Raw genomic sequence first — 144,179 nt, forward strand, 5'->3', positions numbered from 1 at the left:
TTAGTGGTTGTAGTACATGGTCCATAATCTCTGAGGTGGATACCTTTTAGGGTTTTTTGTTTTTTGCTGCATCATAGCAAACCTCTAAAATTCATTGCACTTTATGCTTTTAGATGATTTTAAATTGTCTTGGTGTTTTTTCTTCCTAATAAACTTTTGTACATTTATTGCCATCATTTGGTGATCTTATTAGCACACCACCTTTTCCTCTTTTTCATTGCAACCCAAATGTGCAAATACGCTAAATAGCAGATATCCACAAAATATTAATGAATAGAATTTTTTGCCTAGAGAATAAATTACTCAGGTGTGATCAGTAGGGGGTCACTGTGGTCCAAGAATAAATTAGATCAAAGTTACTGAAAATATATCATAATAAATAGAAAGTTCATAGTATTTATTGCACAGTCCAGAAAGAATATACAGTGGAACCTCAGTTTCCGAGTAACTTGGTGTGCGAGTATTTCGCTTTTTAGCTTTGCTGTACGAGCAAATACTCACCACACACACTTCCGGTCTGTACTTTCACCGCGCTCTGACCCGCTCTTACAGTCCGCACAAACACACACAAACACATATTATGCTCACCTTACCTTCCCTCGTCCTGAGTCTTATAGTTCGCCCATACAAGATGTGTATCGGGTAACCATCGCGACGATGGAGGAACTTCCGCTGTCAGCCGCTTCTGAAAGGCAGCGCGCTGACCAATCAGAGGCAAGCGTCTCCTGCCTTTGACGTCAGCGCTCTGGCAGCAGAAGCTCCGGCATCGGTCACGATGGTTACCCGATTCACATCCTGTACCGGCGAACTACAAGAACCGTGAGGCCGGCGATGGAACGGAATGTAAGGTGAGCATACTATGTGTGTGTGCGTGTTTGTGCATGTTTGTGTATGTGTGGAATGGTAGGGGACCAGGATGGGACATTGAACAAGTTGTGGAACAAATTGTCTGAGCTTGCATTATTTCCTAGGGGAAATTTTGCTTTGCTAGACAAGTAACTTGTTTTACAAGCACAGTCCCAGATCGGATTGTTCTTGTAAACCAAGGGTCCACTGTATATTATTGCACCAACCCAGTCAGAAAGAGGATTTCTCAAATTTTAATCAGTAGGGGTCACTCTGGTTCAAAAAATAAAGTAGATCAATATTAGTGCAAATATATCATAATATATAGAAAGTTCATAGTACAGTGGTACCTCGCTTAACGAGTAACCCTCTTAACGAGAATTTCGCTATACAAGCAAAGCTTTCTGTAAATTTGTAACCCGCTTTACGAGAAAGCTTTGCTGTACGAGCGAAATTCTCACCGCACACACTTCCGGTTTCGTCCATCTACCACACTCTGACCCGCACTTGCAGTCCACACAAACACACACATGTACTCACACACACACACACGTACGCACATGTAGTAATATGCTCATCTTACCTTCCGTTCCACCACTGGTCTGATGGTTCTTGTAGTTCCCGGGTACATCACGGTGTCCTCGCGGCGAACTACAAGACCCAGGAGAACTGCGATGGAACGGAAGGTAAGGTGAGCATATAATATAACATATGTTTACCTTTCGTTTCATCGCCGGCCTCTTGGGTGCTGTAGTGCGCCGCTCCGCTCCACGCGGTGTCTCTGCATCCATAGCGACGAGGGAGGAACTTCCTGTCACCACTAATGAAAGGCAGAGTGCTGGCCAATCAGAGGCAAGCGGCTCTGCCTTTGACGTCAGCGCTCTGGCCGGGAACTTCCTGCCTCGTCGTTATAGTAACGCGTTACACAGCCCGGCCCCGTACCAGAGAACAACAAGTCCCAGCAGACCGGCGATGGAACGGAAGGTAAGGTGAGCATATAATATGTGTGTGTGCATGCGTGCATGTGTGTTTGTGTGTGTTTGTGTGTGTTTGTGCGTGTTTGTGCGTGTTTGTGCGTGTGTGGAATGGCACAATAGGGGACCAGGATGGGACATTTTAGAAGTTGTGGAACGGATCGTCAGCATTGCAATGATTTCCTATGGGAAATCTTGCTCTGCTGAACGAGTAACTTGATTAACAAGCACAGTCCCAGAACGGATTGTTCTCGTTAACCAAGGTACCACTGTATTTATTGCACAGCCCAGAAAGGATATATATTATTGCACCACCCAGATATACTAAAGTGCTATATTAAAGCCGGATAATAATAGCTTAATATATTGCACTGACCCAAGGGATTGCACAAAGGAACAAAATATCAGACATACAAAAAAATGGATATTGCCTATTTTCATATTCAGGTATAGCAATTGAAACTGCTGAAAATATTTTTACCTGTAACATACATATACATATATATAACACCGTGTGATAGGCTCTACAAAATAATCAAGCAAAAAATATAAGGAATTAAAGAGCCAAATCGAGGTGTATCTAGGAATACAGCAGAGCAGTTAGCTTATCGGAAGTGAACAAAGCAGTAAAGATAGATCCAGAATATCAGGCTGAGGACAAATACCATACAGCCAAGATACAGACACAGTGTCAGGCTAAGAAAAATACTGTGCAAGATGTGTGTGAGGAGGAACAGATACCTTGATGCGTTTCGCTGGGAGGCTTCTTCATGAGGGTAGTAGTGGGATGTACAGAGGGGGATTTTATACCTCTCACCTCGGCCAGATATGTCGGCACTCGTGTCTGCACCGCCCGGACCGGAAGTCCATGCTGCGGTGTCCTACGTCACTTCCCTCCACTCTCAATAGGAGAGTGGAGGGGAGGGAGTTACAGGACGCATTGGCATGACAACCAATATGGAGGCTGCAAAACCGAGCACACACCGCAGGAAGTACAGGGTGTAATGCACTCATCACTCCCCAAGCTCAAGAAAAGGGGAGGGGAGCGAGGAGTGACACGTCACCATGTAATCACACTAGCCCATAATAAAAGAAAGGAGACTGATCTATCTCCTGGAAGATTTAATCTAAGGAACAATTCAACATATGTTCACATGGACATAATAAACTAACAAACATTTACTATTTAAAGGGTGATAATCAGAAATTAATACATATATAATAAAATTCATTAATTATATACGGATAAAGATATATACAGTTAGGTCCAGAAATATTTGGACAGTGACACAAGTTTTGTTATTTTAGCTGTTTACAAAAACATGTTCAGAAATACAATTATATATATAATATGGGCTGAAAGTGCACACTCCCAGCTGCAATATGAGAGTTTTCACATCCAAATCGGAGAAAGGGTTTAGGAATCATAGCTCTGTAATGCATAGCCTCCTCTTTTTCAAGGGACCAAAAGTAATTGGACAAGGGACTCTAAGGGCTGCAATTAACTCTGAAGGCGTCTCCCTCGTTAACCTGTAATCAATGAAGTAGTTAAAAGGTCTGGGGTTGATTACAGGTGTGTGGTTTTGCATTTGGAAGCTGTTGCTGTGACCAGACAACATGCGGTCTAAGGAACTTTCAATTGAGGTGAAGCAGAACATCCTGAGGCTGAAAAAAAAAGAAAAAATCCTTCAGAGAGATAGCAGACATGCTTGGAGTAGAAAAATCAACAGTCGGGTACATTCTGAGAAAAAAGGAATTGACTGGTGAGCTTGGGAACTCAAAAAGGCCTGGGCGTCCACGGATGACAACAGTGGTGGATGATCGCCGCATACTTTCTTTGGTGAAGAAGAACCCGTTCACAACATCAACTGAAGTCCAGAACACTCTCAGTGAAGTAGGTGTATCTGTCTCTAAGTCAACAGTAAAGAGAAGACTCCATGAAAGTAAATACAAAGGGTTCACATCTAGATGCAAACCATTCATCAATTCCAAAAATAGACAGGCCAGAGTTAAATTTGCTGAAAAACACCTCATGAAGCCAGCTCAGTTCTGGAAAAGTATTCTATGGACAGATGAGACCAAGATCAACCTGTACCAGAATGATGGGAAGAAAAAAGTTTGGAGAAGAAAGGGAACGGCACATGATCCAAGGCACACCACATCCTCTGTAAAACATGGTGGAGGCAACGTGATGGCATGGGCATGCATGGCTTTCAATGGCACTGGGTCACTTGTGTTTATTGATGACATAACAGCAGACAAGAGTAGCCGGATGAATTCTGAAGTGTACCGGGATATACTTTCAGCCCAGATTCAGCCAAATGCCGCAAAGTTGATCGGACGGCGCTTCATAGTACAGATGGACAATGACCCCAAGCATACAGCCAAAGCTACCCAGGAGTTAATGAGTGCAAAAAAGTGGAACATTCTGCAATGGCCAAGTCAATCACCAGATCTTAACCCAATTGAGCATGCATTTCACTTGCTCAAATCCAGACTTAAGACGGAAAGACCCACAAACAAGCAAGACCTGAAGGCTGTGGCTGTAAAGGCCTGGCAAAGCATTAAGAAGGAGGAAACCCAGCGTTTGGTGATGTCCATGGGTTCCAGACTTAAGGCAGTGATTGCCTCCAAAGGATTCGCAACAAAATATTGAAAATAAAAATATTTTGTTTGGGTTTGGTTTATTTGTCCAATTACTTTTGACCTCCTAAAATATGGAGTGTTTGTAAAGAAATGTGTACAATTCCTACAATTTCTATCAGATATTTTTGTTCAAACCTTCAAATTAAACGTTACAATCTGCACTTGAATTCTGTTGTAGAGGTTTCATTTCAAATCCAATGTGGTGGCATGCAGAGCCCAACTCGCCAAAATTGTGTCACTGTCCAAAGATTTCTGGACCTAACTGTATCAATTCATGTGTAAAATGATATGCAATATCTACAAAAAAGTGACAAAATTAATAATACATATATATATATATATATATGTGTGTAAAAATAAATACATACAACAAAAGGTGAAAAATCATATATATTTATATATATATATATATATATATATATATATATATATATACACACACACACACACAGTATATATATTAAGACCTACGAAAACATACATACACCCATATAAGAGAGTATGTATAAATATACTAATAGATATGTATTTAATATATAATTGATTATGTAAAAAGGTGAATATGTATCTATGCATGTAAATATATCCGAAGAAATAAAAAATAAACAAATATGTAAGTTCATGTGTATTAATATATACCATAAGTAAGTGAAAAAAATTGACATATATATATATATATATATATATATATGTAAAATTAATTATACAAAAGACATGAAAATATATGTGTAAATATATACATAAAAATATAAAAATGTGTAAGTTCGTGTATATGTTATAATGAGAAAAGAATATAAGAACATACATATATACATATTTAAATATATACAAAAAATGTGATGAGCGGAAAAAAAAAGTTATAAAAATGTCCATGTAATATATATATTTAAAATATATACAAAAATTGTGAAAAGTGGAAAAAAGAAGTTATAAAAATGTCCATGTATCCATCCACACTTTCTCTGTCTCAAGTTGGATGATCTGTAATATTTATAATAGTATCCTCCATTTAAATCCAAAAATGTGTTGTATGGATTCCTGTGGGGACCCGCTACAAACAAATCCCCAATGTTGGCTCTGGGCGTGTGACAGAGCGTTCCTGACCACGCTTCATTACTTCAGCACACCAGACGGGTTTTGACTCCTGTGGTCTGTGAATTCTGCTAGAGGGCACTGTAACCAGTGCTAACTATATACAAGAGCAGTCCTGATCACACGTAGTCCAGTGATCCAGTGATCCATTTTTAAACAAGAAAACATTATCAGCAAAGTTATCAATGCTATCAAACCGGTTAAATATTTTCAAGCAAATTAACTATTTACATTCCTTCAGATACTTTTTACTCTCTGGCACCAGGTCTGCGGCTTCCCAGCTCAGGGCAGTCCATGTGCCCCGGCATGCCGATACTCAGACCCAGTGTCTGTGTGCCCTGGTCACAGGATGCAATGTTTGTTATGCTGACTGGTTCCAGTTCCCGTTCGGGTGTGCACTCCGGTGAAGCTTCATCCAAGAGCTGGGTTTTTACATTCAGGGCGTACCAACCCCTTTCACCCTTATGTCGGGAGTACAACACTGCATCACCTGGGTACAGGTCGCGACCAGGATGACCCTTCTGTAGGTGGGCAACAATGTCTCACCGGGAGACAAAGATGTCGTTTGCGAGACCGGGCTCGCTAATGAAGCCCCATCCCCGCTCCAGGTCAAACTTGATCACTATCCCGTGCCTCAGAGGTCCCCACTTGGAAGGTCGGGCTTTGCGGAGCTGCTGATTAGCAGCCATGTTGCGGGCCTCCATTGCATTCCATTTGGCCTGGCGTTGCTCCTGCTCCACAAGCAGTTTGGTCAGCTGCTGAAGGCAAGACACCTCGATGATGCTTTTGGACAGGTTGGGCTGCAGAGAGGCCGCCAGTTCTTTTCCGCAACCAGCCATGACATCCCTGGCAAAACATTGAGAAACCTGACCGGGTACAAGGGCTGGGGGAGTTGCAAAGGGTCCCACCAGGGTGTCCTCAGCTATCAGGGCAACAGGGGTTGTCACTACCGTTACCTCTCTGGTGCCAATCTTCTTCTCCGCTAGGGTCGGTGTCGCCCGTTCCATAAGAGCACGCCCCTCTGCCACCACCCTGCCACTTCTGGACGGTACCCTCCTGGAGCTCCAACAGCCGGCATCCCAGCTGCTTCACCTCCTCTAGGAAGTCCGGGGCTAGGGCTGGTCGCAGTAACGGTGCATCTCCTGGACGGCCAGGGAGCCTGTCACTTCCAGCTTCCACCCTGCGCTCCAGTTTGTCCGGTTGCTGCTCGCTATGGCGCGTTATGAGTTCTTCTGCGCAGTTATCCCATGTTCTTTTACTTCCTGGGAAGGTGGGACTTCTGGGCACTTTGGTAAGGGTGGCTTTACACGCTGCGATATCGTGACCGATATCGCTAGCATGGGTACCCGTCCCCATCGGTTGTGCGACATGGGCAAATCGCTGCCCGTGGCGCACAACATCGCGCGGACCCGTCACACTACTTACCTGCCCTGCGACGTCGCTGTGACCGGGCGAACCGCCTCCTTTCTAAGGGGGCGGTTCGTTCAGCCTCACAGCGACATCACAGCTGCGTCACTGAACTGCCGCCCAATAGAAGCGGAGGGGCAGAGATGAGCGGGACGAACATCTCGCCCACCTACTTCCTTCCGCATTGCGGGCGGGAGGCAGGTAAGGAGAGGTTCCTCGTTCCTAAGGTGTCACACGGAGCGATGTGTGCTACCGCAGGAACGAGGAACAACTTCGTTACTGCTGCAGCAACGATATTAGAGAATGGACCCCCATGTCACTGATGAGAGATTTTGCACGTTTTTACAACGATGCAAAATCGCTCAAAGGTGTCACACGCAACGGCATCGCTAAACCGACCGGATGTGCGTCACAAATTCTGTGACCCCCAACGAGATCGCTTGAGCGATGTCGCAGCGTGTAAAGCGGTCTTTAGTTTCATTTGTCTGTGATTGCTGCAGGGGGCGGGCAGGGCTTTTCGCGCTATACCACTACCCAGCCCATGAAGGGCGAATATGCCCAAGCCATCTGATTACACATGGCACCTGTTCTTTTTAATAGACGCCAGTGCAGTCCTTTTTACAGTCTTTAAGGTGCACAGTACCCGTTGTAACAGGCACGAAATCCTGTTCGTGATGCCAAGTTGACGTGCCCGCACCAGGGCCGTGGGGCCCTTATTACCGGGCCGGTTCGAGTCTTGGGGTAGGATGTTGAGGTGGCAAGGCCCGGTTTTTACAAGGGATGATAGTTATTCGTTACGCCACCTCTGGTACTCGGCCAGGGATAGCCGACGCTGCGGGATGGGACCTCTGGGGCAGATGGTGACGCAGCTGAGTTGTTATAGCTCTCCACAGGAGAGCTTGGCCCCAGGGCCGATGGGGGTAGTAGTCAGTGATGGCGGGGGTGCAGGGCTGGAGGCGCAGGTGAATGATGGAGTGACACAGGGATGCAGCCTCATGGTTTTTACTTACTGTAGCAGGTTCCAAGGTAACACGACTAGTCAGTGATCATCTTTGGAGTGCTGGGTTCCACTGTGAAGGGCTCTAGTCAATCCCGGGTAGTTCAGAGGTAAGAACGCCTTAATCTGGAATCTGGCTAGTGGGACATTGCCTAGTAAAAGACTATGTGAGCAAGGATGGTTGACCTTAGGGAGATCAACATCCACATCCATCAACATCCATCCACAGACATAGCCAGATTCCTACTCCACACTGATGAGGGGCAAATACCCCGAAACGGCTATCTGTGGATGGATACCATGTTTGGCATAGGTGGTCTCCTTGACTGGAGACTGCCCTTTCCGTGGTTGTTCCTTCCCGGTGAAAGACCTGGCTAGTTTCCTGCCAGCGTTGAGAAACATGTGATGGTGTCTCCGCAGGCCTTCTTGCTTTGAATATTTCCCAGGGGGCATTGCTCTAGAATCACTGCGTTGAGAAACACGTGATGGTGTCTCCGCAGTGGTGGATGTTGATCTCCCTAAGGTCAACCATCTTTGCTCACATAGTCTTTTACTAGGCAATGTCCCACTAGCCAGATTCCTACTCCACACTGATGAGGGGCAAATACCCCAAAATGGCTGTCTGTGGATGGATACCATGTTTGGCATAGGTGGTCTCCTTGACTGGAGACTGCCCTTCCCGTGGTTGTTCCTTCCCGGTGAAAGACCTGGCTAGTTTCCTGCCAGCGTTGAGAAACATGTGATGGTGTCTCCGCAGACCTTCTTGCTTTGAATGGAGTGGTTGTCCAAGTTGTTAGGTTTTGGCTTTGTTTTCAACCTGTTTGTATTAAGTCTTGAATTGAGGCGCAGTCTGTGTAGCTTCTTTTCCTTGTTGTGGATCAAAAGGGTTCGTAGTCTGTAGTAGTATTGTTGTACTTTTTGCTCTGTGCTTTCTGGCAGTGTTTTCCTTTGTGTTTCAAATTCCCCCTGGATTTTACGCTTGATGCTGTAGAAGACATGCAAAAGGCGGTTCCTTAAGGCCCAGTCACACTAAACAACTTACCAGCGATCCCAACAACGATACAACCTGATAGGGATCGCTGGTAAGTTGCTAGGAGGTCGCTGGTGAGATGTCACACTAAGCGACGCTCCAGCGATCCCACCAGCAACCTGACCTGGCAGGGATCGCTGGAGTGTCGCTACACGGGTTGCTGGTGAGCTGTCACACAGGCAGATCTCACCAGCACCCAGTGACCAGCCCCCAGCCAGCAGCGCCGCGTGGAAGCGATGCTGCGCTTGGTAACTAAGGTAAATATCGGGTAACCAACCCGATATTTACCTTGGTTACCAGCGCACACCGCTTAGTGCTGGCTCCCTGCACACCTAGCCACAGTACACATCGGGTTAATTACCGATGTGTACTCTACTACGTGTGCAGGCAGCAGGAGCCGGCTTCTGCGGACGCTGGTAACCACGGTAAACTTCGGGTAACCAAGAAGCCCTTACCTTGGTTACCCGATATTTACCTTCGTTACCAGCGTCCACCGCTCTCACACTGCCAGTGCCAGTGCCGGCTCCCTGTTCCCTGCACTCCTAGCCATAGTACACCCGATGTGTACTGTGGCTACGTGTCAGAACATTCTAAAAGGTGCAGGAAAAGACCGCCACCATCAGCCGTCCGGGGAGAACACAACATCAACACTGCAGCCGGCTGCGGGACCCGTTCATCCGGCCGTTTTGGTTTACCAGAGACTTTGTCAGTGATTGTCTGAGTGAGTACACCAGTGCCGTCCAGCACCGCGCCGCGCAGTCCCTGCACCCCAGCCATCCAGCCTCGCCGTCACACCACCGGGCCCCGGGAACACCAAACCCCCTACCCACGGAGGGGTTAACATCCCAGCTGCAACCTACCATCTCTCCCGGGATCCCCGTTACCAGCAGCGGTGGTGCCATCATCACCACGACCCGTGGGTGGCGTCACGGACAATCTCCCCAAACCAATCACCCCCTTTCAATCACGGGCGAGGAGTGCTGCTCGAGTCCCCGGGTCCGGCCCACCGCTCGAGCCACCGAGCAGCAGCAGTAGCAGCCCCGGACCAGAGTGTGACGAGCGCGCCCCACCGCCCGCGACACATGTTTGGTACGTTTTTGCACGTACCGGCGGCACAGAGACACGTACCCTATGGTAATGTGATGCCCTGGCCGGGCCAAGTAGTCACAGATAGGGCCCCGCATTACACCTTTCCTTCACAGGTAACACACAGCCAACCATTTAAACCCTAGTCACCCCCTCAGGGCTTGATGGACACACCAGGGGGCAGAACCAGGTGGTTGGAAGACGCCCACCTAGGAGTTCAGACAGCCCAGGGGCGAGAAAGTACACAGACAGTCAAGTTCAGACAGTGCAGTTCTAGAGTTCAAGGAGAGTGGAGGTCAGGCCTGTGTCTGGGCCTGAGGAAAACTGTGAGGTACCAGGGTAGGAGCCCTGGTGCCTTTGGATAGGAGGCAGACGGTGGTCTCCGTCTACAGGAGTCGGGAAGACGGCTCGGTGGAACCGAGGTGGACTGGGACAGGGTAGTGGCCTGCTGGTACCGACCCAGGGAACCGACTCGGAAACCGGAGCACAAAGGGGGGTACTCAGACCCTGAAGCTAGGTCCAGAAGCGACTGGGGGCTAGCTAATTAACTGATTGCGGCCAGGACTAGAGGTCCTGTCCCACCCAAAGTCCCGACTGAAGGCAACAGCCCATCGAGGGGGATAATAGGCCACCGCCACGGCTCAGGGATCCCACGGGCCAGCGTCTGCGGGCAAAGGGCTCCTTAGGCAACCACAAGCTGGGAGCGGACTCCTGAAGTTGCAAGCACAGGCAGTCCACCATCTTAAACAGCAGGTGCAGGAGAAAGACAGAGGCCACCAGCCGGGTGGGGGAACCCGAATGCAGCCGGCTGCGGGCACCGACCACCATCATCTTGGTTTACCAGAGACTCATGTGTTTCTTCCATAGTGAGTACACCAGCATCCTGCAGTCGCCCATCTCCCTGCACCACCACATCCCCAACGGATCCCGGGGCCACCATCCCTGCCCATGGAGGGGTTAACAACTTGCTGCGCAACATCTCCCCCGGGTGCCCCGTAACAGCAGCGGTGGTGTCCAATATCATCACATCCCGTGGATGGCATCACGAACTCCGTACAGCTCAACCCGTACATATACGTCCTACATCCACCATCCCATCAAACCCCCTTTTGGTTGAAGTGATTGCGAGACCCCCGGGTCCGGAGATCCTCGAGCCACCCACAGAAGGACCGGATCCGAGCAGCTCGGCTGCTGAGAGCGGGGCGGTACAGTAACAGGCACACACACGTAAAACTACATGGAATGTGTGTCCATATCGTTTGTACGTCTGTGCGTTTTTCCACATGCTCAACATGTCCGTTTTTCTCCGGCATCACGCAGGCATGGACCCACTAAAGTCAATGGGTCCGTGCCTGCACGTATGTGACACGTAGCATGTCCGTGTTCTACCCGTACCATCCGTGTGCATTTTTTTGGGTGAATTCTGGATGCGATGTCTGTCAATCTCCCTCTGTCGGTCGGTCGGTATCTTTCGCTGTCAGATGGTCACTCTGTCTGTCTGTCTCTCTCCCTGTCTGTCCCTCTCTCTGTCCATCGGTCGGTCTCTCCCCCTCTCGCATACTCACCGATCCCCGATCACTGTCGCGGCGCTGCACGGCTGTCAAAAACCTCCGGTGGCTTTTACTTTTTTGAAAATGCCGGGCCGCTCATTATTCAATCTCGTATTCACTGATTCCTCCGCCCACCGGCGCCTATGATTGGTTGTAGTCAGACACGCCCCCACGCTGAGTGACAGCTGTCTCACTGCAACCAATCACAGCCGCAGGCTGGCAGGTCTATATCATGCAGTAAAATAAATAAATAAATAAGCAAAAATGACATGCGGTCCCCCCCCAAATTTGATACCAGCCAGGGTAAAGCCACACGGCTAAAGGCTGGTATTCTCAGGATGGGGGCTCCACGTTATGGGGAGCCACCCAGCCTAACAATATCAGCCAGCAGCCGCCCAGAATTGCTGGATCCATTAGATGCCACATTTCCGGGACTCTACCCAGTTCATCCCGAATTGCCCTGGTGCGGTGGCAATCGAGGTAATAAGGGGTTAATAATGACAGGCGTCTCCCCGAGATACCTTACATGATTAACCTGTAAGTTAAAGAAAATAAACACACACATCCAAATAATACTTTATTTGGAATAATACACAAAAACAAACACCCTCTTTCACCACTTTATTAAACCACAAATACCCATCCAGGTCCGGCGTAATCCACAGAGATCCCACGACGCTCTCAGCTCTGCTACATGAAGGTGACAGGAGCGGCCACATACCATAACCGCTCTCTGTCAGCTCCACGCAGCAACTGAGGTGAGCCGCGCGATCAGCGATGACGTCACTCATGTTACTCGCGGCCACCGCTGGATCCTCCATGACAGCAAGTCGCCCAAGTGACTGAAGTGAGCTGAGCGATCTGCAAAAAAGTCACAGGTGAGTTGCGGTCTCAGATGGAGGACTCCAGCTAGCTGCGGGTAGCCTGAGTGACGGCAGCGATAATCACGCCGCTAACTTCAGCCACTCAGGGGATTATCGGTCACTGGTGAGTCCTTCACGGGAAACCGCTAATCAGGATGCCACACACAGACAGAGCCGTGTTATGACAATGAAGTCGGGTGACGTTCATCAGAGTTCATTCTCATCGCGCGTCTCTGTCTGTGTCTGCTGTCAGTGGGTATGTAGCAACGACATTTTGCCACACAAACGGATCATTTCAAACGGACACCACACGGACATTACACGTACGTATCTCACACATACACAGACATTCCACACGCACACATGGCGAGCATACGCCATTACACGGATGTCACACGTACCGGAGAAACGCCCATAAAAAACAGAACATGGACCCGAAAAATGGAACGTGAGACACGCATGTGTTTTTTGCGGAAGTGTGGAAGAGGCCTCAAACACACACACACAGTGCTCTGCTCTCACACATACACACACTGCGCTCTGCTCGCACACACACACACACTGGGCTCTGCTCTCACACACACTGGGCTCTGCTCTCACACACACTGCACTTTGCTCTCACATACAGTGCTCTGCTCTCATACATACACACACACTGGGCTCTGCTCTCACACACTGCGCTCTGCTCTCACACACTGCGCTCTGCTCTCACACACTGCGCTCTGCTCTCACACACTGCGCTGTGCTCTCACACACTGCGCTGTGCTTATACACACACTGCGCTCTCTTCTCACCCACACTGCTCTCTGCTCTTACACACAGACACTGTGCTCTGCTCATTCTCCCCTCCCCCATTAAAGAGAGTTGTTATAGGGATTTAAATTGATAGTGAAACATTAAAAAATAGGCGAACTACCTCTTTAAAGCAGGAATTGGTACTTTTGGCAGTGTGGACAGGTGTCATTTTCTTGATGGAAAATGAAATTTCCATCTCCAAAAAGCTTGTCGGCAGAGGGAAGCATGAAGTGCTCTAAAATTTCCTGGCAGACGGCTGCACTGACTTTGGTCTTGAAAAAACACAGTGGACCTACACCAGCAGATGACATGGCTCCCCAAACCATCACTGATTGTTGAAACTTCACACTTCCACTCTTCCTCCAGACTCTGGCACCTTGATTTCCCAATGAAATGCAAAATTTACTGTCATCTACAAACAACACCTTGGACCACTGAGCAAAAGTCCAGTTCTTTTCTCCTTGGCCCAGGTAAGACGCTTCTGGCATTGTCTATTGGTCATGAGTGGCTTGACACAAGGAATGCGACAGTAGTAGCCCATGTCCTGGATACATCTGTGTGTGGAAACATTTGAATGTATTTTGTGGCAATTATTCTAATTTTCTGAGATCATTGTTGGGTTTTCATTGGCTGTAAGCCATAATCATCAACATTAACAGAAATAAACACTTGAAGTAGATCCCTCTCTGTGTAATGACTCTATAATATATGCATTTACCTTTTTGTATAGAATTGCTGAAATAATTATTGAGATGCACCTGTATCATGAAAGAAAAGATAATTCCAAGAACCATCAAGGGAAGCCCTATTCAATAACAAACACCCCCTTTGACAGAGACAAGGTGACGTCATAGCATTGAAGCAGGAGTGCGGCACCCGACTCGCAAAGATGCCTCTTGTGCTTGCCTTAAAAGATGAAAGAAGAAAAATCCAGAAGGTTTTTAAGGACTAAGCAACATTTTAAGGAATTTTATTTTCATTTAGGAGCATACAGATTAAAAATAACATTAACCTTGGACTAAGCATTGGGTTTATCGCGGACTAAAAAATAAATAATAAGCGACAATACAAGTATATGTAGCGCTTGTCGTATCCTCCCTTTTTTCTTTACCCCTTTACGACCAAGGACAGACTGGTACGCCCTTGGTCGCCTCCCCCTGGTTACTGCAGGCTCCGGCAGCAAGCCCATGGTAATCCTCATATGTCTCTACTGATTTGATCCACCAGCACTTGTTAACCCTTTAGATTGCACTGACAGCACAATTTAAATGGCCACGATGGGGATCACGCTGTTCCCTGCCACCATCGGCGCCCCATGACGTGATCGCAGGGCGCCTTGGTATTGACATGGTAGCGCACGGTCAGCTGATGACCCCTGACGCTACCATAACTCCCATCCTGTGAGAGGCCCCAGAGCACCTGAACTCACAGGAACTCTGCATTTCTGCTGATCACAGCAATGTTGCTCTGATCAGCAGAAATGAACAAGTGCTCGCAGTGTGCACTGATAAGTCCCCTAGGGAGACTATTAAAAGTGAAAAAAAGTTTTTAAAAATATGAAAAAAAATAAAAAAAAAATCTAAAAGTTCAAATCATCTCTCATTAGCCACAGTTAAAAACAATAAAAAAAATACATATTTGGTATTGCCGCCTTCAGAAATGCCCTATCGAAATATAAAATCAATTAATCTGATCGGTACACGGCATGGCGAGAAAAAAATTCCAAACGCCAAAATTAAGTTTTTTGGTCACTGCAATATTGTTTAAAAATGCAATAACAGGCGATCAAAACTTAGCAACTGCAGAAAAATAGTAAAATTAAAAACGTCAGCTCAAGATGCAAAAAATAACTCATCACTGAGCCCCAGATCCCGAGAAATGAGAACGCTATGGGCCTCTGAAAATGTCGCCAAAACCGAAATTCTTTTTTAAGGACAAACTTCAGAATTTTTGTTAACTCCTTAGATAAAAATAAAAAGTATACATGTTTAGTATCCACGAACTCGTAACGACATGAGGCATCATTTTTACCATAAAATGAACACTGAATAAAATATCCCCAAAACAATCGTGCAATTGCACTGTTTTTGCAATTTCACCTCACTTGGAATTTTTTTCCTGTTTTCCAGTACACTATATGGTAAAACTAATGATTTCATTCAAAATCCTAACTCGTCCCACAAAAAAATAAGCCCTCAAATGGCAAAATTGCCGGAAAAATAAAGTTAAGGCTCTCGGAAGAAGGGGAGGAAAAAACAAAAATGAAAAACGGAAAATCGCCTGGGATGAAGGGTTAATTTTTCCTGTACTGTCCCTTACATTCCTCTTTTCTATTTCTATTAAAACTTGCTATTACTTTTTAGCATCCCTCATTCACTCCCTACCTCCCCAAGCAATGTAATCTATGGTTTTGATTTTTACTTTATTCTTCACTGTTAAACTTTTGAAAATCATAATAAAAATTACTGTACAAAACAAAAAAAATGCTATTTTGTAAGTTTTTTGCTCTCACATTTTTTGTGGGAAAAAAAAGTTACTTAAATTCTTAATTTTTGATAAAAAGAATAAACATTTAATAAATAAAACATTTCCCACTTTTTGGGTATGAAAATGACTTCTCACCTATGTGAGCTCTTTAATATTTAGCATGAGATGTTTTGAAAAAAGAATTTCTCACATTCTCAACAAAGATATGGCTTCTTCCCTATGTGATTTTTTTCATGTGTAATCAAATGTGATTTACACACAAAACTTTTAGCGCATTTTGAACATGTAAATGGCTTTTCCCCTGTGTGAATTCTCTGATGTGTATCAAGATTTGATTTAATTGTAAAACATTTCCCACATTCTGGACATGAAAAAGGCTTTTCCCCTGTGTGAATTTTCTGATGTGTAACAAGATTTGATTTAAATCTAAAACATTTCCCACATTCTGAACATGAATATGGCTTCACATCTGTGTGAATTCTCTGGTGAAAACGAAGCCCTGATAGCCGAGTAAAATCTTTCCCACATTCAGAACATGAATATGGCTTTTCCCCTGTGTGAATTCTCTGATGTGTAACAAGATGTGATTTAATTGTAAAACATTTCCCACATTTTGAACATGAAAATGGCTTCTCTCCTGAGTGAGTTCTCTGATGTCTAACAAGATAAGATTTAGTTGTAAAACATTTCCCACATTCTGGACATGAAAATGGCTTATGTCCTGTGTGAGTTCTCTTCTGTACAAAAAGGTTTGATTGACAATTAAAACACTTCCCACACTCTGAACATGAAAATGTCTTCGTTCCTATGGTAATTCTAACATCTCTTCTGGGACTATTTTCCTTAATAGCCTGTAATGAATCAGAAGATAGGACCTGTTTAATAGGATCAGATGGTAGATCTTTGCTCTGAAGCATTGAGGATACAGCTGGGATAACGCAATGTTCTTCATATGTGTCTTGTGGCACACCAAGATCAATTGATTGAATGTCTGAAGAAGTCAGAAGCCCCTCTGATCTAATACAGTCACCTGTCAAGAATAACACTGTTAATACTTTTTCAATAATGTGTAGTTTATTTTTTAACTATATCCAAAGTCCATTAAAATTGCAAGTCATGTTGCAAAATTTCATTATTCACTAAGGTAATGGGGACAAAACAGTTCACATTCTAACTGAAGACCACGGAGCAAGTACCACTAGAGTATGATATCAGGCCACCAGGATCGGCTCTAGCAGTTTCCCAATTCAGTGTTGTATTCCGCATCTTCCTAGGTTCATGTCTCAGAGAGTCGGTCACAACTATTTTGTAGTAAGACTCTCAGTGGAGAATCATAAATGAGCCTGTCAGTCAGTACTATTAGAGGGGTCTGTCCGGCACAATTCCTGACAGCCAGATGCATTTTACTGCAGAATGGAGGAGCAGTACAATTATGTATGAAGAAGCTCTGACTTTGCTGAAAGTGTAAAACTGGAAAAGTAAATTTGTAAAGTGGTTTTATCATATAGTTAAAAAGTGGAAGAATGTGATAAATGAATATACACAGCTATACAACTCATTCCCTTATCTCACCCCTGCTGTACTAGAGAACACCAGTGACTGTCTGTCTGCAGTCTCCAACATCATATCTGCTCTCTGTCTGAAACTCAACCTCTCCAAAACTGAACTTCTACTCCCTTCGTCTACTAACCTCCCTAACCCTGACATCTCCCTCTCTGTGTGCAGCACCATGATAACGCCTAGGCCGCAGGCTCGCTGTCTGGGTGTTATGTTTGACACCGATGTTCCCTTCACCTCCTATACACAATCTCTCGGTCACTCTTATCTCTTGTGTCACAAACTTTCCCTGTTGCAGATTTTGGTGACAAGTTCTGAGTCTGAGTCTCACTTTTTCTTGTAGGACTTGGAGATTATTGAATGGATTCCCTTTCCTTTGGGAAGGAGAGCGTTAATGTCAGTTTACCTTCCAGCAGCTCCTGACTCCTGGGCAGGCGTTTCCGGTTGGGACCAAGCCCAGGCCCTATAAATACCCTCAACGTCCACCAGCGGGTGCAGGTTATTTTCATCATTTGGAAGCTTGGCCAGGAGGTGGAAGGAGCTGGTATTTTCCTCTCTCTGAGACTTGTGGTGTGGGTTGCAGAATTGGTGCTTGCTGCAGCAGTTCTAGGTGTGCTGGTTAAATGGTATGGATGTTCCCCAGTAGTGTATTTCATTCCCCCCCTTTTCTGTTTATTTCCCCTCATGCACTTTTAGTGGCTCCTTTGTGTGCGGTTCACATGTGTACGAGTAGTTGTTACCCCTGTTTATCATATTTGTTAGTGGGGTGTGTAAAAACATTAAAATTAATACATCTAGTTATCAAACATTTTATAGTAGGACATATTATATATGTCCACAGTTCTGTTTATGTTGGAGGGCATAGCTTATCGATAAAGTTCTTATAAGGAATAAATATTAAAATATCCATATTGAATTTACATAAGTGCTGACATAGTATGGTATATTTATCCATCTGGAAGCTTCTAGTGACATGCGTCCAGCAGTAATTTCCCTATATGGTCTGGACAGTTGATATATATATATATATATATATATATATATATATATATATATATATATATATATATATATATATCTCATGACACGATGGAGGGGGTCACTCACTCCTGCACGTCGCCAACTGACCGAGAATCCTTCTAGCCTGCAAGATGTGTTCACATGTATATCACCCCTCCCTTACCATTCAGGATCCAAGGAGAGATGGATGAAGATTTTCTATTGATCAGTATGGACTAATTATTAACTTTTTAAGTAAGCAAATAAGAATATTATTGTTCATTTCTGTAACTGAACTTTGGCAGCCAATTTATCAGATATAAAATACATTTTTTTTATATATATATATTCTGAAGTCCATTATTCATGCATCTTATCACGTATTTGAAGAAAAATATATTTAAGAGTATATTTTTAACAGGGTGTTTACTTTGGTTCTTGTCCCTTTCCCCCGGGTGGTGGGTTGTGGAGGGGGGTCTTAACATCAGGGACAAGGACAGGAGATATGGCCTAGGTTAGAGGCCTAGACCTCCCTACCAACAAAGGTAGCTCCAGATGTTAGGGTGAGCATAGGGGCTCAGCATTAGGGCCAGTATAGGCTTTCCTTTGTTCCCCTATCAACCTGTGACAGCTTGCACCTGAAAAACATCTCTAGGATCCGCCGCTTTCTCACTATGGAAACAACTAAACAACCCTCACTGTGGCCCTGACCCACTCCTGCCTTGATTACTGTAATTCTCAATTAATTGGCCTCCCCCTCACTAGACTTTCCCTTCTCCAATGAATCTTTAATGCTGACGCCAGAGTAACCGTTACTACTAGCTAATCACTGCTCAGACGCTTTCGCTCTGTGCCAGTCATTGCTGTAACGCTTGTGGCCAATATAGAGGCAGCAAATGGGAGTAGTGAACACACTGGATCACAGGGGGGACCTGGGCTTACCCTTTAGAGGGATGGGCTTAACTACTTATGATTGTTTGTATAGTATTCATTGTATATGAACTTTTGAATTGTAAATATGAATATGTTGGCATTATAGAAATAAAGAATATTATAATATAAGCATTACTCTCCTGTTAAATCCATTGCCATTTCAGGGCAACTACTTTAGTGCTCTTCTTCGATCTTGGCCTGACAATCAGGTGCAGAAAAATGCTGCTATACTCTGTACAAGAGATCTAGGCAACCATCTTATGTGACCACACGTGCAGGAAAACTGTCAGGTGGGGGCTGGATAGCCACCTCTGTATCTGGCCTGTATACAGCAACATTTTTCCACACCGATTCTAATAAACTCTTATATTTTAACCAATTATGTGTATCAGCTCACCGTGTGGAAGCTCAGTCCTGGTTTCGTCCTGGAGCACGGACAGGCACTGCCACAGCCCGATATAGCATAGAAGAAGAAAAAAGGGTGTCCAGCTCTTCAGGCAGAGAAAACCAAGGTCTTTATTTCATCATGCAGATACAACGAATGACATGACTAGCACTACGCGTTTCAGGTGAAAGACTCACCCTTAATCATGATTAAGGGTGAGTGTTTCACCTGAAGCGCGTAGTGCTGGTCATGTCATTCGTTGTATCTGCATGATGAAATAAAGACCTTGGTTTTCTCTGCCTGAAGAGCTGGACACCCTTTTTTCTTCTTCTATCTTATATTTTAACCCCTTCAGCCCCAAGCCTATTTTGACCCTAAAGACCAGGCCATTTTTTGCAATTTTGACCAGTGTTACTTTATGAGGTTATAACTCTGGAACGCTTCAACGGATCCTGGTGATTCTGAGATTGTTTTTTCGTGACATATTGGGCTTCATGCTAGTGGTAAATGTAGGCCGATATTTTTTGCGTTTCTATGTGAAAAAAACGGAAATTTCGCGAAAATTTTGTAATTTTCAAACTTTTAATTTTTATGCTCTAAAACCAACGAGACATATGACACAAAATAATTAATAAATAACATTTCCCACATGTCTACTTTACCTCAGAACAATTTTGGGGGAAAAAAAAAAAATTAAGGAAGTTATAGGGGTTCAAAGTTTATGAGCAATTTCTCATTTTTACAACTAAATTTACAAAGCCACTTTTTTTTAGGGACCACATCACATTTGAAGCGATTTTGAAAGGTCTACATGACACAAAACACCCAAAAGTGACACCCTTCCAAAAACGGCATCCCTCAGGCTACTCAAAACCACATTCAAGTAGGTTATTAACCCTTCTGGTGCTTCACAGTAACTAAAGCAATGTGGAAGGAAAAAATGAACATTTCACTTTTTGCAACAAAAATGTTAATTTAGCCTCAAATATTGCATATTCACAAGGGTAGCAGGATTAAATGAACCCCCAAAATTTGTTGGGCAATTTCTTCTGAGTGCGCAGATACCATATATGTGGCGAAAAACCACTGGCAGGACTCAGAAGGGAAGGAGCGTCATTTGACTTTTTGAACAGAAAATTAGCTGAAATCGTTATCTGCACCATGTTGCGTTTGGAGAGCCCCTGAGGTGCCGAAACAGTGGAGCTCCCCCACATGTAACCCCATTTTGGAAACTAGACCCCTCATGGAATTTATCTAGATGTTTATTGAGCACTTTGATCCTCTGGGGGCTTCACAAAAGTTAATAGAGTTGAGCCGTGAAAATAAAAAAAAAGTTTTTTTACCACAAAATTGTTACTTCAACCAGGTAGCTTTTTTTTCACAAGGGTATCAGGAAAAATTGCACCATAAAATGTATTGTGCAATTTCTCCTGAGTACACAGATATCTCATATGTGGTGGAAATCAAATGTTTGGGCGCACAGCAGGGCTCAGAATGCAAGGAGCGTCATTTGACTTTTCAAACGCAAAATTTTCTGTGATAATTAGCGTATTCCATGTTGTGTTTGGAGACCCCCTGAGGTGCCGAAACAGTGGAGCTCCCCCACATGTGACCCCATTTTGGAAACTAGACCCCCAATGGCATAGAAAAAAAAACAGATCACGGGGATGAGAGGTGAGGGAGCACAGATCACGGGGATGAGAGGTGAGGGAGCACACATCACGGGGGCGACAGGTGAGGGAGCACACATCACGGGGGCGACAGGTGAGGGAGCACACATCACGGGGGTGACAGGTGAGGGAGCACACATCACGGGGATGACAGGTGAGGGAGCACACATCACGGGGGTGACAGGTGAGGGAGCACACATCACGGGGGTGACAGGTGAGGGAGCACACATCACGGGGGTGACAGGTGAGGGAGCACACATCACAGGGGTGACAGGGGAGGAGGCGGGTAGCCGATCACAGGGGTGAAAGGTGGGGGGGTAGTGGGGAGCACATCACGGAGGGGAGGTGGCGCCAGCCGATCACGATGGGGAGCGGTGGGCAGCACATAACGGAGGGGAGGGGGCACGCAGCGCATAATGGAGGAGAGGGGGCGCGCAGCACATAACGGAGGAGAGGGGCCGGGCAGCAGATCGGGGAGAGCGGTGACACTGTGGCAGATGGAGGAGGGCAGCGGCGGATCGGGAGGGGTGGGGGTGCGGGCAGCAGATCACGAGGGGTGAGGGTGCGGGCAGCAGATCGGTGAGACAGGTGGCAGATCGCGGAGGGCAGTGGCGGATCGGGAGGAGTGGGGGTGCGGGCAGCAGATCACGAGGGGTGGGGGTGCGGGCAGCAGATCGGGGAGACAGGTGACAGATCGCAGAGGGAAGCGGCGGATTGGGAGGTGTGGGGGTGAGGGTGCGGGCAGCAGATCACGAGGGGTGGGGGTGCGGGCAGTAGATCGGGGAGAGAGGTGGCAGATCGCGGAGGGCAGCGGCGGATCGGGAGGTGTGGGTAGCAGATCACGAGGGGTGGGCGTGTGGGCAGCAGTTCGGGGAGACAGGTGGCAGATCGCGGAGGGCTGCGGCGGATTGGGAGGTGTGGGGGTGAGGGTGCGGGCAGCAGATCACGAGGGGTGGCGGTGCGGGCAGCAGATCGGGGAGACAGGTGGCAGATCGTGGAGGGCTGCGGCGGATCGGGAGGCTGTTCGCCGGTTTCATACAGTGCAATGGCAGCGCGGCAACTTCCGGGTCCCATGCTCCGGTCACATAACAGCATGGGACCGCCCGGACCGGAGCTTGTCGCCCTGCCATTGCACTGTATACACTCACTGTACTGGCGTGCTGCAGGGACGACAGGTGACGGGGACGGTCACTGGCAACAGGTCCATGGTGTTTGGAGAGATCGGTCACAAGGCCGATCTCTCCAATCAGAGCTGCTGGAACTGGGGGAGGGTGATCCAGTGAGGTCACCCAGCTCCAGCCAATGGCCAGTGCTACAGCTGCACTGGTCAGGGCTGGATTTCAATGTTTCAGTCATTTTAAATGGCTGGAACATTACAGTGGCTGTGATTGGCTGACGAACGCCGCTCAACCAATCACAGCCTCCGTAGGTCCGGGGAGGAGGCACCACCCCTCCTGAGGTCAGGTACAGGTCCCCTCCTCCCCAAATCTGCGGTTTATGTTAATCGGTCGCAGTCACCGAAGGCTCCGGTGCCGCGATTACGCCATGACGGAAAGATCCGTCCTTGGTCTTTAAGGCCCAGGGCACCATGACGGAAAGATCCGTCCATGGTCGGGAAGGGGTTAAAGGGGCTGTCCGACACTACTCTGCATCTAAAGGTTTTGTACATGCGTCTTATTTTAGAATATACCTGCACATAAGTGCTGTAATCCAATATTATACAAGAAATCAATGATTGACCAGTATAAATAATATGGAGCATGTGAACATTCCACTATAAACTGCACATTCCCCATGTCTAGGATGTACGGGAACCTCTTACTCCTTATTTTTAGGATAAGTAATTTTCATTCTTTTTAGTCCCACATCATACCGTGTTTCCCCGATAGTAAGACACCCCCGATAGTAAGACGTAGTGGGGGTTTTGGGGGGGTCGGCTAATGTAAGACGTACCCCGAAAGTAAGACATAGTAAACGGAAAGCATTATTTATTTATTTTTTTTCTTATTTACAGTACCGGCCGAGCGCCCAGCTGAGTGCCCTGACACGCCAGCAGCCGAGCGCTCAGCTGAGCGCCCTGACATGCCGGCGGCCGAGCGCTCAGCTGAGCGCCCTGACATGCCGGCGGCCGAGCGCTCAGCTGAGCGCCCTGACATGCCGGCGGCCGAGCGCTCAGCTGAGCGCCCTGACATGCCGGCGGCCGAGCGCTCAGCTGAGCGCCCTGACATGCCGGTAGCCGAGCGCCCAGTTCTTCTTTACAGTACCGGCCGAGCACCCAGCTGAGCGCCCTGACACGCCGGCGGCCGAGCGCTCAGCTGAGCGCTCTGACATGCCGGCGGCCGAGGCCTTGCATATTATACTCACTGTCCCTGCATGGTACACATATTTAGTACTGGCGTAGCCCGCTTGCATCGATTGTGATGGGCGTGACCAATAGGCTGCATACCAGATACTGTGTGCCTGCATGTGTGAACAGTGACCTATGCAAGCCACAAGTGTGCAATTTTACTACCATCTCCCTTTGCACCTGTGATGTCTCCATTTAATGGAGGTCTTGCTGCATCCTGGCAGTGCATTAGTCTTTTTGGCCTGGGCAGCTTACATCTTCTGCCATTAGTCTGTGAGTTTTTGCCGGCGGCCGAGAGCTCAGCTGAGCGCCCTGACATGCCGGTGGCCGAGCGCCCAGCTGAGCGCCCTGACATGCCGGCGGCCGAGCGCCTAGCTGAGCGCCCTGACATGCCGGTGGCCGAGCGTCCAGCTGAGTGCCCTGACATGCCGGCGGCCAAGCGCCCAGGTCTTCTTTACAGTACCGGCCGAGCGCCCAGCTGAGCGCCCTGACACGCCGGCGGCCGAGCGCTCAGCTGAGCGCTCTGACATGCCGGCGGCCGAGAGCTCAGCTGAGCGCCCTGACATGCCGGCGGCCGAGCGCCCAGCTGAGCGCCCTGACATGCCGGCGGCCGAGCGCTCAGCTGAGAGCCGTCACTCGGGCGCCCAGCCGAGAACCCTGACACGCCGGCGGCCAAGCGCCCAGCTGAGCGCCCTGACATGAGAGCTGTCACATGCCGGCGGTCGGGCGCTCAGCCGAACGCTCGGCCACTGAGAAATGTTGCAGTAATGTTGTCCGTGGTCCATCAGGACCACGGACAACATACAAAAACACGCAGCCTCAGTGCCCTCATGTGCAGCAATCGCGGCAAGTCCCCATACGGTACATTGTATGGAGACTTGCTGCGATTGCTGTGGGATTTTTTTCCAATATAAGACATACCCCGAAAGTAAGACATAGTGGGACTTTTGGGGGTAAAAAGAATGTAAGACACTGTCTTACTTTCGGGGAAACACGGTAGCAGCCGGTGACTGAGAAGAATCTGTGACTTCTCTGCATTTAGTGGTCACTACTCACCTGGGTAGCCGTACGTAGGAATCTCCTCTTTACACCGCTTATCACCCCTCACATATGTCTCTGTAGTATAAATATGGGTCAGATCTTCCCCCTGAAACAAATATTGTAAAAGTCACAGACAGATGGAGAAGTCCCATCTATGATCAGCTCTAATCCTGCCATCTCCACCGCTCTCATTACACAAGTATAACACATATAATACTGGAGGATAAAACAAGACTGAGCACAAGACCTTCACAGCCGTCTACACATCATAGGGAGATTTCATGGCCCCTTCTCTCCATCTACCTGATGATCCTGAGGAACATCGGGATCTTCTTGTTTACAGTCCTGTGGGAGAAGAGGACGGGGACATCTCTCCGGTGTTGTCCTCTTACTGGATAGACCTGGAGGAGACACATACAGGGACTGAATTCATTCCTTACATACAGATAATTATAGGCCGTGTGCATTTAGTCCTGTCTATTACCTGGTGATGTGAGGGGCTGGGGAACCTCCATCATGACGTCCTTGTACAGATCTTTGTGTCCTTCTAAATACTCCCACTCCTCCATGGAGAAATAGACGGTGACGTCCTGACACCTTATAGGAACCTGACACATACAATGATACCGTCACCCCCGATCCCTTCATAGCGTTACTGTATAATGTCCCAGCATTCCCAGCAGTGTCACCTCTCCAGTCAGTAGCTCAATCATCTTGTAGGTGAGTTCTAGGATCTTCTGGTCATTGATGTCCTCATGTATCGGGGGGTGAGGTGGAGGCCCCGTGATTGGGCTCAGGGGTCTTCCCCATCCCTCAGACACAGGGGCCTGACAGCGCTCACTAGAGGTCTTCTTCACTACTGTGTAATCCTGGTTATGGAGAGACACAGTAATAAATCTCACTCCAGACATTTCCAGAGTCCTCACCTCTCCAGTTCTGTCCATCTGTTATTCCCATAGATAAGAATGATGTAATGTGACGTCATCAGAATCTCTCACCTCTCCAGTAAGCCGGAAGAGGATCTCTAGGGTGAGGTGTAATATCCTCTCCGCCATCTTGTCCCTGTCCATATCCATCCTTCACGGGGCAATCAGGAGAATTCTCTTCTATAGAAGATCTCCACTGAGAGGATCCGATATTATAAGGACCTGAATGGGGAGAAGATGACGATGTAACATCATAAAGACTCTGCTGTAATAATACAATTACTGGAGAGAATAAAGGGAAACATATAATGAGAACATTCTGGGGGAACATTATACTGTGTGGGGGCAGAAAAAGGCCAGGGACTGAGGGCAGAAAGGGGCCGGGGACCGAGGGCAGAAAGGGGCCGGGGACCGAGGGCAGAAAGGGGCCGGGGACCGAGGGCAGAAAGGGGCCGGGGACCGAGGGCAGAAAGGAGCCGGGGACCGAGGGCAGAAAGGGGCCGGGGACCGAGGGCAGAAAGGGGCCGGGGACCGAGGGCAGAAAGGGGCCGGGGACCGAGGGAAGAAAGGGGCCGGGGACCGAGGGCAGAAAGGGGCCGAGGACCGAGGGCAGAAAGGGGCCAAGGACCGAGGGCAGAAAGGGGCCAAGGACCGAGGGCAGAAAGGGGCCGAGGACTGAGGGCAGAAAGGGGCCGACGACTGAGGGCAGAAAGGGGATGAGGACTGAGGGCAGAAAGGGGACGAGGACTGAGGGCAGAAAGGGGACGAGGACTGAGGGCAGAAAGGGGCCGACGACTGAGGGCAGAAAGGGGCCGACGACTGAGGGCAGAAAGGGGACGAGGACTGAGGGCAGAAAGGGGACGAGGACTGAGGGCAGAAAGGGGACGAGGACTGAGGGCAGAAAGGGGACGAGGACTGAGGGCAGACGGGTTTCCTAACTTCCGGCCTCTCATAGTTGGGGCGTCTGTATCTGACAGAGGAAAAGGAACAAAAACCTCACGATTCATAGAAATCAGCGAGAGAAAAACACCAAGAAAGTCTCAGAGCTGAAGGGGTTAATGCCGCCTGCCCCAGTAATGGGGAATCTCCACACACCTCCACCTGCAGAGCCGCACACTAGATATATAATACCCTGCACCTACCTCCACCTGCAGAGCCGCACACTAGATATATGGCTGCTCTGTGCTTACAGGACCTGTGATGATGTCACATGGAGGGGAGGAGTCAGGGTCACATGATCAGCTCCTCAGTGTAGTCCTGGATGGGATGAGGCGCGGTGTCAGTGGACGGTTATAGTAAACTATTGTTGCGTATGTATGTGACCCCTGTTGCGTATGTATGTGACCCCTGTTGCGTATGTATGTGACCCCTGTTGCGTATGTATGTGACCCCTGTTGCGTATGTATGTGACCCTTTCACACTCTTATTTCGATCTTTGCTTTATTGAATTCTTTATTGATAAGTTCAGGTGAGGAGAAGATTTGTTGAGCGACTTTAAAATAGAGACGTTTGGACCTGATCGGTCTTGATCACAAGTTGCTGAAAATGTGTGTGTGACGTATATGGAGCAGAGTCGCATGTGTACGATGTGTACGGGACAGTGCTGTGTGTGCACTATGTCTACGTAGCGGAGCTGTGTATGTAACAGAGTCGTGTGTGCATGATGTGTATGTAGTGGAGCCGTGAGTGCATAACGAGTATGTAGCAGAGCCAAGTGTGCACAACATGTATGTAGCGGATACCTTCTTTTATCACTTTATTAATCCCCAAAAACACCCGTGCAGGTCCAACATAATCCACACGAGGTCCCACGACGATTCAAGCTCTGCTACATGTAGTCACAGCATGCGATCATGGCACATGACCGCCCGCTGTGAGGTTCAGGCAGAAACTGAGCATCGATCAGTGGTGACGTCACTCAGGTTAGCCGCGGCCACAGCTGGAGGTTCCAATGGTCCTCCATCTGTGACCGCAGGTAACTTGACCTCAGTAACTTGACCTTGACCAAACATCACGTATGGAGCTTCTAAAACCAACAAATAAAGAACAAGCAGATCAGAAGGTGAGATTTATAACTCCGTACCATGCCCAATGGAGAGAGATGTGTGATATATTAAACAAATACTGGTCCATATTACTCACAGATAATGATCTAGCCCCAATCTTAACATCTAAAGCAGCAGTTGCATCCAAGAGATCTAAAACAATTAAGGATATGGTTGTGAGAAGCCATTGTATACCCCCTCAAAAAAAATTATGGGGTCTGGATACCAAGCCAAAGTGGGGCACATACCCCTGCGAAGATTGTGGTGCATGCACCCAAGTAGAGAGATCTCAGGTGTTCCATGATTTGACTCATTCAACTACATATACTATAGTGCACCACATCAGTTGTCGTACGACTGGGGTGGTGTACTGGGCACATTGCCCTTGTGCTTTAATCTATGTAGGATTAACATCACGTGAATTTAAAGTTCGAATCATGGAACACATTCGAGATATAAAGAATGCAATTAAGGCCAAAAAACCAGAAGAAATAGAAATATTGAAAAATATCCCAAGACATTTTAGGGACAAACACCAATGTAACTGGAGACTGCTGAAATTTAGAGGCATAGACAGAGTACAGTTGGGAGCCAGAGGGGGGGACTTAAAGAAAAATCTAGCCCAAAAGGAGGTACGCTGGATAACAGTGTTGAACACTGCTAAACCAAATGGATTAAATGATGCCATCAGTTTCAAACCATTCTTATGACACTACACTAGCATGGGGAGGTGATATGCAGTCTGCATTTTCCGCTTTCCATTATAATTGTTTTTAATATATATTTTTTATAAATTGTGTATTATTGACAGGAATATGGTGGCCTGATATCCTCCTTCGTTTTGAAAAATATCCCATCTGGAAAGAAAAAAAGAAAAACAACCCACAATCGATGGAATATGTAATGCATGGGCACATCCGGGGGGCTGGAATGGACCTGGACCGCTTTAAAACAATACAGAAACTAAGACAGTAGTTATTCCCTATGTATTAAAATAAAATGAAGATATAATGCATTATGTGGACAATTTGAATTGTAGCGGCTGAGGTGTATTGTTGCCCTTCCGTTTGCCCTCATGCAATATGGAGGAAAGGATGCACTGTATGTGCGCGCGCGAATCATTCCACCTCCGTCTTCTATGTCACGCCCGGCGTCCAATCAGACCGAATCGCTGTGCGCATGCGCAGTGACGATTTCCGGACGCCGGATGCGGCAGTGAACGCGGAGACGGATGGGACGTGCGCGCCAAAGATACAGGTGCAATTAAAGCGAGGATGTATATAAGGATGTCGATCACACCATACCTGCACCTCCAGGATGAAGCTCTAGGCGAAACGCGTCGAGGTGCGGGGCGGCGTGATCCACATACTTAGAATTTATACAGCTGGTGGGTATTCACTATGAAGTTATGCCTTTACCCCCAGACTAAGGTTCAGCGGTGAGCTTGATACTGTTTGTCCTGTGCAACTGACTTTAGGAGCACAGGACTTTACATATATATTCACAATCTATGCTGCTTTGCACTAAGCACTTTATATGTCTTGAGAACCATGTGGACTGTGGACATTGCACTATGCTAAGCACTTTCTATGTATTAATGAACCATCTTGTCAAATTGTTAATATCATCCGCTTTTATTATGAACCAATAATACATATCAGTTATGTGGATCATGCTACCATGTTATGAGAATCTACTCTGAATGTTTTTTTATAAGACTTTTTAATAATTTTTTCACCTCTGTGCACTGTGTGACATTTATATTTGAATTAAATAAAAATTTATCTGATAGCAATTCTACTTAGAATAATTTATTTATGTATGAAAAATGTGGGACAAAAGGCTATATGTAGGAAATACATGCTAATTTGGGACCTAGTCCAAAAAATACTGTTGAAATGGACCTAAGCATTATATTCTTTAATCAGTTTTTATTAAATGGAATATTTAGCGCAGTAGTACACTAATTATTTATATATATTTATTACTCCTAGCCTCCCTACGTTCCTTGCAAGGTCCCATCCCCCCTAATCCTTCATTGACCCCTACTGTCTCACTGTCTCTATATGTTCTATCTATCCCCTTATTTGCTCCACTACCCACCCTCCCCCCCAGATCCTAGTTTAAAAGCTCCTCCATCCGTCTGACCATTTTCTCCCCCAGCACAGCTGCACCCTCCCCATTGACGTGCAGCCCGTCCCTACCGTAGAGCCTGTAGCTGACTGAGAAGTCGGCCCAGTTCTCTATGAACCCGAACCCTTCCTTCCTGCACCAATTTCTAAGCCACGTATTTATCTCCCTAAGTTCCCACTGTCTTTCTAGTGACGCTCGTGGCATCGGTAGTATTTCTGAAAACACCACCTTGGAGGTCCTGGACTTCAGCTTCTCTCCTAGTTCCCTGTAATCATTCTTAAGGACCTTCCACCTGCCTCTAACTTTGTCATTAGTACCAATGTGCACCCTGACCTTTGGGTTTTCCACAGCCCCACCCATCAATCTGTCTATCCGATCCGCAATATGCCGAACCCGAGCACCCGGCAGACAACACACTATTCGGTATTCACGGTCTCGGCGACAGATGACCCTGTCTGTCTGCCTAATTATAGAGTCCCCTACCACCAACATCTGTCTGGTCTTTGCTGCACTCCTATTTCCCCCCTTCCTACAGCAGTCGTTTTCCTGGTTGCTAGGAGCAACATCCTGCTGTAGTGACCCTAGTCCTGGCCCTTCATTCCTAATATCAGCCAAACAGGCATATTTACTAGGTTGTGCCAGGTCAGGACTAGGCTCCCTGACACTTTTCCCCCTACCTCTTCTTCTAACTGTTACCCAGCTACCTACCTACCTACCTCTGGGTCCTGATCTTCCCCACCTCCACCCTCCTCCATATCACTGGCCCCAGCCAGAGAAAGCTCAGTGAGCTCTAAACTCCTCTCATGGTTTGCAATGCTCCTGAGTGTTCCAAGCTGCTTATTTAAATCAGTTTCCTGGGCTTCCAAATACGCAACATGCTTGCATCGAGTGCAGACATATTCACCTTCGAATGGCTGCTCAAGGCATGCATACATCTGACAAGATACGCACATGGTAGCATTGTCCATGGAGCATCTATTAAATGGGGATAAACAGTAAAGTAGAAAAACAAAGAAAAAGAAAACAATGGGAAACGTTTCAGGATAAACTCAAACTATGTTCTTGTGTCAAAATATGAGATTGTGTTTAAACTATACACTTATCTGCAATCCCCGCACTTTGCTGCAGAACCTCGCACATTCAGAACCTCGCTTGTAATAAAATGTCTAGGAATAAAAACAAAACCTCTATGGATAAATAAAACAGTACAAAGTATAATAAACAAAAACAAATGTTCAAAATCTTGAAGGCTGAGAATACAGAAACAGCATTTCAGGAGTAAAAGGATCTCAATAGGAAATGTAAAAAATAAATCAAGCAAGCAAAATTAGCTACTTAAACAAAAATCGACAAGGACATTAAAATAAATCCGATATTTTTTATAAATACATTAATGTCAAATGGAAAACAAAGGATGGTATGGGTTCCTTAAAATATAATAACCAGTTAATTATAAAGGACAAAACAAAGACTGAGATATTAAACAGTAACTTTTCATCTGTCTTCACCAAGTAACAGACTGTTCCAGGCATCATTCAACAAGTCAAAAATCAAAGTTCGCCACCTGATATTAATTTAACACAAGAAGAAGTACGCCTGTGTTTGAGTAAGTTAAATATAGACAAATCCCTTGGGCCAGATGGCATTCATCAACGAATATTGAGGGAATTGAGCTCAGTAATTGACAGACCACTGTATCTCATCTTAAGGGTGCTTTACACGCTGCGACATCGCTAGCGATGTTGAGCGCGATAGCACCTGCCCCCATCGTTGGTGCGATATTTGGTGATCACTGCCGTAGCGAACATTATCGCTACGGCAGCGTCACACGCACATACCTTGTCAGCGACGTCGCTGTGACCGCTGAACAATCCCTCCTTCAAGGGGGAGGTGCGTTCGGCATCATAGCGATGTCACTGCGGCGTCACTAAGCGGCCGGCCAATAGAAGCGGAGGGGCGGAGATGAGCAGGACGTAACATCCCGCCCACCTCCTTCCTTCCGCATTGCCGGTGGACGCAGGTAAAGAGATGTTCGTCGTTCCTGCGGTGTCACACATAGCGATGTGTGCTGCCGCAGGAACGACGAACAACATCGTATCTGTGGTAGCAGCGATATTAAGGAAAGGAGTGACGTGTCAATGATCCCCGTTTTTGAATGATTTTGCGATTGTTGATCGTCGCTCCTTGGTGTCACACGCTGCGATGTCGCTACCGGCGCCGGATGTGCGTCACTAACGACGTGACCCCGACGATATATCGGTAGCGTTTTCGCAGCATGTAAAGCACCCTTTAGACTCGCTTGTACCAGGATTGGTGCCTCAGGATTGGAGGATTGCTGATTTGGTACCGATATTTAAAGGGAACCTGTCAGCAGAAATTTCGCAATAAACCTAAAAGATTCCCCCTCTGCAGCTCCTGGGCTGCATTCTAGAAAGGTTCCTGTTGCTATTGTGCCCCCTTTGAGACGTAAATAAATACTTTATAAAGTCTTACCTTTTTGTATGCAAATTTTTTTTATGGTCACTGGGGCGGGCTGTCTTGCGTCCGTTATTCTCCCTCCTGCCACTTTACGCCGTCCCCCATTGCTCATTTCCATACCTGAGGACGCCGCCCAGTGCTCCCGAGGTCTCGTGCATGCCCAGTGCCACTCTCGCGGGACTGAGCACTGTGCACAGTGTGACCGCTGGTGACGTGTTGCGCAGGCGTGAGATTATGGGCAGCGCTGTGATTGTCATCAGCAGCGTCATCCAAGTACCCGCCCATAATCTCGTGCCCGCGCTTTTCCCTCTGCCGCCACTGTTATGTGCAAGCGCTGGCCATATGACCCACCTTACCTATTACCACGGGCACGAGATTATGGGCGGGTACTTGGATGACGCTGCAAATGACAATCACAGTGCCGCCCATAATCTCTGCGCCTGCGGTAATAGGTGACGTGAGTTCATATGGCCAGCGCTTGCGCATAACGGTGGAGGCAGAGGGAAAAGCGCGGGCACGAGATTATGGGCGGGTACTTGGATGACGCTGCTGATGACAATCACAGCGCTGCCCATAATCTCACGCCTGCGCAACACGTCACCAGCGGTCACACTTTGCACAGTGCTCAGTCCCGCGAGAGTGGCACTGGGCATGCACGAGACCTCGGGAGCACTGGGCGGCGTCCTCAGGTATGTAAATGAGCAATGGGGGACGGCGTAAAGTGGCAGGAGGGAGAATAACGGACGCAAGACAGCCCGCCCCCGTGACCATAAAAAAGATTTGCATACAAAAAGGTAAGACTTTATAAAGTATTTATTTACGTCTCAAAGGGGGCAAAATAGCAACAGGAACCTTAAACTCGGGACTGCAGAACAGGAGAAGGACTTGGGTATTTTCGTTACAAATAAGCTGAGCAGCAGCTCTCAATGTCAAGCCGCAGCTGCAAAAGCAAACAAGATTTTAGGGCGTATAAAAAGAGAGATTATATCCCGTGATCCCAACATATTGTTACCTGTCTATAAATCACTTGTAAGGCCAAATCTAGAATATGGATCCAGTTTTGGGCTTCACATTTTGAAAAGAACATTCAGAAGTTAGAGTCAGTTCAAAGGCGGGCAACTAGACTACTACAAGGAATGGAGGTCTCCCATATGATGAGAGGTTGAAAAAATTAGATCTGTTTAACTTAGAAAAAAAGACGTCTCAGAGGAGATCTCATTAAGGCCTGTTTCAGATTAGTTAGTGATTCTGGTACGTATGTGCTTTTTTTTATACGTACCAGAATCATGGACATACGCAGACCCATTATAATCAGTGGGTCTGCGCACACATCAGTGATTTTTCACTGACCGTGTCTCCGTGAAGCGTACACGCGTGTCTGTGATTGCCGCACGGAGACAAGTCTGTTTTGTTTTTTTTTGGCATCACTGATATCCCACGGACCACACTATGGTGTGATCTGTGAAACACGTACCAGAAAAATACAGACATTGAAAATAAAAAGCATTTTCAACTCACCCGGCTCCAGCGATGCTCTGTTCAGCCTCTGTTCTTTGCAGCTTCCTGGCTGGGTCATTATGGCATGCAAATTTATGAATGCAGCCAGAGCCGACCCGCAAGGTTCTGCAGAGGTGAAAGACAGCGGGGGCCAGATGCTGGAGAGTTCAGTACCATGGACAGCAGGAACTGGACAGGTGAGTTTATGTCCATATGAAACCACGGAGTACGGATCATGTATCACGGATTGCACATGGACAACACACGTGTGCCGTGAATCACACGGAGGAACATAGGTGTTTTTAACACGCCAGTGGAAAACGTCTGTGTTTTTCACTGACGTGTGAAACAAACCTTATATGTATAAATACATGTGTGGTCAATATAAAGGACTGGCACATGACTTATCCCTTCCAAAGACTATACTAAGGACCAGGGGGCATTCGCTGCGAGTGGAAGAAAAGTGATTCCGGCAGCTAAATAGGAAAGGGTTCTTTACAGTTAGAGCAGTCAGACTGTGGAATGCCCTACCACAAGAGGTAGTAATGGCAGATACTATAACTGCTTTTAAAAAGGGGCTGCATGATTTCCTCAGTAAACACAACATTGTCGGTTATAAATGACTTAATGACAAAATGTATAATTGGTGGAGAAAGGTTGATATAGATGGACCTACAGTTAGGTCCAGAAATATTTGGACAGTGACACAAGTTTTGTTATTTTAGCTGTATACAAAAACATGTTCAGAGATACAATTATATATATATAATATGGGCTGAAAGTGCACACTCCCAGCTGCAATATGAGAGTTTTCACATCCAAATCGGAGAAAGGGTTTAGGAATCATAGCTCTGTAATGCATAGCCTCCTCTTTTTCAAGGGACCAAAAGTAATTGGACAAGGGACTCTAAGGGCTGCAATTAACTCTGAAGGCGTCTCCCTCGTTAACCTGTAATCAATGAAGTAGTTAAAAGGTCTGGGGTTGATTACAGGTGTGTGGTTTTGCATTTGGAAGCTGTTGCTGTGACCAGACAACATGCGGTCTAAGGAACTCTCAATTGAGGTGAAGCAGAACATCCTGAGGCTGAAAAAAAAAAAAAATCCATCAGAGAGATAGCAGACATGCTTGGAGTAGCAAAATCAACAGTCGGGTACATTCTGAGAAAAAAGGAATTGACTGGTGAGCTTGGGAACTCAAAAAGGCCTGGGCGTCCACGGATGACAACAGTGGTGGATGATCGCCGCATACTTTCTTTGGTGAAGAAGAACCCGTTCACAACATCAACTGAAGTCCAGAACACTCTCAGTGAAGTAGGTGTATCTGTCTCTAAGTCAACAGTAAAGAGAAGACTCCATGAAAGTAAATACAAAGGGTTCACATCTAGATGCAAACCATTCATCAATTCCAAAAATAGACAGGCCAGAGTTAAATTTGCTGAAAAACACCTCATGAAGGAAAAGTATTCTATGGACAGATGAGACCAAGATCAACCTGTACCAGAATGATGGGAAGAAAAAAGTTTGGAGAAGAAAGGGAACGGCACATGATCCAAGGCACACCACATCCTCTGTAAAACATGGTGGAGGCAACGTGATGGCATGGGCATGCATGGCTTTCAATGGCACTGGGTCACTTGTGTTTATTGATGACATAACAGCAGACAAGAGTAGCCGGATGAATTCTGAAGTGTACCGGGATATACTTTCAGCCCAGATTCAGCCAAATGCCGCAAAGTTGATCGGACGGCGCTTCATAGTACAGATGGACAATGGCCCCAAGCATACAGCCAAAGCTACCCAGGAGTTCATGAATGCAAAAAAGTGGAACATTCTGCAATGGCCAAGTCAATCACCAGATCTTAACCCAATTGAGCATGCATTTCACTTGCTCAAATCCAGACTTAAGACGGAAAGACCCACAAACAAGCAAGACCTGAAGGCTGCGGCTGTAAAGGCCTGGCAAAGCATTAAGAAGGAGGAAACCCAGCGTTTGGTGATGTCCATGGGTTCCAGACTTAAGGCAGTGATTGCCTCCAAAGGATTCGCAACAAAATATTGAAAATAAAAATATTTTGTTTGGGTTTGGTTTATTTGTCCAATTACTTTTGACCTCCTAAAATGTGGAGTGTTTGTAAAGAAATGTGACAATTCCTACAATTTCTATCAGATATTTTTGTTCAAACCTTCAAATTAAACGTTACAATCTGCACTTGAATTCTGTTGTAGAGGTTTCATTTCAAATCCAATGTGGTGGCATGCAGAGCCCAACTCGCCAAAATTGTGTCGCTGTCCAAATATTTCTGGATCTAACTGTAGGTCTTTTTTCAACCTACGAGTGTAACTATGTAACATGACCTTTGTGCAAAGAGAGACAAGCTCACAGCAGAGCAGGTAAATAGTTGGTGTCCACCTACATGTATCTATGTAGCCTAATAGTTAAAAAAAAAAAAAGTGTTGGATAAACCCTTTAATCTCTCCATCTTCTCCGCACTTTTATCCGATTCTTGTATATAAAGGAATCGAATTATAGTGAATGACACTCGGCTCAACACTCGAGTCTGATACATGAGAGAATATACAACAGTGTGAGCACGGTCTAAGGGAGAGGCCTGGAGAAACGTCTACCAGGACGCTTCAAATCTATAACACAGAGAGCGCCGGACCCCCGGGACTTAGCGCAGGTCAGGGAAATGGGGCTGTAAGGCGAAAAACATTAATATGAGGGTTGAATGACAAGTAATGCCTCCATAACTCCTCACAGATGGCAGCGCTGGTATGAGGCAGGTACTGGACTGTTCAGTAGACTCTCCTCTATAGCTCCAGTTGACAGGAAACCTTATCAATGAACGGTTGTGTTGTTACAGTGTAAAGAATGAACCCTGTGCAGACGTTCGGTCAATGTGATTTAGGCAACGTGCTGTCATTGAATTCTTGACAGCAGAAGGTGTCACCCCAAAGGAGATTCATCAGAGAATACAAGCCGTGTATGGTGATTGTGCTGATGTGCACTGTGCGTCGTTGGGCCAGTGGTAAGATTACAGATGGTGAGGCGGGAACGTCTGACTTGTGTGACAAAGAAAGAGTTGGACGTCCTGTGACAGCAACCACGGAGTTACACATGGAAAACGTAGACTTAGGATGATGGTCGTGTCACTCAGAGAGAAATTGTAAGCACAATCGGCATTTCACAGGAGCGTGTAGTCACATTATTGCTCTGCTTGGTTATGGGAAGATCTGTGCACGATGGCTGCCCCGGATGCTGACGTCTGACATGAAAGCCACAGACTGGACATTTACCAGGAAATCCTCTCACGTTACAAGAATGAAGGTGACGCCTTTCTGCATTCAATTGTGACCGGAGATGAAGCTTGTGTACACCACTACGGACCGGAGCCGAAACGTCAGTCCATGGAATATCAGCACAAAGGCTCGGGCCAGAAAAAGACATCCAAGACCCCGTCCTCAGCCGGGAAATCCTGGCCTCAGTGTTTGGGGCGCAGATGGCGTTATCCATGGGGATTTCCTGCAACGTGGAGAACAATCACTTCAGAGCGTTACATCACAACGCTGCCAACTGTGAAACAGCGACTAACATACACTGAGGAGCTGACCATGTGACCCCTGACTCCTCCCCTCCATGTGACATCATCACAGGCCCTGTAAGCACAGAGCAGCCATATATCTAGTGTGCGGCTCTGCAGGTGGAGGTAGGTGCAGGGTATTATATATCTAGTGTGCGGCTCTGCAGGTGGAGGTGTGTGGAGATTCCCCATTATTGGGGCAGGGGGCATTAACCCCTTCAGCTCTGAGACTATTTGGGGCGGGGGAGGTTCCTCTCTGCTCCTCAGATATAATGGCGGCGGCTCTATCTGTCTCTGTCACATACGTTCTGCTGATATTCCGGCCTCTGTACTGGGAAAAGTCGTCTCCATCTTGTTATATTCTCAGGGTTTTCCCTATAGTGAAGGAGATTTCTTTTATCTCCAGTAATTGTATTATTACAGCGCATTCTTTATGATGTTACATCGTCCTCTTCTCCCCATTCAGGTCCCTACAATATCGGATCCTCTCAGTGGAGATCTTCTATATAAGAGACTTCTCCTGATTGCCCCGTGAAGGATGGATATGGACAGGGACAAGATGGCGGAGAGGATATTACACCTCACCCTAGAGATCCTCTTCCGGCTTACTGGAGAGGTGAGAGATTCTGATGACGTCACATTACATCATTCTTATCTATGGGAATAACAGATGGACAGAACTGGAGAGGTGAGGACTCTGGAAATGTCTGGAGTGAGATTTATTACTGTGTCTCTCCATAACCAGGATTACACAGTAGTGAAGAAGACCTCTAGTGAGCGCTGTCAGGCCCCTGTGTCTGAGGGATGGGGAAGACCCCTGAGCCCAATCACGGGGCCTCCACCTCACCCCCCGATACATGAGGACATCAATGACCAGAAGATCCTAGAACTCACCTACAAGATGACTGAGCTGCTGACTGGAGAGGTGACACTGCTGGGAATGCTGGGACATTATACAGTAACGCTATGAAGGGATCGGGGGTGACGGTATCATTGTATGTGTCAGGTTCCTATAAGGTGTCAGGACGTCACCGTCTATTTCTCCATGGAGGAGTGGGAGTATTTAGAAGGACACAAAGATCTGTACAAGGACGTAATGATGGCGGTTCCCCAGCCCCTCACATCACCAGGTAATAGACAGGACTAAATACACACGGCCTATAATTATCTGTATGTAAGGAATCAATTCAGTCCCTGTATGTGTCTCCTTCAGTTCTATCCAGTAAGAAGACAACACCAGAGAGATGTCCCCGTCCTCTTCTCCCACAGGACTGTAAACAAGAAGCTCCCGATGTTCCTCAGGATGTGTTTCCTCCAGCTCTATCCAGTAAGAGATATTTACTCATGTACTTTCTGCACTAATTTTGTGTTTACATTTTTAGACTTTCTGCTCTGTTTTTTTTCAGCTGTATTTTCTTTGCTTCTGCTTCCTCTGCTGTTTGTTTCTAGTGTCTTCTCTATGTCATTATGATGGCAACTCAAAGACCTGCAGAGGGTTCACGAATACTCCATTAGGCTATGTGCGCACGTTGCGTAAAAACATGCAGTTATGCTGCCCTTTGTAGCGCAGCGTAATTGCATGCGTCCTGCGTCCCCTGCACAGTCTATGGAGATTGTGCAGGGGCCGTGCGCACGTGGCGTCTTAGAGCGCAGCGATTCGGCTGCTGCCCGAAGGGCTGCGTTCTAAGAAGTGACATGTCACTTCTTCCGTGCGCTTTGCCGGCAGCCCCTGCTCTGTCTATGGCAGGAGCTGCAGGCAGAGCGCATGGAATCGGCTTTTTTTTTTTCTCTACGGACATTTTCTGCAGCGATTTGAAGCGCACGTGTGCTCTTCAGATCGCTGCAGAAATTTCTGCAGGGCTAGTACGCAACGTGCACACATAGCCTTACCCTAAAAATAAGCCCTAGTTACAGTAAGGGCCAGCGTTGCAACTGTGCAATTTCTCAGGAACCCCACGCTCTTAAGGCCCCGTCACACGTGTCGATATATCGTGCGATTGCATGAGCGATCGCACCCGCCCCCGTCGTTTGTGCGTCACGGACAATTCGTTGCCCGTGGAGCACAATGTCGTGAACCCCTGTCATACGTACTTACCTCCCGGACGACGTCGCTGTGGGCGGCGAACATCCTCTTCCTGAAGGGGGAGGGACGTTCGGCGTCACAGCGACGTCACACAGCGACCGCCCAATAGAATCGGAGGGGCGGAGATGAGTGGGACGTAACATCCCGCCCACCTCCTTCCACCCGCATTGCCGGCGGGACGCAGGTAAGCTGTGTTCGTCGTTCCCAAGGTGTCACATGTAGTGATGTGTGCTGCCTCGGGAACGATGAACAACCAGCGCACAGAAGGAGGAACGACATTATGGAAATGAACGACGTGTCAACGAGCAACGATAAGGTGAGTATTTTTGCTCGTTAACAGTCGTTCGGAGATGTCACACGCTACGAATCTCTAACAATGCCGGATGTGCGTCACAAATTCCGTGACCCCGCCGACATATCATTAAGATATATCGTAGCGTGTGACGGGGCCTTTAGGGACCCCATTAGTTGTATTCTAAGGTTGATTGTTTAAAGACCTTTGATGAAGTCATGTGACATGATGTAACCAAAGGTCTCTTAATTGCAGGAATAAGGCTGCACATCAAAGTTTGATGTGCAGCCTTATTCTTATATAGTATGTATTTTTTGGCTTGCACTCATATATATATATGTTAGTGCTCACTTCAGTTATCCTATTCAGTCTCTTAATTGCAGGAGTCTCAAAGAATTGAACAGACGACAGGCTGTAATGCAGGACTTGTATTAGGGGAAAGGGAGAGCAAACTGGGCAATTTCACAGGGCCCCCATTTTTCTAGCGACCCCAGTGTTTATATACCGATTATAGGACTGCTTAAGAACCTTTTTAACATCACGTCATGTGACCAAAGGTCTCTTAATTGCAGGAGTCTAAAGCTGAAGAGGAGACAGGCTGGTGTGTGTGTGTGTGTGTGTGTGTGTGTGTGTAGATAGTTAGATAATAGAAAAAATAAAGTTACAACCGCACACTGAAATACCAAATTTTTAAACTACCAAAAATTATCTAATGAAATGATTGCTTTAAGCGGGCTTTACACGCTACAATATATCTAATAATGTTTTGGCGGGGTCACGTCGTAAGTGACGCACATGCGGCATCGTTAGTGACGTTGTTGCGTGTGACACCGATGTGCGATTCGGATTGTACAAAAAAACATTGATCGCATACACGTCGTTCATTAGCTAAAAATTGAACGTCCGGTTGTTCAATGTTCCCGAGGCAGCACACATCGCTGTGTGTGACACCTCAGGAACGATGAACACATCTTACCTGCATCCCGCCGGCAATGCGGAAGGAAGGAGGTGGACGGGATGTTTACGTCCCGCTCATCTCCGCCCCTCTGCTTCTATTGGCCGGCCACTGTGTGACGTCGCTGTGACGCCGAACGTCCATCCCCCTTCAGGAAGTGGATGTTCACCACCCACAGCGAGGTCGTATGGAATGTAAGTACCGTATTTTTTGCTTTATAAGACGCACCTGATTATAAGACGCACCCCCAAATTTGGTGAAGGAAAAGAGAATTTTTTTTTTAATGTTAAATGGGGTCTATCTTATAATGCCAGTGTCCCTCTAACAAATCATATAGGGTATATGTCCCTCATAGCCACCCATCCTAAAATTAGCCCCCTTAATCTGGATATGGCCCCCTTATATTGAATATAGCCCCCTTGTGATGGCACACGTTCCCCTGTGCTACCTATGGCCCCCTATGGATTGCATACATTCCCCTGTGCTGCCTATGGCCCCCTATGGATTGCACACGTTCCCCTGTGCTGCCTATGGCCCCCTATGGATTGCATACATTCCCCTGTGCTGCCTATGGTCCCCTATGAATTGCACACGTTCCCCTGTGTTAGATAGCACCCCCATGCTGCTGCCCATGGCCCCTATAGATCGCACAAGTCCCCCTGTGTTAGATATCGCCCCCATAGTGCTGCCCATGGCCCCTATATAGATTGCACAAGTCCCCCTGTGTTAGATATCGCCCCCATAATGCTGCCCATGGCCCCTATATAGATCGCACACAAGTCCCCCTGTGTTAGATATCGCCCCCATAGTGCTGCCCATGGCCCCTATAGATCGCACAAGTCCCCCTGTGTTAGATATCGCCCCCAGGCTGCTGCCCATAGTAAAATAAAACCCTCTTTCCTTACCTCCTCCAGCGCTGAGCTCCCTCCTGTCTCCCTCCGTGCTTCTCTTCCTTACTTCCTGGTTCTAGTGCCGGTCATGTGATCAGCACAGCAGACTGAGATCTCTGCCTGCCTGATCACAGTGGAAGCAGGGACACGGGGAGAAACGCTGGAGGGGGTAAGGAAAGCTTTTTTATTTTAGAATGAGCAGCAGCATGGGGGCCAAATCTAACACAGGGAAGGCATGTACCATCACAGGGGCGCGCAGAGACATATAATATGCACCGCTGCCCCAGCCCCACACTGCGGTGCGATTTCAGCACCACCGGAGATGGACAGCGGCTGTGCATATTATATGAGCGGGAGCAGGAGATCAAACGCTGCCACCACAGCGTTCACCTGCCCCCAGCACAGCGCCCCCACCTCCCCTGGACCCTGCAGTGTACATATATATATACACCCCCCCCGTATATTCGGCTTATAAGACGCACCCCCTACTTTCCCCCAAAATTTGGGGGAACAAAAGTGCGTCTTATAAAGCGAAAAATACGGTACGTGTGACGGGGTTTAATCGTTTGTGCGACACGGGCAACAAATTGAATGTTCCGCACATACGATGGGGGCGTGTCACATCGCACACGAGATCGCATGTGAAATTGTAACGTGTAAAGCAGCCTTAAGAAGATGTTTGCAGACAAACCTGAGGCTGCTTCACAGTTCATCAGCAAAACCCTCTCAAACTTCAGCAGAAGCACAGACCCAGCGGCCGTGGTGCACAGCAATGATCTGGTGGTGGAAGCCATAATAGAAAACTTGGAAGTGAAAAATGCACTAATCAAGACACTGGACAGATTTGCACCAGAACACACCATATTTGCCAGCAACACATTCTTATTGGCAATAACTGATATAGCCAACTCCACAACTAGGCAGGATCAGTTCGGAGGGCTGCATTTCTTTAATCCAGTACCAATGATGAAGCTGGTGGAGGTCATTAAAACACCAATGACTAGCCAAACAACTTCTGACTCTCTCATGGACTTCAGTTAAACACTAGGAAAGATGCCTGTTTCATGTAAGTGTGACGCCCTGGCCTATCAGGTCGTCACAGGGTCTTGTGCAGTCTGCCCTTATGCACAGTATCCACCTCCTTGGTTACGGGTCCCTGACCTTTTCGTGTTGCTAAGAGCCAAGCCAATCAAAAATCCTAGAAACACGCTCCACCACACCCACCAGACACGCCATTGGGTAGCCTGAAGAGAATAAGGGTGCCTACTTGGGGGGGGGGGGGTTGGTTTGGGAGGGTCAGGAGTGTGAAGAGAGGGGAGTTGTGAAGTGACTCTTGAGAGGAGAGGTCACAGGTTAGGAGCTGGGCTCCTCAGTACTAGGTGGCAGACGTTGGTCTGGGCCTGGTACGAGCTGGAACCCCAGTCGCAGGGGATCATGTCAAGCGGCACGGAACTGCCGAGGAGGGCAGCCGGCGGCCTTGAACCGTCTCCGGGCAGGGGCCAGGGCACGACAGGGTACTTGGACCCTAGGCCAGGAAGTAGCTTCAAGCGTCCTTGTAATTTATCCAATGAGGGCGAAGACTTCATGATTCGTTCTCCACCCGCTCGAAAATCGGGTTACTAGCGCAACGAGGGGGATATGACTTTCCCAATACACAGTCCAGAAAATACCATGCGTGAACCCTGAGAGCAAGCTCATTCCGTTAGCCATACAGGTGAGCGGGACCCGACTAGTTTTAAACTACAGGGGCCAACAAGTAAAGAAGGTGCCAAGGGAAAGGTCACAGGCTAACAAGCAACACCATCGGGCATGGGATCCAAGCGTGCTCCCTTCTTGCTGCAGAGGTGCTCAGAATTTCAGTTTTGCGCTCCCAACAGCAGTGGTGGTACTCCACCTTACCACACACCGAGGGTGGCGTCACGAACTCTAACCACAAAATCCCCTGTAAATACCCCCCTTTTTATTTCGAGTGTCCGCGCAACCTCTCTCAGGTCCGAAGACCGCTCGAGCCACCGCAGATCCGGATCTGAGCAGCAGCCCGGCTGCTGGCGCTGGGGCGGTACATAAGAACATCCCAGGGTTCACTGTTAACCGTCTTCTGGTACCATACCTAATGGAATCCGTGCATCTTCATGAAAGAGGTCATGCATCTAAGGAAGACATGGATGTTGCAATGAAATTGGAAGCCCGTTACCCAATGGGTCCTTTTGAGCTTTTGGATTATGTTGGTCTTGACACTAGTAAATACATCATTGATGTTTGGTACCAGATGGAACCTGAAAACCCCCTTTTTGCCCCCAGTGAATTGCTCAATAAGCTTGGAAAGAAGACCGGGGAAGGATTTTATAAAGACGAAGATGGTTGGCCTGGCTGCACTCCAGAGCTATATTGTTATAGTCTCTTGTTTGTTTTGATTACGATAACCGTTGTTTTTTTTTACATTGCACGGTTTTCTCAGCACTTATTAACACTCTAGTGCCTTACAGTCATGATTCTCTATTTCATCTACATCCTTTTGTACCGCTGATTCCAAACATTGATACGTCATAGCCATTCTGCAGTCAATAATAAATGAATGTACAAAAAATAAATTGTGCAACTTTTGGAGGTTTCACGCCAATTTTAACCAGCTTTGCAAAAATGGGCAGAGCTAGGCCAGAAGAAGGGTGTGATGCCACCGCTTCTCTAATTCATAACAAACTGCGATGTTCCCTATGCCAGAAATCTCACTTCAGTCCCTGACATCAATTTTCATTGTACATCACCGGTGTTGATGAATTGGAGCCCTAATGTTTATCTGCACAGACAGCAAGACCCTGCTACCTTTTTGGTTACAAAGCCTAAGGATAGGCCATCAGCGTTATAGTCCCGGACAAGCCCATTAAATATTTGGCATTTGTCTCTATTATATTTTCGTCTTCGAAAAAAAAAACCTTTTTGAAATTGTCTATGTTGTGGATCAATGTCACAACGAGATGCTTGCAGGCATCGCCAACTGTCATGGCGGCATCAGGATCTGTGGAAATTACAGATTCTGGCACTCTGCTTGCTAACTTCTCTGATGTCTTTGAGCAGCGCAGGGAGATGCAGGCGTCGAACCACATACTTAGTAAAGCCTGCTTTACACCTTACGATATCACATACGATATCGTATGCGATCGTACCCGCCCCCATTGTATGTGCGTCACGTTCAGTTTGTTGACCGTGTCGCACAAACGATTATTTGCCATCACACGTACTTACCCTTCCATATGACCTCGATGTGGGAGGCGAACATCCACTTCCTGGAACTGGAGGGACGTTCGGCGTCACATCGACGTCACGCGGAAGCCGGCCAATAGAAGTGGAGGGGCGGAGATGAGCAGGATGTAAACATCCCGCCCACCTTCTTCCTTCTGCATTGCCGGCGGGAGCCGCGGGACGCAGGTAAGATCTGTTCATCGTTCCCGGGGTGTCACACACTGCGATGTGTGGTACCTCGGGAACATTGAACAACCCGACGTGCAATTTTAAGGAAATTAACGACGTGTATGCGATGAACGGTTTTACATTCAATCACAATCGCACGTAGCTGTCACATGCTACAACAACACTAATGATGCCGGGTGTGCATCACTTACGACGTGACCCCGCCGACACATTGTTAGATTTGTTGTAGCGTGTAAAGCCTGCTTTAGACTAGCAAGACTTATTCTCTGCTGGGCTCCTTGTTAATGTCTTTCATCACATGCTGTAGGGGAGTCAGTATCATTCGCTCCCCTTCTGTATATGCTGGCTTGACTATTCCATTAATGCCAGCTATAGTTTACCTATACAGGTCTGGTGAGGTGTTGTGATACAAACTGATGGTTGTCGTGCATTATTGCTGTGAGCAGTTGTGATGTTAACCCTTGTTGTTTTTTTGTTTCTGCTTTTCTGCTCTTGCTTTTCTCCTTAGTCTCTCACTGTTTATTTCTGTGAGTTTGTAGTGTGTCTGAATTTTGTTTTTCCCATCTGTCTCTTAATCTGTATTTCCATCATACTCCTGCCATACTTCCACGTTCAGGGGGAATCCAGAGGTTAGGGATAGCCTAAGGTCTCCTAGCATGAGGGAAAGTATAGGAGCCCCCTGTCCCTCATTATCCTACAGTCACATTGCAACAATCAATTAGATTATTTACTGTAGCACATTCCATAGAACTGGTGCTAGGAATGGGAGATCCGAGTTAACGAAGATGTAACTCTTAAGGCTCCTTTACACATTGCAATCACATATGCGATCTCGTATGCGATCGCACATGCCCCATCGTATGTGCGGCACGGGAAATATGTTGCCGGTGTCGCACAAACGATTAAACGCCATCACACGCACTTACCTTCCATACGACCTCGCTGTGGGTGGCGAACATCCACTTCCTGAAGGGGGATGGACGTTCGGCGTCACAGCGACGTCACACAGCGGCTGGCCAATAGAAGCGGAGGGGCGGAGATGAGAGGGACGTAAACATCCTGCCCACCTCCTTCCTTCCGCAGGTAAGATGTGTTCATCGTTCCTGGGGTGTCACACACAGTGATGTGTGCTGCCTCAGGAACATTGAACAACCGGACGTTCAATTTTTAGCTATTGAACGACGTGTATGCGATCAACGGTTTTTCGTACAATCCGAATCGCACGTAGGTGTCACACGCAACTACGTCATTAACGATGCCGGATGTGTGGCACTTACGACGTGACCCCGCCGAGACATCGTTAGATATATTGTAGCATGTAAAGCCCGCTTAAGATTTCAAAATTGGAAAACAGATTCAGAATAATTTGTTTCCTAATTTAATTTCGTATGTTCTGATTTAAAAAAAAATAAATCTACTTTCAAAATTATATAATAAAAAATAACGTTGTGTTTATTTTTAGCCGATAACTGTATCAGGAGTTCAGGTGGACCTCTAATATCTTCAGAATTTAAAACAGATGATGAAAGTATCACACATGATACATATGAAGAGCATGCTGCTGTCCGAGATATACCTCCAGTCCTTCCTTGGAAAGCTCTATCATCTGATCTTTTCAAACAAGTCCAATATTCTGATTTATCACAGAATTGTATGCAAAATAAAAGTTACAGAAGGGATGTGGAACATGAAACGGCTCCTACAAGGGAGAAATCATTTTCATGTTCAGAGTGTGGGAAATATTTTATACGTAAATCAGACCTTGTTAGACATCAGAAAATTCACACAGGGGAGAAGCCATTTTCATGTTCAGAGTGTGGGAAATGTTTTATTCAGAAAATAAACCTTGTTACACATCAGAAAATTCACACAGGGGAGAAGCCATTTTCATGTTCAGAGTGTGGGAAATGTTTTATTTGGAAATCAGATCTTGTTTGGCATCATCGATCTCACACAGGGGAGAAGCCATTTTCATGTTCAGAGTGTGGGAAATGTTTTATTCAGAAAATAAACCTTGTTACACATCAGAAAATTCACACAGGGGAGAAGCTATTTTCATGTTCAGAGTGTGGGAAATGTTTTATTCGGACAGCAGACCTTGTTAGACATCAGAAAATTCACACAGGGGAGAAGCCATTTTCATGTTCAGAGTGTGGGAAATGTTTTGTTCAGAAAATAAACCTTGTTAAACATCAGAAAATTCACACAGGGGAGAAGCCATTTTCATGTTCAGAGTGTGGGAAATGTTTTATTCGGAAATCAGATCTTGTTTGGCATCATAGATCTCACACAGGGGAGAAGCCATTTTCATGTTCAGAATGTGGGAAATGTTTTATTCAGAAATCAGACCTTGTTAGATATCAGAAAAATCACACCGGGGAGAAGCCATTTTCATGTTCAGAGTGTGGGAAATGTTTTATTCAGAAATCACACCTTGTTAGACATCAGAAAAATCACACACGGGAGAAGCCATTTTCATGTTCAGAGTGTGGGAAATGTTTTATTCAGAAAATAGACCTTGTTAGACATCAGAAAAATCACACAAGGGAGAAGCCGTATTCATGTTCAGAGTGTGGGAAATGTTTTATTCAGAAATCACACCTTGTTGTTCATCAAAGATCTCACACAAGGGAGAAGCCATTTTCATGCTTAGAATGTGGTAAATGTTTTACTAGGAAATCAGGTCTTGTTTACCATCAAAAACATCACACAAAATAAACCATTTTTATGTTCTGAATGTGGAAAATGTATTTCTTAGAAATCAGATCTTGTTAAACATGTGAAGAAGCCGCACAGGGAAGGAACCTTTTTCATGCTGTAAATAATTGAAATGTTTAACTGGTAAATCAAGTCTTGCCGACCATCAGAAAACCAACAGAACGGAGCAGCCATTCTTGTTTTCAGAATGTGGCAAATTTTTTTTATCATTAATCAGGTTCTTTTGTCAGATGAGTCACATGGGAGAAGCCATCATGATGTACTATAATTCAAAGGGTTTTATTTAAAAATTGGCTACAATTGCTCAAGTAAGAATTGGTGAGGGATAGAACTATTTTCTCTCTTTTTAAACTTATTGTATTTTTCAAACCATAACAATGTGGTCATGACGCACTGTTAGGCCGGCTTCACACTTGCGATTAATTCGCACGAGTGCAATGCGAGAAATTCTCGCACTGCACTCGGACCCATGTTAATCAATGAGGCAGCTCTCATCTTCTATTTTTTTGTCAGTCCAAATCGGACTGAGAAAAAAATCGCAGCATGCTGCGTTTTGGTGAGTTTCTCGCGCGAGTCTCTCCAATGCAACTCTATGGGAGCGGGTAAATAAGCGGATGTCACAGGGATGGCACACACACCATCCTAGTGACATCCGTTTTTCTAAATACATTTATCGCATGTTTCAGAAAACACTGGTAAATGAGTGAGGTCTGACAATGTCGGCCAATCTATCTCTGTCAGTTGGTGTCTCCCTCTCGGTCTCTATTCTCTCTCTGTCGGTCGGTCGGTCTCTCTCTCTGGCTCTATCTCTCTCTCTGTCCATGTCGGTCTCTCCCTCCCACCCCCTCTCTCATACTCACCGATCCACGATCACCGGCGCGGCGCTGCACAGCGTTCACACTGGCGGCTTCTCCTCTTTTGAAAAAGCAGGCCGCTCCTCGTACTCCCTGCTTTCCCCACCCACCTGCGCCTATGATTGGTTACAGTCAGACACGCCCCCACGATAAGTGACAGCTGTCTCACTGCAACCAATCACAGCTGCCAGTGGGCGGGTCTATATCATGAAGTAAAATAAATAAATAAATAATTAAAAACAAACGGCGTGCGGTACCCCCAATTTTGATACCAGTCAGGGTAAAGCCACATGGCTGAAGGCTGGTATTCTCAGGATGGAGAGCTCCACGTTATGGGGAGCCCCCCACCCTAACAATATCAGCCAGCAGCCGCCCGGAATAGCCGCATCCATTAGATGCGACTGTCCCGGGACTGTACCCGGCCATCCCGAATTGCCCTGGTGCGGTGGCAATCGAGGTAATAAGGAGTTAATGGCAGCAGCCCATAGCTGCCACTAAGTCCTAGATTAATCATGGCAGGCGTCTCCCCAAGATAACTTCTATGATTAACCTGTTAGTTAAAGAAAATACACACATCCAAAAATCCTTTATTTGTAATAAATGACAAAAAACAACAACCTCTTTCACCATTTTATTAAAGTCCCCAAATACCCCTCCATGTCCGACATAATCCACAGAGGTCCCACAACGATTTCAGCTCTGCTACATCGGAAGCTGACAGAGAGCGGTCACAGACCACGACCGCTCTCTGTGAGCTCCCCGCAGCGACTGAAGTGAGTCGCGCTATCAGCGATGACGTCACTCAGGTTACCCGCGGCCACAGATCTCAGCGAGAGGATTTCTGCTGTGGCCGCGGGTAACCTCAGTGATGGCACCGCTGATAGCGGAGATCACTGCAGTCACTCAGGGAAAGTGCGGTCACCGGTGATACCTTCACCGGTGACCGACAATCTGGCCATGACACAAAGACAGAGCCGCGGGATGACAGTTTAGTCGGGTGAAGTTCATCTGACTTCATTCTGATCGCGCGGCTATGTCTGTGTCTGCTGTCAGCGGCCATGTAGCATAGCTGAATGGCAGATGACATAGCTGCTGAGAATAAAAACGGATCACATACGCATCAAACACGGATTGCACACGGACTACAATCAATTGAAAAATCACAGAATCGCATTGCAGTTGCATTGCACACTGATCATAACGTGAACAGAGCTCATGCTACTTTCTAGCATGAGACTCGGACCGATTTTACTCGCATAAGTGTGATTCCAGCTTTATAGGGGGATCTGCTGCTGACTCTGTTACAAGGGTAATATCCCCCAGTTTCTAGTGCAATGTGTTAGATGACTTTCCCTGTAAATAGTGCTTATAATAAATCTGTGGCTGCCTTTATTATTTACTAAAACAGTGTAAAGTCGCAGATTAGTGAATTTTTTAAATATAATCCAGTACCAAAACTTTTTGAAGTGTCCCTAATGTCCCCCAAAAGGAACTCCCAGGTTGTGAGATCCCACAACCCTCAGTGATCACCCTCACAGTGGAAGAGTGAGCTCTACGACCCCAGCTCTGCGTCATCCTTCTTAAGTACTTCAGTAAATAATTTTATTGAGCTTAAAGGTAAAATGAACAGAGTACTGCTTATAACACATATAGGATGTAGTAGTACAGAAGTTGAAATTAATCCAAACATTTGGATCAGTCAGATAATACTGTACTATAAGAATATTTTCACAAGGATAAGAATAGTCAAATAAGAAAACAAAGCAGATAAAACATATCAACTTAGGTTAAACCTTATTATGGTATGGCATCTTATAACAATATTATGGATAACTATATTAACTATAAAGATTGAGTGAAGGTCAGTAAGAGATAAGAAAGAAGAAGGGTATGAGAGGAGGGGGGGGAAAGACAGGGATAGATAGGGGTGGATCGGGTGTCCAGAGAGCTCCGCCGCACAGATATACGCATCCTCTTGTATGTTGCAAATATCCGCTACAGGAACCTGCAGGAGGAAAGACCCATGTAAAGCCCCCTATCTGAGCCAAGACGTATAGCCCGGAGTATCTCGGAAGAGGAACCAGGAAGACCAGGTGCCAGCATGTTTATCCCATTTGTCACTATCGTCTGCCTTCAGGGACTCCATACGTTCCAGTCTATTCATCTCCTCCAAAAATTCCCTCACAGAGGGGGTCGAAGTTGTTCTCCAATGTCTTGGGATAATCATACGAGCAGCGATGAGAAAGAAGCGCAGGATACCTCTTTTGGTCACAGAGAGAGACCCAGGAAGTAGGGACAACAAAGCTATTTGAGGTGTAGGGGCTACCCGAATACCCGACATCTGAAAGTATACTTCAAAAATTGAATCCCAGAATGTCCTTACCAAGGAGCAATCCCACCATATGTGTTTCATAGTACCAATTTCGACTCCGCATCTCCAGCAGGTATCTGGTACTGTGGGGAAGATCTTATGCAGTACGTCAGGGCATCTATACCAGCGTGTAAGAATTTTAAATTTTTTTCTCCTGTGCACTACAAGAAATGGACATTTTATGAGAGAGTGTAAAGATTTTGAGATGGTCCTGTTCCGACAGCGTGATCTGGAGCTCTCTTTGCCATGCCTCCAAATACGTTGGGGTACCTTTATACTGGGCTGTACACAAGAGGTTGTATATCAATGCAATGGCATGTTTTGGGGCGGCATTTAATGAGATTAGGGTCTCAAAGTGTGTAGGTTTGGATAATAGAGCATTCCCCGGGATTTTTTTTTTTAGGAATGTGGTCAATTGAATATATTTCAACCAGGATAGCCTCCTCTCGGGGCAAGCCTCCTGCAGAGCCCCAAAAGACGCCGTTCCAGACAGTCTCCTGGCAACCTGTCCTAGTGTAACTCCATCCGCGGAGTTCCAACACAAGAAGAAAGATCTCTCCATTGCAGGGGGAAAGTCTAAGTTATTAAAAAGTGAACTCATACTCCCCGGTCTGTGGGATAAGTTTTACGTCTCCAGATGTCTGTCTCAGAAAAGCATGAGTGCCTGAGTCAGAGGTTGAAACCCCGAAACCGCCGGCCTCTGCTGAAGGGGGGCCCATAGGAGTTGTGTCAGAGGGAAGGGGGAGAGATGGGACTCAATACCCACCCATTGTTTATTGAGATCGTTAAATCTCCAATCCAAGACCCTCGTGAGGAGGACACTCTGGTAGTACGTTTCAAAATCAGGTAGACCAGCGCCTCCCCTGGATTTCGGTCTCACCAGTGTGGTGTATCTAATCCGAGGTCTCCCCGTCCCCCAGACAAACCTGCTACATGCTCTTTGGAGTTGTCTGAAATACTGTTTGGTAACCTTTATCGGGACTGTTTGGAATAAATAGAGGAACCTCGGGAGTATGTCCATCTTGAGGGCATTGATTCGGCCAAACCAGGACAGTCGGCCCCGGTTATATCTATTAAGATGAGCAAGAGTTCTATTAAGTAATGGGGAATAATTAGCCATAAACAACTCATCCGGATTGGCCGAAACAGATATCCCAAGATACTTGATAGATTGGATCTCCCATTTGAATGGGAAGGCGGATTTTAGTCTATTGACTTGTGTGGTAGGGAGAGAAATATTAAGGGCCTCTGTCTTTGAGTAGTTCACTTTGAAGTTAGAAACTATGCCAAAGCGTTGGAATTCTTGAATAAGAATTGGGAAAGCGATTTCCGGGTTCGTTAGATACAGAAGAAGGTCATCAGCGTATAAGGCAGGTTTATAATATTTCTGACCTACGTCAAAGCCCTTTATATCGGGGGAGTTTCGGAGAGATATAGCCAAATGCTCCATGGCTATAACATATAGAAGGGGTGAAAGAGGGCACCCCTGTCTAGTGCCATTAGATATTTGCAGGGGAGAGGAAAGAGTATTGTTGGTTCGGACTCGTGCTGAGGGCTTATGATACAGGGCAAAAATTCTCTCTAACATGGTTTGACCGATTCCCAGCTGCCTCAAGGATGAGCGTAAAAAGGTCCAATTAAGACGATCGAATGCATTCTCGGCATCGATCGATAGGAGGCAGGCTGGTGTTCCTTGTCTGTACATATGGGAGGTCAGAAGCAGAGTTTTAATAGTGTTGTCGCGCGCCTCTCTACCCTGGACAAACCCTGTTTGGTCAGTATGGATTGAGGCAGGCAATAGCGGGGACAACCGGTTGGCTATTAGTTTGGCGAAAATCTTGACATCTACCCCTATGAGAGAGATAGGGCGGTAATTGGAGCATAAAGATGGGTCCTTCCCAGGCTTGGGAATCACCGTTATGGTAGCCGCAAGGGTTTTTGCGGCAAAGGGGCAAGCTGAAGATATGGAGTTAAAGGTCCTAGTCAGGAAGGGCGTCAGCTCCAAGGCAAACTGCTTATAGAAATTGGCCAGAAATCCATCTGGACCAGGACTCCTACCATTGGCCAGACCCTTAATAACCGCAGTGACCTCCTGTTCGCTAAAAGGATCATCTAGCATGAGAGAGTCCGTATGGTTCAGTGGGGGGAGAGGGGTACCATCAACATAATCGTCAACTTTTGCTTGGAAATTTGTTGGGGACATGTCCGCCACTGGGCCACCTAGGTTATATAAACCGTCATAATAGTCTCGAAATACATCTGCTATTTCATGAGGTTTATGTGCTGAATGGCCAGAAGGTGATTTAATGTTGGGGATAAATGTAGAGGGAAGGCGAGGAGTAAGAAACCTAGCCAGAGCTCTGCCTGGCTTGTTGGAGAATTCGTACATAAATCTCCTACCTCTATCTTGATGATGGGCGGACGCTGCATCCAAGAGGGACCCCAGATCCAGTCTAGCCTTGAGCAAGGCTGCCAAAATCTGAGGGTCATGAGTCCGTTTATGGGTCTGTTCTAGATGTTGAATGGAAGTCAGTAATCTGTCTATTTCGCAAGCTCTATCCCTTTTGAGTCTGGTTCCCTGTTGAAAAAAGGCCCCCCGGATCATCCCCTTCAGAGTCTCCCACTGAAGAGGTAAGGGGGTTGGATCATTGGCATGAAATTCGAAGAAGTCCGTGATGGTCTTCCTAATGGCTGACTGACATGTCTGATCTTTTAATAAGTTCGGGTTCAATGACCATAGCCATTCCCCGGGGCGTAAATCTGTCAAAATGAAAGACAGTGACACCGAAGCATGATCGGACCACACCATAGGGTCTATAGTACAGGCAGGGTCATGCGAGAGTAGGTGGTGACTAATAAAAAAAGGTCTATTCTACTGTACATATTATGGACAGGAGAATAAAAAGTGTAGTCCCGTGTTTTAGGGTGTAGGGTACGCCAGACATCAATGAGCCTCAAATCAAGTAATTTACTCCTGAGACCCCGCAGTCTCACTGCAGGAACAGAAGACCTACCCGAGGAAGAGTCAACAGTCCGATCAAAGATAAGATTGAAATCTTCTCCGAGAATTAAGGAGCCTTCAGCAAAATCAGAGAGGGTGTTCAGGTATTTTTGGCAAGTTCTGACCGGGTCCTGGTTGGGGAGATAAAGATTGGCAACAGTAAATAATTTGGTACAGATCTTAAGTTTGATAAAAATAAATCGTCCCGCTGGGTCTGCCTTGACTGATAACACCTGAGCTGGAAGAGATTTATGTAGAGCGATGCTAACTCCCTTGGATTTTGCAGCCGGATTGGTACTATGGAACCAAGAATTATAATATCTATGCTTATGTGCGGGAATGTGATCTGTTTTAAAATGAGTCTCCTGTAGTAATAAAATATGGATTCTTTTTTTATGCATATTATAGAGGATCCTGGATCTCTTCTCTGGTACAATAAATCCTCTAACATTTAGAGAGCATAAATTAAGATTCGCCATCTTAGAAGCACTATCTCCCGGGCACCCAAGGGAAGCGTAGGAAGATGGGGAGGGAAAAGAAAGAAACCAAGATTAAGGAAAAGAGAGCAGAGAAAGTAGTAAGACGGAAAAAGAGACCAGAATAATAAAGAATAATATCAAAACTTTACTTAGCCTCCTGAGTCCTAGCTCAGAGGGCAATCAAAACTGAGAGAATACTCGTAACCAGTGTTCTAGGAACACACCCTAATGTGGGAGGTGACTGAAAACTATGTCGCCTGGAGGACGGCTGCCGCACTACCTAACTAGTTAATACCGAAAAAGGGTAAAAGAAAAGAAAATCACAGGCGGTCACCCACCCGACCAGAATGGAAGTAACACATATAGCAGCTCAGGCTCAGTGTGATTAATTACAATAACAAGGGCGGGGTAGTAATATACTCCCGCCTCTAACTCACAACTCGTGAGGTTTTTATGAGAGGCATACATATCCATGGAGGTTCAGCTATCCCATCTCAGCATTGGGGAATGCCGAGAGGGGAGGCAGAGAATCCCAGCATTATTAGAAATGGTAATGCCCAGGGGAGGGGGGGGAGGGGAGGAGGAAAAGAGGGGGGGGGGAGGAGGGGACGAGGGGAAGGGAGGGGGAAGGGGGGGAGGGGAAAAAAGGGGGGGAGTGGGGGAACGGACAAAAGGGCAACATTGGTTAGGCATCAGACTAGGCAATAACGAACTTCATTCCTCTCCTCAAACAACGCTTATACCCTAGAAGTCCCGAGAGTTCAAGTCTTCGCCGATGAGATTCTCGGCGACCTCTGAGGCCTTTGTCGCTGAGTACGTTGTTGATCAGAGGGGAAGGAACCTCCACGATGGACCCCTCTCTGGGGCGGAGGGGCAGTATATGGCCAGTCCAACATCTTTATCCCAGGAAGATCCAGAGCCGAAAGAAAGTCTGACAGGTCAGCTGGAGATCTCAATATGATCAGATTGGGGCCCTTCCTGACTTGTAGTTGAAAAGGATAGCCATAGGAATAAGCAATGTTTTTGTTGCGTAGAACCTCCAGTAGGGGTCTCAGGGCCCTCCTTTTTGCAAGTGTTGATCGGGAAAGATCCGCCAGGAGTTGTATGGGAGTTCCTTTAAAATCAAGGGTACCTTTATCTCTTTCTTTTCTCATAATATTCTCCTTGATCTGGAAGAAGTGTACCCTGCAGATAATGTCCCTTGGCCTCTCTGGATCCGGGTTTCTAGGACCCAGTGCACGATGTGCTCTGTCTATCTCAATGCGTGTTTCAAGGGGACTTTCCAGCAAGGAGTTAAACATCCTCTGTAGTGTAGAGATCAGATCCTGAAGCCCAACTGACTCTGGCAAACCACGAATTTGCACATTATTTCGTCTGTTGCGGTTTTCAGCATCTTCTATCATGTCAAACAAGAGGTGGATCTGTTGAGACTGCTGATCTATAAGCTGTTGTTGTGAGCTTTGCTGAGAGTATAGATCCTGGGTGGATGATTCAAGGGCCCGCACGGAGTTAGTCAGTGAGGTCATTCCCTCCTTCAAAGAGCGAATTTCAGTCTTACAAACAGACTCTAGGCGGGCAATGTACCCCTCCATATCCAGTTTGGTTGGCATTGCATTGATTTGAAGCCTTAAAGCTGACATTTCTGAGCCTTGGTCTTCCCCATAGTTTTTCAAGGGAGTAGCTGTATTCTCCCCTCCATAGCAGGGGAGGGTGAGCAAGCTGTTGTTTTGTGTCACAGCCTCTCCTGAGCCAGCTGACGAGGTATATGAGTATTGTGGGGCAGGGGACGACCGCAGGGTACCTGGTGAGCTGGAGCAGTCAGGAAGGGAGGCATGAGATCCTCTGCTTTGTGATGACTCAGGGGGAGAAGCGCGCCCTGCAGCCAGTTCCCCACTGCTCACCCCTCCCCCATCATCCACCACAGGCCGGTCTCCGGTGCTTTCTTCAGGAGCCATCCGTCCAGGAGCCCGCGGTGATAGGTCGGTCCGTAGCTTCTCACCCGGGTGTTGTGCAGAGCGAGCGGGGGAAGTAGGAGAGCGCTCAGGTTGTGACAGCCGGGTCGCAGCAGCACGCGTCCCGGTCGCCATTACAGGCCTGGGAAGACGCTGAGGCTCAGTCAGATATGGCACAATACCTTGCCTCCCGCGGCTGGAAGTCCCTCTGACAGGCGTCTGTGACCGGAGACCTGCTTTCCCTCTCATCTGACCTTGGTGGTCGCCTGTGATTGCTAATGGATGGCAGTGTTAGCAGCCGTTAATGAGGAGCTCTTACAGTATGCGTCCTGTCGGCTCCATGTCCAGGCCACGCCCCCCTGCGGCATCCTTCTTAAGCAGTTCAGTAAAACCTTAAAAAAAAGTTTGTGACAGCCCTGGATTAGTTGAAAGAGCTACTTCTTGTGCTTAGAGCAGCCGCAGAGATTTGTGGGATCCCGCTCTACATACTAAGATCCCACAAAGTGGAAATTCAAGCTCCACTTTGCTAGTAAGTTGGGTATTTTGAGAGCCCTATGAACATTGGATTATATTTAGATAATTCACTAATCTCAGGTTGCCCACTGATTTATTTACTAAAAAGTGCAGCCCCAGATTGGAGATAGGAACTCTGAAGTATATCATATTGTATCTAATTGCATTTCAAAACTTGACTTTGTTAATAAATGCTTGTAAATGTATATTCTTCATGCCTGTCTTTCTCTATTGTTTAGATGTGATGATTTTGCCTGAGAACCTCTGGAGTTGAGGCAGAGCTGTAGGCATTTAGCACAAAAATAGTGAGGGGATGTCACAGAGTTGTCACGGCCGGCAGAGAATCCAATGGCAGAAGTGTTGGAAAATCCCAGAGATTTGCAGAACGTGTTGTTAACTGACAGTTCTGTTTCTGCAGCAGCGGACTCTATGACTCTGGAAAACTGTCAGGTTTTTTTTCTCTCAGTTGTGAGCCTCTGACTTCCTTTATAAACCTCACCCTTGGGTGCTTTGGGTGAGATTTATAGTTGATCCTGGCTATGGTTTGCAGCGGTTGTCTCCTCTTTTTGTTCTACAGACTTCTGTGGTAACTACTCCTAAGATAAGTGTTTGAATTTTGCTATGTACCTGGGCTCAGGTGGCAGCATTTCTGTCTCCCCTCTATTGTTTCCTTTTGTCTCCCTTAGCGTTAATTTGATGAAGAGCTCATACCTGCCATTCTTACTTAGGCCCAGATCAGGGTTTGCCTAGGGTGAGGTATTCCTGCTCGGCGATAGGTGCAGAACCTGTATAGGGTTGGTGAGGGCAGTGAGGGTGAGCTGTATTGTCAGGGGTCTCCACTTCACTCTTTCCTTAGTGATAGGGCATTCTTTTCTCCATCCCTTTGTATTGTAATATACGGCTGGTATAGCTTCTGTTCCTAGCCGTGACAGTGCAGAAGTGAATCGCACTATGCATCCTAGATGTGTGGAAGTCTCTAGTCCCAGTTTATCAAAGCTCTTATGCCAAAAAAAGTTACAGAAGCTGTGAAAAGTCCCAAAAATTTGGATCAATTCATAGTTCTCAAATTTTGGCAGATTTTGCTATTTCACTCCAAAATTGGCAGACTTTGGGTGGGACAGGGGCGTGACACCACAGCTCTTTAAATTCACGATGAGTTGTGGTGTTCCCTATGCCAGAAATCTCACTCCAATCCCTGATGGGAGTAATATTTCTAGTATAGCACAAGGAGGCACATGCTATTCGTCAAACGCTCCAGATTCATGAAGAGGCATGCACAACTTCATCCATCAAGAGTAGTCCCCGCATATACTGGGCTCTTTATGTTATAAAAACAATCCCTTTTGCAAAAGATAATTGTTGTAATAAAAAAAATGGAAGGATTTTATATGTCTAATATCCAAAGGGATTGTTTTTTTTGTGGGGCTACCCACAAATAGAGATGAGCGGACCCGTTGAAGTTCGGGTTCGGCTTTTTCAGTCGGACTTTAAATAAAGTTTAGTTCGGAAACCGGACTTGACCTGAATCCCGTTGGAAGCCACTGATTGGGCAGTTCGGGTCTCCGCCCACATGTAACCGGCCATTAACATAGTATTTATTACAGGGGGAGGGATGACGGAGTTTTTTCCTTGTATACAATATACCTATAACAATGTTTTTACCTCCCTGTGAAAGCCATTCACACACTGCAAGCGGCTCTCACTGGGCTGAGCACTGAGTGTACCCGAGCATACCGATGCTAGATCGAGTGGTTAGGATACATAAAGCACCCGAACTCCGAACTCTAAGGCTAGGGCCCCACTTTGCTTTTTACCTGCTTCTTACCTGCTTTTTTGCTGCTTTTTCAACTGCAGCGTTTAATGCCAAAATGGATGTGTTCTGCTTTTCAAGCTTAGTCTTTGGGAATTTGGGTTTCTAAACCCCACTATGCAGTTCAAACTGTAGCCTTTTGTGGCAGAAATTTGGGCAAAAACTCAGCTTTGCAGTGCAAAACCCAAATGGCAAAAACAATTGACATGTCAATTGTTTTTGCCCGACATCACTAAGTGTCCGCCCAATCAAAGCGGAGGGGCGGAGATGAGCGGGACGTAACATCCCGCCCACCTCCTTCCTTCCCCATTGCTGCCGGGACGCAGGTAAGGTGAGGTTCCGCGTTCCTGCGGTGTCACACATAGCGATGTGTGCTGCCGCAGGAATGAGGAACTACATCGTCCAAGCAGCAGCAACGATAATTGGGAATAGGGGGGCATGTCACTGATGAGCGATTTTGAACATTTTTGTGATGATTCAAAATCGCTCATAGGAGTCACATACAACGAGATTTCTACAGTGGCCGGATGTGCGACACAAATTCCTTGACCCCAACGAAATCGCTGTAGCGAAATCGTAGCGTGTAAAGCCACCTTTAGTCTACCGCTGTGATCTGAGTTCCCTCACCACCCTAGATAGATTCCACACCTATGCGCCGAGTCGGATACCTGACTCTAGCCTGACCCTGATCTGAGCCCTAAATAGGGAACGGATGGGATGAGCTCTTCGTCAACCCCACTAAGCACTAAAGGACACACAGAGATAACAAACAAGGGAAAACAACTAACAACTTATCTCTAGACGACTCAGTAAAAAGTTCAGTAAAGAGCAACAATGATATTACTGATGCGTGCAAGCCACCTGCTTGCATCCAGAACTTGTGAATGAACTGAATATCACCAGCACAAGTCCAGGGAACATGAGAGTATTTAAACCCAAGGGAAAATACAGATTATTAGCAACTGAAGGGAAGAAGAGTTCCCTTAGGTCCTAACGGTAAAAGGATGAAATCCCAACAGAGGAGATACCTAGTACAATGAATACTGATAGCAGGAAAAATAGAAAGTCAGGGAACATTTTACGCAGCCAAACGCTGTGACAGAGAGGGACTCTGAAGTGTCATTTACTGGGCTGCTTTCTGTAGTTTTAATAAAATCACTGTATTACCACTAGGGGATTATCACTAGAGAACTAGTAAACCTTCTACCATGTATCGTCAATCTCCATTAGCTCTGTATAGCCCTTCCCCACCCATGATTGGCAGCTTTCTGTCTTTGCTTATTGTACACAGCTGCCAATCAGTGATGTGGGTGAGGTTATACACAGAGCAGCATTTCAAGAACTGGTAGATCTTAAGCAGATAAAACTGATGTTTATCAAAACTTCAGCAAGCAGCCAAGGAAGTGACACATCGCTGAAACCAGGGTCTCTGCCCCTACATCATGCTGTTCTGAGATCAGATAGCAAAACCCAGTGACAAATTCCATTTAAAGGACGGTCAGATAAACATCTATTTAGCTAAACTAAGGAAAAAATGTCAACTAAATGACAATAATATTCGTGCAAATTTTTTATTTATTTTCCTATAAACTTTTGGAAATGTAGTCTATTGTGCTATCTATAATACTCTTGATTTGTCCCACAAATACCATAGATAAATACTCCTTATTCATGGACCTTCACACAATCATATGTAAATTAGCCCCTAAATTTCACAATGGATAACGATAGTCCCCCAAACAGAAAAACGTTTGATACAAGATGTCACAAAACAGCACGCTGCTGCCCCTAATTGTCAGGATAATTATTTAATTGACAGACGCTTAACGGAAGAGGCCATGACTGTTTCCATTACTAGGCCGATTATTGGGGAGCTCACAGTGAGGGTATAGTATATATACAACCTTTTCTATCTCATGGAATATATCTACATCTCGATACAGTCACTGCCAACTCCACAAAAATGAAAGGAACTACTACTAGCTGCCACCACCAATATACAGGCCAATTAGACACACATTACAGGTAGCGTATGGCTTCAGGATGCAATATATAGAGTAATTGGAATAAATCTATTAATTTTAGATAATTAATCTGAAAAGTAAGCAGTGTTAATAAAATATACAAAAGAGGGAACAAAACAATAGGGTATATACAATTACATAAAATAAAAGGGAATAACAAAAGAAAATTATTGAATCTGGGTCACAAAAATTGGCTTCAGATTTATGGAGGGAAGAACTCCAATGGAATGTGGAGCAATCCTACATGGCAATATTCCTTTCATTGAACAAGGATCATAATTGGCATTAGCTTTTTATTAACACAAGTTACACTCACATACTGGTGACTCATAACAGGGCTGGACTTCAGATAATTATAGGATGTATCTAAGTCTTAGAAAATTATGAGGGTCCCAACATTCTGATATCTTTGCCCCTGGAGGTCCCAGGTGGGAGATATTACAATAATCTTTCCTATCACGATTATATCTGTTCATAGATAGATAAAAAATATCTATGCAATGTCTCCTATCTGGCCGATATCCTATTGGCGGGACCCCGGCCATCACCCATAGATGCGGAACGATGCTTTGTGTTCTCCACTATATCACAAATTTCAAAATATGACTTTCCTATCTATTATATTGATGCAGTTCATAAAACCTCAATTCATATTTTCTATAAGGAGAAACACAAGATTTTAATTTCTCTGCTATTTTTCTGTTCAACTGCTGCTCTTATCTCTACCGGTCATACATCTGTCCTTTTCTACATTCTTGTGCATTCAAGATGAAATTGGCCTTACATCTGCTAGAGGATTCTTTTTAGTTACCTGTTTCCAAAGGAGGGGGTCAGCTGCATAGGGGTCTTGTTGAGTCTTTATGGATTTTATAATTTCTATATGACACTGGATTACATATTGATGTTTTTCTAAAATCAAGCTTTTACCCCTTGAAAGCTAAGGTCATTTTTTGGACACTTTCCTAGACTTGGTGCTTGAAGAGTTCAATAAAAATCGGAAAAATTACTATCATGATTCACGTATGACTCTGCTTGTGGAAAGCAATTATGTGTGTTTGTTTTCCTGCTGTCTTTATTCTCCAGGGTTTGATCTGATGGGAGGAGCCTATTCTGTTGTGCCTCATTCCAGGGGTCATGCTTCCTTATCTTGGAACTGTTTTCAGTGATAGTTCCTGCTCTGCAGCGTGCGCTTTTGGTTCCTGTGAGTTTGTTCTGATCCTACCCACTACCTAGTACTCCTTTCCCTGACCTTTGTCCTTCCCGTCTTGTCTTACCTACCTTTCTCCCTAACCCGCTCTCTGCTTTGTTATCCCGTCTCCACTCCCTCTATACTAACTTGTCCTCTTGGTTTACGACCCCGGTTTGCTATCTGACTACAGCTCTGCTCCCCTCCAGCTCCTGACTATACCTTCTGGCTTTCCAACCCTCGGCTTTCACTTGACTCCAGCTCTGCTTATCACTCTGTACCTACGTGACTTCCTGGCACTGACTTTCGCCTTGATTGACCATTCTATTGCATCATTCCTCTAATGGGCTTTCGCCTAACTACACTTAGAAGCACTAGATTCTGCCTCAGTACTGGCTCCCCCTGGTGGAAGCATCACATTTACACTCCCATATACCCAAAATAACCTAAATAAAAAACAAAAGTTGCCCTAATATCATTATTAAATGATTCAGATATAGTAACTATTAGCAGACAAGGGGGATGGAATAGTCATGCAAAACAGGGATGACTTTAAGGAAGCTCAGATTAATCTCTCCGACCCCATACACTAAGGGATTACAACTATGGATCCTTTTTCAACATTTAAAACAAAATATGCTCTCCTCATAACAAAAGATTTTGAGAAAGGAATCTTAAAGAGAACCAACCACCAGGATTTTGCTATATGTGTTTAAAATATTTGTATAGGATAATTTGAACATAAGGGTATATACAATACAATACAGTACAATACAATACAGTACATTACCATAAAAACAATTAAAAGCTTCCAGTAACTTAGTTACTTACTCATATTGTACATAAACATTTAACACATAGGAATCTGAAACATAAGGGAGGTGAGGAAGGGAAAGAGAAAGGTAGGGAAGGAAATCTTTATTAGGAGAGGGAAATCCCTTAAAAAGGGAAAGATAACAAGCATCTAAACATCTACAATTACATTATAATTCAGTTTTTGGACAAGTCGTGCAAAATATTAATGTGTAGAGTAAGTAGCGGAGGATTATATAAAGTCTTGAATATAACTTTCTAAAGGTAGAGTACAGTATAATATATTCCTTGAAGAAAGGTCAACAGCTAGAAGGGGATAAAAAGTCAGGTTAGTAATACATATCAAGCAATATTTAGCTCACAATGTTTATTACTCTTGCCCAGGTCGAGATTAAACCTCAACTCTGGGGGAAGAGAGTCCGGCCTTGAGGTGAAACGAACAGTTCCTGAATTAAGGACCTTAGTCCACCATTAAATGAAGAAGTACTAAAGGATATTCCAGGAAAGAGTAGTGGTTCCAAAGTATAAAGTTAGTGGTGGAGTATCCATTGTAATCCTAGAAGTAGCCTTATAACTGGTAGATCCAGTAGGGCTGAAAGATTTAGTATTCTTTTCAGTTAAAAACTCCTAAGATCAAGATCCATATTTTCAGACTACAACTGATCAGAGACCATGTAAAAAGAATTCTTAATCAAGTGGAGCAGATATGATGGCCATTCTGATCAATGTTTATGTTAAAGCGTTGAAGTAACTGAAATCCTTCCTCCGGTGATGAAACAAAGGACTTGTTGTTTAAATATAGCTTGATAGTTACGGACTGTGACCATTTATATTTTATTCCACTGTTGATAAGTTCTTTTGTGAAGTCTTAAGGCTATGTGCGCACAGTTCATTTTTCGCAGCATTTTTCGGGTGTGTTTTTGGGCTCAAAACTGCATGATCTTGCTTCCCCAGCAAAGCTTATGAGTTTTCATTTTTGCTGTCCACACACAACTTTTTTTTTAAGCTGTGTTTTTGAGCTTAAAAAAAAAATGGACATGTCAGTTCTTTCCAGCGTTTTCCCCCCATGCAATGCATTGGAAAAACGCAGAAAAACGCAGAGATCAAAAACGCAGCAAAACGCGGTAAAAATGCATGCATTTTTACCGCTGCGTTTTTTGCGCGTTTTTGCAGCGGGTGCGTTTTTAGCGGCAAAAAACGCAGTGTCAAAAAAACGCAGCGTGCGCACATAGCCTTAGAAAGTTTCCTAGCTTGTAAAGTTGACTTACAAAGTTTTTTGAATCATGAAATCAAGTCGAAAGTTCTTGGGAGCTTCATTGAGTTTCTTGTTAGTGACAGTAATTTATTCCTTTCATAGAGAGAGGAGAAGGTGACGATTATATCCCTTGGGGTCTCCTTGGGGAGGTAAGAAGGTTTTGGAATTCTATAGGCATCAGACACAAGTTCGTTATTTGAAAGATCTGGTATCAGTGTGCTTGTCATTGTCTTAAGGTAATATTTTAAGTCAGTTGAGATTACCGATTCTGGAACGCCTCTTATTTTCAGATTTTTTCTTCTAGCATAATCCTCAGAATTTGCCTTTTGCATTTTTAAAGTTGAAATGTCTTTACGTATTAAATTGATGGAATTATTTAAATCTTCTTTTTCTTGTTGTATAACCAGAATTGCATTATCCATATTTTCAGTTTTCTTTTTGATATTATTGATTTCCGTAGATAAACCTGTAATCTGTAGGGCAAATATTTGTTTGATAGAGGCCAGCATTTCATTGAATATTTTCTTAGCAGATAATTCTGTGATGTGGATGTCTGAGCAGTCGGCATCATCACAGTCCAGTATTATTGAATCCACAGTACAATCGCTTGGAGGGTAATGACCATCCTCAGCAGAGAATCCTGATATATAAGTGTCCGGAGAGTTGACATCGTCTTCTGTACAATTGCTTGAGGGGTAACTATGATTTCCAGCACACAATTCTAAAACGTGTGTGTCTGTGCAGTAGGTATCATCACAATCCAATATTTTACAGTCTTTTGTACTATTGCTTGAAGGGGAATTAAAATCCTTACCAGACAATTCAGAAATATGGGTATCTGGGCTGTAGGCATTATCACAATCTAGTATTTTAGAGTCATCCATAATGGAGTCTTTGTCTGGGTTGATGGTATGTTTAATTGTATCGCTCATGTTTTTGAGATGTTTATCTATATTGTCCTGAAAGGCTTTACATAACCTTATTAAATATGATCTGGTGATTAGAGAGTTAGTAGCAGGGATATTACTTAATGATAGACAGTCGTTTTCCCATAAGGAATCCTTTGAACTCATAAAGCCGTCTCTTGTGAATTGAAGATTCTCAGGGCTATTAGATGCAGTTGCAGTTGCATTTCCTTCAGATTCATCTACTGGTGAAGGGGTGGAAATTTCCTCATTAGTCTTGGGTTCCTCTATGTTAGCTGCATCAGATATATTAGTGTGGTAAACTAGTTTTGTATATTTGTCATCTTCTTCTGAAGTTACCCTTGCAGGAAGAAAAGGAGCTATCTCCTGTAGATGACAGCCCATCCAGTGGTCCTCTCCTTGTATTTGAACACTATCATTATTTTCCTCATGGGAGGGTGAAGCTATTTTGATCTCCACAGCTTTTATATCTGCAGCCGCTGACTTGTGTTTTTGTATATCTATTTCCTGATGCAGGGGTGTTGTAGGCTTGGAAGGAGATAGTACTGAGCCTCTTGGTGGATTTTGTCTCCAGGGTATCTTATAATCTTGGTTTTGGGTAAGTACAGCAGGTTTTTCTGTTTTGCGTTGACTGCACTTCTGTTCCAATGTCATCGATTTAGTATCTGCCTTACATGCTGTGGACGTGGACCAAGACTTCCTTACAGGCCTTAGATGAGAGCCCAAATTTTGCAAGTGCAGGAGGGTCCGAAGGGTTATGCCCTACAAAATTAGATGCTTGTAAGGGGTACTTTACATGCTGCGATATCGGTACCGATATCACTAGCGAGCGTACCCGACCCCGTTGGTTGTGCGTCACGGGCAAATCGCTGCCCGTGGCGCACAACATCGCTAACACCTGTCACACGCACTTACCTACCTAATGACGTCGCTGTTGTCTGTGAACCACCTCCTTTCTAAGGGGGCGGTTCGTGCGGCGTCACAGCGACGTCACACGGCAGCCGTCCAATAGCAGAGGAGGGGCAGAGATTAGCGGCTGGAACATGCCGCCCACCTCCTTCCTTCCTCATTGCCGGTGGACGGAGGTAAGGAGATGTTCGTCGCTCCTGCTGTGTCACACATAGCGATGTGTGATGCCGCAGGAACGACGAACAACATCGTTACTCACCAGACGATATTTGGTGTTTGGACGACCTCTCCAATACCAACAATTTTTACCACTTTTGCGATCGTTGAAGGTCGCTCGTATGTGTCACACACTGCGATGTCGCTAACGACGCCGGATGTGCGTCACAAACACCGTGACCCTGACAATAAATCGTTAGCGATGTCGCAGCGTGTAAAGTACCCCTAACTGCGTGCTTTTGTCATTTTAATGAGGCACAAGAGGGGTATTTGTTTCATGTGTAGTGTTTCTTCTATTTAAGGTGGTTTTATTATTTTTCCAAACCCCAGGCATTTCCTTTAAGTTGTTCAGTACCACTTATGTTAATGTAGTACTCTTTAGTTATCTATATAACTTATTAGGAGGTAGAGCAGGTATTCAGAAGATAAAGGTATGCTCCGGTTCCTCACAGGTAAGGAGCCTCCTGTAGATAAGAGGATTTCTTCAGTTGTCGCAATCAGAACAGCCTCCACTGAGGATCGTATAAGTACGGCACCACAGATCCACTGCCATGTTACAGCAGCAGGTATAATGTGTGAGGAGTAACCATGGCAACCTCAGCACAGCAGCCCGGCCTCTTCCTCTCCTCACACCCTGGATGCTGTTAAGTCACAAATTCCTTAATGACAATTTATTAGGAGCTTCTTATTCTTTTGGTGTGAAATTAATAAAACTTTTATGTGCTTGAGCTTGGTGACCGAGTGATTTATTTGGTGTTACAGCCCTCACATACTTTGTGATGACAGGAGTCCAGGGATATCAGCGGAGCTGCAGCTTCCCTCACTGTCTGGAAAGATGATTGATATCTAATCTTTTCCTTATCAGAAACAGTTGGTTTTAGGGTCTTCAGATCCCCCAACAGTGAATCATAGATTAGCAGTAGTGAAATTCTCTTATAAGGTCCCTGAGGACCAATTCTTTGGGGGAATCAGTATTCTTCAGTGCTTTCGCTTTCAGGGCACTCCCAGGCCTAGAATTGTGTCACAGACCTGCCGGGAATAACTCCCTATATCTTTCTTATCTACCTCAGGAAATTGATGAGGCTAGTCTCTAAATGATCACAGGATATTCCTATGTCTGATGAAAAAGGATATGATCAGTGTTTTCTTCTTTGGGTAGATTTATTTGTCGCTTGAACTTACTGACTCATAGAGCTCGTTCACCTAGCGTCCATCTTGAACGGCCGCAGGCTACGCCCCATTCAGGATTTTGCTATATGAAGTAAAGGCAGTGCCATACTGGCACTAGGATGCTGTATCCCAAGCAATGCCCAGGGTTCATTAACCAATGCACCCTGCATTTTAAGCTGTTGGGTCAATCATTTTCTTCAGACCAGTCCAAAGTGGTGTTTCTGATTTCACACCTCGGTGGAGAAGCTGTCTCCTGGGTCTGTACCTTGTGGGGAAAAAATGACCCAATTACTACTGACCTCTTAGAATTGCTGGAGAGTTTTTGAGGAACTGACGCAGGTCATCTCGGCTGCACCCTTTTGAATTAAGATGTAATGATCAGGCACTGGCGGACACCTTTTGGGAAGGTTTTCTCTAAAGAGAACCAATGATGTACTGGCTGGTCTTGATATACCTACTACCCTGGATGATCTTATCTCCTATGCCATACATTCCAGGAATGTTCCAAGGAAGTCTTCTGTGTGAAGAAACCTATCTGTCAGGGCCAGGCGGTCGGGCAGACCCAGGAGGTGGATCCACTGGGCCGAACTCTAAGATGGTGGTAAGGAGTCCGGTAGCTGAAGCACTATGGGCAGCAGAACAGTCCGTGCAAGTGAGTGTAACGGAGAAGTCCCTGGGACCACGGAGTCACAGATGGTAGTCCGGGTGACGTAGCTCAGGTTCGGAAGCCGAGATGATGTCAGGCGGGGTCCGGAACCTTTGGAGCGAGATGACGGGTCACCGCAGGGATCCGAGATGGTACGGACTGTCAGATGGCAGACGGACAGCGTACGGGGTTCGGGATTCAGCAGGACCGGATGCCGAGGCAGGATCAGCTCTAGAAGAGAGATACGTGAGTATGGCAAGGAGACACAAGGAGACCTGACTCCTAGCTTGGAAAACACGAAGATCAGGCCCCGCCCCCTTGGACAATAAACCCTTATATACCCTGTACCTGTTTAGCCTCATTTCATGTTAATGGACGCTGGCCCTTTAAGAAAGGGTCAGTGACCGCGCGCGCGCCCTAATGCGCATGCGCGCAGCCCGGGTGCCAGAAGCCAGGGAAGGAAGCTGAGAGGAGGACGCAGGGGAGCCGGCCAGGGCCTGGGAAGCCGTCGGGCGCCGGGATCGGAGGCCAGGGAACCTGGGAAGGACGGGCACCGGAGGCTGGAGAGCGGGGAGCGTGGCAGGTGAGCCGGGGAGCGGGGCTGAGGACCCGGGGAGCGGAGCAGAGGACCCGGGGAGGGAAGCCGAGGACCCGGGGAGCGTGACAGTACCCCCCCCCCACACCCCCCTCCCCGCAACCGGGACATGAAGGCACGGATCAGAGGAGTGCCCACGTTCTCCCTGGGCTCCCAGGACCTATCCTCAGGACCATACCCCTCCCAGTCCACCAGGAAGAACTGTCGGCCTCGAACAGTCTTCATGGCCACGATATCCCTTACCGCATAGATGTCGTCCTCAGCAATAGGAGGAGGAGCCGGACTGGCAGCAGCGGAGAAGGGACCAAGGAAAACCGGCTTGAGCAGAGAGACGTGGAAGGAGTTGGGAATCCGCATCGTGGCCGGAAGCCTCAGTTTGTAGGAGACCTCATTGATCTTGCTGAGGACCTTAAACGGCCCGATGTAGCGAGGACCCAGCTTGTAGGAAGGTATCTTCAATCGGATGTACTGGGAAGCAAGCCAGACCAGGTCACCAGGAGAGAAACACGGAGGGTCCAGACGCCTCTTGTCGGCGTGTTTCTTCATCCGCTGGGAAGCGCGCCCAAGGGACGCCTTGACAGAGTCCCAAATGGTAGCGAAGTCACGGGCTACAGTATCAGCAGCAGGGACATCCGAAGAAGGGGATATAGGCAACGGGACGGAGGGCTGAAGTCCGTAAACGACATGGAAGGGAGATTTGGAGGACGACTCACTGATGTGGTGGTTATGGGAGAATTCAGCCCAAGGCAGAAGCGTGGACCAGTCGTCGTGATGGGCGTTGACATAGTGACGTAAGAAGGAGGTCAAGATTTGATTGACCCTCTCCACTTGGCCATTAGACTGAGGATGGTAAGCAGAAGAAAAGTCCAGAGTCACTCCCAGATGTTTGCAGAGCGCCCTCCAGAAGCGGGAGGTGAACTGAGTTCCCCTGTCGGACACGATGTGGGATGGAAAGCCATGCAAGCGGAAGATGTGATGTATATAGGCTTCCGCGAGTTCCTGAGCAGAGGGCAGTCCGGCCATAGGGACGAAGTGAGCCATTTTGGAGAACCGATCCACCACGACCCATATGACTGTGTGCCCGGAGGATAATGGCAAGTCCGTAATAAAGTCCATCGCTATGTGTTGCCATGGAACTGAGGGTATAGGCAGAGGCAGAAGACGGCCATATGGCAGGTGCTTGGGCGTCTTGTTCCTGGCACAAGAGGAGCAGGCAGAGACAAAAGCAGCGACGTCCGTGCGAAGGGATGGCCACCAGTAATGGCGTACAATCGCACCCCATGTTCTCTTCTGACCTGCATGACCGGCTGTTTTTGAGGCATGACCCCAGTGTAAGACTTTTTGCCTGTCGGTCTCAGAGACATAGGTCTTCCCGGGCGGTATCTGGGCCAGGGTGACAGGAGCCACCGGAATAATCTTGCTAGGAGAGATGATAGGTTGGGTACTCTCTTCCTCCTGCTCCATGGGCATGATAGACCTAGACAGGGCATCAGCGCGTACATTCTTGTCCGCGGGTCGGAAATGGAGCTGGAAATCAAACCTGGCAAAGAATAAGGACCACCTGGCTTGCCGTGGGTTCAGTCGCTGAGCGGACCGAAGGTATTCCAGGTTCTTGTGGTCCGTGTAGATAATCACGGGGTACACTGCTCCTTCCAGGAGGTAGCGCCACTCCTCCAGAGCCAGTTTGACCGCCAATAGTTCTCGGTCACCGATGGTGTAATTACGTTCAGGCGCTGAGAAGCTCTTGGAGAAGAAACCGCAAGTCACCATCTTCCCGGAGGAGGACTTCTGCATGAGCACTGCTCCGGCTCCTGAGGAGGAGGCATCCACCTCCAAGGTGAACTGGCGGTTTAACTCCGGTCGGTGGAGTACAGGAGAGGAGGCAAATGCTCGCTTCAGAGAGCAAAACGCGGCGTCGGCCGCAGGTGACCAGTCCTTTGGATTAGCCTCCTTCTTGGTCAAAGCGGAGAGAGGAGCAGTCAGGGCAGAGAAGTGAGGGATAAACTGGCGGTAGTAGTTGGCGAATCCCAGGAACCGTTGGATTGCCTTCAGTCCAGAAGGGGGAGGCCAGTTGAGAATGGAGGAGACCTTCTTTGGATCCATCTGCAGCCCTGTACCCGAGATGATGTATCCCAGGAAAGGGAGAGAAGACTGCTCAAAGACACACTTCTCATATTTGGCGTAGAGACGATTCTCTCTCAGTCTTTGTAGAACCAGCTGTACGTTCTCTCTGTGGGTCTGGAGGTCCGGAGAGAAGACAAGGATGTCATCCAGATAAACTACTACACAGATGTAGAGGAGGTCCCGGAAAATGTCGTTCACCAATTCTTGGAATACGGCAGGAGCGTTACACAGACCGAAGGGCATTACGCAGTATTCATAGTGCCCATCGCGAGTATTAAACGCGGTCTTCCATTCGTCCCCAGAGCGGATACGAACTAGGTTGTAGGCACCCCGAAGATCCAGTTTGGTGAACACACGGGCTCCTCTGAGCCGGTCGAACAATTCGGGGATGAGCGGCAGGGGGTACTTGTTTTTTATGGTGATCTGATTCAAACCCCGGTAGTCAATGCATGGGCGTAGGTCACCCTCTTTCTTCTTAACGAAGAAGAAGCCTGCTCCCGCAGGAGAGGAGGATCTCCGGATGAATCCCCTTGCCAGGCTTTCTGTGATGTAGGTAGACATGGCCCTGGTTTCGGCTGGAGACAACGGATATATCCGTCCTCGAGGTGGTGTTGTTCCTGGGAGCAGGTCGATGGCGCAATCGTAGGGACGGTGTGGCGGAAGTACCTTAGACTCCTTCTTGTCAAAAACGTCTGCGAAGGACCAATAGGCCGAGGGCAGTTCCGGTAGGTTCTTTGGAACCGGAGGTCGTCGGATGGGTTGTATGGACTTCAGACACCTCTCATGACAGGCAGAGCCCCATCGGGTGATTTCGCCAGTACCCCAGCTGACTGATGGTTCGTGTGTCCGCAACCAGGGGAGGCCCAGCAGGATTTGATGGGACATGTGTGGAAGGACGTAGAGAGCGATGTTCTCGGTGTGCAGGGCACCGATACGCAGTTCGACCGGCCTGGTGACCCAGGAGATGGTATCAGCGAGGGGTCTCCCATCCACAGAGGCAATCACTAGGGGCTTATCGAGTAGAGTAACAGGCAGCTGGTACTTGTCCACCGTGGCCTGCTGGATGAAATTGCCTGCTGCTCCAGAGTCGAGGTATGCCTCAGCCGTGAAGCGCGTCTCTCCCGCTGACACTTGCACGGTCCACATAACCGGGTCTGAGAGAGTCCCAGCACCTAGGGTGGCCTCTCCTACCAACCCTAGGCTTTGGAGTTTCCCGGCCTTTCCGGACAGGAGCGTAGAAGATGTGTGCCCTCTCCGCAGTAAAAGCAGAGACCCTTGGCGAGCCGCTCTGCTCGACGTTGGTCAGACCGCCGTACTCGGTCAATCTGCATGGGCTCGTGGACGGGAATCCCAGCTGTTGATGATTGAGGTACGGAAGGCTTCTGTGGAGGAGAGGAATGCCGTACCGGACGTCTCTCACGAGATAGCTCTTTGGAGCGCTCCTGAAAACGAATGTCCACTCGAGTTGCTAGGGCAATCAGGGCATCTAGGGTGGAGGGCACGTCACGACCCGCCAACTCGTCTTTGATGCGACTCGAGAGTCCTTCCCAGAAGGCGGCTGTTAGGGCCTCATTATTCCACCCGAGTTCTGAAGCCAAAGTGCGGAAACGGATGGCGTATTGGCCCACCGTCAGTGTTCCTTGACGTAAGCGGAGAAGGGATGAAGCAGACGCAGAGGCGCGTCCCGGCTCGTCGAAGGTGCTGCGAAAGGCCTGCAGGAACTCTTGAAGATCCTTTGTCATAGGGTCCTCCTTCTCCCACAAGGGGTTCATCCACGCCAGTGCCTCGCCCTCCAGGTGAGACATGATGAAGGCGACCTTGGCTTGGTCGGAGGCAAACAAATGTGGCAGCTGCGTGAAATGAAGGGAGCATTGGTTTATGAAGCCTCTGCAGGTCTTGGGATCTCCGGCATAACGAGGTGGTGAAGCCAAACGGAGTCGGGAAGCATCCGAAGAGGCTGCCACGGGTGCGGGAGCCGTGGATTGACTAGTGGAGGCCCGGAATGTTGAGGGCGTAACTGCCGCTTGTAACGTGTACAGGCGGGTGTCCACGGAAGTCATAAAGTTCAGCATGCGGGTCTGGACTTCACGCTGGCGTTGGAGTTCCTCTTGCAAGGCCGCTAGTGCTGCAGCGGGATCCATGGCCTGATCTTACTGTCAGGGCCAGGCGGTCGGGCAGACCCAGGAGGTGGATCCACTGGGCCGAACTCTAAGATGGTGGTAAGGAGTCCGGTAGCTGAAGCACTATGGGCAGCAGAACAGTCCGTGCAAGTGAGTGTAACGGAGAAGTCCCTGGGACCACGGAGTCACAGATGGTAGTCCGGGTGACGTAGCTCAGGTTCGGAAGCCGAGATGATGTCAGGCGGGGTCCGGAACCTTTGGAGCGAGATGACGGGTCACCGCAGGGATCCGAGATGGTACGGACTGTCAGATGGCAGACGGACAGCGTGCGGGGTTCGGGATTCAGCAGGACCGAATGCCGAGGCAGGATCAGCTCTAGAAGAGAGATACGTGAGTATGGCAAGGAGACACAAGGAGACCTGACTCCTAGCTTGGAAAACACGAAGATCAGGCCCCGCCCCCTTGGACAATAAACCCTTATATACCCTGTACCTGTTTAGCCTCATTTCCTGTTAATGGACGCTGGCCCTTTAAGAAAGGGTCAGTGACCGCGCGCGCGCCCTAATGCGCATGCGCGCAGCCCGGGTGCCAGAAGCCAGGGAAGGAAGCTGAGAGGAGGACGCAGGGGAGCCGGCCAGGGCCTGGGAAGCCGTCGGGCGCCGGGATCGGAGGCCAGGGAACCTGGGAAGGACGGGCACCGGAGGCTGGAGAGCGGGGAGCGTGGCAGGTGAGCCGGGGAGCGGGGCTGAGGACCCGGGGAGCGGAGCAGAGGACCCAGGGAGGGAAGCCGAGGACCCGGGGAGCGTGACACTATCCGCCTGGCTCCATCCTTCCAAAGGCCATTTGATTCCCAGGTTACTGTTTTCGCTCCTGTTCCTGAGCCTACAAAAGTAATCAGAATACAAAACATCTGATCTACAATGTGAAAATTTCCAAATCATGGTCCTGTGTTTAGCAGCAGAGCACCTTGTCCAAACCTGTCCTTTGAAGCCGGAACCCTATTACCTGGAATTGGAAGGAGGGATTACCCTCGGCAAAAGCAAGCCTTCTTCCTATTGCTCGTTCCAGTCCATGTCTGCATCGTTTGGAGACGTTCAGCTCCTTTAGACGGCTCATCTGGACGCCAGTTCTATTGGGAATTTTGTTCAGCGAGCTGTGGTGGAGCGTTAGCAGATACCAATTCGACACCTTCTGAAGGCCTTGTTGGTGTCATGCGTGGATGGAATGATCCTGTCCAAACCCAGATGCTTATTCCTGAGCAAGTGGAATTATGTATGGGAGATAAACATTCGGAGAAGATCCACTTTCTTGTGCTTCCAAGCTTGTCTTTTTTCTAGGTCTGCCTAGCTCCATGCTCTTGAGTCTGTTCTTCCAAATTACGATCCTTATCCATTTAGTTTAACATTGCAATGGCCTTCTGTTCAGAGAAGAATCCTTCAGATCCATTAAACATTGTAAATATATTAGTAGAGTAATTATGACCTGAAAGATTTCTATCCTTATGAAAAAAAACCCAGGGACAAAATTTGGGCCCCTGGCCAGGACATTAATCTGCTCAATTGATAAAACTGTGGGTGTCAAAACCAAAATATTACGTCACGTCAAAGCCTACAGATGCTCAGTGTGCAGCATAACAAAAAGGTAACAACGGAAATGGTAAAAAAGGAAGGCCCTGATGATGAGGAGAGGGGACCTCCTGCAACTCGCATGAGTCTGTACCCTATGCACCCTAACATCTATATACGGGTCCTCCCCCACCTGACGTCATCATGTGCCTAGCCCTTTGCTCACCCTGATCTCACCATGGCTAGTGAGAGGGCCGATGAAAACAGTAGTCTCACCACTGCACTAATACAACACAAGGTAAAGGAGACAAAGGGAAAATAGACACAAAAAGGAAAAACACTTCAAACTCTTCCAATGCAGCTAAACATCACAGCTGCAATAGTCAGAACTCCTCAGCTTCATCCAGAAACAGACTCCTTCCATAAAGGTCAGCATAAAATGAGAAGCTATAACTGGTGTCAGATGGTAAGATGCATGAATTTTTCTAACAAAGGGGAGTGGTCACAAAAGAGATGAACCTGAGATTAAGGCTACAAAGGACCGCCAGAATGGAAAGAGTCCTTAACTCCTACAGCACTAAAAAAAAAGTAGATTCACTCAAATCAAGTTGTACACCTATGAACAACCGGTGCTGTGACCTTCTGATCCCAGACTCACCAGAGGTCTCCTCAGAGCGAGACACACTCATGACACATTATCCATAAATTCATTCATATTCAAGTTCATTTTTTCTTGTTCTGTATTGGAGATCTTCTCATATCCTTCTTATTGTTTCTCCTTCCTCCTCTTCATTTTCTGATTCTGAAATTCTCTGAATGATGTATTAGAATGAACATTTTCTCTTTGATAATCAATTACATTTATCAGGATTACAGTCTGAAGATTCCAGATCTGTAGAGTTTTGCAGCGTCCGTGCAATAGTTATTGTGAGGGATTTTCTATAAGATTTACAGAACTTTTGTGAAAGAAGGTGTTTGCCCGACATTGCGCTATGGGCCAAATGTCTGTCATGGTGCAAAGGAAGGCGGCAATCGCTCTCCCCCCTAGAAGTGGACTCCTGGGACAAACAGGGGACAAATGTGGAGTGGGAAAATGTGTGATCAGAGTTGGACAGAAATAAACTCCATTTTAGTATAGATTATTACTTATGTTGTGATCTGATCTGGAGGAACAGGAATTGTGAGCACTTTGGGAATGTCACAGAATGGATTGATAAAGGTGTAACTAGATTGTGCCCATTATTAGAGGAATGTGATATGTACATTGTGTAATGTTCAGCAGAGATTTGGGTAACAGAAGAATGACTTTCACTATCTGCAATTATTATTTTACTTGATAAAGGATAAAAATAAATGTTATTCACTGATAAAGGGGAGAAGAGATCAATAGAAAACTAATCAATAGATGTAAGGGGAAGGGAAATTCAGAGTTGTCACAATTTTATGGATCATTGTTGGATATTTGTCTGACAACATCCACTTGTTACACGCCTGTCCCGTGTCTGGGATCTGCCCCTTCCCCCGCTCTGCTAAACTTTCCTGTGCTCCACGTTGGGCTTTGCAAGTAGCCGGACACGCTCCATGTGCTGAGCTTAACTGGCCTATATAAGGCTACCAAGATACTCACCTGTGTCCTGGTATTAGGACTATTAGTGTGTGCACAGCGACCTGTCTGCAGTCTCCAGAACATCTCCAGACTATCTGTGGCCTCCAGCACCTCAGCTACCAATCTGCCTGTGGCTTCCAGTATGTCTGCCCCTGTCTGAGGTCTCCAGGACGTCTGCGGCTTCCAATACCTCAGTTACCTGTCTGCCTGTGGGTGTCAGTACCTCTGCAGCCTGTCTGCAGTCTCCAGGACTTCTGCTGTATGCCTGTGACTGGTAGTGCCTCTGCTACTCGTCCCAGGTCTTCCAGGATATCTGCTACATGTCCGTCCACGGCTTTCAGTCTCCTGTCTGCCCACAGCCTCCATTACCTCACTTTGTCACCCCTGACAGAAAATCAAGACCATGGTTCCCAATACCTCAGTTACCTGTCTGCCTGTGGGTGTCAGTACCTCTGCTGCCTGTCTGCAGTCTTCAGGTCTTCTACTGTGTGTACACACCGCTCCGTACACCTCGTACACACGCGGCTCTGCTCCATACACCTCGTACACTCGCGGCTCCGCTCCGTACACCTCATACACACACGGCTCCGCTCCGTACACCTCGTACACACATGGCTCTGCTCCGTACACCTCGTACACACACGGCTCCGCTCCGTACACCTCGTACACACATAGCTCTGCTCCGTACACCTCGTACACACACGGCTCCGCTCCGTACACCTCGTACACACACGGCTCTGCTCCGTACACCTCGTACACACACGGCTCTGCTCCGTACACCTCGTACACACACGGCTCCGCTCCGTACACCTCATACACACACGGCTCCGCTCCGTACACCTCGTACACACACGGCTCTGCTACATCCACACTGTAAAGCCCTCCTGACCCCACACATAAACTTCCCCTCATCCAGCACCATGACAACCAGCACAGCAGAGTCCTGCATACACTGAGGAGCTGATCATGTGACCTCTGACTCCTCCCCTCCATGTGACGTCATCACAGGTCCTGTAAGCACAGAGCAGCCATATCTCTAGTGTGCGGTTCTGCAGGTGGAGGTAGGTGCAGGGTATTATATATCTAGTGTGCGGCTCTGCAGGTGGAGGTAGGTGCAGGTTATTATATATCTAGTGTGCGGCTCTGCAGGAGGAGGTAGGTGCAGGGTATTATATATCTAGTGTGCGGCTCTGCAGGTGGAGGTAGGTGCAGGGTATTATATATCTAGTGTGCGGCTCTGCAGGTGGAGGTAGGTGCAGGGTATTATATATCTGGTGTGCGGCTCTGCAGGTGGAGGTAGGTGCAGGGTATTATATATCTAGTGTGCGGCTCTGCAGGAGGAGGTAGGTGCAGGTTATTATATATCTAGTGTGCGGCTCTGCAGGTGGAGGCAGGTGCAGGGTATTATATATCTAGTGTGCGGCTCTGCAGGTGGAGGTAGGTGCAGGGTATTATATATCTGGTGTGCGGCTCTGCAGGTGGAGGTAGGTGCAGGGTATTATATATCTAGTGTGCGGCTCTGCAGGTGGAGGTAGGTGCAGGGTATTATATATCTAGTGTGCGGCTCTGCAGGTGGAGGCAGGTGCAGGGTATTATATATCTAGTGTGCGGCTCTGCAGGTGGAGGTAGGTGCAGGGTATTATATATCTAGTGTGCGGCTCTGCAGGTGGAGGTAGGTGCAGGGTATTATATATCTAGTGTGCGGCTCTGCAGGTGGAGGTAGGTGCAGGGTATTATATATCTAGTGTGCGGCTCTGCAGGTGGAGGTAGGTGCAGGGTATTATATATCTAGTGTGCGGCTCTGCAGGTGGAGGTAGGTGCAGGGTATTATATATCTAGTGTGCGGCTCTGCAGGAGGAGGTAGGTGCAGGTTATTATATATCTAGTGTGCGGCTCTGCAGGTGGAGGTAGGTGCAGGGTATTATATATCTAGTGTGCGGCTCTGCAGGTGGAGGTAGGTGCAGGTTATTATATATCTAGTGTGCGGCTCTGCAGGTGGAGGTAGGTGCAGGGTATTATATATCTAGTGTGCGGCTCTGCAGGTGGAGGTAGGTGCAGGGTATTATATATCTAGTGTGCGGCTCTGCAGGTGGAGGTAGGTGCAGGGTATTATATATCTAGTGTGCGGCTCTGCAGGAGGAGGTAGGTGCAGGGTATTATATATCTAGTGTGCGGCTCTGCAGGTGGAGGTAGGTGCAGGGTATTATATATCTAGTGTGCGGCTCTGCAGGTGGAGGTAGGTGCAGGGTATTATATATCTAGTGTGCGGCTCTGCAGGTGGAGGTAGGTGCAGGGTATTATATATCTAGTGTGCGGCTCTGCAGGTGGAGGTAGGTGCAGGGTATTATATATCTAGTGTGCGGCTCTGCAGGTGGAGGTAGGTGCAGGGTATTATATATCTAGTGTGCGGCTCTGCAGGTGGAGGTAGGTGCAGGGTATTATATATCTAGTGTGCGACTCTGCAGGTGGAGGTAGGTGCAGGGTCTCTATTATTTTGGGGTCATCATCATTATCATTAACCCCTTCATGTCCAGTTCCAGACCAGTTTACTCCGGTTCTTGATCAGGCACATTTTCATATTAGAAAGGGGGGAGCCAGCACTGCTTGATCAGACATGTCAGATGGGAGATAAATCCCCTCCCCCGGTCCCCCCGTCTGGCCAAAGTGCCCCCCATTTCGCCTCCTCATACTGATCATCTAAGATGGTGGCCGCACGCTGCATTCATCCTCCTCCTCTGATTTCTGTCACATGTGACATGTCAGATCTGACAGAAACGTCCTCCCCAGGTCCAGCTAAGTCACCCTCTGTCACTCCCCGGTCCTCCCCCGGTCTCCTGATACCAGCTGCTGCTCCGTCCTCGCGATCCCTACTCATCCTCTGAAAACTATCGGCCACATGCGCAGAGCGGTTCTAACCCCAGGGCTTGAGGAGACATTACACAGCTGGTATCAACCCCATTTATTACCCTGTTTGCCACCGCACCAGGGCAACGGGATGAGCCAGAGTGAAGTGCCAGGATTGGTACATCTCATGGATGCACCACTGCTGGGACGGCTGCAGCCTGCTATTTTTAGGCTGAGAAGGGCCAAATAACCATGGCCCTTCCCACCCTGAGAATACCAGACGCCAGCTGTCAGCTTCACCTTAGCTGGTGATCCAATTTGGGGGAACCCATGTTTTTTTATTTTTTATTATTTATCAATAATTTTAAAAAAACAGCGTGGGGTGCTCTCTGTTTTGGATTACCAGCCAATGTGAAGCTGCCAACTGTAATCTGCAGGCTTCAGCCATCTGCTTTACCCTAGCTGGCTATCAAAAATGGGGGGAACGCACATAGGTTTTTTTAATTATTTTTTTTTTGCCTAAATATAAGGTAAACACCCTTCACTGCCACATGAAAGCCGCTAAAGGGTGCCAGCTTAGATTATGCTGGGGGCTGGGACATTATATATGTGTTAGCCTAAAAAGCTAGGATGGATGGATAGACAATGTGTCCACGATCAGTGTTTGCAGCGTTTTGGACACAGAATCTTTTCACTGCGTCCAAAATGCTGCACTGTGCAGAACTAGCGCATTGGAAGGATTTTTGGAAATCTCCTGCCCACTCTGCTTGTTTCTTTCCTTAGCATAAACTGACCTGCAGCGCGGCTTCCTGAGCCTCAGGATGTCAATTTATGCTGTGGAGACGAAAGTTTCGTCCAAAGGGAAAATAGAGCTAAAGTCCTCAGCAGCCTGAACCTGGATCGTGGGCCCGGGCAGCTGCGTTCTCCAGTGGACAATACTCGCATCTCTGCATGAAAGCTGACATTGCGTCTAGACACAGTGTCACCTGGTCGTGGGCACATACCTAAAAGTGAGAAATTTGGCACTACAGCAACATTTTTGTGAAGTACCTGTGGGTTCAAAATGCTCACTATACCCCCGAATGAAATCCTTGAGGGTCTAGTTTTCAAAATGGGGTCACTTGTGGGGGTTTCTGCTGTATAGGTACCTTAGGGGTCCTGAAAATGCAACATGGTGCCCGCAATTTTTTTAAATTTTTCCAAACTTCACATGGTGCTCCTTCTGTTATGAGCCCTCCTGTTTGTCCAAACAGAGGTTTTTAGCCACATGTGGGGTATCACTGCACTCATAAGAAATTGGGTAACAAACTGTGGGTCCACATTTTGGTGTTGCAGCTTGAAAAAGTGAGAAATTTGGTGCTAAAGCAACATTTTTGTGGAAAAAAAAAGGAAAATTTTCATTATGACGACCTAACTTTATTAAATTCTATAAAGTACCTGTGGGTTCAAAATGCTCAATATATCCCTGGGTAAAATCTTTGAGGTATCTGTGTACTCAGGAAAAACTGCACAATGAATTGTATGGTGCATTTATTACTGTTACCCTTGTGAAAAAAGAGCTTTGATGTCACTTTGATGCCCATTTTATACCAGTTTGAAACTTTTTTTTGCTGCTTTTAAGTGTATTCACATCAGGGCTCCGCACTGTATTGTATTTTCATTATTGTGATTTTTTTAATGTTTGTTCTTAAACCTGTAAAAAAAAACCCCAAAAAATAAAAACCTAAAAAAAAAAATAAACCAACTTCAGCCTCGAATAAGAAACTGGATGAATAAGAAACCAACTTCAGCATTGTGTCTGATGTCGAGCGATACCAGTTTGAAAATAAGGGAAATGTCTGTTATTACCACATACCACATTACCATATACCCTGCCCCCCGCACTGACTGACAACCGCTCAGCATTGGAACCTGCTGTCAGTCAGTGCCGAGAGTGCGGTATACTGAGCAGTGACTAAAATTGCATCGTTGCCACCCCTATGACTGAAAGCTGGACGCCGTCTCAATATATGTCTATGATCACATTTACATATTTCATAGCTATTTAGTAACACTTCTTATATTGTATATATGGCTGTTTTTTACCTGGTCGGGTCCAATAGCAGAGATTTGTATTTTCCTATATGTCACACATTTGGAAGGTGGCGGGGAGGTCTGTTCAGTATTTATTTTCATCTTCCTTCCCTTGTAACTGGGGCTGATATAATGTCTCAGCGGTGACCATATCCTTTGTATATAGGGGAGGAAGCACCATCTGCTCTCTCTACCCTGTTTCCTCGAAAATAAGACGTACCCTGAAAATAAGCCCTAGTAGCATTTTTGGGGGCTTTATTTAAGTATACTTAAAATATATGTGGGGCCCCGAGGTTCGGTGTCGGTGCAGCGGTGCATTACCTTCAGGGACTCCACGCGGCTGGATCTTGTCACCGGTAGGAAATCCTCTATTTTGATTGTCGTGACGCCACTCTCAGAATTGCGGTCAGTGGAGACCGCCACTGCAGGTTAGGGGTGCCTGGGGCTGATAGTAGGTGCAGTCAGTTGTAATAGCCTCCTGAGAGTGAGGCATGCCCCAGGGTCCCGTGTAGGTGTGTGGAACTACAAGTCGCAGAATGACTCACACGCACAAGCAGGATGTCTTTCAGGGGTTTTACTCACTGATCGTGGCAGGATGAGTAACCCGGGCGTAGCTGGGATGAACCAGGCTGGAACCAGGTGTCCTTCAGGCTGACTGGTGAGGGTGGCTACCAACTCGCCTTCCTTAGCCCGTTGTGTTTTGGGGTAACCCCTGCTTGAAGCCCTGCTGGGGTCGCCCAGGGAAGTTGCTGGTGCCTCTCTCCCCTTCTTTTTGGCCCGTTTGCTTGTAGCCTGGACCAGGTCACTCCGGCTGCTTGCCTCCTGTGAGCTATGGGCCCTCACTTTGGCTACGTGGCTGCGGACTCTGTGGTGATGTCTTGGGGGTGTAAAGTGCCCCCTCATGCAGGTTTGGCAAAGGACAGGTGGATCTATCCCTGCACTGGGACCTGTTACCCGTTTGGGCCTGGTATCTCCCTGACAGTCTCCTTACTCTCCACTCCGTTGCTCTCTCTTTAGTCGTGGGTGGATTTCGGGCAGCACTCCCAGGTGACCGATCTCCCCCGTCGGTAGTCACTGCGCGTACGTTGTCAGAATTGTGTAGAGCTACAGGGTCTGCTTCTGCCCTCCCTGAACTTCACCACTCAACTGTCTTCGGCTCACTCTTCCCTCCTCTCCTGTTCTTGCCTACGTCACCTAGCAACCAGGCTCTCTACCACACCCCTCGAGTGGAGATGGAGGCTTCGCCCCCTCCTGGGATCCCCAGGGGTCCTCTCAAAGGTAAATGTGTGAGACCTGATCACTATGCGCCTGTGTAGTCACACACCTCGGTCAGCCTTCTGGATTACCTGTTTTGTACTGTCCCCAGCATGGGTGCAGTACTCAGTGGTGCCTGACCAAGTCAGGGGCGCCACATTCCCCCTTAGTTATCACCAGCACGTCCTCGGGCTGCAAGACAACATTTTAAAATGCATAAAACAGTAAAACATGGTAAAACGTTTTAAAACCATCAGGTACCATACATCACCACCCTCCACCCACAAGTCCGTTAACCCACCCTAAACCCCCAGGAGGTAGGTCACCGGTTTCTTTTGGTAACCAGGTCTGGGCCATCAGCTTCCCCAGACCTTTCTTCCCATCTGCCTCTCCCGTTGGCCGCGCCTTCAGCCACTTCTGGCAGGATGTAGAGGCGGCTTTCATGGTCTGGTGGTTTCAGGGTATACCTGGCCTGGTGGAGCCGCGCCTTCAGCCTCTTCTGGCAGGATGCAGAGGCGGCCTCCACAGTTGGTGCTGACCAGGTACCCTCTTTGTGGTGGAGAGCCAGGCCCCATAAACAGGCGTGCTCCCTGGTAGTGGTTGTACCTCTGGGGTAACTATAAACACTGCGAGAGTTTGTGGCTATAGACAGTTCATAGCCTATGGTCCATACGCGAGGTGCAAAAGGATTTTCTCACATCCGTTCATGTGGGCACATTTCTTAAACTTTTCTATAACGTTGCAAACTTCAAACTTTAACTTGCTGTACTTTCGTATTTAACTTTACTTTTGTTTACCAGGGCTCTTGCCTATTGGGCTTTGGCACCTGTCGTCATCATCTGTTGTAGAGATAGCAGGATCTCTGTAGGGGTTCCTGGTACATGGTATGACATCCAGTGCGTACCATCCTCTTTCTCCTTGATGTTTTGTGAACTCGACCAAATCTCCCTTCCGTAGGTCTCTTCCTGGGTGTCCTCTGGGCAAATGGGCTCTAACGTCTCTCCTGCTTACAAATATGCCCTCCTTTACACCAGATGCTACTATAAAGCCATATCCAGACCTTAGACTGAAGTCTTCTACAACTCCTCGACAGAGTGGGCCTCTGACCTGCGATTTGGCCCTTCTCAAGGACCGCTTTTCCTCTAAGTCTCTGGCCGTGACCTCGTCCTTCTCCTCGGGAGACTGCTGTGCAGGTGGATCCCTTGTCCTGCTGCGGCGCCGTGTCCTGCGGGCTGGGTCCTGCCTGACTGCCACCTCACCGCTTGCAGGCTCCCAGGTGAGGTATCTGGACAAATCTTCCTCAGCGGAGGATGTCGGGCCCTCTTCATCCCAGCGGGAGTACGGCAGCATCTCTGGCTCTTGGACTGGTGCTGCATCCACTGCTGATGGCTCTGGGGTCAGCTTCTCAGCTTCCTGGCCTCCCCTCCCCCTTAGTTCTTCTGGGCACTCCTCTTGTGGCAGCGCTAGGGATGGATTTTCATCAGCAGGCCAGGGCGGGGGACCCTTTGGCATGAATGTTGCAGGAGTCTTCCTGTGAGTATGCGGAGGGAGCAGATACCGGTCCACCATCTCCTTTGGGAAGTGGGCCTCTAGATCAGCCTTCAGCTTCCAGTATTCGGGGTCCTCCCCCAGCAGGGACTTCCTAGCAGGGATTTCCTTGGGCTGGGGAGCGGTGTCTGCTCTGACCTGGCAGGCCGGGGTTAAATAATTGTACAGTCTTGTCTTGGCGGGCCGAGCCTGGCGTGGCAGCGGCCTGGTCTTGGCGGGCCGAGCAAGGCATCGCTGCAGCGGCCTGGATTGGCGTCGCAGCTGCGATGGGATCTGTGCGGGCCGGGCTGGGCGCTTCTGCGGCCTGGATTGGCGTCGCAGCTGCGATGGGATCTGTGCGGGCCGGGCTGGGCGCTTCTGCGGCCTGGATTGGCGTCGCAGCTGCGATGGGATCTGTGCGGGCCGGGCTGGGCGCTTCTGCGGCCTGGATTGGCGTCGCAGCTGCGATGGGATCTGTGCGGGCCGGGCTGGGCGCTTCTGCGGCCTGATTCAGCGTTGCCGCGCCGGGCGCCTCTTCAGGGACCGCGGGCGTGGCAGCAGGAGTCGGGGCACTCGCGCTGGCAGGGGCAATATAGGACTCACCCATCAGTGCCACCATCGGGACCTGAGCCGTCCTGTGGGGTACTCGTAGCGCGGCTCTCTCCTCATAGGCCTCAACTGCCTCAGCGATTTCCTGCAGCTCCGCACGTCCTTCTCGGATCTGCTGCACGATCCTCGCTTCCAGTCGGTTACTGAACTGGGCAAGCTCCCAGGACCACCAGGCAGCGGAACCTGGCTCTGGGCTCCTATCTTCAGACGCCATCTTCACCGTGTCGTCGCTGCTCTGCAGATCTCTTCTCAGCAGCAGGCTGCCGGCTCCCTTTCTTTCCCGCCGTCTCTGAACGCCTCTGCTCTCATCACTTGCGAGGCCAGGACCCTTCAGGGGATCTCTGGGTAGCCACACCTCTTCGTGGGCGGTAACTTCTCCCAGCGCGGGCTGCTGTTGTTTTTCAGCGCGCTTTTCATGGTGGCAATATGGCGGCGCTTCCAATTTTCCAAGCGGACCGCCCAGGCACATGGTCACCTGTCTGAACAGGTCTAGTCCTTATCCTGTTCGTGACGCCAGATGTGTGGGGCCCGGAGGTTCGGTGTCGGTGCAGCGGTGCATTACCTTCAGGGACTCCACGCGGCTGGATCTTGTCACCGGTAGGAAATCCTCTATTTTGATTGTCGTGACGCCACTCTCAGAATTGCGGTCAGTGGAGACCGCCACTGCAGGTTAGGGGTGCCTGGGGCTGATAGTAGGTGCAGTCAGTTGTAATAGCCTCCTGAGAGTGAGGCATGCCCCAGGGTCCCGTGTAGGTGTGTGGAACTACAAGTCGCAGAATGACTCACACGCACAAGCAGGATGTCTTTCAGGGGTTTTACTCACTGATCGTGGCAGGGTGAGTAACCCGGGCGTAGCTGGGATGAACCAGGCTGGAACCAGGTGTCCTTCAGGCTGACTGGTGAGGGTGGCTACCAACTCGCCTTCCTTAGCCCGTTGTGTTTTGGGGTAACCCCTGCTTGAAGCCCTGCTGGGGTCGCCCAGGGAAGTTGCTGGTGCCTCTCTCCCCTTCTTTTTGGCCCGTTTGCTTGTAGCCTGGACCAGGTCACTCCGGCTGCTTGCCTCCTGTGAGCTATGGGCCCTCACTTTGGCTACGTGGCTGCGGACTCTGTGGTGATGTCTTGGGGGTGTAAAGTGCCCCCTCATGCAGGTTTGGCAAAGGACAGGTGGATCTATCCCTGCACTGGGACCTGTTACCCGTTTGGGCCTGGTATCTCCCTGACAGTCTCCTTACTCTCCACTCCGTTGCTCTCTCTTTAGTCGTGGGTGGATTTCGGGCAGCACTCCCAGGTGACCGATCTCCCCCGTCGGTAGTCACTGCGCGTACGTTGTCAGAATTGTGTAGAGCTACAGGGTCTGCTTCTGCCCTCCCTGAACTTCACCACTCAACTGTCTTCGGCTCACTCTTCCCTCCTCTCCTGTTCTTGCCTACGTCACCTAGCAACCAGGCTCTCTACCACACCCCTCGAGTGGAGATGGAGGCTTCGCCCCCTCCTGGGATCCCCAGGGGTCCTCTCAAAGGTAAATGTGTGAGACCTGATCACTATGCGCCTGTGTAGTCACACACCTCGGTCAGCCTTCTGGATTACCTGTATTGTACTGTCCCCAGCATGGGTGCAGTACTCAGTGGTGCCTGACCAAGTCAGGGGCGCCACAATAAGCCAAAGAGAAAAAAAGTATTTATCCGGCTCACCTGCTCACATGGAGACCACTGTGCTTTGGACCGTGCACGGAAGGAAAAAAGTCGTCAAACCTTTGCACATAGCATTCAGAGAGGAGGTTTCCAGCAATCCAATCCAAAGCGATTTTTACTTAAAAATACTAATTCTTTATTTTAAATACATGTTAATGTCCATACTAGGGTTGAAAGGAGCCCAGGGGTTCTTTCGACCCTAGTATGGACTTTTTTAACATGTATTTAAAATAAAGAATTATTATTTTTAAGTAAAAATCGCTTTGGATTGGATTGCTGGAAACCTCCTCTCTGAGCGTTAAAATATAAGCCGTATTGCAAAAATACACCTTGGTTGTGGTTCCATAATGAATTGTCCAAACATCTAAAACAGTTAAAGAATACAGCAGGAGTTTTATCAAAGAAAGCGGACACCCACAAAAGAAAGCAAATATCCCCCTCAAAAAAAATTGCACTCACCAGACCCCAAACAATTACAGTTGCCAACTACCGTTGATGCATAGCCTCTCACACGGAGATCTGTGTCACTGTCAGGTCCCTCACATTCCCGCTGCATTGCACCGCAGAGCTGTGTATACAGTGACAGAGAAGGCAGAGGCAGTAATAAACCGTATGTGCCTTATGTAGATATGGATGGATTTCCTCTCCGTTGATACATGATTGTGTGTAGCTGCGCGGCTCTTTTATTTTTCCACCCACATTGCCGTTTAAGGCTATGTGCACACGTTGCGTTTTTTTCACACTGCATTTTTGGCCGCGATTTGGTGCGTTTTTGGCTGCATTTTGCTGCGTTTTTGATCTCTGCGTTTTTCAGCGTTTTTCCAATGCATTGCATGGGGGGAAACGCAGAAAAACGCAGGAAAGAATTGACATGTCCATTTTTTTTAAGCTCAAAAACGAAGCTTAAAAAAAAAGTTGTGTGCGGACAGCAAAAATGAAAACTCATAGACTTTGCTGGGGAATCAAAGTCATGCAGTTTTAAGGCCAAAAACGCACCAGAAAAACGTGCAAAAACACCGTGAAAAACGCAGTGTGCACATAGCCTAAAGGATCGTTGGTTTTTTTTTGTTTTTTTTTTTTTTTAAATGACTCATAGGTTTTAATTTTACCATAAAATCTACTGGAAATTAAGTAAAAATTCCAAGTGCGGTGAAAAAAAATTTCCATCATTGTTTTTACTCCGTTCACGATGTGCTGAAAGTGAGCGGTCAGCGTGATTCTCCAGGTCAGTGTGATTACGGCAATATCAGACATTTATTATCTAAGTGGTGACTAGAGATGAGCGGACCCGTGGACGTTCGGCTTCTGCTGGTCCAGCTGAACATTTGTAAAGATCGGTTCTGGACTTGGACGTGACCTGAAGTTTATTTGAAGTCACTGATTGGCAGTTCGGGTCTCCGCCCACATGCAGCCATAAACAGATCACTTCCGGGGGAGGGCGGGATTTTTCAGGTTTACTTTTTGGTGCACAATACATCTGATCACACGAGAGCGGTTTCCATACGTAAAGCTCCCGAACTCCAAACCTGAACTTTACTATCTTGGAGAAGTCTGAGTTTGTACCGAAAACCGAACTCCAGGTTCACTCATCTCTAGTAGTGAATAAACATCAGACTTTTAAAAAAATAAATAAATAAATAAATAAAATCGGTTTGTATCTCCATTTTCCGACATCAGAGCTGAGTGAGGACTTGTTTTTTGTTTGATGAGCCGACGTTTTCATTGATGCCATTTTAGGTGCAATACTTTTATAGGTTGGTTTTGCAACTTCATTTCATGTTGAAATTTTTTTTTTTCTGCCCAAATGACATTATTATCTCCATTAATTTTCCATATCGGCTCATCTCCTTCTCATTCAGGTCCTTACAATATCAGATCCTCTCAGCGGAAATCTTCTATAGAAGAGAATTCTCCTGATTGCCCCGTGAAGGATGGATATGGACAGGGACAAGATGGCGGAGAGGATATTACACCTCACCCTAGAGATCCTCTTCCGGCTTACTGGAGAGGTGAGAGATTCTGATGACGTCACATTACATCATTCTTATCTATGGGAATAACAGATGGACAGAACTGGAGAGGTGAGGACTCTGGAAATGTCTGGAGTGAGATTTATTACTGTGTCTCTCCATAACCAGGATTACACAGTAGTGAAGAAGACCTCTAGTGAGCGCTGTCAGGCCCCTGTGTCTGAGGGATGGGGAAGACCCCTGAGCCCAATCACGGGGCCTCCACCTCACCCCCCGATACATGAGGACATCAATGACCAGAAGATCCTAGAACTCACCTACAAGATGATTGAGCTGCTGACTGGAGAGGTGACACTGCTGGGAATTCTGGGACATTATACAGTAACGCTATGAAGGGATCGGGGGTGACGGTATCATTGTATGTGTCAGGTTCCTATAAGGTGTCAGGACGTCACCGTCTATTTCTCCATGGAGGAGTGGGAGTATTTAGAAGGACACAAAGATCTGTACAAGGACGTCATGATGGAGGTTCCCCAGCCACTCACATCACCAGGTAATAGACAGGACTAAATACACACGGCCTATAATTATCTGTATGTAAGGAATGAATTCAGCCCCTGTATGTGTCTCCTCCAGCTCTATCCAGTAAGAGGACAATACCAGAGAGATGTCCCCGTCCTCTTCTCCCACAGAACTGTAAACAAGAAGATCCCGAAGTTCCTCAGGATCATCAGGTAGATGGAGAGAAGGTGTTATGAAAGCTCCCTATGATGTGTAGACGGCTGTTAAGATCTTGTGCTCAGTCTTGTTTTATCCTCTCCGGGGCTGGTGGTGAAGGTCGCCGCTGGGATGGTGTCGCTCATCACAGGCAGAGTGGGGTTACCTCAGGGAGGATGACTGAAGACGGACGGGGGTGGTGGTGGTCCCCATTGGCGCTGCAGCGCTGGGTGCCGGAAAAGAAGAGGCAGAGACAGGGGCTGCGTTTCCAGGTCTTTTACTCACTGGTAGTTCAGGCGCTGCCCCAGAGTACCGTTCTCCGCCACGATGGACTCCAGCCAATACCAATTCTGTGGAAGGTCAGATCTGGTGTATGTCAGTCTGAGCCCTTCCTCCTTTGTTGCGCTAAGTATTGGATCCCCGTGGCGTGAATCACTTGGGGATCCTGGTGTCAGTAAAGTGTCCCATTCTGTATGCTGATAGCGCGATTCCGATGTGGGACTGGTCCAAGACCTCAGCTCTGGATCCTATATGCTATTTGGCTGCAGACTCGGTGGGACAGATTCGGTGACTCTTCTAGTCATTCCTGTGACCCTTGCAGAGTTGGTAGACAACGTGAAGTATATCTGCCCTAGAGTTTTGTACCCCGACAGCGCCGGTCCTGTGGAAACAGCCGCCTGCTTCTCCCCAGTGACCGTGTTTAAACACCTTGGCCCACAGAGCTGCCTCGCGGCACATCCGCTCTGCTCCGTGTCTACAGCTGTTCCCTCCTTTGTAGATGTGTTGTGTGTTCCAAGCTGTTGCCTCCAGCCGCTGCCATCGGCTGGTTCACTACTATCACTAGGTCAACCTTCTCTTCCCATTGTGTGCTGCTGACTCCCCCTGGTGGTTCCTTCTCCCTGACCCTGGGTCCCAGCTCCTGTGGATCAGGGAGCCCATGGTGCGGTGGCGTCCTGTAAACTCACCGCTGTTGTGACCCCCTACTGTGACCCAACCCTGGCAAGGTCCCCATTGGGGAGGGAAACCCATTGTAACTGTGTGTATGTGTGTTGGTGGAACCGGTACCGACCCTCCTTGGACTCGGGATAAGTACGAAACCCTACTTGAGGTGCAGTACCCTGTGGCGCCTGATGCCTCAGTGGCACCACAGCAGGATTAGAGCTGATCATAGATGTGACTTCTCCATCTGACTGTGACTTTTGGATCACATTTATCCCGTTCTCTACACTGAACACTTGCATCAGGTTTTCGACACCAGGTTATCAGACAGAGAGAGGTCGCCCCTATCCCATGGGTCAGAAGGTCAACGCGCCAGCCAGCACTAGTTGGATCTGCTTTGCTTTCCACTTAGCTGTGCAGACGAACCTTGTGCTGGCGCTGCTAGGGTTAAGCGGACCCTGGTGTCTTTCTTGGCTTACCATCCTGAGTTGTCTCTGCTGTTCTGATTTTTGCACTCCTCCCTGGTATAAGTTCTCACCACTTTACCTCAGTAGTTGCCAGTGATAACTTGCTTTTCCATGGTGCTGGCATGAAGGTGAGAGCCATGGAAAGAGAAATTGTTTTGAATTTGATCCTGGAGATTGCTGCTTGGAAGTTTTCTTTGGTGTCTTCCTATTGATCATCTCCCTTTTTATTCATTTCTCTTCCATCCCCCTTTTTTACCACTTGTTGTTTGGGAATGCAGTTTCTTTTTCCTTTTGTGTCATTATCATAAAGCAGAACTAGTGTTCCTCCTGCCCTGCTCATTAGACACGGTTGCGATTAGGGTAAAATACGTGATTGTCGCACGACGTGAAAGAATCTGTCTTGGGACATCGGGGAGCTGAGGATTGGTCAGAGTAAGTGACAGGGTTTATCCTTCCTGTTCTTGCCTAGAGGCAGTGGTTCCCACTCCATCTTTCTCATGAAACACAGCCTCTTGGTGGAACACATTGGTAACTGGTGCCTACTGTCAGCAAAGTCCAATCTCAAGAGTCTCTGGTGATGACTGGGTAGGCACTTAATCATGCCCCTCTGGATAAGCCTGGTTCAGGACTCAGAGAGGCTACATCCCTTCTCCTCAACCTATTAGCATGACAGGTTTACATCTAATTCTTCAAATGACATGATTCAGATGAAACCCCCAAAAGATCCATTCACTGTAATGAGGCAGCAGAGTTAGTCTGGACTCCTCATGGCAGTGCGTCAATCATCCCTATCTAGTGAAAGGTTATCTCCAAAAATTGTATTATTACAGCGGATTCTTTATGATTTTACATCGTCATCTTCTCCCCATTCAGGTTCCTACAATATCGGATCCTCTCAGTGGAGATCTTCTATATAAGAGAATTCTCCTGATTGACTCATCAAGGATGGATATGGACAGGGACAAGATGGCGGAGAGGATATTACACCTCACCCTAGAGATCCTCTTCCGGCTTACTGGAGAGGTGAGAGATTCTGATGACGTCACATTACATCATTCTTATCTATGGGAATAACAGATGGACAGAACTGGAGAGGTGAGGACTCTGGAAAGGTCTGGAGTGAGATTTATTACTGTGTCTCTCCATAACCAGGATTACACAGTAGTGAAGAAGACCTCTAGTGAGCGCTGTCAGGCCCCTGTGTTTGAGGGATGGGGAAGACCCCTGAGCCCAATCACGGGGCCTCCACCTCACCCCCCGATACATGAGGACATCAATGACCAGAAGATCCTAGAACTCACCTACAAGATGATTGAGCTGCTGACTGGAGAGGTGACACTGCTGGGAATGCTGGGACATTATACAGTAACGCTATGAAGGGATCGGGGGTGACGGTATCATTGTATGTGTCAGGTTCCTATAAGGTGTCAGGACGTCGCCGTCTATTTCTCCATGGAGGAGTGGGAGTATTTAGAAGGACACAAAGATCTGTACAAGGACGTCATGATGGAGGTTCCCCAGCCCCTCACATCACCAGGTAATAGACAGAACTAAATACACACGGCCTATAATTATCTGTATGTAAGGAATGAATTCAGTCCCTGTATGTGTCTCCTCCAGGTCTATCCAGTAAGAGGACAACACCAGAGAGATGTCCCCGTCCTCTTCTCCCACAGGACTGTAAACAAGAAGATCCCGATGTTCCTCAGGATGTGTTTCCTCCAGCTCTATCCAGTAAGAGATATCTACTCATGTACTTTCTGCACTAATTTTGTGTTTACATTTTTAGGCTTTCTGCTCTGTTTTTTTTCAGCTGTATTTTCTTTGCTTCTGCTTCTTCTGCTGTTTGCTTCTAGTGTCTTCTCTATGTTGTTATGAAGGCAACTTAAACACCTGCAGAGGGTTCATGAATGTTTCCTTGAAATTATGACCTAAACTGAAAATAAGCCCTAACATGATTTTATGGGATTTTTGGAGACTGCTTGAAATATAAGCTCTACTCCAAGAATAAGCCCTAGTTACAGTCAGGAGTTGGGAGGAATCAAACTGCGCAATTTCTGAGGAACCCCACTCTCTTATGGACTACATCAGTTGTATTCTAAGGTTGCTTGTTTAAGGACCTTTGATGATTTCAAAGTCATGTGACATGATGTAACCAAAGGTCTCTTAATTGCACGAGTCTAAATGAACTGAACAGGACACGGGCTGGTATGCAGGACTGGTATTAGGGAAAAGGGAGAGCAAATTGGACAATTTCACAGGGCCTCCATAATCCTAGCAGCCCCAGTGTTTATATGCCAATTATAGGACTGCTTAAGGACCTTTTTTACATCACATCATGTGACCAAAGGCTGGTGTGTGTGTTCACGCCAATTTTAACCAGCTTTGCCAAAATGGGCAGAGCTTGGCCAGTAGAAGTGAGTGATGCCACCACTTATCTAATTAATAACAAGCTGCGGCGTTCCCTATGCCAGAAATCTCACTCTGTGACGCCCTGGACTAGCCAGGTCGTCCCAGGTAGTCCCATACACAACACCCCCCCCCCCTAAAAAGGGTACCAACAGCCACCCAAAAACCCTGAGTCACCTCTCTCAGGTTCTGAGGTCCACACCAGGTGGGGGCGTGGCCAGGCGATTGACCACGCCCACCGACGAGTCCTGATGGCCTGAGACAGGAAAAACAGAAGAGAGTTGACAGTGAAAGGGAGAGGAAGGAGAGGAGTAGAGAGAGCGAGTTCGGAGTAGAACTTCTGTCAGGGGTCTGGGTAGGAGCCCAGACACCCTGTGGCCAGGATGCAGACGGTGGTGGCCGTCTGCAGGAACCGGGATTACGGCCGGTGGAATCGTAGGGACCGGGGACGGGTGGTGACCCGCCGGTACCGAACCGGGGAGCCGATTGGAAACCGGAGCACCAGAAGGGGTACTCAGACCCAGTACGAAGCCCAGAAGCCACTGGACCGAGTCGAATTGAGTGATTGCAGTCTGTACCAAAGGTCCTTTCCCAACCAAGGCCTGACTGAGGACAACAGCCCCGCGATAGGGATAGAGAGCCACCGCCACGGCTAGAGATCCAAAGGGCCAGCGTCTGCAGGCAAACGGGTTCCCCAGCACACCAACAGCTGGGGAACAGACTACCGTTGCTGAAGCGAAGGCAGCAAAGTTGACAACAGCAGGTGCAGGAGAAAGGCGACCACCACTAACCCGACAACAGGAGAGAAACGCAGCCGGCTGCGGGCACCGTCCACCATCTTGTTTTGGTTTACCAGAGACTCCATCGTGTTTGTCATAGTGAGTACACCAGTGCCCTCGGGCCGAGCGCCGCACCGCAACACACCAACACTGCCTTACACCAGCACCAAATCAGCGACTCTCTCCCCGGGCCACGGGACCATCACCCCCTACCCACGGAGGGGTTAACACCAAGCTCCACCACACCGTTCCCGGGAGCCTAGTTAATGGCAGCGGTGGTGTCCATCTACTCACCACAACCCGTGGGTGGCGTCACGAACTCTAACACAAATCTCCAAAACAAACCACCCCTTTTTGGAGAGGGACGGGACCCCCGGGTCCGTGAGGAGCTCGAGCCACCCCACCGACGAGCACGGATCCAAGCGGCTCGGCAGCCGGCCGAGCCCCGGGGTGGTACAACTCCAGTCCATGATGTCATTTGTCAGTGTCCATTGCCGGTCTTGATGAGTTGGAGCCCTAATGTTTATCTGCACAGACTGCAAGACCCTGCTACCTGCTTTGGTTATAAAGCCCAAGGATAGGCCATCAACATTACAGTCCCAGACAACCCCATTAAATATCCGGCATCTGTCTGTAACTATTTTATGTTCGTCTTTGATAAAAAATTCTTTGAAATCGTCAATGTTGTGGATCAATGTGACAAGGAGATTTTTGCAGGTTTTGCCAACTGTCATGGCGGTGTCAGGATCTGTGGCAATTATAGATTCTGGTACTCTGCATGTTCACTTCTGTGATATCTGTGAGCAGCGCAGGGAGACGCAGGCATGGAACCACAGGCTTGGGGAGGCTAGCAAGAATTATTCTCTGCTGGGCAGCTTGTTAATGTCTTTGATCACATGCTGTAGAGGAGAAAGTATCTATCGCTCCCCTTCTGTATATGCTCGCTGGACTATTTCATTAATGCCAACTATAGGTTACCTATACTGCTCTGGTGAGGTGTTGTGACCCAGACTTACAGGTGGTTGTTGTATATTATTACTGTGAGCTGTTGTGGTGTTAACCCTTGTTGTCTTTTTGTTGCTGCCTTTCTGTTCTTGCTGTTTTCCTTAGTCTCTTACTCTTTATTTCTGTGAGTTTGCAATGTGTTTCATCTGTCTTAATCTGTGTTTCCATCATATTCCTGCCCCATAACTTCCCCGGGGGGATAACAGATTAGATTTGGTCAGGAGAATAGTAAGGCACGGGACTCGGGCATCTCCATCTTCAGGGGTAATCAAGAGGTTAGGAACAGCTTAGGGTCCCATAGCGTGAGGGACTGTATAGGAGCCCCCTGTCCCTCATTATCCTGAAGTCACATTGTGACAATCAATCAGATTATTTAATGTAGCACATTCCAGAGAACAGGTGCTAGTAATGGGAGATTCAAATTAACGAAGATGTAACTGTGACGCCCTGGCCTATCAGGTCGTCACAGAGTAACAAGTAGTGTGCAATCTGCCCTTCTGCATGGCACCTGCATCCGCCTTGGTTATGGGTCCCTGTCCATCGGTGTTGCTAAGAGCAGGCTTATACAAATCCTGGGAACAATCTGCACCACACCCAACACACCCCCCATTGGGCAACCTGAAGAGAATAGGGCCACCCACTTGGAGAGTTGGTAAGGGAGGGTCAGAAGTGTTAGGAGCATGCCAGTTGTGCAGTGACTCTTACAGTGAGAGGTCACACAGTGGAGCTGGGCTTCTGTACCAATCCCAGGTAGCAGACGTTGGTCTGGCCTGGTGGGAGCTGGAAGCCTGGTCGCATTGGATCGTTTCAAGGGGCACTGTAGTGCCACAGAGGGCAGTCCGGCGGTCTTGTGCCATCTCCGGGCAGGGGCCAAAGCACGATGGGGTATGCGGACCCTAGGCCAGGAAGTAGCTTTAAGTGTCCTGGTAATTTACCCGACGAGGACGGAGTCTTCAAGAGCCGTCCTCCACGTGCTCCAAAATTGGGGTACTAGCACAACGAGAGGGATAGGACTTCCCAAATACTGTCCAGAAAATCCCAAGCGTGAACCCTGAGAGCAAGCTCATTCCGTTAGCCATAGTGGTGAGCTGGACCGAACTAGTTTCACACTACAGGGGCCACTTAGAAAGAAGGTGCCACGGAAAAAGGTTACAGGCTAACAAGCAACACCAACGGGCACGGACCCAGCGTGCTCCAGCCTTGCTGCAGCAGTGCTCAGGACTTTGGTTTACAAGTTGTCGGTGCTAGCATTATTGGACTGAGTGAGTACGCAGTGACCCTTTACTCCCCGACGGTCCCCTTATCATCACCACCAAGCCTCGGGGCATTCCCCCCTACCCACGTAGGGGTTAAAACACCTGGCTGCAATAGTATCGCCACCGGGTGCTCCCAACGGCAGTGGTGGTACTCCACCTTACCACACACCGTGGGTGGGGTCACGAACTCTTACTAAAACTGTCCCTTGTAAATACCCCCCTTTTAGTTTGAGTGACCGCACGACCCCCTCTGGTCTGGAGACTCTTAGAGCCACTGCGGATCCGGATCCGAGCCGTCCAACTGCTGTCGTGGGGGCGGTACACCTCAAAAGCGTCACAAACAGGATACGAGCAGGACCCACTTACCTGGGTGACGTGCGCCTTAGAACCGAAAACTGCGAGTCAAAATTCTGTATCCCACCAATTCTGCCACTTTTCCACCATTTTCCGCGCCAAAACGCCATCTTCCCCGTGAAAGCGCACAAAGCAGAAGCCCCGCCCTTCGTCCTCAGCGAGAAACAGGAACCGGAAGCTCCCAGAGGGCCATAGCGCGTGAAAGAGTGCTGGGAGAAAACCGAGTGGGCGTGCCGGAATGTAGCGAAAGAGAACCAGGGACACCAGGACTCTGCCATAACGTTCCTGACCACACAGAGGCAAGATGGCGGAGCGGAGCTGGTCACCGGAACGTGCTGTTCCCGGGGCCGCGACTTGTATAGAGGAAGAGACGGAGCATTTGTGCAGGAGAATGCGGACGCAGTTTCTGTTGATACTGAACCACTGGAGGGAAGAGATGAGGAGCCTGGCGATGTCTGTGCGAGCCCCTGAGATGGAAGTCCCACGAGAAGAGATGATAAGCGGTTACCCAGTCCCTGTCGATTACCCTAATCCGGCCACTCAAGCTGAGGGATCCGGACCGCCCCCGCTTACGGCGAGCATTCCACCGTCACCTACTCCGTCCTCGGCGGACGCCGAGCTGCCCACGCCAACCCCGGCAGCGGAACTTTCGGTGCCTTTGAACAGAGCTCCAGCTGCAGAAACCACCGTGCTGTCCCTCATCCCTGTCATTACAGCGGTCATCCGGACCCCGGCCAGACCAGACTCGGCCGCATCTCCGGGCCTGTCCTCAGTGGTGGAGCACCCGGACCCTGCAACCCCGGCTGCGGAGCATTCAGTTCTTCAGTCCGTCAAGGCGGAAGTGGAGCCTAGAGCTACACCGGTTCCACTGCCACGCGGCGTCTCATCGGCTGTTGGGGCCGCAAAAGTTCACTTAAAGCTAGAGCCAGCTAGGGAGTTGAGACTGGACGCTGACGCCCACTTCTGGAAACGACACCACCAGAAGTTACAGATGAAGATGACAACACCGCACCAGTGACGACGGGAGATTGCTGCCCGCACTGACCAACAGAAGTTGAAAGAGTGGGGCTGGTATGCCCTGGAGGTAGAGCGGCACGTTTTGAGTGATGGCAAAGTCATGCCGGCCTCTGCAGCCGGGCGTCCGCGATAATGGTTGCGGTACCAGGCCATGTAAGAGTTATGAGTGTTTAAAAATGTTAATAATACCAGTAGTTTTACGAAGCCATAGAACTGTTAGGTATCAGTGTTTTTGTTTATTGTTTTTCACAGTTTGTTATTTTTCATATAGAAACTGCTAGCAAATGAGTGTCTTAATTAACCAATTTTAAATGAACGGAGAAGTTACCTGATTTTCAGCCAGATTCTCTACAGTGTGTACACCCGGTACATGGACTTTGTTCGTTCTATAGTTAAGTAAATATGGACCACGGTCACAGGACTGGCGTGACCAACACGAACTTGTGTCTTGTATATAGTTTCACCTCCTGTGCCAACCAGAGTCATCTGACACATCACCTGGGACCTTAACCTGGTCACGGACCCACGGATAGGTATCCTGAGGTCAGGTTGTTTGGGTGGCAGGTTATTGGGATCCGGGACATTGGGACTGGACTGTCACAGGAAGGGGCTGAAAAGGAGTAGGTTGAGTCTCCGCTGCCATTAAAACCAGTAGCGTCCCCCTGTTGGCAGATGAACTCTTAACAGTTGTAACGTTTAAGTGACGAGCCTCCCCTGCGTGGAATGAACCTGTAAATAAAATGTTAACCCTTTTCTACCCATTTTAAACAGTTTGAAAAAAATAAAAACTAAATTTCTGGTGTCCTGTGGCTCGGGGACGAGCTACGTTAAACCAAAGGGGAATGTGACGCCCTGGCCTATCAGGTCGTCACAGGGTACTGTGACTCTTGCAGTGAGAGGACACGCAGTGGAGCTGGGCTCTTGTACCAATCCCAGGTAGCAGACGTTGGTCTGGCCTGGTGGGAGATGGAACCCCGGTCGCAGGGGATCGTTTCAAGGGGCACGGTACTGCCACGGAGGCGGCGGCCTACGCGGACCCTAGGCTGGGACGTAGCTTCAAGCGTCCTGGTAATTTACTCGACGAGGACGTTGTCTGCAAGAGCCGTCCTCCACCCGCTCCAAAATCTGGGTACTAGCGCAATGAGGGGGATAGGACTTCCCAAATACTGTCCAAAAAATCTCAAGCGTGAACCCTGAGAGCAAGCTCATTCCGTTAGCCATACTGGTGAGCGGGACCTGACTAGTTTCACACTACAGGGGCCACTTAGAATGAAGGTGCTACGGAAAAAAGTTACAGGCTAACAAGTAACACCAACGGGCACGGACCCAGCGTGCTCCAGCCTTGTTGCATCAGTGCTCAGGACTTTGGTTTACAAGTTGTCGGTGTCAGCATTATTGGACTGAGTGCGTACGCAGTGACCCTTTCCTCCCCGACGGCCCCATTATCATAACCACCGAGCCCCAGGACATTCTCCCCTACCCACGGAGGGGTTAAAACACCTGGCTGCCATGCCATCGCCACCGGGTGCTCCCAACGGCAGTGGTGGTACTCAACCTTACCACACACCGTGGGTTGCGTCACGAACTCTTACTAAAACTGTCCCCTGTAAATACCCCCCTTTTAGTTTGAGTCACCACACGACCCCCTCGGGTCCGGAGACCCCTCGAGCCACCGCGGATCCGGATCCGAGCAGCCCGACTGCTGTCGTGGGGGTGGTACATAACTCTTAGATAGGGATGGGCGATCCCGATTTTGTAAAGATCAGGGATCGTACTGATCACATAGTGATCGTGTGCACGATCCTGATCACAAGCTTTCCTGGAAAGCTCGTGTTACAGATCGGTCCAGGGGCTGTAAAAAGAAAGCACATTATTAAAATAAAAACCATTATGATCATACTTACAGGTCCCGCGACGCATCCTGCAGACTGTCTCCCAGCCGCTTTTGCCTCCGCGTCCGTCCGATCATTGCTGTGCCGCCCGGTAACTAACACTGGACTTACATGACCTTCATTGATGTCATACCCATGTGATCAGCTGGTGTGAATGTTGTACAGTCATTGGCTTACAGACTGGTCACATGACTATGATGTTTTCAAAGGTCCTCTTAACTTCCGGGGGTATTCACTGCACTGCTCGTCACTCGGCAGTCATCGGCTGTTTTCGGCCGTATTCGCGGTGACGTCAGGGTTCACCCAAGTCCATGGCTCATAGACTAGATTGAACTTTGACTGTCACTGTGCGAGTGTCGCATCGTATCACGGCACTCAATCTCCAGACAGCAGCGGGTCGGCTGCATGCGTTTCCATGCAGCTAATGTGCTCTTGTTCTGAGATCAGTCTGTGTGGGGTGATGCCTATGCGAAACGCAAGTGCAATCATCCCCTCACTGTCAGTTTGCTTCTTGCTCTGTACAGAACGATGTAGCAGAGCTGACAATGCTCTCTGCTTCTCACTGTGTATAGACTGTGTCTGTACAGAGTGATGAAACTGACAATGCTCTACCTATGGATTACGTCAGATTTAGGATTTTTTTATTATAAAGATGGATTCTCTAAATGTTTTTTTTGTTATATTTCTAATAAAAAAATTTTTTCTCTGTGTTGTATTTTTTGTACTGTTTACTAGAAATTCATGGTGGCCATGTCTAATTTGGTGTGACTCCATGAATTTCGGGCTTAGTACCATCTGAGAATACAAAACTGATATTAACCCCTTTATCACCCAGCGTGCCACCGCCACCAGGGTCACTGGATGAAGGAACAATGCGACATTTCCAAGGGCGGCTGCGGGCTGCCGAGAATCCCAGCCCCTAGCTGACTGGCTGTACCTGACTGGCGATCAAAATACAGCGGGAACCCACGCATTTTTTTTTTTATTATTATTATTTTTAAATAATTTTAAAAAAATAAATAAATAATGGGCTTCCCTGTATTTTGATTGCCAGTCAGGTAAAGCCAGGCAGATGGGGTGGAGGTGGCAGCCCGTAGCCGTCCGCTTCATCTGCGCTTAGTATCAAAAATACCACGGAGCACTACGGCATTTTTTAAAATTATTTATTTTTATACATCTATATATTGTGTACATTTTATTTATAAAAATATGTATTATATATATATTTACACACACAGCTTTGGCAAAAGTTAAAAGACCACTGCAAAATCTTCAGTTTTTCTCTTCATAGGTATATTTTTGAGTAAAATGTTAATTGTTGTAAAATAAATACAAAATGTTTTGGTTGGAAATTCGGAGACGTTGTCAGTAGTTTATAGAATAAAAGAGCAATTTACATTTTAATTAAAAATATAAAGAAAAGAAAAAATCAGAAAAACTGAAAATTTTGCAGTGGTCTTTTAATTTTTGCCAGAGTTGTATATGTGTGTGTGTATATTATATATGCATATGTACATATATTTATATATGTACATATATATACATATCTATCTATCTATCTATCTATCTAAATAAAATATATATATATACACACATATATATATATATTTGTATAAAAGTAAATAATTTTAAAAAATGACGTAGCACTTCGCAGTATTTTTTATTCTCACCGCACATAAGGCAGATGGCTACAGGCTGCTACCCTCATCTGCCTGGCATTATCTTGGCTGGCAATCAAAATACAGGGAAGCCCTTTTTTTAAAGTTTTTTTTGCCAAAAAAGAAAAAAAAATGACATGAGCGTCGCCATATTTTTGTATGCTAGCCAGGTACAGCAGACAGGTACGGGCTGCTCCCAACCCCTAGCTGCCTATTTGTACCTGGCTGGGAACCAAAAATATAGGGAAGCCATTTTTTTAATTATTTCATGAATTTCATGAAATACTTAGAAAAAAACAAAAGATGTGTGCTTCGCCCAATTTTTGTATCCAGCCAGGTACAACTAGGCAGCTGGGGAATGGAATCCACAGCGCAGGGTGGCCCAAGCTTTCTGGGCCCCCCAGCTGCAAATTGCAGTCCGCAGCCGCCGCCATCTTCTGGCGCTGTATCCAACTCCTCAGCGGCCCTGGTGGTGGGTGGCAGGCTGGGTAATAAGGGGTTACTACCAGATTTGTTCTACCAGCTGGTGTTAAGCCCAAGATTCTTAATATCAGGCAAGTTTGATCCGGCCATTAAGAATCTCCAATAAAGGGTTAAAAAAAAAAAGATACCACACAGAGAAAAAATACTTTATTAGAAATAAATACACAGACATACTTAGGGACTCCATCTTTATTACTCCCTCTCACCCCTCCACGATCCTGGTCTTCTGTCACCGATCTAGCTCTGCTATGTTAGAATGCACGGGGGAGGAAGAGCGCTGCTGCTCCCGCACTGTCTAATTGCTCAATGAGTGATCAGAGGCTGCGGGTTGGTAAGCGGTGATGTCACTGCTGCCAACATTGTCATAGTAAGCTAACGAACCGGTTACTATACTATAGTAACAGTGATCTCCAATCAACTGATTCCCGACGCCACTATTCATCACCGGCTGTGGCAGCCAATCCCTGCATGTGGGCTAACTCTGTAAAGAGCGCCAACGTGCAGGGAGGGAGTGCCGAGCATGTGCCCGAGCATCTCTCCGGTACACGGCGGTCGCCGAGTTTACTGAGTACTGAGATGCTCGGGCAAGCACCGTGTACCGGCGAGCATGCTGACACTTTAGGACCTTTGCATGATGTCATAATCATGTGACCCAGTCTGTAGCCAATGAGATAATACAACATTCCCACCTGACTGATCACATGGCTATGACATCACAGGAGGTCCTTTGGTTACCGGGAGGACACCGCGATGATCATACTTGGAAGCAGAAGCTGCGGGAGACAGAGTGCAGGACGCGTCGCCGGACCTGTAAGTATAATGACAATGTTTATTATTAACTGTATTCTTTATTTTACAGCCCCCCCACCCCATCCCATAACTGTAATGTCCAAGATCGGTGATCGAACGCAAGATCGTGCTATCTCAATCCCGATCTCGATCTTTACAAAATGAGTCCGACGAGTCTCCCCGATTCCGACCATCTGGGGGATCGCCCATCACTACAATTAAGCCGCTTTACACGCTTTGGTATCACTAGCGTTATCGTTAGCGATCACATTCGCCCCCGTTGTTTGTGCATCACGGGCAAATCGCTGCCCGTGGCGAACAATATCATTAGGAGGCGTCACAAGGATATACCTTCCTAACGACGTCGCTGTGGGCAGCGAACAACCTCTTTTTTAAGGGGGAGGTTTGTGTGCGCCGTCACAGCGACGTCACACAGTAGCCCACCAATAGAAGCGGAGAGGCGGAGAGCAGACGCATAAACGTCACTTCCACCTCGTTGCCGGCGGACGCAGGTACACTGTTGTTCGTCGTTCCCGGGGTGTCACACATAGCGATGTGTGCTGCCTCAGGAATGACGAACAACCAGCAATCACAAATATCAACGATATTTGGAAAATGAACGACGTGTCAACGATAAACGATTTTTCACCTATTTGCAATCGTTAGCAAACACTCATAGGTGTCACACGCAACGACGTCGCTAACGATGCCAGATGTGCGTCATGAATTCCGTGACCTCAGCGATATATCGTTAGCGATGCCTTAAAGCGGGCTTTACACGCTACGATATATCGGGCGATATGTCGTCGGGGTCACGGATTCCGTGACGCACATCCGGCATCGCTTGATATATCGTAGCATGTAAAAGCTACGAGCGAATGTGAACGAGCAAAAATACTCACCTTATCGTTGATCGTTGACACGTCGCTCATTTTCAAAAAATGGGCGGGATGTTTACGTCCCGCTCATCTCCACCCCTCCGCTTCTATTGGCCGGCAGCTGTGTGACGTCGCTGTGACGCCGAACGTCTCTCCCCCTTCAGGAAGAGGATGTTCACCACCCACAGCGAGGTCGTGCGGGAGGTAAGTACGTGTAATGGGGGTTAATGAGTTTGTGCGCCACGGGCAACAAATTGCCCGTGACGCACAAACGACGGGGGCGGGTACGATCGCTCGTGCTATCGCACGATAGAGCGTACCATGTAAACTAGCCTTTAGATGTCGAAATTGGACAACAGATTCAGAATACATTTTTTTCTAATTTAATATCTGATGTTATGGTTTAAAAAAATGTACTTTCAAGATAATATTAAAAAATAATAACATTGTGTTTATTTTTAGCAGATGACTGTATTGAGAGTTCAGATGGAAATCTATTATCTTCAGAATTTAAAATAGATGAAGAAAGTATCACACATGATACATATGAAGAGCATGCTGCTGTCCCAGATATACCTCCAGCCCTTCCTCTGAAAGCTTCATCATCAGATCTTTTCAAACAAGTCCAAAATTCCGATTTATCACAGAATTGTAAGCAAAATAAAAGTTACAGAAGGGAAATGGAACATGAAACGGCTCCTACAAGGGTGAAACCATTTTCATGTTCAAAATGTGGGAAATGTTTTACCAGAAAATCACATCTTAATATCCATCAAAAATCTCACACAAGTAAGAAGCCATTTTCATGCCCAGAATGTGGAAAATGGTTTACTCAGAAAATAACCCTTGCTCACCATCAAAGATATCACACAGGAGAGAAGCCATATTTATGCTTGGAATGTGGTAAATGTTTTACTAGTAAATCAAGTCTTCTTAACCATGGAAAACGTCACACAGGGGAGAAGCCATTTTCATGTTCAGAGTGTGGGAAATGTTTTAATTTCAAATCAGATCTTGTTAGGCATCAAAGATGTCACACAGGGGAGAAGCCATTTTTATGTTCAGAATGTGGTAAATGTTTTATTCAGAAATCACACCTTGTTAGGCATCAAAGATATCACACAGGGGAGAAGCCATTTTCATGTTCAGAGTGTGGGAAATGTTTTATTCGGAAATCAGAACTTGTTGTGCATCAAAGATGTCACACAGGGGAGAAGCCATTTTCATGTTCAGAATGTGGGAAATGTTTTATTCAGAAATCACACCTTGTTAGGCATCAAATATATCACACAGGGGAGAAGTCATTTTCATGTTCAGAATGTGGGAAATGTTTTATTCAGAAAATAGATCTTGTTGGGCATCAAAGATGTCACACAGGGGAGAAGCTGTTTTCATGTTCAGACTGTGGGAAATGTTTTATTTGGAAATCACAACTTGTTGTGCATCAAAGATTTCACACCGGGGAGAAGCCATTTTCATGTTCAGAATGTGGTAAATGTTTTATTAAAAAATCAGAACTTGTTGTGCATCAAAGATTTCACACCGGGGAGAAGCCATTTTCATGTTCAGAATGTGGTAAATGTTATATTCAGAAATCAGATCTTGTTGTGCATCAAAGATGTCACACAGGGGAGAAGCCATTTTCATGTTCAGAGTGTAGGAAATGTTTTATTCGGAAATCAGAACTTGTTGGGCATCAAAGATGTCACACAGGGGAGAAGCCATTTTCATGTTCAGAATGTGGTAAATGTTTTGTTCAGAAATCATATCTTGTTGTGCATCAAAGATATCACACCGGGGAGAAGCCATTTTCATGTTCAGAGTGTAAGAAATGTTTTAATCGGAAATCAGAACTTGTTCGGCATCAAAGATCTCACACTGGGGAGAAGCCATTTTCATGTTCAGACTGTGGGAAATGTTTTCTTCATAAATCATATCTTGTTGTGCATCAAAGACGTCACACCGGGGAGAAGCCATTTTCATGTTCAGAATGTGGTAAATGTTATATTCAGAAATCAGATCTTGTTGTGCATCAAAGATGTCACACAGGGGAGAAGCCATTTTCATGTTCAGAGTGTAGGAAATGTTTTATTCGGAAATCAGAACTTGTTGGGCATCAAAGATGTCACACAGGGGAGAAGCCATTTTCATGTTCAGAATGTGGTAAATGTTTTGTTCAGAAATCATATCTTGTTGTGCATCAAAGATATCACACCGGGGAGAAGCCATTTTCATGTTCAGAGTGTAAGAAATGTTTTAATCGGAAATCAGAACTTGTTCGGCATCAAAGATCTCACACTGGGGAGAAGCCATTTTCATGTTCAGACTGTGGGAAATGTTTTCTTCATAAATCATATCTTGTTGTGCATCAAAGACGTCACACCGGGGAGAAGCCATTTTCATGTGCAGAGTGTGGGAAATATTTTATTCAGAAATCAGAACTTGTTGTGCATCAAAGATCTCACACAGGGGAGAAGCTGTTTTCATGCTCAGAATGTGGTAAATGTTTTACTAAGAAATCAAGTCTTGTTTACCATCAAAAAAATCACACAAAATAAATCATTTTTATGTTCTGAATGTGGAAAATGTAATTCTCAGAAATCAGATCTTGTTAAACATATGAAGAAGCTACACAGGGAAGGAACCTTTTTCACGTGAATAATTGAAATGTTTAAATCAAGTCTTGCCGACCAACAGAAAACAAACAGAGAGGAGCAGCCATTCTTGCGTTCAGAATTTGCCAAATGTTTTTATCATTAATCAGGTCCTGTTGTCAGATGAGTCACACGGGAGAAACCATCATGAAGTACCATAATTCAAAGGGTTTTATCCAAAAATCGGCTACAATTGCTCAAGTAAGAATTGGTGAGAGAGAGAGAACCATTTTCTTTCTTTTTAGAAATTATTGTATTTTTTGAACCATAAGACATAGGTTTTGAAGGAGGAATATAGGGAAAAAACTAACTCAAAAAATGTGGTCATGAAGCACTGTTATGGGTAGGATCTGCTGCTGACACTGTTACGGGGATAAAATCCCCTAATTCTGTACTAATGTCCCCCATACTGGGCCCCTTCCAGGTATATATGTCTCCCATACTCGTATATAGGTCTTTCATCATGGTATATGTTGCCCATCTTTATCCCATCCTGGTATATATGATCCCCATCCGAGTATATATATGGCTCTTGTCTTAGTATGTATGTCTCTGTAACAGGGTGAAAATGTACATAAGATAAACTTGTTTGTTAATGAAGTATTGTGTATATATATATGCTATAATTTACATGGCCAAAAGTTGTCACTTAAGGGCAGTCACACTGCTAGACAGTAAGGGGTTACATTAGGTTTCCCTGGTAACGTAAACAGAGACAGTTAAAAGTTCAGTTGAGATCTGGAGACTGCACAAGCAAGAAAAGAGTGACAGGAAGAAGGCTGCAAGAGAGGATGAAGGTTGTTGAACTCCTGTGTTCTGGACAAATAGGATTGCCTGTTTTTTTCTTTGGAGCTCGTACGGCCCCTGACGAGGGGAATTCATCTGAGCGAACGTTTCTCCAGAAAGTGCTTGGATAAGCTCATCTAAGAGTGAATCAGGGTATGTGCGCACGTTGCTTTTTACCTGCTTTTTACCTGCTTTTTACCTGCTTTTTTGCTGCTTTTTCTTCTGCGCTGTTTAATGCCAAAATGGATGTGTTCTTCTATTCAAGCAAAGTCTATGGGAATTTGGGTTTCTTGTTCACACTATGTTGTTCAAAATGCTGCCTTTTTGTGGCAGAACTTTGGTCAAAAACTCAGCTTTTCAAAGAAGCAACATGTCAATTGTTTTTGCCATTTGGGTTTTGCACTGCAAAGCTGAGTTTTTGACCAAAGTTCTGCCACAAAAAGGCAGCATTTTGAACAACATAGTGTGAACAAGAAACCCAAATTCCCATAGACTTTGCTTGAATAGAAGAACACATCCATTTTGGCATTTAACAGCGCAGAAGAAAAAGCAGCAAAAAAGCAGGTAAAAAGCAGGTAAAAAGCAACGTGCGCACATACCCTCAGAAGCAGTCTGAGGGAGACCGACGCCATCTTGGGTGGAAGACTTCTGTGACTATCAACTGACCTGAGACCGATCGGTGTACTAATAGTCAGTTAGAGACAGACAGATAGGAAGAGGACACTTTGAAGGAAGACTATTCTTTGAAAAACTGTTCGCTGACAAGGAGCTGTGCTTGCTTGTTTATCCGGAGGCATTTGCTCTGACCCGAAATTTATCAGAAGTTAAGCTGTGTTGTGCTGATAATAATAGACTATTCTTCCTTTGCTTCATCACAGTGTCTGGGGGCAGTGAGGTACAGAGTATTGCATAGCGGTACATGTACATAAATTCACTTGTATCTTACTGTATATGGGAAGTTGGCCGGGTACCCTGATTGAATTGTAAAAATAAGGGAAGGTGGTTGTAAGATTATATCCTTGGAGGGATCACGTGCTGTTATCTGTAGTAGTGCACTCGGGTAAGCCCCATTAATAGATAGGGGAGGGAGCGGTATGGCCGGTGGGGGGAATATAGTCCAGTTCATCTCTAAAGACCGACAATTGAAGTCCTCCAAGTTGAATAAATTGTTATTTTTTTTTTATTCCAGGCTGTTGTGGCCCATAAGTTGTAAGAGAACTGGTTTTGTAAATTTTTTTTAGACTTATAAAGAAAACTGTTATTCACCATCTTTGTGTCCCTGGGTGTTCCATAGTGCCATCGTACCTTAATAGTCATAATGACCGGCATCCGGTCGTTACATCCCCATCCTTGTATATATGGCCCTCATCTCGGGCCCATTCTTGTATATATTTCCCTATCACGCTGCACACATAAGAAAATAAATGATTATACTCCCCATCCCTCCGCTCTCCCTGTGCACGGTGTTCTCTTCTGATGCTGGCAAGTGACTTTAGCATGTAAGCTGCGAAGCGCATGACATTACTGCCATGTGCTTCCAGTTACACTTAAGCTGCCGAAATATTCACTGCTCCCCACAGCCGGGATTATGGGCTTGGGAAGCAGTGAATATTCATTCTCTAATAGACACACGTGATCTCCCAGCCACTGCAGTAAGCCAGAGGATTGGTGATCACGTGTTCCCAATATTAAAGAGAATGAATATTCACTGCTCCTCAAGCATATAATACCGCTGACCTCTTCATTGGCGCTGATTTCATTGCCTAGAGGTGGCCGGGATTATGGCGTGGGGAGCAGTGAGTATTCATTTTCTTTTTTAGCTGGCACACTGTTAGCCCTTTTGAGAGCCTTTAGGAATATTTTTGAATAGTTTTGATACTGGATTATATTTAGATAATTCACTAATCTGAGGTTGCCCATTGCTTTATTTATTAAAAAGCGCAGCCCCAGATTGGAGATAGGAACTCTTAAATATATCACATTGTATATAATTGCATTTCAAATCTTGTTGTTTTGTTAATAAATGCTTGTAAAATATATTTCATGTCTAGTTTTCTCTATTGACTAGATGTGATAATTTTGCCTTTAAACCTTTGGAGTTGGCGCAGACCTGTAGGCAATTCACACAAAAATAGTGAGAGGAGAATTGAATCAGATTATGCATCCTAGATATGTGGAAGTTTTTAAGACGCTCTGGTCCCCAATCATCAAAGCTACAGTGCCTACAAGTAGTATTCAACCCCCTGCAGATTTAGCAGGTTTGATAAGATGCAAATAAGTTAGAGCCTGCAAACTTCAAACAAGAGCAGGATTTATTAACAGATGCATAAATCTTACAAACCAACAACTTATGTTGCTCAGTTAAATTTTAATAAATTTTCAACATAAAAGTGTGGGTCAATTATTATTCAACCCCTAGGTTTAATATTTTGTGGAATAACCCTTGTTTGCAATTACAGCTAATAATCGTCTTTTATAAGACCTGATCAGGCCGGCACAGGTCTCTGGAGTTATCTTGGCCCACTCCTCCATGCAGATCTTCTCCAAGTTATCTAGGTTCTTTGGGTGTCTCATGTGGACTTTAATCTTGAGCTCCTGCCACAAGTTTTCAATTGGGTTAAGGTCAGGAGACTGACTAGGCCACTGCAACACCTTGATTTTTTCCCTCTTGAACCAGGCCTTGGTTTTCTTGGCTGTGTGCTTTGGGTCGTTGTCTTGTTGGAAGATGAAATGACGACCCATCTTAAGATCCTTGATGGAGGAGCGGAGGTTTTTGGCCAAAATCTCCAGGTAGGAGGCCGTGCTATCGATCTTCCCATGGATGCGGACCAGATGGCCAGGCCCCTTGGCTGAGAAACAGCCCTACAGCATGATGCTGCCACCACCATGCTTGACTGTAGGGATGGTATTCTTGGGGTCATATGTAGTGCCATCCAGTCTCCAAACGTCACGTGTGTGGTTGGCACCAAAGATCTCGATCTTGGTCTCATCAGACCAGAGAACCTTGAACCAGTCTGTCTCAGAGTCCTCCATGTGATAATGAGCAAACTGTAGACGAGCCTTGACATGACGCTTTGAAAGTAAAGGTACCTTACGGGCTCGTCTGGGACGGAGACCATTGCGGTGGAGTACGTTACTTATGGTATTGACTGAAACCAATGTCCCCACTGCCATGAGATCTTCCCGGAGCTCCTTCCTTGTTGTCCTTGGGTTAGCCTTGACTCTTCGGACAAGCCTGGCCTCGGCACGGGTGGAAACTTTAAAAGGCTGTCCAGGCCGTGGAAGGCTAACAGTAGTTCCATAAGCCTTCCACTTCCGGATGATGCTCCCAACAGTGGAGACAGGTAGGCCCAACTCCTTGGAAAGGGTTTTGTACCCCTTGCCAGCCTTGTGACCCAACACGATCTTGTCTCTGATGGCCTTGGAATGCTCCTTTGTCTTTCCCATGTTGACCAAGTTTGAGTGCTGTTCACAAGTTTGGGGAGGGTCTTAATTAGTCAGAAAAGGCTGGAAAAAGAGATAATTAATCCAAACATGTGAAGCTCATTGTTCTTTGTGCCTGAAATACTTCTTAATACTTTAGGGGAACCAAACAGAATTCTTGTGGTTTGAGGGGTTGAATAATAAATGATCCTCTGAATAAACTTTTCACAATTTAAAAAAAAAAATAAAAAAAGAAATAACATTCTTTTTTGCTGCAGTGCATTTCACACTTCCAGGCTGATCTACAGTCCAAATGTCACAATGCCAAGTTAATTCCGAATGTGTAAACCTGCTAAATCTGCAGGGGGTTGAATACTACTTGTAGGCACTGTATATGCCAAAAAAATGGTCACAAAAGCACTGAAAAGTCTCAAATTCGGAAAGTTGTGTTAGTATTTGGTGGCTTTTGGCATTTTCACTCCAAAATTGGCAGAGCTTGGGTGGGAGGGGGGCATGACAGCACATCTACTTTAATTCATGATAAGCTGTGGTGTTCCCTTATGCCAGAAATCTCACTCCAATCCCTGAAGGAAGTAATCTTTCTAGCATGACACAAGGAGGCACATGTCACTCGTCAAACGCTCTAGTTTCATGGCGAGTCATGCACCACTTCATCAATCAAGAGTGGCCCTGTGGCGCCCCTGAGGCTTCCGTCGCCACAGGTCATTGCACCCCATCAAGCGGTGTGATGCCCCATTCTGGGAGAGGAAGAGAGTGAACTCCGGTCCCCTGGTAAATCCACACTACACCCATTGCTAGGGACACACAGGACCAGGGAAAGTGGCAGGCAACCCTCCCATGCTGCATGCTGAGAGGGGCTGTAAGACCCATCCCTGCTCCCATAGGGTGGTAGCTTAGCAACTGGGGAGGTGGGAGGAGCCACCAGAGAGCAGATAGAGAAAGGAAGGTCGAGTTAGTTTCAGTTTACCTCAGGGAGTGAAAGAGTGAGGAGCCAGCATGTAGTTGGAGAAGAAGAACGAGAGCAAGGAGGGAGGAGGAGGCCTGCTGGAGGCAGGCAATGAGAAAGAAAGAAAGAAAGAAGGACAGAAAGGCTCCAAGTCAGTCAGGAGCAGAGGAACTGAAGGAGACGCTTCCTGGTGCAGAACCTGGGACCCAGAGGTCCAGGTGACACCACGCAGAGACAGAAAGGGTCGCAGGGCCGCGGGTAGTCCTGTAGGTACCACGAGCAGTCCTTGTTGGGTACCGAAGCCGAGGGCCCAGAGGCGCTACGAGTAGCTGCAGGCTGCGGTGGCCTGGTCCACAGTGACATCGGTGGAGTGATTAGCTGCGACAGGGGACGGTCCCTAGAGACTGGAGGAGTGCAAAGACAATCTCCAAACAGTAAAAACCGAGGCCCAGGGACGTTGTAATCTCCCAGTGCCAGAACCCAGAGCAGACCTTCAGAAAAGGGGTAATCAGCCGACAGGTGACCCCCCAGCCTGGAGGCTGTAATGGAGGCCAAGCCAGGTCCATCTTAACTAAGGCAAGGCTAGTGAAGACAGCAGAGAAGGAGACACTAAAGGAAGGGCACCGGATTTCACGCTCTGAATCACCCAGAAGGCGGAGGTCCCTGACAGTGGTCCCAGCAGTCTGAGGGTCCCTACAACTGTGAGTAAAGAACTTGAACTGCACCCTTGGAGTTGCCTCTGTCATTTCATCTGCATAGACACTTACAAGCACCAACTGTGCCCCGGGCATTGCTCCACCTGTGGGGAGCAGTACTACCATTGCTGCCATAACATCATCCCGGAGGCCTCATACAGCAGCGGCGGCTTAATAGCCGCATACCACAGGTGGCGTCACGAACACAACCATTAACAAGTAAGCCACATATTCTACTGACACCCACCAGGGCCACGGAGCCGGGCCCAGCCACCACTGACTACCACCGGACTAGTCCGGCCCGGCACCGGGTGTCCCATAGCCCTGGGGTGGGCGAGTCAGCCCCTATATAAATTGGTCTCTTAATGTTATAAAAAATGATCTTTTTACAAAGAATAATTGTAATAAAAAAACAAAAGGATTTTATATGTCTGATATCTAAGGGATTATTTTTGTTGTCAGGCTACCCACAAATAGAGATAAGTGCACCCGTTGAAGTTCGGGATCAGCTTTTTCACTCAGACTTTAGATACAGTTTAGGGATGATCGAATACCAAAATATTCGACTTCGCGAATATCCGACGAATAGGTCGTGAATATTCGATACGCAATGTAAGTCTATGGGAAACCCGAATAATTTCACGTTGGACCTAACGCCAAGCTGTGGTGACTGAGGAAAAGGCTGAAATGGATGGGAAAAGGCATAAATAGTATGGGCACAGCCTGTAGAAGGTGCCTGACTGCATTTCTAGTATCTTGGAATAACGTGGTCAGAGCAGCACGCAGCTTTTACCGCCATTACAGCTCTCAAACCAAATTAAAAGAGGGGAAATTGATAAGAAACAGTTTGTAGTGCCTAATCACTTTAACAAAACATAAAATCAAGCCCGGACCTAAAAAAAACCACTTTTGCATATGTTCACACGTTTAGTTTTTTAGAATTTTTCTCCCTTTTTCAATTAGAAAGGGCTCTAATTTATACATTATTTTGGTGTCCGTCTCGCACTTCCTTTTTTGGGACATATTTAACAGCACTTTAAAAGGTCAGCTACAATGTGCCCGTTGGGATGTTGGCCTTGCCCTCCTCCTCCACCAACACCACCGGCTCCAGTGGCCCTCTATTCAAATTGTAGTCAAATGATTCAGTAATGTCTATTTTATGGAAAAAACGCTGGGACATCGAAGCTGATGTTGTTGATGATGATTGTGTAGCGCCCCTGAGACCATCAGGGCAGTACAAGGTACTGCATCCTGTCAATGATTCACAACCACTCCATATAAAGCCGAATAAGGCAATGGAACAAGAGATTCATGCAAGAATAAATATTTATTAATCATCATCAAAATATTAATAAAATGAAAAAGAAAGGAAATCCCATGAGGGACATGCACATGTCTTACAGATAAATATACAGGACACCACATTCATGGTTTAAGCTCAACTATAAATGCCTGTTTACTAAGCAATATGCAAATATTGTCAATTTTATAAATGCAAAAATACTTATTATACGTCAATATTATATACCAATCAATCATCTGTCAAAAACAATCATTAAATTGCTTATTAAAATGATGTACATAAATATATTGCACAATAATTATAAATATATTGCACTAACACTATGACTAATATATTGCACTGCCATTGTAAAAAATAAAATTGCACAATAGTTGTAAATGTATTAAACTGTGACACATATAAGGCACTGCCGAAAAAAAAAACCTTAGATGATACACGTGGTAAACAAAGCTGCAGACATGTGCTTCCCTCCACCCCTACGATCGTTTCACACCTGCTTCTTCCCTCCACCCTACGATCGTTTCACCCCTGCTTCTTCCAGGGGGCGTGTGAAACGATCTAAATAGCCAGTTATTTCTTTCTGGCAGATACACTGGTTAAAACATTTGCTCAGATATGTGTGCAATTATTTGATAGTGTAATATTTTAGTTGTATCGGGCTCAATACTATTGAACTGGTATGCCATTTAATGGTCTGGATTGATGTGTAATTTATGAAGAGCTAAATAGCCATTTACAACCTTGGTATTCATTTTGGCTATATAATTGCTAAATTTCTGTGCCCCACTAATTGATAGTACAGTACCTTCAATATATTGGGCCCACTACAAATTTCACTCTGGGCATTTTTTTCGTCAGTGCCTTATATGTGTCACAGTTTAATACATTTACAACTATTGTGCAATATATTTTTTACATCGGCAGTGCAATATATTAGTCATAGTGATAGTGCAATATATTTATAATTATTGTGCAATATATTTATGTACATCATTTTAATAAGCAATTTAATGATTGTTTTTGACACATGATTGATTGGTATATAACATTGACGTATAAGTATTTTTGCATTTATAAAATGGACAATATTTGCATATTGCTTGGTAACCAGGCATTTATAGTTGAACTTATACCATGAATGTGGTGTCCTGTATATTTATCTGTAAGACATGTGCATGTCCCTCATGGGAATTCCTTTGTTTTTGATTTTATTAATATTTTGATGATGATTAATAAAATATTTATTCTTGTATGATTCTCTTGTTCCATTGCCTTATTTGGCTTTATATGGAGTGGTTGGGAATCTATAGGTTAAGTGTCATGCACCCAATGTATGTTCTTGGACTTCATTGTAACTAATCCTGTCAATGATGCAGGGCCAACTCCCAGGGACCTGGAAGACCAGTGCCGCTACCAACTAAACACATATATTAGCTCAGTTTTTCCCCCTTTCCCAAGACTGGTGATGAGCTAGGGTAGGACTCAGTAAATGGCCCCCCAGAGGTGGAGCCAATCCAGTCCACTAGACAACAACCAGTGGGAGGGGCAAGATAGACAGTTGACAGGGACATTTGAAAAGTCAGTCAGGAGTTGACGCTGGGACAGGCAAGAGAGTCTCTTGTGACAGTGAAGGGAACGGACGTGGCTGGAGACTGAGTCGTGTAACGGCGACACACAGGAGAGTGGTTGCCATGGAAGGTATAGCAAGGTACCCCTGGACCCAAAGCACCGACGGGGCACAGGGCCCAAGGTTAGGTGAACGCTTCAAGCTGCCTGACAAATACCTGCACAGGGAGGGGACCATCAGGAACCTCACAAACCTAGAAGTTCGGGACACAAGTAGCAACAGGAGAGCCAGTGAACAGGACCAGATACTCCATCCCCACAGGGTTCACACTACCGCTCATACAGGCTTTGACTGAGAGACTACCAGGAGGGGACCCCCCAGATGCTCCAAGCCACAGGGACCCACCAACCAGTAGAGGTGTAGGGGAAAGAAGCCACCAGGTTACCACTGTCACTGGGATTAAGGGGTCCAGAGGAGAACATCAGCCGTCCTCCGGGTACCAGTTACCATCCACCATCCGAAGTGAGTAAAGAGAACCGGTTATTCAGAAACCCCTCGTGTGGTCTCCCTTCTTTAAACACCCAGAACCTCCATCCTCTGGGGCCTGGCTCTACTTGTGGAGGGCCCAACATTCTGGCTGCCAGCAACATCAGCCCCAGTAGTGAGAACTGTGCAGCGGCGGCTCCACTAAATAGCCGCAACCCGCAAGTGGCGTCACGACAAAAACTCTTTATTTTTATTTTATTATCACCTGTAAATATTTCCCTTCTTTTTAAAAAGCGACCCCCAGGGTCACGGAACTGGGCACCGGCCATCACAACCTTGACACGTTCCCTAGTTACACCAGGCCTGAACGTTTTCATGCATTAAAAATGTGGTATTTGCTTGTATTCGCAGCCCGAGGACGTGCTAGGATTTACCAAGGGGGAATATGGCACCCCTGACCAGTCAGGTGCCACAAGATATTGCATCTAGTAATGGATGCAGTGCTATCGGGTTTCTGGAAGACCAATGCCAGTAAACACCAGACAAACACACACAAACATGACCCTTTTTCCCTTACAGACCAGGTAACATTCTAGGGCTGGACCTGTGGATAGCCACATATAGTGGAGACTTATCCAGACCCGCTAGTCAGAAACCAGGAAAGGGGGAGGGGCCAGACAGTGGAGTGAACAGTTGACGAAGGACAGTGATGGAGGTGGACGTCTGAAATCGACATGCAGCCAGACAGTACGTGTGTAGTGGCTAACGGGGCTAAAAGGAGTACAGTCGCTGGGAGAGTACAGAGAGTACTCACAGGACTGGGCATCGGCAGGGTGCAGATTCCTAGTTCAGACAGAGACTTTATGCTCATCTGATAAGTCGACCAGGTAAGGGAATCGTCACGGTTCCTCACCACTACAAGAATCCAGAGCACAACAGTAAAGGGAGAGCCAGGGATCTGGGACAGACATCCAGTCTAGAAAAGGTTCACACTGCCTGCATACGGACACGACTGAGAAATCAGGAGGGGACCCTAAAATGCTTTATGCTACAGGGGCCCACCAACTAGCGACGGGTGCAAGGAAGAAGCTCACCAGGTCATGAAACCGGCACTGTGACAAAGGGAATCCTGAGGCCCCAGTGGGGAATACCAGGACCAGTCGGGCTGCAGCTCACTTGTGAGTAAAATACGAGTTAAACCGCAGCTACTGTGTGGACTGAATTCTTCCTGTTCCCGTTACACCGGTTACCTCTGCGCTACATTTGCATCTGGCCAAAGGCAGGTTGGGAGCAGGAGGCATCATCGCCTGCTTCCTAGACCGCAGTTTGTGAAGCATGCAGCACCGTGGAAGTGGCAGTTGTTTCACTCTGGAACTCAGGCTTTATTCCACTAGCTAACACCAAGAATTTCAAAAGATTCTGTTTCCCCAGGGGGGAATTGTTCAGACACCATGGAACACATCATAAGGTACTCTCAATTGCTTTTTTTAAAATTGGGAGGATTTACAACAGTGCATAACATGCTAAAAAAAAAATATGATTCCTCAGTGGGACATGTGTAACACACCATGGAGCACAGCATCAATAAAGAACACAAATAGAGACTGCCTGACCAATCGTTATAGACAGTGTAGCCTCAACAGTGGTTGTGCCAGTGCATAATGTACAAAGGCTTGAAAAGCCTTGGCCTGGGTGATTGGGCCAAACAATTACATGGCAGCAGCATAACAAGTTAGATTAGTCATGCGGTCTCATTAGATGATAGAAGACAAAATAGTCTTCAATGAGAAACAATGGAACTTATTTGAACTTAAGAAATACAAATTTTGGGGCTACAGTTATTATTGGGTCTTGTTAACAGGCGGCCTGAGATACTCTGGGGAAATCCATCTATGGTTCATTTTGATCATTGTCAAACTGTCTGCACTTTCCTTGGATAGTCGTGTGCGAGTATCTATTATTATTGGCCCCACTGAGCTGAAAACACGCTCAGACAACACACTCGTAGCAGGGCAAGCTAGCACTTCCAACACACTCGTAGCAGGGCAAGCTAGCACTTCCAAAGCGTATAAGGTGAGGTCTGGCCAAGTGTTGAGCTTGGAAACCCAATAGTTAAATGGAACTGTAGACTCTGAAAGCACGATGATATGGTCACCTACATACTCCCTCACCATCTTACTTAAGTGTTCCCTCCTTGTCATAGTTCCCCCAACCGTTATCTGATTCGCAGTTGACGGTTTGTGGAAAATGGACCAGTTTTGGCACATTAGTCCCCTGCCTGTGTTGCTCCTACCGTGTTTTTCCAAAAATAAAACACTGTCTTATATTTTTTTTGCCACCCAAAAAAGCACTAGGGCTTATTTTTGGAGGAGGTCTTATTCTTGGAGAAACACGGTTGGGGGTAAGTTTACCCCCCAAAAAAGCAGACCCCCCCACTTCCCAGGAGACTCATACTCACCAGACCCTGACGTCTGCGTGGTTCCCAGGTCCTCCTGTGATCTCCGGTGGTTGCTGCACGCCGTTCTCCCCTGCTGCTGGCTGACACGCACAGCCCGATCGCAGACACACACAGCAAATCACACACACAGCAAATTGCACAAACACAGCAAATCACACACACAGCAGATCACACACAGCAAATCACACACAGCAGATCACACACACACAGCAAATCACAGCAGATCACACACACATCAAATCACACACATCAAATTACACACACATCAAATCACACACACAGCAAATCACACACACAGCAAATCACACACAGCAAATCACACACACAGCAGATCACACACACAGCAAATCACACACACAGCAGATCACACACACAGCAAATCACACACAGCAAATCACACACACAGCAAATCACACACAAAGCAAATCACACACACAGCAAATCACACAGCAGATCACACACAGCAAATCACACACACACACAGCATATCACACACACAGCAGATCACACACACAGCAAATCACACAGCAGATCACACACACAGCAGATCACACACACAGCAGATCACACACACAGCAAATCACACACACAGCAAATCACACACACAGCAAATCACACACACAGCAAATCACACACACATCAGATCACACACACAGCAAATCACACACACACAGAAGATCACACACACAGCAAATCACACACAGCAAATCACACACACAGCAGATCACACACACACACACAGCAGATCACAGATACACACAGCCAATCGCAGGCACACAGCCGATCACAGATACACACAGTCGATCACAGATACACACAACCGATCTCAGGCACACAGTCACGTGTCCCGCCGCAGGTCCTGTTCATTGCGATCCACCGCACAGCCTCTCAGGTTTCTGCCCGCGAGAAGACATCGGTGTTGCTGGATGAGGTGAGTGTGTATGCGATCCGATGTGTGTGCGATCCGATGTTTGTGTGTGTGATCCGATGTTTGTGTGTGCGATCTGATTATGTGTGCGATCTGACTGTGTGTGCGATCCGATGTTTGTGTGTGAGATCTGGTGTGTGAGTGATATCTGATTTTGTGTGTGTGTGTGTGTGAGAGATCTGATGAGTGCGGGTGTGTGATCACTGCAGGTCCTGCCGCTCAGCATCGGGTGAGTGTAATTGCCGGGTGCCGCTGTCTATAATGAAGTGTCCTGCAGTATTTGTATCCTTTTTTAGCTGCACGGACACTTCATTATTGATCCGGGACTATGGCTTATTTTCGGGGAGGGCTTATATTTAAGCCTTGCTCTGAAAATCCCTTCTAGGGCTTATTTTTGGGGGAGGGCTTATTTTTGGAAAAACACGGTACTATTTATAGCCCTCTCTTGTAATCCTGTTGCGTGAGATGACACGCTACCTCTGACGCCAGCATTATCTAATGGTAATGGTTTTATCAACTGGTCTACTACAGCCCTCTTAAATGTTTCCGTAGTACAATCCTTATTTGCCTCAACAAGTAGCGAAGTGAATTTGTCTTTGTAGCGTGGGTCAAGGAAGGTACATAACCAGTATTTGTTGTCTGTGAAAATGTGGACTAGCTGACAGTCTTGAGAAAGGCAGTATGACATGAACTGTGCCATGTGTGCCACACTCCGAACTGGAAACTTTGTGTGTCACTGCTAAGAATACATTCTGTCTCCCTAAACCTCCTCTCCTCCTCAGTCTGTCTCTCCTCATCCTGCTCCTCCTCAGGCCATCCATGCTGGACAGCCCTGAAGCTTCAGTTGTCATTTCCTTGGTTACCAACTTCAAACCATTCCTGTTCTTCATCATCCTCCTCATCCTCATGATGCTAACCGAAGGTGGCCTGACACAGTTGGCCCGATGTTCTGCGGATTACTAGCAACCATTGTGAAGTCTGGATCCACAGACACCTCGGGTGCATTAACACTGGTCAGTCAGACCATCCAGACAGCGTTTCAATAAACAAATCAGTGGAATGGTAATGCTGATAAGAGCATAATTATTGCTCACAATGTTGGTACAGTAATCAAAATTCTCTAGGACCTGACAAATGTCTGCAATCCACTCTGCAGTACTTATATCTGGCAGCTGTGTCTGATGGGCATGTTCCAGCTGGAATTGGGATACTGCCCTCTGCTGCTCATGGATACTGGCCAACATATGATAGGTTGAATTCCATCTTTCCATCTCATAGGGAGGTCACATATTAGTCTGTGACAAGGCAAGTGTAAGCACTGCTGCAGCACTGCCAGGCCAGCAAAAGAGGGAGATGACTTGTGCAAATGGGCGCTAATACGTCGTACCTTGGTAAGTACAGTGCCTACAAGTAGTCTTCAACCCCCTGCAGATTTAGCAGGTTTGATAAGATGCAAATAAGTTAGAGCCTGCAAACTTCAGACAAGAGCAGGATTTATTAACAGATGCATAAATCTTACAAACCAACAAGTTATGTTGCTCAGTTAAATTTTAATAAATTTTCAACATAAAAGTGTGGGTCAATTATTATTCTACCCCTAGGTTTAATATTTTGTGGAATAACCCTTGTTTGCAATTGCAGCTAATAATCGTCTTTTATAAGACCTGATCAGGCCGGCACAGGTCTCTGGAGTTATCTTGGCCCACTCCTCCATGCAGATCTTCTCCAAGTTATCTAGGTTCTTTGGGTGTCTCATGTGGACTTTAATCTTGAGCTCCTTCCACAAGTTTTCAATTGGGTTATGGTCAGGAGACTGACTTGGCCACTGCAACACCTTGATTTTTTCCCTCTTGAACCAGGCCTTGGTTTTCTTGGCTGTGTGCTTTGGGTCGTTGTCTTGTTGGAGGATGAAATGACGACCCATCTTAAGATCCTTGATGAAGGAGCGGAGGTTCTTGGCCAAAATCTCCAGGTAGGCCGTGCTATCCATCTTCCCATGGATGCGGACCAGATGGCCAGGCCCCTTGGCTGAGAAACAACCCCACAGCATGATGTTGCCACCACCATGCTTGACTGTAGGGATGGTATTCTTGGGGTCGTATGCAGTGCCATCCAGTCTCCAAACGTCACGTGTGTGGTTGGCACCAAAGATCTCGATCTTGGTCTCATCAGACCAGAGAACCTTGAACCAGTCTGTCTCAGAGTCCTCCAAGTGATCATGAGCTAACTGTAGACGGGCCTTGACATGACGCTTTGAAAGTAAAGGTACCTTACGGGCTCGTCTGGAACGGAGACCATTGCGGTGGAGTACGTTACTTATGGTGTTGACTGAAACCAATGTCCCCACTGCCATGAGATCTTCCCGGAGCTCCTTCCTTGTTGTCCTTGGGTTAGCCTTGAGTCTTCGGACAAGCCTGGCCTCGGCATGGGTGGAAACTTTCAAAGGCTGTCCAGGCCGTGGAAGGCTAACAGTAGTTCCATAAGCCTTCCACTTCCGGATGATGCTCCCAACAGTGGAGACAGGTAGGCCCAACTCCTTGGAAAGGGTTTTGTACCCCTTGCCAGCCTTGTGACCCTCCACGATATTGTCTCTGATGGCCTTGGAATGCTCCTTTGTCTTTTCCATGTTGACCAAGTATGAGTGCTGTTCACAAGTTTGGGGAGGGTCTTAATTAGTCAGAAAAGGCTGGAAAAAGAGATAATTAATCCAAACATGTGAAGCTCATTGTTCTTTGTGCCTGAAATACTTCTTAATACTTTAGGTGAACCAAACAGAATTCTTGTGGTTTGAGGGGTTGAATAATAAATGACCCTCTGAATAAACTTTTCACAATTTAAAAAAAAAATAAAAAAAGAAATAACATTATTTTTTGCTGCAGTGCATTTCACACTTCCAGGCTGATCTACAGTCCAAATGTCACAATGCCAAGTTAATTCCGAATGTGTAAACCTGCTAAATCTGCAGGGGGTTGAATACTACTTGTAGGCACTGTAGGTCTGGTATCTCAGGGTATTTTTTGAGAAAGTGCTGAACTACTAAATTTACAACATGGGCCATACAAGGAATGTGTACAAGCTTTCCAAGCTTTGAAGCTGCCACCAGATTACGACCATTATTGCATACTACCATCCTTGGATGGTAGTATGGATGGTTGGGAGAAGGAGGCATCAGCGCCACCTTCTTGCACACGAGTTTGGGAAGCAGGCAGCCTAGGGGAAGTGGCAGTGTTTTGAGTCTGGACATCATGTTTTTTACCTAGAGCCTTCAACCTAGAGGTCCAACAGTGCAGGCCATTCATCTGTCTCCTCAGTTATTGCTTTCAAAAGCTCAGGTGCTGTGGGCAATTTGTCACCGATACAGATGAGCTTCAGTAGAGTGTGTTGCCGCTTAGCCGAGGCAGTGCTGCCGAGATCCCAGCTGGGGAATGATGTCGACGGTTCAACACCGGCGGATGTTAAGCAGGATGCACAGGAGCCAGATGAAAAGTAGGAGAAGGAGGGAGTTGTTGCTGTGTAGGAGGCAACTGAAACTCTGAAGTGGGGCCCACTATTCTGGGTGTGGGAATTATACGGATGTTGCCGGCTCAGACTCTGTACCAGCCGCCACCAGGTTCACCCAGTGTGCCGTCAGTGAAATGTAGCGTCCCTGTCCACTTCTGCTTGTCCACATGTCTGTGGTTAAGTGGACCTTCCCTGTTATGGCGTTGGTGAGAACCCATTTGATGTTTATGGACACGTGATTGTGGAGCACGGGGACCGCACAACGAGCAAAAAAGTGGTGGCTAGGCACAGAGTATCGATGTTCTGCCACTGCCAAAAGGTCACGGAAAGCCTCTGTTCCCACAAGCCGATATGGCAACATCTCAAGGCCTATCAATCGTGCAATGTGTGTAGGTATGGTTTGTGCCTTTGGGTGCATAACTGGGTATTTTCGCTTCTTTTCGAAGGTCTGTGGTATGGCCAACTGAATGGAACGCTGTGACAACAAAGCGGATGTGGTCGATGATGATTGAGTGTGGCCAACATCAGGTTGGGAGAAGGAGGCATCAGCTCCACCTTCTTGCACACGAGTTTGGGAAGCAGGCAGCCCAGGGGAAGTGGCAGTGTTTTGAGTCTAGAAATCATGTTTTTTTTACGTAGAGTCTTCAACCACCTAGTGGTGTACTTGGCTATCATATGGTTTCTCAAGCTGGAGGTGCCCAAGCTGGAAGTATTTCTGCCTCTGCTAAGCTTGGTCTGACAGATTTGACAAATGGCAACCGTTTGGTCCAAAGGACTCTTGGAAAAAACTCCCATACAATCGCAGCATGGACCCTAGGACTCGGAGATGACACAGGTGATGGTGTCATGTGCACAGTTTGTTGACCTCTGGCAGTGGTCGAAACCCTATCTCTTACAGCCTTTTTGCGGACTATGGGTACATGCTCCTCTGTGCTGCTGCTCTCACAATCCATGTTACCCGTCCATGTTGGATCAGTTACCTCATCATCGACCAGGTCATCTTCACATTCCTGAAGGTCAACATTAGAGTTGAGCAATGTTCGATTCGAACGGTTCACCAATTTCAAATTCGAGTGATTTTAGGCGGCGTTCAAGTCATTTGACGAACTCTAATGATTTGCTTCAAGTTTGGCACTTCGAGTTATGATCGATAACGGTTCGATCACCAAAAAGCGTAGCTAGTTACTAGCTGGCTTTTCACTGTAATACTGTGAGTCACTGGGTATTATGATATTATCGAAATTCAGCATATAGTGTGCGGGGGGACGGGGTTCAGATCAGTGCTGCTGCTGAGTGATGAAAGAATGGCGATCGCCATTTTTTTTTTCCTAACCGCGTGTACAGTGAGGTGGGCCAGGCTGTCAGCCAATCACAGACACACACACACACACACAGCAAAGTGGATTTTTGCCAGACAAGCAAGGGCATGTGTCATAGGCTGTGTATGTGTCAGGGCCGGGAGTACTGGTGGGCCCAGGAGGTGGATCCACTGGACCTTGCACCCCACCGGAGGGCAGGGCACACGGCAGCCGGAGCACTGACGTGGCAGGGACAAGTATAAGCAGGTCACCAAAGTCACAGAGTTCTTTCGGACAGTAATGTAAACAGGCACAGGTACCAGAGTGCAAGGACAAAAAGTCAGTAGGACATGGTACCAGGGGACCTGAGCACCTAGCTCATAAGACTAGCTACAAGACACGTTGATCAGGCCCCGCCCACATGGAAAGGCCAGTCTTATATACCCAGCACAGCCTCATGTCATTTCCTCCTGCAGGTGTGCTGGGCCTATAAGACCAGGAGAGTGGGCGCGGTCTGGTCCTATACAGAACCATGTGGCTAAGACTCAGAGTCAGACTCATAAGACCAGGAGCAGGACATAGGAGAGCAGGAGCGGGAGCGGCAGCCATGACTGGTGAACACATGGACTGGATCAGTGGGTAAGGAGCGGTGCTGGGACATGGGGAGCGTGACAGTACCCCCCCCTCTATGCCCCCCCCTCCGTGCACAGAACCCCAGGGGCACTCCGGATCGAGTCACCGGACCAGGATCCAACACAAAGGCGGGGAAGGACCGCTGATCCTGTACCGCCTTCCTGGCCGCACGACGCCTAGCCGATCTACCAGCAGTGGCAACGGGGGCAACGGGAAGCGGGGGGAGACAGTCAGAAGCAGGACTGGAGTCCTGGACGACCGGATCGGGCGCCTCGGACCGGATACAGGACAATGTCTCTTCCTCGGTAGCCGGTGGCATCACAGTCTCAGTTGTCAGGGACGGTGGAACGTCGCTGGAGTGCGTCGCCTCCTCTGGTTCCGGTGGCACCACAGGTACAAGTGACAGGAGTTGTGGTACGGCACTGGACTGCATCGTCACCTCTTCCTCTTCCTGCGGCATAACAGGTTCAGGTGACAGGGGCCGAGGAACGGGCTGTAGGCAGTGGTCATGACACAAGGGCCCCCAGCGAGTAATAGCGCCAGAGCTCCAACTAATGGCAGGGTCATGGAGTTGAAGCCAGGGCAGACCCAGCAGGAGCTCAGGAGCCATTCTTGGGATGACATAGAAGGCAATGGTCTCAGTATGCAACGTGCCAACCTGGAGTCTCACGGGTTCAGTGGTATACCGGACAGGTTCGTATAGTGGTTTACCATCCACGGAGGCGAACCAGAGGGGCTTGGCAAGCGGGATCACAGGTACCTGGTATCGGTTCACTGCAGACTGGTGTATGAAATTACCCACTGCCCCAGAATCAATGTGGGCCTCTGCTGTGAACCTGATCTTCTCCGTCGTCACCTGGACAGTCTGCGTAACTGGAACGGAGGGGATTCCGGTGCCAAGGGTGGCGGTTCCCACCTCCCCTTGGACCTCGGGTCTACCAGGTTTCTCCGGGCAAGAACGTAGCATATGTGACCCGTCTCCGCAATAGAAGTACAGGCCCCGGGCGAGCCGTTCTGCACGGCGTTGCTTGGCCTGGGTCAGACGGTCCACCTGCATGGGTTCTGGCGATAAGTCACGGAAAGGCAGGGACGAGGGAACGGTAGGTCTTTGCGAGGGCAAGGCATGGCAAGGTGGTCGCTTCTCCCGGACTCTCTCTTTGGTACGCTCCTGAAAGCGAAGATCAATCCGGGTGGCCAGGGAAATCAAAGCGTCCAGGGTGTGAGGGACATCACTGCCGGCTAGTTCGTCTTTAATACGACCAGAGAGACCCTCCCAAAAGGCCGCTGTTAAGGCCTCATTGTTCCAGCCCAGCTCCGAAGCGAGCGTGCGGAACTGGATGGCGTATTGGCCGACTGTTTGGGTCCCTTGGCGTAGCCGGAGGAGTGTAGAGGTCACTGCGGTAGTTCGTCCGGGTTCGTCGAAGGTGCCTCTGAAGGCTCGCAGGAACTCCTGGATGTCGGTGATCATTGGATCCTCGTTTTCCCACAGGGGGTTAATCCAGGCCAGGGCTTCGCCTTCCAGGTGTGACATCAGGAACGCCACCTTGGCCTGGTCTGAGGCAAACAAGTGCGGGAGCAACTGGAAGTGCAGAGAGCACTGGTTCAGGAAACCGCGGCAGGACTTGGGATCCCCTGCATAGCGAGGCGGAGCAGCGAGGCGAAGTTGCGAGGCCGTGGAAGAAACTGGTTCGGACCTGGAGACTGGTTGCTGCGTGGACGAGACGGCAGTCTGCAGCGTATACAACCGGTGGTCCACGGACGTCATGAATTTCAGCATCCGGTTCAGGGTTTCCCGCTGTTGTGCCAGCTCCTGGCGCAGCTCAGCCAGCTCCGATGTTTGTGCTCCAGCGAGATCCATGGCCTGATCAATCTGTCAGGGCCGGGAGTACTGGTGGGCCCAGGAGGTGGATCCACTGGACCTTGCACCCCACCGGAGGGCAGGGCACACGGCAGCCGGAGCACTGACGTGGCAGGGACAAGTATAAGCAGGTCACCAAAGTCACAGAGTTCTTTCGGACAGTAATGTAAACAGGCACAGGTACCAGAGTGCAAGGACAAAAAGTCAGTAGGACACGGTACCAGGGGACCTTAGCACCTAGCTCATAAGACTAGCTACAAGACACGTTGATCAGGCGCCGCCCACATGGAAAGGCCAGTCTTATATACCCAGCACAGCCTCATGTCATTTCCTGCTGCAGGTGTGCTGGGCCTATCAGACCAGGAGAGTGGGCGCGGCCTGGTCCTATACAGAACCATGTGGCTAAGACTCAGAGTCAGACTCATAAGACCAGGAGCAGGACACAGGAGAGCACGAGCGGGAGCGGCAGCCATGACTGGTGAACACATGGACTGGATCAGTGGGTAAGGAGCGGTGCTGGGACACGGGGAGCGTGACAGTATGTCACATGTCTTTGCCCTATAATACCCGACCATTTTCCCCGTTGCTGCCATTATCTCTCTGCTGCGAGTGGGTGACAGTCACCGCTCCCGCTGCTGCTGTGTGCGCTATAGACATACAGTGCAAGCTACACATCGCTTTAGGGATTAGAGACTACTTGTAATTTCAGCCCTTTTCAGGGCTACATTACAGCTGTTCATAGCCATTTTTGCTAGGCAGGTCTGTGCCAGCGCTGTGCAGGGGTTTGTTTATATCACAGCATCTGGCTAAATCAGCTCAGGCAATTCCATGGGGCATTGTTTTATTTTCAGGGATAGAAAGTGAGGCTTCCTCTGCTGACAAGCTAGCTACAGCACCCGTGCATTCTACACACCTATCCATTTTAGCTATGCAATTTTAATTGCAAAAAGTGCTGACACTTTTAGGGGCATACTAAAATTGTCTGGGATACTAACTTAGGGTTCCTCTGTTGTCAAGTAAGGTACACCAACTGTGCATTGTACACCACCTGTCCATTTTTGCTATGCAATTTTAATTGCAAAAAGTGCTGCCATTTTTTGGGCCATATTTTCATTGTCTGGGATAGTCAGTGTTGGTTCTTCAGCTGTCAATAAAGCTAGACCACCTCTGCAATCTACACCACCTGTCCATTTTTGCTACGAGATTTTAAGTGTCCAATTGGTGGAATGGTGGAAAGGAGAACAGGCGTGTTGGAAAGGGAAAAAAAGTTTGTGTCCGTGGGGTAGGTGGTAAAGCTACAGTAACATCTGCTGAAGAAAGGCCATCTTCCAGCAAAAGTAAGATGTCTACTACTTTCCATGGACAATCAGATGTGATCCCTTTTATACGGAACTGAACAACTCTACCAAAGGTAGATGATGCACAAAAAAGCACATGCTTGAATGGATCTCAAGTGCTCCATCCAGTGGCCTCTCCTCCACCTCAACTTAAACATCCAAAAAACTACAGTCTTCTGATTTGTCACCCCAATCGCACTTGCTTTCTACCAGCTCTCAAGTCTCCACCTGCGCAGCAGAGTATGGGGTAACAGAGATGGATGAGTCTGCAGAGCTGTTCAGTAACACTATAGCCTGGGAATCAGAGGTCTGCTCCAAAGCTACAGTGAGTCCAGACCAGGAAATGATCTGCAGTGATGCCCAGAAACTTTGTTAGTCAGATTCAGGCCCTGATGAAGACGTTTCTGAGCATAATGTAGACCCTCATTCCCAAACTGTAACTCCTCTTGGTGGAGACAATGAGAAACATACTGATGATGATGAGACTCAGATACCTGATTGGAATGACAACTTAACTATTCAGTCAGGGCCGGAAGAGGTTAGGTCTAAGGATGAGGGGAGTGCAAACACACAGGTTGATGATGAGATTGTAGATCCAACTTACTGTCAACCCACAGTCAGGCACTCGAGAAGGTCAGCAGAGGCGGTGGAGGAGGATGTGACTGATGACGAGGTTAGCTTGCGCCTTCCTGGACAGAAATGGAGTACTGGAATCACGTCAACAACTGCATCCTCAGCCACCACTCTGCCTCTGAGCACAAGTCGTGATGGCTCTGCAGGTCACATGGGCTCTAAGCCTTGCCTAGCCTGGTCCTTTTTTGACATCGCAAAGGATCTCCCAACTTATGTCAGCTGTAAGATTTGTCACCAATCTATAAGTAGAGGCCAAAAACTCACTAGTTTGACTACTTCGTCCATGAACCGTCACATGGATAACAAGCATAAGTCCCAGTGGGAAGCTCACTGTGCTACAATGCGGCATAGCGGAGTGGGCCAACCACCGTCTTCCCCTTCTAGTGCATCCGCACGCTCTTCACCCTCTATGACCGTGGGGACAGCAGTCACACATGCTTTACGACGCAGACCTTCCACCTCTTTAACCGCAAGAGGCAGTGTGATTGGCAGGTCGTCAGTTGTTTTGGAAGGGGAAATAGCTGCTGGTGTAGAGGTCTCTCAGACATCGAGAGCACCAACTTTGGATGAAGGCAACATTATGTCTCCACCTGCACTTTCCTCAAAGACGAGCAGTTTTCATGGGACACCCTACTCAACGCTATCTCAGCACAGCAGCCAGCCCTCGGTCCCTCAGATGTAGACAAGTAAAAGGCCAATTCCTCCTAGCCATGACAAAGCTAAGAGGTTGACTTTCACCCTCTGTAAGCTATTGGCTACAGAAATGCTGCCTTTCAGCCTGGTGGACGCAGAGGATTTTCAAGACCTTATGTCGGTCGCAGTGCCCCAGTACCAGATGCCCAGTCGCCACTACTTCTCCAAGAAAGGTGTGCCTGCGCTACACCAGCATGTCGCACACAACATCACTGCTTCCTTGAGAAACCATGTGTGTGACAGGGTGCATTTCACCACCGATACTTGGACCAGTAAGCATGGACTGGGGCGTTACATGTCGCTGACTGGGCACTGGGTAACTATGGTGAGAGATGGAGAAGGGTCTGCTGTACAAGTCTTGCCGTCCCCACGAGTTGTGCGTCAATCCTCTGTATGTAGAAGTTACTCTACTGCTTCTGCCTCCTCAACCTCGTCTGAGTCCTCCACCTCCTCCCAAAGCATGTCTGGTCAGGCCACCTGCGTTGTAACTGCGCACAAGGAATCCCGCACACCTCCTTACGATGCTGGCAGCAGAGCTCAACGGCATCAGGTGGTCTTAACGTTGAAATGTCTGGGAAATAAAAGTCACACAGCTGAGGAGTTGTGGTCAGCTCTGGAGACCGAGTTTAGTAAATGGTTGTCTCCACTCAACCTGCAGCCAGGGAAGGCCGTGTGCGACAATGCTGCAAGCCTGGGTGCGGCCCTTCGCCGGGGCAAGGTCACACACGTGCCTTGTATGGCTCACTTGTTGAACCTTGTTGTCCAGCAATTTTTAACCCACTGTGCCGGTCTAGATGGGCTTCTGCACAGGGCACGGTCACTATCTGCTCACTTCCGCAGTCCAAACGGTGGCGCTGACCGACTTGCATTGCTACAGAAGTCTTTCGGACTGCCGGTTCACCGCCTGAAATGCGATGTGTCGACATGCTGGAATTCGACTCTCCACATGTTGCAGCGACTGTGGCAGCACCGCAGAGCCTTGGTGCAATACGTTATGACGTATAGCCTGGGCCAACGAGATGCAGAGGTGGGACAGATCACACTGATGGAGTGGTCTCAGATCAAGGACCTATGCACCCTTCTGCACAGTTTCGACATGGTGACGAATATGTTTAGCGCTGACAATGCCATTATCAGCATGACAATTCCAGTCATTTACATGCTGGAGCACACTCTAAACAGTATTCAGAGTCAGGTGGTGGGACAAGAGGAAGGGGAGGAAGTACAGGAGGATTCCTATGTGGAAGGGATACCAAGATCTACAAGGTCCAGGCGTTCAGCATCACCAAGGCGGCAGGCATGGGACTGTGGGGGAGAGGGATTATCAAGGGTGCATGGTAGCAGCCAAACTGTTGAGGAAGGTGTAGGAGCCCAGGAAGAAATGGAGGACCAACTGGCAATGGGCATGAAAGACTCAGCAGATGAGGGAGACCTTGGTCAAATTTCGGTTGTTCGAGGTTGGGGTAAGATGCTGACTACTGGGTTGCCACACTCTTAGATCCCCAACACAAGTCAAAATTTGCCGAAATAATTCCAGCCATAAAAAGGGACGCACGTATGCAGGAGTATCTGCAGAAGCTGTTATGCAATCTTAGATCGGCTTTTCCACTAAACACCAGTGGTGCACAGAGTGAATCTCACAGTTGTAACTTGGCAACCATGGGACTGTCGAGTCATCATCAGTCAAACCGTACCAGCAACACCGTATGTGGTGGTAACAGCTATTTTATGGAATCGTTTCATGATTTTTTTTAGACCATCCTTTGCAAGGCCACAAGAGACAAGAAGTCTGACACATAGTCAATGGCTGGAGAGGATGATACAGGAGTATCTCCAAGTGAATATAGATGCCATGACTCTGCAACTGGAGCCTTGCTCATTTTGGGCTCCCAATCTGGAAAAATGGCCTGAGCTCGCCACTTACGCCTTGGAGATCTTGTCGTGTCCCACAGCCAGCGTTCTTTTGGAACGTGTCTTCAATGCTGCTGGGTGTGTGCTGACAGATAAGCGCACGCGTCTGTTCAGTGACAATGTGGACAGACTAACGTTCACCAAGATGAACAAGTCATGGTTCAGCAAGGACTTTGCTACCCCTGTGTCATCCTGGGGAGAGTTAAGGCTGGCGTATTTTTGAATGTGCTTGATGCAAATCAACCTGTCAAGTTTGCAACTATCTTCTCCTACTTTTACTCGTCCAGCTGTTTTGTTTTCGCATGAGTATATGTCATTGTCACTTTTCCATGTGTTTGTGGTGTCTTGTGAGTTGTTTGTCACCTTTTGGACACCTTAGAAGGTGTTTTCTATGTGTTTGTATGTGTTTGTGTTTGCCTGCCATTGTTTTCAATGGGGTTCGAAGGTGTTCGTCGAACGTTCACTGAACGGAGCTGCCGTTCGACGAACTGAATCGAACTCGAACACTAGGGGGGTGGCTCAACACTAATGGTGAGTTAAACCCGAGACTGTGGAGAGCAGGAGTGGTTTGCCCTGGACATTAAGAAATGGATGGTGGTCGATGGGCAACCATGTCTCCACCCCCCTGCACCGTCACCTGCAGAAGAAAAGAAAGAATAAGTTGGTAGTGGTTCCCGGCTACCCGTTGAACAGTTGATGTTTACCCCGTTTTTCAGGTAAAATTATGGACCTATACCTCAGGACTGGTGAGGTCACCCAAAAACTATAATGGGTCATGTAAATACCCCTACCTACTTTCTTGTTACTCCTCACCAACTGCAGAGCCTCTGGAGAGGTTGATTGGAGGAAGGGCCTGCGGTGGAGTAGGCCGAGGCCCAGTCACTATTAAGACCGGTGGCTAACCTCCAGGCCAAGGGTTCCCGGACTTTGGGACCCTTGAGATGGACTTCTGGGTAAGGAACTTTTTACCCAGACTGTGCAGGCATTGCCTGGAACTGCTGAGGACCTGGGAAGAGGGGTGTCCACCATGATTACAGGTGGCACCAAGGAACCAGGTTGTTTTGGGTGGCAGGTGAAGAATGGGAAAGTAAATACTGTTTTCTTGTTTGCAACTTTTCAACAGATATGCCTCCCGTAAGGGAAGAAATGTTTTAAAATGTTTTGTCTTTTTCCCTTTTTATTACAGAAAACAAAAATAAAATGTCAGTGGTCGGACAGCCCGCGGAAGGTCTGTATTCAACCAAGGGGGAATGTAATGCCCTGGCGCCGCCAGGTGGTCACAGAAAGCAAGTACACCCCACACAACACCATCTCACACCAGGTAATATCTACCACAAAACCCTAGCCACCCCCCCAGGGTAGGAAGGACACACCAGTGGGTGGTACCAGGCGGATTGGGAGCGCCCACCTATGGGTCTTGAGGATCAGGGGGAGGGAACCAGTTAGTCTAATCTAGAGATCAGTCAGGGAGGAGAAGTGAAAGGAGTAAAGTGGAGTTCAAGTGCATGTCTGAGCCTAGTGAAGGGTAGCCAGGGTAGTGGCCCTGGTCTACTGGCTAGGTGGCAAGCAGTGGACCGTGTCCAAAGGCGACGGTAGTCTGGTCGTGGGAAATCCAAGGTGGACCGGGACAGGGTAGGAGCCCGCCAGTACCGACAGCGGAGATGTGGTCCGGAAACTGTGCACAGACGGGGTACCTGGACCCTAGTTAGAGGACGGTTGCAAGCCCCCTCTCTAATTAACTAGGCCGGGAGCAAGGTTCCAGACGTTGTTCCAGTTTGTTAGCCCAGATAGAGCGAAACGGCAGCCCACCGCGGGGGATAAGGTATCCGCCAGAACCCACTGAGATCCCAAGGGTCAGTTTTTGTGGGCCACAGCTCCCAACCAAACAGAACCGGGAGTGGTCAAAACAGAAGAAAATACACAGTGCTGGAGAAAGGGACATTGGTACACCAGCCGGGTGTGGGAACTGAATACACCCGAAAGCGGCGGCCGTCCACTGACACCTTGGTTTACTACTGGACTTGTGTGAAATCATTCAATCGTGAGTACACCAACATCCCCCGGTCCGGCCTGGCATGCCATAACCTGCAGCCACTATTCCCAGCATTAAGGACACTGAGCCCCAGGGCAACCACCTCTACCCACGGAGGGGTTCAAACACCTAGCTGCCGTTCCATCACCCACGGGTGTTCCCCAACAGCAGCGGTGGTACTCCACCTTACCACACACCGTGGGTGACGTCACGAACTATCAAAGCAATCCATTGTACATAATGGCCTTTTATTTGAGTGTCCGCATGACCCCCGGGTCCAGAGAGCCCTCGAGTCACTGCGGATCCGGATCCGAGCAGCTCGGCTGCTGATGTGGGGGCGGCACATAAACGCATGCGTTTTTCGGTGCGTTATTGGTGCGTTTTTTTAACGCAGGTGCGCTAATCGTTCACTCTCAAGAAATTTCTTAAGAAAAATCCTTTTTCTAGTGCGCACATAGCCTAAACCCATTAATCTCTCCATCTTCTCCATTAATCATCTCCATCTTCGCTCCTGCGGTGTGACACCGCAGTAGCGAGGAACATCTCCTTGCCTACCGCCGGCCGCAATGCGGAAGGAAGAAGGTGGGCGGGATGTTACGTCCCTGCTCATCTCCGCCCCTCCGCTTTGATTGGCCGGCCGCTTAGTGACGTCGCGGTGACGTCGCAGTGATGCCGAGCGTCCCTCCCCCTTGAGGGAGGGATTGTGCGGCAGACACAGCGACGCCGCCGACCGGGTAAGCGCGTGTGACGCTGCCGTAGCGATAATGTTCGATGCGGCAGCGATCACACGAAATTCCATGCACGACGGGGGCGGGTGCTTTTGCGTACGATATCGCTAGCAATTGCTAGCGATATCGTAGCGTGTAAAGCCCGCTTAACCCCATAGCGACGGCCTAACGTCTCAAGACGTCGGAAAAACAGGGTACTTATTCTGTTCCGACGTCTTGAGACGTCAGGCCGGAAAAAGCTTGTAGCGCCCCCCAGTGACGAAAAATCTGGGGGGTTTCAGCTACCGGAGGTAGCTGAGACCCCCAAGATTATGAATCGGGGTGTTTTTTTTGGACCCCGTTAATGCGATCGCCGGTATACACCGTATACCGGCAACAACATTAAAAAAAATAAATGGCCGGTAAAATTGATTTATTTCTCATCTGACGTGATCAAACATGTCAGATGAGAAATAAATATGAGCCCTTAGTGCCCCCAAAGCCCCCGGTACCGGAGAAATCCATCCAACCCCCCCCCTCCGGAAAATCCAAGATGGCGCCGACGCGCGCTGAAAACTCCCGCCGCCGCCGGCTCTGCATTCATTTCCCTCCGATCTGAAATGATCAAACATTTCAGATCGGAGGGAAATGTCCTCCCCCTGACCCCTCCTCCGGGCCACCGGAGATCTCTGGTCCCCGGAGCCCCCTCCGGTCTCCAGAGCCGCTTCCCTCCTCCCCCCTCCGGAGCGTGAAAGATGGTGGCCGCATTCATCCTGCTCTTTCTGCCGCATGTGACACGTCACATGCGGCAGAAAGTTGTCCCGCCGTCACCCCCCGTCACCCCCGTCACCCCCCCCCAGCCCCCGGTCTTACGTTACCTGTCTGCTGGTGCTCCGTCCCTGCGATCACGCCGCCTGCTTCTTGAAAGCTGGCGGCGCATGCGCAGACAGCGGCTGTCAGCTGGATCCCTGCAAGCAGGGACTCTGACGTCGCTGCTGCACAGGCTGCTGCACTGTGGACCGGGGGAGGGTGAGTATGGTAATCTGCAGCCACACTCCTCACATGGAGGGACTGCTGTTCTAGAAAATGGGGGGTACGTTCTGTGAGCGTGCCCCTCATATTCTAGAATGAGGTTACTGCAGGTCACTCTGCCCTAGGTTGGACCGGGGCAGTGTGAGTGCAGTATTCTCAGATTACTGCACCCACACTGCTCATGGAGAGCTTGCTCTTCCAGAAAATGGGGGATACGTTCCCTGAACGTGCCCCCCATATTCTAGAAGATCCAGAGTCGGCGTGGGACCTCCAAAATGGATTACAGCGACCGAAATTTATTTATTTTCAATAAATTGGTAAAAGAGGAATGTTTCGGGGAGTTTTTTTTTTCAAATAAATTTTTTTTTTGTCTTTATTTTTTTCTATTACTTGACTGGGTTAGTAATGTCGGGTATCTGTTCAGATGCCGTGACATCACTAACCCCAGGGCTTGATGCCAGGTGACATTACAGCTGGTATCAACCCCATATATTACCCCGTCTGCCACCGCACCAGGGCGCGGGATGAGCTGGGGCGAAGCGCCAGGATTGGCGCATCTAATGGATGCGCCACTTCTGGGGCGGCTGCGGCCTGTTATTTTTAGGCTGGGAAGAGTCCAATAACCATGGCTCTTCCCACCCTGAGAATACCAGACCCCAGCTGTCCGCTTCACCTTGGCTGGTGATCTAATTTGGGGGGGACCCCACATTTTTTTTTTTAAAAAAAACGCCTGGGGAGCCCTCCAAATTGATCACCAGTCAAGGTGAAGCTGTCAGCTGTGGTTTGCAGGCTACAGCTGTCTGCTTTACCCTAGCTGGCTATCAAAAATAGGGGGGACCCCACGTCGTTTATTTTAATTATTAATTTTTTGGGGGGCTAAATACAAGGCTAGGCACCCTTTAGTGCCACATGAAAGGCACTAAAGGGTGCCAGCTTAGAATATGCAGGGGGTGGGACGTTATATTTGTTTGACATCTATCCATTCATCCATTGTAGCATTTTAGGCTGTGCGCCCACAATCGGGATTTGCAGCGTTTTGGGCGCAGAGTGTTTTCCCTGCGTCCATAGCGCTGCGTTGTGCAGTAGAAGCACAGTGGAAGGATTTTTAGAAATCCCATGCCCACTGTGCTTCTCTTCTCCGCAGCATAAACCGACCTGTGGCGCAGCTTCCCGAGCCTCAGCATGTCAATTTATGCTGCGGAGATGAGTGTTCTCTGCAGGTAGCATAGAGCTCCACAGCGGCCTGAACCCAAATCGTGGGCATGGGCAGCTGCAGGAAGGCTGACACTGTATACTAGACGCCGTGTCGCTGGATCATGGCCACATAGCCTAAAAGTGAGACATTTGTTGCTACAGCAACATTTTTGTGAAGTACCTGTGGATTCAAAATGCTTACTATACTCCTGAATAAAATCCAGTTTCCAAAATGGGGTCACTTGTGGGGGGTTTCTGCTGTATAGGTACCCAAGGGGCCCTGCAAATGTGACATGGTGCCCGCAATTTATCTCAACTTTTCCAGAATTCAAATGGTACTCCTTCCATTCCAAGCCCTCCCATTTATCCAAACAGAGGTTTATGGCCACATGTGGGGTATCCCTGCGCTCACAGGAAATCGGATAATAACCTGTTGGGTCCACGGTTTGTTGTTGTCTCTTGAAAAAGTGAGAAATTTGATGCTGAAGCAACATTTTTGTGAAAAAAATGAAAATTTTCAATATGGTAGCCTTAGCTTATCAAATTCTGTGAAGTATTCGTGGATTCAAACTGCTCACTATACACCTAGATAAAAGCCTTGAGGTGTCTTGTTTCCAGAATGGAGTCACATGTGGGGGACAGCCACTGTTTAGGCACCTCAGGGGCTCTCCAAATGCAACCTGGCGTCCGCTATTGATTCCAGCCAATTTTGCAGTCAAATGGCACTCCTTCCCTTCCGAGCTCTGCCATGCGCCCAAACAGTTGATTTCCACCACATATAAGGTATCGCCAAACTCAGGAGAAATTGCACAATAAATTTTATGCTGAATTTTTTCCTTTTACTCTTGTAAAAAAAAAAGCTACCTGGTTGAAATAACAATTTTGTGGTAAAATTTTTTTTTTTTTTTCATGGCTCAACGTTATAAAATTCTGTGAAGCACCTGGGGGTTCAGGGTACTCACCAAACATCTAGATAAATTCCTTGAGGGGCCTAGTTTCCAAAATGGGGTCACTTGTGCGGGGTTTCTGCTGTTTAGGTACCTTAGGGGTCCTCCAAATGTGACATGGTGCCCGCAATCTTTTTCAGCCAAATTTCCTTTCCAAAATTCAAATATTGCTCCTTTCGTTCCAAGCCCTCCCATTTGTCCAAACAAAGGTTTCAGACCACATGTGAGGTATCACTGCGCTCATAAAAAAGTGGTTAACAAACCTTGAGGTCAAATTTTTGGAATTACCTCTTGAAAAAGTGAGAAAATTGATGCTAAAGCAACATTTTTGAGAAAATTATTAAAATTTTCAATATGACAACGTAACGTTAACAAAATCTGTGAAGTACCTGTGGATCTAAAATGCTCACTATACCCCTAGATAGAAGCCTTGAGGGGTCTAGTTTCCAAAATGGTGTCACTTGTGAGGGATTTCTTCTGTTTAGGTACCTTAGCGGACCTGTAAATGCAACATGGTGCCCGCAATCTATTTCAGCCAAATTTGCTTTCCAAAATTCAAATATTGCTCCTTCTGTTCCGAGCCCTCCCATTTGTCCAAACAGAGGTTTCTGACCATATGTGGGGTATCGGCGCACTCATAAGAAAGTGGGGAACAAGTTTTGGGGTCCATTTTGTTGTGTTATTTCTTCTAAAAGTGAATAAATTTGGGTTAGAGCAACATTTTTAGGTAAAATTTAATTTTTGCTTTTTTTCATTCCACATTGCTTTTGTTCATGTGAAGCACCTGAAGGGTTAATAAACTTCTTGAATGTGGTTTTGAGTACTTTGGGGGGTGCAGTTTTAATAATGGTGTCACTTTTGGGTATTTGTCATATAGGCCTCTCAAAGTCACTTCAAATGTGATGTGGTCCCTAAAAAAATGGTTTTGTAAATTTTGATGTAAAAATGAGAAATCGCTGATAAACTTTGAACCCCTCTAACTTCCTAACGAAAAAAAATGTTGTTTCCAAAATTGTGCTGATGTAAAGTAGACATGTGGGAAATGTTATTTATTAACTATTTTGTGTCACAGAAATCTCTGGTTTAACGGTATAAAAATTCAAAAGTTGAAAATTGCAAAATTTTCAAAATTTTTGCCAATATTCAATTTTTTTCATAAATAAACGCAAAAAATATTGTCCTAAATTTGGTACTAACATGAAGTCCAATATGTGACGAAAAAACAATCTCAGAATCACCGGGATCCGTTGAAGCGTTCTAGAGTTATAACCTCATGAAGTGACACTGGTCAGAATTGCAAAATTTGGTCTGGTCATTAAGGTGAAAATTAGCTCCGTCACTAAAGGGTTAAGGCTAGCTTCACATCAGCGTTTTTTTGCCTTAAGGCAAAAAAACGAAAACTGCATGTCACTGGATCCTTTTTTTTTGAAGAACAACGCATGCCACCGCAAGTGAACTGAACGTTTTTTAACTGGATCCGTCTACCGGATCCAGCATAAAAACGGAGCGATCACTTGCGTTTGCATACGTTTGGGTGCTGTTTTTTTTGCTTAGTTTTGACAGATCCGTTTTTATTCTCTGAATCTATGTCATCTGCCATTAAGGTCTGCTACATGACCGCTGACAGCAGACACAGACAGAGCCATGTAGCAGAGCTGAATGGCCGCTGACAGCAGACACAGACAGAGCCGCACGATCAGAATAAAGTCGGATGAACGTCACCCGACTTCATTGTCATCCCGCGGCTCTGCCTGTGTGTCATGGGCTGATTTTCGGTCACCGGTGAAGGTTTCCCCTGAGTGACGGAAGTGATGTGCGCTAACAGCGGTGCCGTCACTGAGGTTACCCGCGGCCTCAGCTGAAGTTCTCCACCTGAGATCTGTGGCTGCGGGTAACCTGAGTGATGTCACCGCTGACAGCGCGACTCACTTCAGTTGCTGCGGGGAGCTCACAGACAGCGGTCGTGGTATGTGACTGGTCTCTGTTAGCTTCTGATCAAGCAGAGCTGGATGCGACGTGGGACCTCTGTGGATTACGTCGGACCAGGAGGGGTATTTGGGGATTTGAATAAAGTGATGAAAGAGGGTGGGTTTTTTTTGTCATTTATTTCAAATAAAGGGTTTTTGTGTGTATGTCTTTATTGTGTGAGTGAGTGAGTGTCACTGACTCATTCACTCACTCTCACCCACTCACCGATCACCTGCGCGGCGCTGCACGGCTGTGACACTCTTCTGGCGGCTTTTCCTGATTTAAAAATTCCAGCCGCCCATTATTCAATCTCATATTCACTCATGCAGTCAGGCACACCACCACACTGAGTGACAGCTGTCTGACTGCAACCAATCACAGCCGCTGGTGGGCAGGGCTATATCTTGCAGTAAAATAAATAAATAATTATAAAAAACGACGTGCGGTCCCCCCAATTTTTATACCACCCAGGGTAAAGCCACACGGCTGAAGGCTAGTATTCTCAGGATGGGGAGCTCCACGTTATGGGGAGCCCCCCAGCCTAAAAATGTCAGCCAGCAGCTGCTCAGAATTGTTGCATCCATTATATGCGACAGTCCCGGGACTCTACCCGGCTCATCCCGAATTGCCCTGGTGCGGTGGCAATCGAGGTAATAAGGGGTTAATCATGGCAGGCGTCTATGAGACACCCCAAATAATTAACCTGTAAGTGAAAGTAAATAAACACATACACTCGAAAAAATACTTTATTTGGAATAAAAGACAAAAAAAACAACCTCTTTCACCATTTTAATAAAAATCCCCAAATACACCTCCAGTTCCGACGTAATCCACAGAGGTCCCGCGACGCTATCAGCTCTGCTACATGAAGCTGACAGGAGCGGCAGTAGAACACCACCGCCACCGGGAGCTCCATGCAACTGAAGGGAGTCGCGCTGTCAGCGGGGACGTCACTGAGGTAGTCCCTGTGTGTGTGCGGTAGTGCCTTCGTGTGCGGTGATGATGGGGGCTGTAGTGCCGGTGTTTGTGCGGAGAGAAAAGAATGAGAAGACAATGAGAAGAGAAGAGAATGAGAATGCTTCAGGCTATGTTTTGTACGGCAAAAAGTATCCATCCAGCCGCAAAAACTAGATCCGTCGCCCATTGAAAAACATTGAAGCTACTGCTGCAATGTACAGGATCCGGTGAGCTGCAGTTTTATGTCCAAGGGAAAAAACGCTGCATGTTGCGTTTTGGAAACTGCATCTCACAGGATCCAGACAATGTCGCATCCAAACGGATGCAAACGCATGTTACCGCAAGTTCATTGACATTGCATTGTGCTGTCAACAAATCTGGCAACATGCATTTCAGTTTTTCTGCCGAGTGGCAGATGAACGCTAATGTGAAGCTAGCCTAACATATATGGAAAAGCTTATCATGTGACCCCTGACTCCTCCCCTCCATGTGACATCATCACAGGTCCTGTAAGCACAGAGCAGCCATATATCTAGTGTGCGGCTCTGCAGGAGGAGGTAGGTGCAGGGTATTATATATCTAGTGTGCGGCTCTGCAGGTGGAGGTAGGTGCAGGGTATTATATATCTAGTGTGCGGCTCTGCAGGTGGAGGTAGGTGCAGGGTATTATATATCTAGTGTGTGGCTCTGCAGGTGGAGGTAGGTGCAGGGTATTATATATCTAGTGTGCGGCTCTGCAGGTGGAGGTAGGTGCAGGGTATTATATATCTAGTGTGCGGCTCTGCAGGTGGAGGTAGGTGCAGGGTATTATATATCTAGTGTGCGGCTCTGCAGGAGGAGGTAGGTGCAGGGTATTATATATCTAGTGTGCGGCTCTGCAGGTGGAGGTAGGTGCAGGGTATTATATATCTAGTGTGCGGCTCTGCAGGTGGAGGTAGGTGCAGGGTATTATATATCTAGTGTGCGGCTCTGCAGGAGGAGGTAGGTGCAGGGTATTATATATCTAGTGTGCGGCTCTGCAGGTGGAGGTAGGTGCAGGGTATTATATATCTAGTGTGCGGCTCTGCAGGTGGAGGTAGGTGCAGGGTATTATATATCTAGTGTGCGGCTCTGCAGGAGGAGGTAGGTGCAGGGTATTATATATCTAGTGTGCGGCTCTGCAGGTGGAGGTAGGTGCAGGGTATTATATATCTAGTGTGCGGCTCTGCAGGTGGAGGTAGGTGCAGGGTATTATATATCTAGTGTGCGGCTCTGCAGGTGGAGGTAGGTGCAGGGTATTATATATCTAGTGTGCGGCTCTGCAGGTGGAGGTAGGTGCAGGGTATTATATATCTAGTGTGCGGCTCTGCAGGTGGAGGTAGGTGCAGGGTATTATATATCTAGTGTGCGGCTCTGCAGGTGGAGGTAGGTGCAGGGTATTATATATCTAGTGTGCGGCTCTGCAGGTGGAGGTAGGTGCAGGGTATTATATATCTAGTGTGCGGCTCTGCAGGAGGAGGTAGGTGCAGGGTATTATATATCTAGTGTGCGGCTCTGCAGGTGGAGGTAGGTGCAGGGTATTATATATCTAGTGTGCGGCTCTGCAGGTGGAGGTAGGTGCAGGGTATTATATATCTAGTGCGCGGCTCTGCAGGAGGAGGTAGGTGCAGGGTATTATATATATCTAGTGCGCGGCTCTGCAGGTGGAGGTAGGTGCAGGGTATTATATATCTAGTGTGCGGCTCTGCAGGTGGAGGTAGGTGCAGGGTATTATATATCTAGTGTGCGGCTCTGCAGGAGGAGGTAGGTGCAGGGTATTATATATCTAGTGTGCGGCTCTGCAGGTGGAGGTAGGTGCAGGGTATTATATATCTAGTGTGCGGCTCTGCAGGTGGAGGTAGGTGCAGGGTATTATATATCTAGTGTGCGGCTCTGCAGGTGGAGGTAGGTGCAGGTTATTATATATCTAGTGTGCGGCTCTGCAGGTGGAGGTAGGTGCAGGGTATTATATATCTAGTGTGCGGCTCTGCAGGTGGAGGTAGGTGCAGGGTATTATATATCTAGTGTGCGGCTCTGCAGGTGGAGGTAGGTGCAGGTTATTATATATCTAGTGTGCGGCTCTGCAGGAGGAGGTAGGTGCAGGGTATTATATATCTAGTGTGCGGCTCTGCAGGTGGAGGTAGGTGCAGGGTATTATATATCTAGTGTGCGGCTCTGCAGGTGGAGGTAGGTGCAGGGTATTATATATCTAGTGTGCGGCTCTGCAGGTGGAGGTAGGTGCAGGGTATTATATATCTAGTGTGCGGCTCTGCAGGTGGAGGTAGGTGCAGGGTATTATATATCTAGTGTGCGGCTCTGCAGGTGGAGGTAGGTGCAGGGTATTATATATCTAGTGTGCGGCTCTGCAGGAGGAGGTAGGTGCAGGGTATTATATATCTAGTGTGCGGCTCTGCAGGTGGAGGTAGGTGCAGGGTATTATATATCTAGTGTGCGGCTCTGCAGGAGGAGGTAGGTGCAGGGTATTATATCTAGTGTGCGGCTCTGCAGGTGGAGGTAGGTGCAGGGTATTATATATCTAGTGTGCGGCTCTGCAGGTGGAGGTAGGTGCAGGGTATTATATATCTAGTGTGCGGCTCTGCAGGAGGAGGTAGGTGCAGGGTATTATATATCTAGTGTGCGGCTCTGCAGGAGGAGGTAGGTGCAGGGTATTATATATCTAGTGTGCGGCTCTGCAGGTGGAGGTAGGTGCAGGGTATTATATATCTAGTGTGCGGCTCTGCAGGAGGAGGTAGGTGCAGGGTATTATATATCTAGTGTGCGGCTCTGCAGGTGGAGGTAGGTGCAGGGTATTATATATCTAGTGTGCGGCTCTGCAGGTGGAGGTAGGTGCAGGGTATTATATATCTAGTGTGCGGCTCTGCAGGTGGAGGTAGGTGCAGGGTATTATATATCTAGTGTGCGGCTCTGCAGGAGGAGGTAGGTGCAGGGTATTATATATCTAGTGTGCGGCTCTGCAGGTGGAGGTAGGTGCAGGGTATTATATATCTAGTGTGCGGCTCTGCAGGTGGAGGTAGGTGCAGGGTATTATATATCTAGTGTGCGGCTCTGCAGGTGGAGGTAGGTGCAGGGTATTATATATCTAGTGTGCGGCTCTGCAGGTGGAGGTAGGTGCAGGGTATTATATATCTAGTGTGCGGCTCTGCAGGTGGAGGTAGGTGCAGGGTATTATATATCTAGTGTGCGGCTCTGCAGGTGGAGGTAGGTGCAGGGTATTATATATCTAGTGTGCGGCTCTGCAGGTGGAGGTAGGTGCAGGGTATTATATATCTAGTGTGCGGCTCTGCAGGAGGAGGTAGGTGCAGGGTATTATATATCTAGTGTGCGGCTCTGCAGGTGGAGGTAGGTGCAGGGTATTATATATCTAGTGTGCGGCTCTGCAGGTGGAGGTAGGTGCAGGGTATTATATATCTAGTGTGCGGCTCTGCAGGAGGAGGTAGGTGCAGGGTATTATATATCTAGTGTGCGGCTCTGCAGGTGGAGGTAGGTGCAGGGTATTATATATCTAGTGTGCGGCTCTGCAGGTGGAGGTAGGTGCAGGGTATTATATATCTAGTGTGCGGCTCTGCAGGAGGAGGTAGGTGCAGGGTATTATATATCTAGTGTGCGGCTCTGCAGGTGGAGGTAGGTGCAGGGTATTATATATCTAGTGTGCGGCTCTGCAGGTGGAGGTAGGTGCAGGGTATTATATATCTAGTGTGCGGCTCTGCAGGTGGAGGTAGGTGCAGGGTATTATATATCTAGTGTGCGGCTCTGCAGGTGGAGGTAGGTGCAGGGTATTATATATCTAGTGTGCGGCTCTGCAGGTGGAGGTAGGTGCAGGGTATTATATATCTAGTGTGCGGCTCTGCAGGTGGAGGTAGGTGCAGGGTATTATATATCTAGTGTGCGGCTCTGCAGGTGGAGGTAGGTGCAGGTATTATATATCTAGTGTGCGGCTCTGCAGGTGGAGGTAGGTGCAGGGTATTATATATCTAGTGTGCGGCTCTGCAGGTGGAGGTAGGTGCAGGGTATTATATATCTAGTGTGCGGCTCTGCAGGTGGAGGTAGGTGCAGGGTATTATATATCTAGTGTGCGGCTCTGCAGGTGGAGGTAGGTGCAGGGTATTATATATCTAGTGTGCGGCTCTGCAGGTGGAGGTAGGTGCAGGGTATTATATATCTAGTGTGCGGCTCTGCAGGTGGAGGTAGGTGCAGGGTATTATATATCTAGTGTGCGGCTCTGCAGGAGGAGGTAGGTGCAGGGTATTATATATCTAGTGTGCGGCTCTGCAGGTGGAGGTAGGTGCAGGGTATTATATATCTAGTGTGCGGCTCTGCAGGAGGAGGTAGGTGCAGGGTATTATATATCTAGTGTGCGGCTCTGCAGGTGGAGGTAGGTGCAGGGTATTATATATCTAGTGTGCGGCTCTGCAGGTGGAGGTAGGTGCAGGGTATTATATATCTAGTGTGCGGCTCTGCAGGAGGAGGTAGGTGCAGGGTATTATATATCTAGTGTGCGGCTCTGCAGGTGGAGGTAGGTGCAGGGTATTATATATCTAGTGTGCGGCTCTGCAGGTGGAGGTAGGTGCAGGGTATTATATATCTAGTGTGCGGCTCTGCAGGTGGAGGTAGGTGCAGGGTATTATATATCTAGTGTGCGGCTCTGCAGGTGGAGGTAGGTGCAGGGTATTATATATCTAGTGTGCGGCTCTGCAGGTGGAGGTAGGTGCAGGGTATTATATATCTAGTGTGCGGCTCTGCAGGTGGAGGTAGGTGCAGGGTATTATATATCTAGTGTGCGGCTCTGCAGGTGGAGGTAGGTGCAGGGTATTATATATCTAGTGTGCGGCTCTGCAGGTGGAGGTAGGTGCAGGGTATTATATATCTAGTGTGCGGCTCTGCAGGTGGAGGTAGGTGCAGGGTATTATATATCTAGTGTGCGGCTCTGCAGGTGGAGGTAGGTGCAGGGTATTATATATCTAGTGTGCGGCTCTGCAGGTGGAGGTAGGTGCAGGGTATTATATATCTAGTGTGCGGCTCTGCAGGTGGAGGTAGGTGCAGGGTATTATATATCTAGTGTGCGGCTCTGCAGGTGGAGGTAGGTGCAGGGTATTATATATCTAGTGTGCGGCTCTGCAGGTGGAGGTAGGTGCAGGGTATTATATATCTAGTGTGCGGCTCTGCAGGAGGAGGTAGGTGCAGGGTATTATATATCTAGTGTGCGGCTCTGCAGGTGGAGGTAGGTGCAGGGTATTATATATCTAGTGTGCGGCTCTGCAGGTGGAGGTAGGTGCAGGGTATTATATATCTAGTGTGCGGCTCTGCAGGAGGAGGTAGGTGCAGGGTATTATATATCTAGTGTGCGGCTCTGCAGGTGGAGGTAGGTGCAGGGTATTATATATCTAGTGTGCGGCTCTGCAGGTGGAGGTAGGTGCAGGGTATTATATATCTAGTGTGCGGCTCTGCAGGTGGAGGTAGGTGCAGGGTATTATATATCTAGTGTGCGGCTCTGCAGGTGGAGGTAGGTGCAGGGTATTATATATCTAGTGTGCGGCTCTGCAGGTGGAGGTAGGTGCAGGGTATTATATATCTAGTGTGCGGCTCTGCAGGTGGAGGTAGGTGCAGGGTATTATATATCTAGTGTGCGGCTCTGCAGGTGGAGGTAGGTGCAGGGTATTATATATCTAGTGTGCGGCTCTGCAGGTGGAGGTAGGTG

The 144,179-nt window shown here is 47.5% G+C and overlaps 2 protein-coding genes across 2 annotated transcripts; one reads left to right on the plus strand and one right to left on the minus strand.

The window, feature by feature from the left end:
- Positions 1–15,827: 15,827 nt before the first annotated feature.
- LOC142260523 (uncharacterized) lies at positions 15,828–33,863 on the minus strand. Its single transcript, XM_075331971.1, has 4 exons — positions 33,806–33,863; positions 25,009–25,106; positions 24,721–24,811; positions 15,828–16,803 (listed from the first exon to the last, which is right to left on the minus strand). Exons 1-4 carry the CDS (start codon positions 33,861–33,863, stop codon positions 15,968–15,970), a joined length of 1,083 nt encoding a protein of 360 aa, XP_075188086.1. The 3' UTR covers positions 15,828–15,967.
- Position 33,864: 1 nt separating this feature from the next.
- Positions 33,865–106,078, plus strand: LOC142260524 (uncharacterized). The gene is made up of 8 exons (XM_075331972.1): positions 33,865–33,981; positions 38,372–38,495; positions 38,579–38,692; positions 46,477–47,726; positions 91,156–91,290; positions 91,372–91,495; positions 91,579–91,692; positions 102,941–106,078. The coding sequence occupies exons 1-8, from the start codon at positions 33,865–33,867 to the stop codon at positions 105,034–105,036; spliced, it is 4,074 nt and encodes a 1,357-aa protein (XP_075188087.1). The 3' UTR covers positions 105,037–106,078.
- Positions 106,079–144,179: the final 38,101 nt, after the last annotated feature.

This window comes from Anomaloglossus baeobatrachus, unplaced genomic scaffold (assembly GCF_048569485.1).
Source record: "Anomaloglossus baeobatrachus isolate aAnoBae1 unplaced genomic scaffold, aAnoBae1.hap1 Scaffold_118, whole genome shotgun sequence".
Lineage (NCBI taxonomy): Eukaryota > Metazoa > Chordata > Amphibia > Anura > Aromobatidae > Anomaloglossus > Anomaloglossus baeobatrachus.

Bases quoted from the DNA above. Each gene is read 5' to 3' on its own strand.
- LOC142260524 (XM_075331972.1), top strand. From the start codon at position 33,865: ATGGCATGCAAATTTATGAATGCAGCCAGAGCCGACCCGCAAGGTTCT. The intron at 47,727-91,155 runs AAATAAACCATT...CGCTGTCAGGCC, and splicing joins ACCATCAAAAACATCACACA to CCTGTGTTTGAGGGATGGGG. The intron at 91,693-102,940 runs GTAAGAGATATC...GTTTATTTTTAG, and splicing joins GTTTCCTCCAGCTCTATCCA to CAGATGACTGTATTGAGAGT.
- LOC142260523 (XM_075331971.1), bottom strand. From the start codon at position 33,863: ATGACCCAGCCAGGAAGCTGCAAAGAACAGAGGCTGAACAGAGCATCG. The intron at 24,812-25,008 runs GTAGATGGAGAG...TATTTGTTTCAG, and splicing joins ATGTTCCTCAGGATCATCAG to GGGGAAGATCTGACCCATAT. The intron at 16,804-24,720 runs GTGAGTAGTGAC...TATTCTTGACAG, and splicing joins TCCTACGTACGGCTACCCAG to GTGACTGTATTAGATCAGAG.